This window comes from Equus przewalskii, chromosome 7 (genome assembly GCF_037783145.1).
Source record: "Equus przewalskii isolate Varuska chromosome 7, EquPr2, whole genome shotgun sequence".
Lineage (NCBI taxonomy): Eukaryota > Metazoa > Chordata > Mammalia > Perissodactyla > Equidae > Equus > Equus przewalskii.
Genome location: NC_091837.1, coordinates 90,274,588 through 90,418,766, shown reverse-complemented (window position 1 = coordinate 90,418,766; position 144,179 = coordinate 90,274,588). Strand labels below are relative to the sequence as shown.

Below are 144,179 nucleotides of genomic sequence, written 5' to 3'. Positions count from 1 at the left end.
CTGTGACTTGTGTTTACCTCTGCACAGTTCTGAATACACCTGTGACCTTGGGGGGGTCTCGGGGAGGGTGGGTAGGCAAGACTCAGAGCAAGTCCAGGCTCATGTCCGTTGTATATGAACAGGGATCTGCTGTGCCCAGAGCATCACCTTGGGAATGGTGAACTCCTTATCTGACATAAATATTTGCTTGTTCTATTTTTTGTACATCATATTTGTCTTTCTTCTTGTTTATTCACACTCAGCAGTTCTACTTACAGGTCAGAGAAGTTCATTCAGAAGCACTGCTCTCAGTCCTACGCGTTTCTGCACACTGGAGCTCACCTTTTGGAGCACAGTCTGCTTGACATATGTGGATTCTAGTCATCCCAGGCCTGCATGGAGGGTGCTGGTCCTTGGCAGTTTTTCTATTGGGTCTATTCCTCACCTGTCCCCTGCTCGGCTCTGTGTCACTTGCAGGTAACCCTTGTGGGCTCCATTTCTGACTCTCAGAATGGCTGATTCAGCTGATGGGGACAATGGTAAAATACTGGGGAGCAGGAGGAAGGGAAAAGCTGCAGGGGTCCCCTGTCTCTGTTTCATAGGGTGTCTCAGGTGGTGACTGCACTTTCTCTGTGGTCATAGCTTCTGTCAGACAGCCCTGCCATGGTTCCCACTTTCCTGGGCTCCAGGAACCCACGTCCTCCTTGTGTCCCACCAGCCAGTCCAGCACGGTAGTGTCTTCTTGTTGGCTGATCTCTGGTCGTGTCCTTGATCTGGTTTATCTGCCCTTCTAGCACCTGTATAACCGATCCCCTTCATTTGATTCCCTCTGTTTTAAATCCTTAAATGGTCTCTGTTTTTCAAGTTGACCCCTGACTGATAAAGTTCTTGGTACCAGAATCACATGTTCAAAACAGGGCTCTGGGGCTGGGCTGCTTACCCATTTGAGCTCACAGGGCTGCCCTTCTTGCAGATGGAGGAGGGGAATTGGTTGCCTGTGCCATGGAGTTGCATCACGATGACCTAAACCATCACTTGCTGTTGTTTGAGTTGGGATGCTGATTGGGTTCAAGGCTTTGTGATATCAAATAGAGGCTGCATTCCACTGATGTGCCAGTAAGAATGAGTAAGAAACACAAGGGTGGTTACCAGAGAGTCTTCAGAAAGAAAGTAGTAAGTTCAGAGCTGGAAGTCTTGGGTCAAACACAAATGCATCCAGAGGTCAGCCTTGAAACAATGGTCTATTTCTTGTAGACACAAGAAGGGCTGAGGATCAGGCCCAATATCTAATTGTATGGGTGGCAGAAATGACAACCATACTGAATCCCTTTTGTCAAATCCATGGCATTAGAGAGGAAGAGGTGGGACCCAGGGATGTGGGAAGGAGACATCTGAGTGGACTTAACTAAGAATGTTGACAGCCTCAACCCCTATTCCTCTGAGCCTATCTTGCTAGATATCTTCTTTTCTGAGGAAAGTAGGCTTTCCTGTGTGTTGCCCTTGAGACCCATTCTCCTCATGTGCCTTTGTCTCCAGACCTGTAAGCAGAGTGGGATCTCAGCAATCTCTGGTTGGGGTACGGGTAGGGGCAGGGTGAGAAATATCAAATTTTGCTTCCTGAGCAGACAACTTCTACAACAAACAAACTGGCTGATTTCTGACCTTGGGAAATTCATGTGGAAATAGATTCTAAGGGCGTTACCTAGAGGATAGAATGTAACTTTGGATTGGACCAAATACATTTATTGGTATGGGTCCACTTCCTTGAGACTCAGGACTTAATGCGTAGCTGTAGTAGCTGCAGGTGGCTCTCACTGTTTTCTTGGTGCGATGACTGAAACTCGGGGGCATAGGTGGCTGACATGCATTGAGTTCAGCTGCGCCTGCTGTTCCATTATAGTCCCACTCAGGGAAGGCCCTGAAGGTCAAAGGTTAAAGGAATTCCTCCCAGTGGGCAGAAGGCCTAGGGGAAGCGTATCTGGCTGTCCACTTTGCATGGGAGAGAAATGCCAAGAGGAATGGATCTACCCTGATTCAGGGGCAGTGGCGCAAGGCTCTGTGGTTATCATGGATTTGGAGAGGACAGATCAGAAGATGGGTGACTTGGAGATCTAGAGAAGAAATGTATGGATGATGCTCTTGGAATGGGCACAGAACAAGAGAATATTTGTGTTTCATGTAAATGTTGACCGAATGATCCTTGCTGTGGAGGAGACTCACTAATCAATGGACAAGTGACTCATTCTGTGGAGAACAGCATCTTCCTCTGGATACCCAGAGGCTCAGTGGGCCATTGTCTCAAAGATGGAGGCTATCTAGGGGCTCAGTCACATGGACATCCTTCTTCAAAAGTCTACTTGGATACCATCACTGCTGAGAGCCCAACCTGCTGATGGCAAGGCCAATACTGAGTCCCTGAAAGGATGTTATTGCCTGGTGGCCATGGGGGGCGCGAGGGTGGGAGGTGCTGCCAGAAACCCACTGGAAAGTTGATTACATTGTGCTCATCTCACCATGACTGATTTGTCCTGAATTGAAAGGCATCTTTGCTGGGTCTTGGAGCTGTCCTTCCTGGCAGGAATGCTTCTGTGGACTTCAGACACGCCTTGTCCATGTCTGAAGTACCCTACACAGGGGAGCCATCCTCCACACAGACGAAGAAGTACAGCACTGGGCTCCTCATATCTCACCACATACCCACGGTGGCCTCAAAGAACAGAGGAACAGCCAGTGTGGCTGGGAGGCAACAACTTGGGAAGCTGGGGTGCTATCCTAGGATATGGTATACGGCTTAAACCAATGATGGATTGTTGGTGCTCTTTCTCTCACCATCGTGAACCAGGGGGAGAGCCCTAACAACCCATTGAGGAGATTTGCATTTTGTTCCCACAACCTTGAGTTCTGCTGGTTTAGAGATCTTAGTTCTCTTTTTCAAAAGAAGAATGCTTCCATTAGGAGACACAACAATGGTTTGATGAAATTGGAAGTTAACTTGATTGCCACCTGACTATTGTGACTTCCTCATTGATGGAATTCACGTGCCAAAATACTCTCATGGTTGGGATGATTAATCCCATTTCCAAGGGAAAAGTAGGTTGCTACTACCCAGTGGGGACAGGGAGGAGTGTAACTGGGACCAGGGAATTTCAGGGATGCCCCTGATATTTCCATGTCCTGTAGAACAGGTCAGTGAAAGACTCCAGCAACCCAACAAATAGAGGACCACAAGGGCTCAGCTCCCTCAGGTGTGAAGGTTCAGTTCTTCCCACCGGTGAAAGAGTCCTGACTGGCCAAGATGCTGACTAAGGGCAAGCAGAAATGGAGTGATGGTAGAAAAGGAAAGTGATGAGAACAATGGATTCTCATTATCCATGGTACTTATGCACTAAAAAGTCACTGCCAATACTGAATCAGTGAGTGCCGAATCATTGCCTCCAGTGGAAGTAAACTGCATTTGCATCAACGTATCAATAAGTAACTTTGTTTTATATGTGTTTGTTTGAAGACACCTTATTCAATATATATTATTGACGCATTTACACTGAGCTTACCGACCACAGCCCTGTAACTCACACCTGAACAAGCTTCTCTACCACATGGGTTTTCTCCATAAAGCAGGTCAGCCATCTTGTGCTCAGGAACGTTAGCTAGCACTGCAGCACTACTCTTGGGGGCCATTCTAAACAGTGAAGTCACCAAGAAAAAGCACAAAAATGTGAAAACCATGGCACTAAATAGAGCAGGAAAAGGACACGTGTTTCCAGTAGGAGAGGTGGGGCAAGAAGGCCAAGCGTCACCTTCCACCTCAGCCGGGAAGGTTTTCACCGCTCTGCGCAAGTCTGTGAAGGAACACAAAAGCTCTTCGAGCATTGATTTTGGGGCTACAAATACCTGCTAGCAAGTAGGCGGATAGACAAACATGAATCTGCATTAACTTTGGCCTGACCACCAGTCACGGTGGTGACAGTTACACGTGGGTGGGAGAGAAAGCTGGCTCAGAAGAGTTGACTGGTCACCACTGGTCCTTGGCCTGCTTGCCCTCCCATCCATCACTTGCCCTCCCCCTGCTCTGTGTCACAGAGCACCCCTGGTGGGGTACTTCCCAGGCTCGAGGTGCTGGCTCTGCCCCAGCTCAGTTAGCAGGACGCACCAGGCAAGAGAGCTGGGAGGTTTGCTGCCCTGGCTTTGCCCCAGACAGCATCTCGGCACCTCTGACTCTGCTGGGGGGCCTGTCGTGACTCTAGCTAGGCCAGTGACTCCACCTCCCCTCCCTTTGTCCCTCTGTCACGTGCACACTCTGACTTGCCTCCCTGACCCCCACGTGGCTTCTGAGTTCTTCCATCACCTGCTGAGCAAATCCACCTGCACTATATTTGTGCTCTCGAAATACTTAGCATGGTTTCTGCTCTCCCGCTCCCACCCTGCCTGATGCAGTGGGTGTTGTCACTACATTCTACAGCTGAGGAAATGAAGGGAGAGATAGCAGAGCTAATTAAAGGTGCAAGGAGGGTCATACCCAGGTCTTCAGACCCCGGTGCCGAGACTTCCTAAAGACCAGACCACCTCCAACAAAATTGAAAGCTGGACAGGAACAATTGTCTCGTAATAGGAGATCCCCCCACGTCTTGGTTTAGACACACAGCATGATTTGAAAAATATCAGATTGAGAGAAATGTAGAAAGTGAAGTGTTTTAGATAGATTTTTTTTAAAAAGATTTTATTTTTTTCCTTTTTCTCCCCAAAGCCCCCCGGTACATAGTTCTATATTCTTTGTTGTGGGTCCTTCTAGTTGTGGCATGTGGGACGCTGCCTCAGCGTGGTTTGATGAGCAGTGCCATGTCCGCGCCCAGGATTTGAACCAACGAAACACTGGGCCACTTGCAGCGGAGCGTGCGAACTTAACCACTCAGCCACGGGGCCAGCCCCTAGATAGATTTTTTTATACATATCCCTCTTTATCAGTAAAGGCAGGCTTTGAATGTGTATTTCTGAAAGGGTCGTAAAGGACAATGAAGTCATTATGGGCTGTGAGATAGAATCACTTCCTGACATAGAAATGTAGCTTTTGAACATTTCATCTCATTACATTCTCCATTCCTGAGGCAAGCCCATTCTTGCCCCTGCCCCCACCCCCTAGCACCACTTGTCCAGGGCTGTCCCACCATCTGGTGGCCAGTGTAAGAAACAGTCCTTCCTCTGGCTGTGCCCCCTCTGGAAGCTCACAGCTCCATTAATGTCACCTCACACATCTTTTCCTCTCATGAATACAAAATTCCATCCCCTCTCTTTTCCGACCCTTGTAGGAAAACCCTTTCCTTGCCCTCAGTTTTCATCTCTTGCTGCTTTTGAGAGTCAAAATTATCATGATTGTGAGCAGTCCCAAAATACCTTTATTAAGGACCAGATGTCGGCCATGAGTCAAGGGGCCTTGATAACGCCAAGGTTCCTTTCCAACCTTCTCAAGTCTGCTGTATTCTGCTTCCTCATCGGTGAGACCTGGCACCCTCAAAACCAGCATTCATGGTTTTTAAAAAAAAATTCTATTTTATTTACTCACTAATTCTGTAACCATATTAAACTATCTCCCCAATTTCAATTCGGCAGTTTTCACCTACATATTGAGATGGGAAGCATTTGTTTGGTTAGCTTCCAACTCTAACTTGTGTGTATAGTCTTATTTTACTTTAAAAAAGTATCTTTTGAGCTCAAAACAAGTTATCTGTGCTTTCTGAATCTTCCATGTGTGAGTGTTCAGTTTGAAAGGCCCTCAATGTTTTTTACCTGTCAAGAATGCTTTGTGACAAAACGCAAAAACAATCAATCTATGGTTTCCAGATTTAGCAAATGAAAATACAGCCCTCCTGGTTAAATTTAAATTGCACATAAACAATGAATAATGTTTTTAGTATAAGTATGTCCCATACAATATTTGTATGTTTTACAATATTTTGGACATACTTTTACTAAAATATTTGTTGTGCATCTGAAATTCAAATTAAGCAGGGAATGCTGTATCATCTCTAATTTAATTAAACAAAAATCTTTCCGAGTTACAGACCATCCTTGACTTACAATGGTTTGACTTACGATTTTTCAACTTTATGTTGGTGCAAAAGCGACACACATATAGTATAAATGGTACTTCCAATTTTGGATTTTGATCTTTTCTGGGCTAGCGATATACTGGACGATCCTCTCTCGTGATGCTGGGCAGTGGCCAAGACCCACAGCTCCCAGTTGGCCCCCGGGTCATGAGGGTCAACAATTGGTACACTTAAGACCATTCTTCATTTTCACTTTCAGTACAGTATTCCATCAATTACATGAGATATTCAACACTTCCTCATAAAATGGACTTTGCGTTAGATGTTTTTGCCCAAGAGTAGGCTAATCTAAGTGTTCTGTGCATGTTTAAGGTAGACGAGGCTAAGCTGTGATGTTCAGCAGGTCAAGTGTAATAAATGCACTTTCGAATAATAGCACGCTCAACTTACCATGGGTTTATCCGGATGTAACCCCATCCTTAGTCTGGGAAGCTCTATACATATGTTTTTTTAAAATGGTAATTTCTTCACTGAATAGGCCTTTCAGCAACACCACTGACAGGAAACACGATACTCCTTTGGCGTTCATCTTTTTATTTCTTTTTGCTCACCGTTTGGTTAGGGTACTAGAAATCAGTTTAATAGCCAAAAAAGTATTTGCAAGTTAAGTATTTACAATTGCATCACTCTTCATAGAAGAGAAAAGAGCTTTACTAAATTAAAGTTTCAGAGCAAGACATCAAGAGTAAATCCAGAAGCAAAGAGTGGATTTCCTTTTTGGTGGTGTGTGTGTATGTGTGTGTGTGTGTGTATGTGTGTGTGTGTGTTTTAAACACAGTCTGTAGAAGTAGCAAAAATACATGCATCTTGTTAAATTCTGCTGGCTAGAGAGTTGATTCTGTGCTCTGTCCTTTTAATGCACACAGCCTTCTGAATCAGCAATGAGATAGTTTCTGTACAGACAGATAAGATTACAGAAGCATTTTATGTGTCCTGAAACTCCGATTTTGCAATTTCAATTTCACGGCTCTCTTGTACCTTTTATTTTATAAGGCGGTATTTCAAACTTTGTTTATCTAACCTTTGGACAACCAAGAAGCTTTGAAGATGGGGTGATGCCACAGCTTGACCACTTGAGGGGTAAGGTTGAAATTAGGTAAACTATTAAGAAATCTTAGCATGAAAAGATTTGAATGTAAAAGAGAAAGTGATAGTTAGGTGCAGCAGCAGGGCATTTGGAGCAGGAAGGGGGAAGAAGGCAGGCGTTTTTATTGATTCCTTTGTTTTACCTTAAGATTTTGAGGGAAGTTCAGGGCTAGTTAGGGCTCTCTCTACCTGCTAAACATCAGTGTGTCTTGTGGGGTCCAGCCGAGTAAGCTCTCTAGAAAAGGTCTTCACCCATCACAGAGACAGCAGCAGGACCACGCGGATCACACCCGTCTTCAGGGAGAAGTGCCAGTGGAGAAGAACGCACAGAGCATCTTCCCGAATTCACTCTCTGGGGTCCAGGGAAAGGCAGGAGCTGGCCCTGCTTTCATCCTCCAGGCTCATGGCCTTGGGGGAGCATCTGGTGTGGACAATACAGCGGGAGGCCCTCAGATTCAGCCAGCCTGTAGTAGGGCTAGTCTAGCATCTGATTACCTTCCAGTCAGGCAGTCCTACCTCACTCCATGTTGTCTCCGGGGTCCCTGGTCCGAATTTGCACCTGGAGAGGTCTCTGATCCACGTCAACCCTGGAAGGAAGCAAGTCTGTGGAGTCTCCAGGGCTGTAGAATGTTAGTGATGGTGGTGCCAGGAGGCATCTGAGCCACCCTGTGGGACAACCCCACTGTTTTACAGCTACTTTATCCTAGGGCCCCTTGTTCAACTTCCATTTCAGTGCCTCTCCATGATATCTTTATGTGGAGCTTTGAAAGGGCGCACAGTGGTGTAGGGGTGTGCCCAGAAGCCCACCGAAAGGCCTCCGGGGGAGCTCTGATTGGGTCACAGAGCCAGCTCAGGGCCTTGGCGTCCAGTTCTCAGGGCTGTTCTAACCTAGACCTCCACCAAGTGTCTGCACTGGGAGCCGTGCTGCCTGAGCTCGGATGCTGGCTCTGCCCCTTGTCAGCTGGGTGACCTTAGGCAATTTGTGCAAACTCTTTGTGTCGTAGTTTCCTCTTTCACAGAATAGAGAAAGTAAGGGCACCTACTTCTTAAGGTCATTGTGAGAATGCAGTGAGTAAGTCCATGTAAGGTGTTTGGGACATTTCATGGTATTTAGTAAGTGTTCAATAAATGTTAGCTGTTATCAGGGTGGACAGGTTTCAGCAGAGCTTCCAGACTCAGGCAGACTAGGAAGAAGGACCTGGCCATTCAGTTACGAAAGAACTGGCCATGAAAATCCTATGAATAGCAGCGAAGCATTGTCTGATACAGCGCCGGAAGGTGAGAGGATGGCGCAGGCAGACTGGGCAGAGCTCCGCTCTGCCATGCACAGGGGTGCTGGAAGTCGGAACTTGATGGCATTAACAACAAAAATCAAGGTTTTGGTAGTAAGGTGATGTTTCTCTAGGCACACGTTCTGCGCAGAATTTTAACGTGTTTGGACTGATGAAACCTAGCTAATGAGCCACAGTTCAGGGAACATTCCTTGAAGGTACACAAGCTTCATCTGAGATTGCGCATGTGCTATTTTGTTTTTTAACAGCTTTATTGAAATATAGTTCACATACCAATAAATACTCTATTTTGAGAGTGGAAAATATCTAAGTCTGGAATACTGACCAGGATTGAAATAATAAGACCATTATTAGACATACAGACCTAAAAATAGGATTTCTTTTATACCTCATTTTCCCACAGTTAGAACTATGTCTGGTTATTTTGATACACAATTGCATTTTCAAGAGTAATATGAATTGCACAGCAGGCACTAGCTCAGTTAAACATTTTGTAATAATTCTGTGATTTTGGCTTATGCCTTTCTTATGAAGCCTTTTAATTCTGAGGCATACAGCATAATAAAATTGTATTACCTTACTGATAAATGTTTATGAGGAACTAAGTAAAATTTTTGTTAACGCTCAGTATTTGTGTTATCAAATGAGGGTCTTCATTTTCTTGGGCTGCTTTTGCTTCCGGCACTCAGGTGAATTGAACAGGCACGAGTGGGAGCTATTTCTCTGTTCACTGTTTGCTGACAAGCAATGATGGGCCTTGTCTTTTCCGAGCTCTTTAATTTCTACCATTAGAATGACATGGCACTCTCTTTTGATTATGTGTCACAGGCTTAGAAATAATATTCCCGTATCACACAAATAATATGGTTTTCCTGGTAGAATGCCATTTCTCATTCTTCCATACTGATTTATTTTTAGTTGATAACACTCAGGATCTTAAAACATTTTGCTCTTCAGAAAAGAAAAGGCTCACAACTTGACCCCTGCTGATATTACCCTGGTGTAAATGTCTGCCTGAAACGCTGCTTATCCACTGCTTCCTACTCCCATCCACCATCACTGCTACCCTTTATACAATAGGATTTTCTAGAAGAGATTCCTGGGTACTCAGTCACAGCCCCTGAAAAACAAAATTCCTGCTAATCTCCTGGCTCTGAGAGGAAGTGAGTTGCTCACTCCCAAGCCACTTAAGGATGGCAGCTTTTAATCTCCAGGAAGTTAAAAAGTGCTCTCAAAACCTGAAGACTGGTGCCAGCCTGGTGGCGCAGCAGTTAAGTTTGCACGTTCCGCTTCAGCGGCCCAGGGTTCGCCGGTTCAGATCCCGGGTGCAGACATGGCACTGCTCCGCAAGCCATGCTGTGGTAGGCGTCCCACATACAAAGTAGAGGAAGATGGACTCGGATGTTGGCTCAGGGCCAGTTTTCCTCAGCGAAAAGAGGAGGATTGGTGGCAGATGTTAACTCAGAGCTAATCTTCCTCAAAAAAACCCCCAAAAAACAAAACCTGAAGACCATGACCAATTACTTCTTATTACGTTTTCACTAAAAAAATAACATATCAATAAAGTCAAAGTCTACCTTATTACGCTTCATATAGAATTTCTATACTTGAGTGACGTTAGTCACATTAAAAAACTTGGAAATATTGTAAATACTATTTTAAAACTCTCCTTTCTTTAACTGTATTCCCAGAGAATTAAGTTTTCTCATGCTGCTATTATTACAAGCCTCCAATTATTCAGAAAAATTGAGGCATGATATTTTTGATTAACTATTAACTAATTTAATTAGATAACTGAAACTGTCTCAGACTGTCAATTACATTTCAAATGTTATTAGAACTTATAACAATTATTATTACTATTATTCTAAATTTAATATTGTGGAAAACTGCAGGTAAACAATATTTGCCATAATTGGATCTCCAAAATGAAAATAAACTAGAGCAATATATGTTTAACATCAAAAAGTTAACAGAACACAAGCAGCCGTGGATGTTTTAGAGAGTGGTGGGTGCTATGCTGTGTGCTCCTTGTTACAACGGGAAAGTGGGTGTTACTTATTCTGGTGAAGAAATTGGGGTTCTAAGAGACTAAGTAACTCGCCCAAGACAGTTTAAGAGGCTCCCTAATAAGGACCAGGTCTTTCTGGTCACTGGGTCCTCAGCTCTTGTCATAACACCTGCAATAAGCTAGACGTGCTTTCAATAGCTGTTGAAGGAAAGATGTTTCTGGGCAGCCGGTCTCAACATAGAGTGATCCTGATTAAAAAGGTATAGAAGACTGAGTTATGTATCTTCTGACCCCAGGAAGTTGTCTTACAAAAATGAACACCCAAGTCACCTTACTTACTTGTCATTTGGATACTGAATAAAAAATAAGCTTCTTCATCTTTTTGGCGCTGAAGTGAAGTCGGGAGGACATGATCCTACTTTGGTCACAACTGGACAGGCGAGACTCGAGTTGTTTTAGACAGATTTTGTGATAAGATTCCTTGACAGTTTTGTCAGTATCCAGAGTATAAATTTTTACTACTTAAGTCCTATGACTTCACTAATTGGCTTCTTGGGAACTGATCAGACCTTGGGGAAGTGACTCCTGTCACCTGCCCCCTGATGTGAATGACGTCTGTGGTGAGAACCCGCCCCCTCCTCTCTGCCCCCCACCCAACAACTTGTCACTCAGTTTGGGGATGGCTCCTCCTCCCCCTGTCGCTCCCAGTTCCAGCCCCATGGTCCTGGTGGAATTGCTGGGCTCCCATTAAGACCACAGTTGGTGGCCCGAGGGTGGGTGTCTCCTAGGACTGTCTGTCGTGCAGCTGAGGAGGAGCCAGTCCCTCCAGCATGAGGCTGTGGGCTGTGGGGCCAGAGAGTGGCAGCTGTTTCTGGGCAGTGAAGGAAGCCAGCTGCACTGAGAGCGAATGGAGCCAAAGTACAGAGAGGCCTTGATGTCAAGGCCTGGACCTAGGCATCCTTGAGGCCCCGCTGCAGCTGTGACCTTCCTAACATTGGGCTGTTCAAACCTGTTTTGGATTCCAGGGGCTGTTAAATTTCTTTTACGACTAAACTTGCTTGAGCTGGCTTCTGACACTTGAAGCTAAAAAAGACTGACTTACACAGGATTAATTTGTGAGGCACAATGTCGATTTATTCCTGAATAGCATCCAGACAGGCATATCTGCTGTGTTGGACCCGAGAAACTGAATTAGCGAATAGAGGTGAGCGGATGTCCGAGACAAGAGATGTGGGTGCTCTGGTGCTTGACCTGGGGGCACATCTTCTAGTAACTGGGGTTGCATGCCTGCAAGACACAAGCTGACCAATTCTCACCTTCCGATTTTCTTTTCTCTAGAATCTGTGAGTGTACCACCCTCCTATACACATTTCTTAGTGTAACAACATCCTTCTTCATTTAGACATAATTTAAAAACATATATTTTTTTAATTTCAGCTTTATTGCAGTATAATTGACATATAAAATGGTAAGATATTTAGAGTGTATGTTGTGGTGATTTGATATACTTATACATAGTGAAAGGATTCCTCTCAAGTTAACCATCATCTCACATATTTATCTTTGTGTGTGTGTGAGGTCATTTATGATCTACTCTCTTAGCAAATTTCTATTATGCAGTACCGTGTTATCAACTACCGTAACGTGCTGTGCTTGAGATCCTCAGACCTCATTCATCTTATTACTGAAAGTCTGTACCCTTTTACCAACCTCTCCTCCTTTCCCCTGCCCCAAGCCCCTGCCACCACTTTTCTGCTGCTCTCTGTTTCTATGAGTTCGACCCTTCTTTTTAGATTCCACATGTAAGTGATACCATACAGTATTTGTCTTTCTCTGTCTGACTTATTTAACTTAGCATGATGCCCTCAAGTTCCTTGCATGTTGTCACCAACATGGTATTTGAAAAGCTGCTCAACATCCCTAACCATCAGGGAAATGCAAATCAAAACCACAATGAGATGTCACCTCACACCAGTCAGAATGGCTATTGTCAAAAAGACAAGTGATAACAAGTGTTGGAGAAGATGTGGAGGTGAGAGAACCAGTGTGCACTGCTGATGGGAATGCAAACGGCCACAGCCACTGTGGGAAACAGTACGGAAGTTCCTCAAAAAATTAACAAGAGAACTACCATTGTTGCTGTTGTTAGTGCTGTCAGTCAATCGTGACTCCTAGAGACCCTGTGAACAGCAGAGCGGAGCCCTGCCTGGTCTTTTTGTCCCGCCTTGTCACCTTCCAGCTCTATAACAGACAATGCTCCTTTGTTATTCACAGGGTTTTCATGGCCAGTCTTTTCTTTTTGGAGGTGGGTGGGCAGGTCCTTCTTCCTAGTCTGTGTTAGTCTGGAAGCTCTGCTGAAGCCTGTCCACCATGGGTGATTCTGCTGGTGTTTAAAGTCTTAGTGGCAGAGCTTAAAGCATCACAACAACAAATAGCATGAAACTGACAGATGGTGGTGTGGTTCCCTGACTGGGAAACAAACCTGGGCTGTGGCCGTGAGAGCTTTGAATCTAGACCACTAGAGCTAACTAGAACTATCATATGATCCAGCAATTCCACTTTTGGGTATATACTCAAAGGAAACGAAAACGGGATATGGAAGCCATATCTGCACTCCCATGTTCATCGCAGCATCATTCACAATAGCCAAGATGTGGAACCAATCTAAGTGTCTGTCGATGGATGAATGGATGGAGAAAACGTGGTAAACACACACAATGGAATATTATTCAGCCATGAAAAAGAAGGAAATCCTGTCATTTGCAAAAACATATATTTTTATATTCCTCAACTATTAAATTACATTTTAAGATGAATTGATTGCTTTCTGAAAATGTGTAAGGAAATGTTAAACTTATCTTTCTTGGATAGTTTACTTTTAGAGATATTCTCAGAATGTACTTGACTTTTTTCCTGGTATATAGATTCATGCTCACATTCTTCTCAGACTGATATTTGATCAAACCATTTCAAAGTTTAAAGGGATCTAAAACTCCAACTTATTTTGGGTGTACTTTTTATTTTAAAAAGACCCTCGATATAGGGACTCTTTCCCCTCAGCAATGCATGAAATCCATCGAGCTCAGGCGCCCCATTTCCAATTCTGTCTGTTGTCTGAATTTCAATGACTGAACAGTACATCACGCTCACAACTCTTGTTCACAAGAGAAATTTTTTCTTCTTTCACCGTAAGTTACTTAAGTGTTCAATTATAACAAAGTACAATTACTCCTTGATACATTAGTTTGCTTTCACTAGCACCTTTTATGTTTGGATGTTTGCATTTTAAAATAAATTGGATACTTTTCTCTCAAAATTTGGGAGACGACACAGATGACTCTTGAATGTCCTTTAATCCGATGACTGTGAAGTTCATGCAAAAATACTGATTTAAAGTAAAAGCTAAAAATTCAGAGTCCCTGAAGCAAAGGTTTGGACAGGAGCCCTTCCTGCTGCGTGGATGGCAGTGTGACCCGTTTGTCCCAGGAGTGCCAGCTGTGGGCTCAGCGTTTCTCGGGTGTTCTGCCTACCCTATCCTCCAGCCCCCTTTTGAACAGGTGGCTTCCTTGCCCCTGATTCAGATTCCTGCCACGCGTGGGGTCTCTCACTTGCCCTTGGCTGTCCCATAGCGTCGAAAGTTTGGAAAAGCATTTGTCGTGACTTTACACAATGTGTGGGACATTATGTCAGATGCTTTATATCAACACCACTCACAACAACCCCCTTTGACAGAATGGATGGAGGAACGCAGCAGCGGCCGGGGCGGGGCAGGGCCTGGGCCTGAACCCAGCCAGCGCTCAGCACCACAGCCGCCTGTGTTTGCCTCCTGGGGGTCCCTTCCACGGCTGCTACTGCCTCAAAGCAGCAGTTTTGTTGCTGGAGCCACAAGGCTGTGGCTCTTGCTGGGACTTGCTGGAGAAGTCACCATCCCATCTGGTCCTGTGGTTGCAAGAGGGCTCAGAGCCTGCGCGTGACCGGCCGTCACGCCCCTAGCCGACCTAGTCCTCCCGTTGCCGCAGGTGGGCTGGCCCAGTCTGGCCAGAGCTCCTGTGATCCACACTCTTCATGATTGAGATGGTGCCGTATCTGCTTCCTGCAGCTGCCGTAACAGAGAACCACAGACTGGGCAGCATAAACCACAGGAATGTCTTCTCTCACAGTTCTGGAGGCCAGAAGTTTGAGATGAAGGTGGCAGCCGTATTGGTTCTTTTGAGGGCTGTGAGGGAGAATGTGTCCCAGGCCTCCCTCCAGCCTCTGGGGGTTTGCTGACAATCTTTGACATTGCTTGGCTTGTAGAAGCATCACCCTGGTCTCTGCCTTCATGTTCACGTGGCTTTCTCCCTGTGTGTGTGTATCTCCAAAGTTCCCCTTTTTATAAGGACACAATCACACTGGATTATGGCCCATTCTACTGCAAATATGGTCACATTCTTAGATACTGCGGGTTAGGACCTCAACACATAAATTTTGGGGGGAGGGGGAAACAATTTAGCCCATAACAGGCGCCCTGGCCCTGGGACCCCAGGCTTAGTGCAGGGGAGTGCTCAGAATCACTACTTCTCTCCACGGTGACCTGTCGCCTTTGACTCCACTTCACTGGCTCTACTCTTCCTTCTCTTAGATCAGGAGGCTGCTTATTTCCTCAGAGGGCCAGATCCCCATCCAAATCCAGGGTTTTGCTCAAACGGGGCTCGAGGCCCCAGCCACTCGGACAGGTTTCTAGTGCTTGACTTCCGGAACACAGAGCTGCAGGCTGTGCCTACGGAAGGAAGAGAAGGCTTTTCCGAGGGCCACCTCCCTCGATCAGAGTCAAACACTTAACTTCTGGTCCGGTAGATCAGAGCCTCAAGGTCAATTAGTCTTTGACAAATGGAGTAAATGGTTTTCAGCAAATGAGTACTTCACAAGTATAGAAGATTTAGTAGAATTGTCAAATATAATTAATGTTCTGAGATGTTCTTGTTGAAACAGCACAATTTTTAAGTTGCTACCACATTGGAGGCTGGTCTTTAGGGGTTCCTGGACCCCCAAATCTTAGAATTTGAGTAGACAGAGCTGGAAGGGGCCTGGAAATCATCTGGCCTATAGCCTCATCTTACAGGCCAGGCACTGCAGGCCCGGGAGGTGACTGGCTCCAGGTCCCTATGCCATCACGCATCAGGACAGTCAGCTTGGCAGATTCTTTCTGCTCATCATCAAATTTCCCAGGGCCAAGCCGGCTGGGACTTGGACCAGTGGAAGCATCCAGTCACCAGCTCAGACCCAGAATCTTTCCTGTAAGGCAAGAGATGTAGGAGGGATGCAGCCCGCAGCCATGCGTCGTTTGGCTGTGCATTTTAAATCAAATTAATCAAAGCCCAGGAGCTCGCCCCTTTGAGTTCTCAGGTGACAGCAGGGCTATCAAAACCTTTCCTGGATTCATTTATATTTCCAGTCTCTGGGGAAGAGGAAAAAAAGGGATGACATTTAATACTTAATAAGCATTTACTTATGTAATCTCACTTAATCCTCACAACCAGCCTGTGAACTAGGTTTCATCACTGAATGAGTTTCTCTGGGCTGCCATAACAAAGGATCCTCCACGGGTTGGCTTACAAGAACAGAGGTTTATTCTTTCACAGTTCTGGAGGCGAGAAGTCCTAAATCAAGGTGTCAGCAGGGCCACACTCCCTCTGAAGGCTCAGGGAAGGATCCTTCCTTGCTTCCTCCAGCTTCTGGTAATGCCGGCCATCCTTGGCATTCCTTGTTTACAGACACATCACTTCGATCTCTGCCCCATTCTTCCCTATGTGTCCTCTCGTCTTCTCATGAGGTTACCAGTCATTCGATTTAGGGCCCACTGTAGTCCAGTATGATTTATCTTAATTTACATATTCATTATATCTGCAAAGACTCTATTTCCAAATAAGGCCATATTGACATATCTTTTGGGTGACACACTAGCCGCCAACAATCACTATAATTTTACAGATGAGTAAAGCCAAAGTTTACAGCAGTTGACTCATTTTCAGGTTTTAGTTTGTAAAAGAGCAGAGCCAGGATTCAAAGCCAATCTGTTAGGGCCAGGGCCCCTCTCTTGGCCGGGCAGCCTGCCCCAAAGGCTTGCATCGGCCCTCTTGCATCCACTGCCATCTGCCTCTATTCCTGCAGCACAGGCGTGAAAGTTTCTGCACCACAAACAGGTAAGTATCCATCAAGTTTCATTATCCCGGAAAGCGCAGACTCATCCTCCGTGGGACAGCAGAACCCGAGTGTGAGTTTGGGTTGTTGAGAGCAGCCTTGCCTGGTGGTACCCGGGCTACCCACCTGGGGCTGAGCTGAAGGACTCTGCAGAGACGGGCCAAGAGCACTCTCCAATGGAAGGGGCTACAGGACCCAGCGTGCCTTCAGAAGCAGGGAATAAACAGGCTCCTGGTCATTGGCAGCATTGCTGGCTCACTCACCTGGGCTTTCCAGGTGACACAGTGACTTGAAGTTCTCGGAACAGGAGAAACTGTGGGAGGGGATGAAAGAACAAACGGAGATTGTGAAACCTAAGAGCCTTTTATTTTGTGTATGCAACGTTTAGCAAATCAGGAGAGGAGCATGAAGAAGGAGAAGCCATTTGACCTACTTTACAAAGGTCTCAGCAAACACTGTGACTGCGCAGTCCTTCTGACCGACTGGCTGGCCGCGGCGCCCTGTGCCTCTCCCGGGAAAGGCGGGCTGCCGAGGAGCTTTCATTCTAAATGACAACAAGGGGAGATTTTCTGATCAGCTTCCTTCTCTCTTCCCCGTGGCAGTAATCTGAAGAATTTACAGACACCGTATTTCAATTTTCTTTCCATGGATTAAAAAAAATTTTTTTTAATTAAAGAAAATTTTTCCCTTGGATTTTGGCTAAATTGAGTACTTTTTACAAGATACACTTAAGAAGAAAATAAAGAGACCCATGCATTTGCATTTTATGAACAAAGATAGAAGTGGCACCTTCTGCTCCTGCCCCACCTCCCCAGATCCCAAAGAAGACCACACAAGCCCGATACTTCCTGTGGGAAGAATGCGGCTGATGGCCACGCAGGGCAAGTGGCTCCCACTGGAAGGAGAGCAGAAGGAAGCAGCTCAGATTTCCATCCCCTTAGCCAAACCTCCACTTTTTTTATGGAACCCCCTCCTCACTCCCACAGAGTAGGATCTGCTTCTTTCACATCTCTTCTTCCCAAGACAAGGGCTTATTTCCTTCACGACCAGTCAACGGAGTGAGAGAGCCCAAGTACTGCTGGCGCAAAAGGTGGTCCCCATGAAATAAGACTATTACACCAAAATGTGTTTTTCATGTCTAATTATTCTGACTGTTGCAAAGCCATTGCACACAACATGTAACTGGCATGACTTTTAGTTCTCTTTCCAGGGAAAAGGTAATAATAACAATCATTAACATTTGAGTTACTCCCAAGTGCCAGGCACTGTTCTGAGTGCTGTGTATCTGCAACCTCATTTTTACCCTCCCAATAAGGTTTTGAGGAAGGGGCTGTAAATTTCCCTGTTCTACAGACAAGGAAACAGAGCTACCAAGAGGTTAAGAAACTTATTCCAAGCCTCACAGTTCATAAGAACTCTGGGCTCTGTGCTTTTAACGGCCATGAGGCTGCTTATGTCAGAAGCTTCCCAGCACACCAGGCGACATCTGCTTTCTTTTCATCATCCAGGGTAAAATAACTACTGGTGAATGTTTAGAAAATGTCTGTAACTCTCTGGGCTGTCCAATGGTTTCCAGAAGGGCATGCCAATCTAGCGTGCTGTCTCCTGCCCTCTGCTGCCTTCTCATCCTCTCCCCACACAATGGAAACATTCATCCAGGAACACTGGAAGGAACACTCTAGAGAAAGAGGCCACACCAACACAGGGTGATCCTTCCCTCCTCCCCAGAGCTTTTGAGTTTTGGAGAGGACCATGGTCAATGGGTCAACAGCCCTCACATTGGTGGGATGTGCCTGAGCTTCATGTCTGGCATGGGGAGGGGTGCAAGCAAGACGCTTGAAAAGTGAGAACTCTGGATCCTCTTACCAGTTAGGTCTATGATCTCTTGACCTCAATGTCAGACTGGAAATCCTTCTGAAAGGTTCCTTCTTCTTGGGACTTAATTGCACGCAAATGGAGAAGAAATAAGTGATTCAAAAATTAAAGAAAAAAATATCCCAGGAATGAAGATCTCATCTTTAGAGGAATAAGGATACTATTTTTAACCCTGGAATATAGCATCTAACAACCTCCATTTAATCTTTTGGATCTCTAGTTCTGTGACCAAAGTGTTATTCTCTGGCAGCTTGTGCATTTCCTCTGTTAAGAGGTCTGTCAACTGTTGCCCAGGAAAGTCTCAGCCTTCATGCACTTGTCAGATGTGGGTGAGCTAAGCTGAGCTTTCCTCAGGAACATCTCTTTGCATCAACAGAACAGGTTAATGGTTAAACACAATTTCAAAGGCGTCTCTAAACATGGGAACGACAAGTGGAATGTTAAGTGTCCTAAGGTGTGTCAGAGCATAATTTGTAGTTGATATGGCATTTACTGCTCATTCTGATGTATTCCTTAGCTCAAGTGCCCTAAGACTCTACTGGGAAGCACAGTCTAATTTCTGTATAATTGATAGCAATTACATGTGATGTGTAATTGGCGCACATTATTTTTCAGACTTTTTACTACTTCATATTAGCTTGTTTCCCAGCTCCTTGCATTCAGTATTTTCCAACCCAGACTCCTCTTTGCCAACTTGTCCCTTGTTATCCAAGTTCAAAAATCAGCCAACATTTTCAAACCTACTTTCACCTCAACCCTCCCAATCGTTCAGAAACCAAATCCTGTTGATTTTACTCCCTCAACATGTCTTCTCTTGGAGGCAGATCTCCGCTCTGTGGCCCTGGCTCGGGCCCTGCCGTCTCAGCCATCGCACCCAGACCTTTGCTACGGCGTCCCAGCCAGTCTGCTGCCCTGACCTTGCCTGGGGAACAACATCACTTCTCCCCTTTGCACAAAGCCAGGTGCTAACTGCAGAAAGAGTCAGAGGGATACAACAATGAAAACATGCGGGGCTCGTCTTCAAGGAGCCTATAGTTCCAGCTTGCCCTCTGCTCTGTGGCCAGAGAACCTCCCTACAACTCCGCCAGCTGGGCCTCGCTGGCCCCCTTCCACCGCTCCCATCGGAGCATCTATAGTCAGGTCTGCAGGTCCCTGTGGGCACGCGCGGGCTCACAGACAGTGAGGCACTTGGGGAGCCCACTGTTGTCTTCCTTTCTGGGTCTTTCACCTCTTGGGCAGCATCTGTTGCCTGAACGTTGTCACCTGTGTCTCCAGCACCCACCCAGGAGCCACTTCCTGCCAGGCTGAGTCACTTCACTGTGGCTAGGTCAGCTGTCTTACCTCTGCCACCCGGCCCACCGAGGCCACAGCTGCAATGGGTTCAGTGCTGGGTGGGGGAGGGGTCCCTTCATGTCTGTGTCATGGCTGTTGTCCGAGCACTAAAGCAGCACTGCTTGTCTATCAGAGTGATCAAGCCCCCAGGCCCTGCTCCCTAGCCCCCTGGGGTTTAGGCGTAGGTCGCGGGAACCAGAGGTCGCTGATGGAGCTGGACCGTGTCATCCAGTCAGCCTTCCTGCGGGGGGCGCCCATTCTGTTTCCTCTCTCTTCCTGGTTATCCGCTTCTGCTTATGGTCATCCATAAACAGCCCTGTTCTGATCCTGCCTGAAACTGCAAGGCCCTCTCAGCTTCTGTCCCCACCACACGCCCCACCCTGAGCTGTGTGTGTCCTCACTTGGCTCACTCAGCATTTCCTGAGCTGGCTGCCTGCTTTCACCTCCTGGGCCTGGCTTGCCCTTCTCTCCGTCTGCCTGCGAGTCCCTGATGGCCCAGGGTCAGGAGCTGGGGTGCTGTATGTCCTCCCGCTGGGGTGCTATCTCCGCCTGCTGGCTCTACTGGGAGAGCAAGAGTTGGAGAAGCCGGGCATTTGTTTTCTGGGTTGGTTTCCACGTCCAGTTCCCTTATGCCCCTGGCTTAGAATCCTAGGAACTCCTGGGATGGGAGGGGCTGATCCCAGGCCTTTCGGGCTCAGAAGTCCTTTGATTGCTTTCTGGTCTGAGCTGGCTCAGAGCCCAGGGAGAGGAAGTGGGACAAAGGGGAGCCTTCTGGGCTCTGGGCTGGGCTCCACTGTGCCCTCAGTTAAGGGATCCCTCAGCTCCACGTTGCACACAAGGGAAGAGGGAAGGCCGCACAGCCCGCTTAACCAAGTAGGAGACACAGTGACCCAGCGGGCCGTTTAGGATGGCTCTGGCTTCTCAAAGGGAGGGGAAGGACAGTCCCCAGCCAGGCTACACAGCATGACTTTGGGAGAAAGTGTATTTTGTTTTTACACTTTCTAACATTAAAAATATCTTTTAAAGGGTTTTAAAATGTTAAGTTTCTTAAGGGGACAAACACAGTGGTGTTTAGTGAGGAACTAGATTTCCAATGTAGTCAGGTCTTGGGTTTTTCCCCTGGTTTTTTGTTTGTTTGTTTTCTCTGATGAACCAAATGGTGAACAAAATGTTCTCTTTGGGAAAGTTGGGGAATTATGTCGGGGCTCCTAAATATCAACCAATAAACACTGGGAGAGTAAACAGATGGACTCACTTTTCATATGAAATGCAGGTGCTTTGCGTCCTGGCCACGTGGCTTCTGTGCTGTGCCTTCAGCTGACCCCCCCTTCTCTCCCCAGGGAGCTGATCACACCCCACCAGCCCTGCCTGCTCCTGTGCACTTAACATCCAGTGTTGTCACGGATTATTTATGCTTCTAATTCGTCTATTCCTGAAGACAAAGACAGGCTCTCTCGGTATTGGCCTCCTTGTCTAGCACAGACTCTTACAGAATGCAGGCTGCAACATTTAAATATTTGTCGAATACATGGAGGCTATGTAAGTAACTTTTTACTTTAAATTTAATTGGACTTACTAGGGGATCTTGAAATTTAAATGAAGACTCTAAAATGAATAATAAAGAAAGGAATATCTTTAAAAACGATTCTAAAAAATTCACCTTTAAAGAATGCCTTTATAGAGTCAATAATTACCAATTTGTTAAATTTCCCGAATCTGAAATTCATTATAGTGGGTGTCAGTGGCCCTCTAGTGGCGCCAAAGGGTTACAGCATTAGTTCCAGGCTCTGGAAACCCTGACCTCTCAAGATGGCTGCTCACCAGGGAGAAACGTTATCTACTGAGCAGAGCAGGACAGTTTGGAGACAGAACAACGACAAGAGACAAATGTTTCAGCAGCAACAGTGTAATCAGCTCAACCAGTAACTTGGCCTTTTATATAGAATCCTTAATGGTATTCCTCTGTTTACAAAACAAAGAAACAAAGACCCCAAAGCCTTAGGTGCTGGGGAAACGCAAAGCAGAGCTCCCTCTTCTGAGCAAACGAAGTTCTGAACGTGTTTGCTGCAATTTCCTGAAAAGTTAAACCCACTGCAGTAAAGAACAGAGTGAGCCCTGTCTTCTTCATCTTCATTACTCCTCTCTCCTTTGGATCAATGGAAATGTAAAGATAAGATTTTTTTTGCTGTGTATGTTTCAGAATATTAGGAACAGTTTTGATCCCCTTTCCGATATTCTGTCAGGTGTAATCGTTTTATTATTTTAAGCAGCTTATAAATCCTGGATCTGGAAACGTTGTTTGCAGACCTGGATCCCTGTAAAGGGCAATCAGCAGTGTGTTCTTTTCTCTCAGGGCCTGGGAGGAGGGCGAGGGGAGGCACACACTTTAAGGGAGTGCCCAAAATGCAGTAATCAAGATAAATTAACATTTTTATGAAGTATTTTTTAAATCAAAATTAATGCAAAATGTCCACGATAAACAAAATATCAACATTTTAGGTAAAGACAGGATCAGTAGAACTTTCCTAGATTTTTCTTTTCACCATAGTTTCCAACATGGCTTGACATGGTACTGTTTTCTCTTTGCCCAAAAGGAGCTTTGTTAGGAAAGTAGTCTCTTCGAGTGCTTAAGGGCCTGGCGTCAGGAGCAGAACTACCTGCGTTTCAAACCAGTTGCTGCTACTTACTAGGTGCCTGACGGTGGCAAAGTTCATGACCGATCTCATCACGTGAGTCCTTCAAAGTGGAGAATCATTCCTGGCTGGGTCAGACAGGGGCAGGAGGAGTGATTCAAAGTGTGAGAGGGACTTGGCCCACCCACCGATGTTGGCTTTGAAGATGGAGGAAGGGGACCAGGAGCCAAGGACTGTGAGTGGCCTCTAGAAACTGAGAATGGCCCCCAGATGACAACCAGCAAAAAACAGTGACCTTGGTCCTACAACCTCAAGGAGTTGAATTTTCCTACAACCCGAATGAACAAGGAAACAGACGGTCCCCTAGAGCCTACAGAAGGGATTGTGGCCCTGCTGACACCTTGAGCTTAAGCTGGTGAGACCCACATTGGACTAATAACCTACAGAATTGCAAGATAAATTTGTGTTGTTTTAAGCCATTACATTTGTGGTAATTTGTTGTGGCAGCCATAGAAAATGAACAGTTTCCAAATGGCGGAAGCTGAGGTGGTGCTCAGAACCTGTCACCCATGGTTTGCCGATGTCTACAGGTGCTGGCAGTTAATAGGACGTAATGACACCAAATTGATGAGAGTGAGGGGATGAGGGAGAGCCAATGTGGGCTGCCACACTTCTCAGTGAACGAAGTGGAGACACACACACGTGCACACACAAAGTAGGGAGGGACATGACAGCAGCAATCAGACATATTCTTCATTTTGGAAACCAACTAGGTATGATTTCAAAATTCACCAGTGGATAGCAGTAAATGGATTTATCATCCAAACCCCAGGATTGTTATGAGGGCTGTTTCACTAGCAGATGGAAAATGGGCTGTCTTATGGACACAGTCTTACATTTTGCTTGGTTGGATCAAATTTCAAATAGTCATTTATAAAGGACATGTGTAGTGAGAGAAGACATATCTGTTGTTTTAGCCACCAAGTTTCACTTTTCCTTCTGCCATTTCCCTTAGTAGCCTCTGATGCGCAGTTGGTGAGCCAAGGAGTCGAAAGAAAGATTTCTTGGACTCTCAAGGTCTGGCAGTAGTGCTCTTTTATTTGGAGAATAGTATGGAATAGCATGGGGACAGGACCCATGGGCAGTCAGAGCTGCTGCGTGGGGACAGGGCCCACGGGCAGGAGGAGCTGCTGCTGGCATGGGTGGAGAGTAGGGCTAAATTTAAGGCATAGGTATGTGAGTTATCTCTTTACAAGACAAAGGAAAGAATATGTAAAAAGAGTTGTTAAAATGGTATCAGTGCTGGTAGGGTCTGGTTATTGGGTGGTCCTATAACTTTAGAAAAGAATCAGACCAGATTAAGTAAATGGCAGAAGCCACCACTTAAATATTATCTTTAGCTAAAGACAAAGGAGGATGTTGGGGGGGGGGGGTCAGTTACATGAGGTTGCCAGACAGTAAACACCTTAAGTTCTTGCCTTCCCGTTAAGAGTTTCCAGAGATAAGGCCATCCCCGCTTCCTCCTGGTGCAGAGAGGGAGACACCCCCCACAGATGGAGACTTCCTTCACAAATGCAAATGTCTCTCATCAAAGGGCAAGCAAATTCCACTCCTCAGAGCCTCCTTCTCATCTGCAGTTTTAAAAGTAACCGGCCTAAAATAATCCTCATCAGTCTCAGCCACTCCCATGATGTTAATATTTATATGCCATTTCCAAGTCTTTTTGGAAGAAATCTTCATCAAATCTATATATTATCCTTTATTCAATATCTCTAAATGTCTCGTAGGTATCTCAAAACTTAGTACATCCCAAAGAGAACCCATTATCCCCCACCCAAATATCCTGTTAGCCATAGCTCTCATTCTCTCTCTCTCCCTCAATCTATCTATATCTTTGTCTCTATCTTTCTTCCTTCTATATTTTTATCATTTGATGAAGGACTTGAGTCTGTTTATAAAAACACATACAATACCAAAGCTCAAAAGAAATGGTTGAATTTGGTCTGGCCAAAGAGGAAATAGTAAAAGCCAGCAGGTAAGATTAGGACAGAAATGAATGCTAACTGGCCCTTTAAAGTGGTTAAGCGGGTCTCAGATTTAGCTCTAAGTTTCCTGGCAGCCAAAGAGAAACTGGAACCACATTCAGTAACAAGACCCACTGGATGCACAAGATTGCAACAAACTCAATTTCCAACACACAGTTTCCTGCTTTGACCTGAGTGACATCCCCTCACTCCACCAATGGGAGACTTCTATAATGTGGCTAGTGATGTTCTTTCATTAAAATATTCAATTTCCTAGACCCTTTTTGTGCAACCTGAGCGACCATGTGACACAGTTCTGGTTAATGAGATGCAGGCAGAAGTCCCTGCCAAAGGTATTTCTTCCAAATAAAAAAATGATACTTTTTAATGAGAAGGCACTTCTGCATTTCCCCTGCCTGGTGCCATCTTGTGCCTCATATTTAAGATGATGGAGCAGGAAGATAGAAGAACTATGTGGGTCCACATAGTCAACTAGAAACACTGCAATTGTCCCTGATTGTTGACTTTTAAACTCTTGTTCTGTGTGAAAAATAACCTTATGTCATATTTTTTAAGGATTTCTGTTACTTGCAGCTGAACACAATCCTAATTGATAGAGTATTCCTACCATAACAAATTACCATAAACTTGGTGGCTAAAACAACAGATATTTCTTCTCTCACAGTTCTGGAGGCCGGAAACCTGAAGCCAAGGCATCGGCAGGGCTGTGCTGCCTCTTGAAGCCTCTAGAGGAGAGTCCTTCCTTGCCTTTTGAATCTTCTGGTGGTTTGAGGCATTCCTTGGTGTTCCTTGGCTTGTAGCTGCTTGACTCCAATCCCTGCTTCCATCTTCACATGGCCATTTCTCTCTGTATGTCTCTGTGTCCTCTCTCCTTATAAGGACACCAGTCATATTTGATTTAGGGCCCACCCTAATCCAGGGTGACCTCATCTTAACTAATTAAATCTGTGAAGACCTTATTTCCAAATAAGATCACATTCTGAAGTTCCAGGTGGATGTGAATTTTTGGAGGACACCAATCCACTACAAATACCATAAGCTTTGCCTGGGTCTCAAACTTTTGATTGTTGCTCACGTGGGCAGGATAAAAGACTGTAGACCATACATGCCACATCTATTCCTGATATTCAAGGGAAAAATAACTGGATGGGAAAATTGGCAAATTGTGGTGGCTTCTCTAAGATCCATTTCACCCTCCCCATAACTTAGTAACCATGCTGTTAGAGTTCGAGAGACCCACACCCAGCTCTAGCTGTGGACACGAATTATGCAGTGATTGGTTCAGGGATAGACAAGAAGCTCACCCTAAACCATTCAGTGCAATGCTTCTTCCTGGACACAATGACTCAGGAGGGTGCCTGACCTAACCTGGTGAGAATGAAGCTTTGATGGCTGGGGAAAGAGATGTTCTTTATCCCTCTGTATGTAAATGAGGAGGCAGGGATCTCTGAAGCTGTTGGCAGATGTCTTTCAGGCTAGGGAAGACCAGACTTGGGATCAAGCTGACACCTTGGAAGCCTGAGTGAAGAGACTGGAAAATCATTGGGCTGCTGTTGAGGTTGGACCCTTGGATTCCGCCCTACCTGAACTTGATCTACCCCTGGGCTCTTCCATTATGTGAACCAAGAATTTATCTTTATTAAGCCAGTTTGATCTGGACTTTGTTACTCATTTAATAGAAATAACAGAAAGCATCCTAGCAGACAGACTGCACAAGCAAATCTGGGGGAACATTCTTAATACATCTGCATAAGCAATTAGAACATGAATAATTCCTATTTGAACTTCAATACATTCTTCTATTAAAGATGTGTTATTAGAATATTATAGAACAAGAATGTAAGTGATTTAAAAAAATGCATCACCACTAAAATAGGGGTTCAACAATCCTATATTACAATGGGCTTACAAATAATTTACAAGAGACTAAAGTGATGAGTGAAGAAACATCACTATACTTTATAGTTATGACAAGAAATGAAGCAATTAAAATATCCATGGCAAAACAAAACTGAATTGACATCCAAGTATTTTCCCTGAAAGTGTGGGCATGTCAAATATTTGAGTTTTTGCTTATACAATACAAGAGCTGCCAAACCAGATTTATTAGAAGAATCTTGAAATAAGGGCTCAGTACACACTGGCCATATTCTATTCCTAGTTTCTTGATTCTTGATTTTTTGTAGCCCTTATTAACTTGTGTTGTGGTCCATAAAAGTGAAAATCTATAGAGCTGTGCATCATGCGCTTATAAAAATGAGGATAAAGGTTGCATTTTCAGATCAATTAAAGGCTCCAAAGCTGGCATCCTGTGGTCCATGACAGACTGCAGATCCCACTCTGAGGACTATTGACCTCCCTAAAATAAGTCTAATCATGTATTCCCCCCGCTAACAACTGCTTCCCAGAGGATAAGATCTAAGTCCTTACCCTGGTATGTAAGGATGTCACCAACTGTCTTCAGCTCATCCTCCGCCAATCTCTAGATCCTGCCTTACTGAGTTTCTCACTGTTCTAAGGACCTCCCGGGACTGACTGTCTCCGTAGGACAGGTGTATCGTTGGAGCGGAGCCTTCCTTCTAGTCACACAGGACTTTGTCTCTCCCAATTGTGTTCCTAATCTGCTCCTGTGCAGATCCCTCCCTGTTGGACTGTGAGGTATTTCTCTGAAAAATGATCTTCTTGAGAACGGTCTCGCTCTTTTTCTCTTATCTCCATTCTTTGTGTGTGTCTCTGCTCTTTGTGTCTCTGTGTCTGGCTTGTGCCTCACTTTAGTCTGAATTGTGGGAGGGGTCACAGGCTTCACTCCATTTTGCCCCACAGGAAGTACCTCCTAGGTCACACCCACCTGACAATCTCCCACTGCTAGGAGCTTACAGCACCTGCCCAGCACAACTGGGTACAGCACAGTCTGAGCACGTCAGACTGCTATCCCTTCTCATACAGGAAATGGAGACAGCGGGACAGCCACAGAAAGATCCACTTAAGGAATTATTCCTTTATATTTTGAAGAACATTATTACTTCTTATTACCAATTTTTTTAATCTTCTTAAAATAATTCTGGTTTTATTTTATTTTATTTTTAAAATTTTTTTAATTTTCCTTTTTTCTCTCCAAAGCTCCCTGGTACATAGTTGTGTGTTTTTAGTTGTGAGTCCTTTTAGTTGTGGCATGTGGGATGCCTGCCGCCTCAGCATGGCTTAGATGAGCAGTGCCATGTCCATGCCCAGGATTCGAACTGGTGAAACCCTGGGCCACCAAAGCAGAACGTGCGAACTTAAATCACTCGGCCACGGGGCCGGCCCCCTAATAATTCTGATTTTAGATTGGTGGTTTTCAACAGTGGAAAGAGGCAAGGAGTGTAGGGAGTCTTAAAAAGCTCCCTAGAGATTCTCAGTCATCAGATGGCAGAAGAGAAGGCAGCTTGACATCCTACACTTGAGAATTCCTCATTTGGCACTAAGGGGCTGGGCTGGGGGGCGGTCAGCAGACCTAAAGGACTAGGACCTGGTGGAAGTATCTATTGGTGGGTGGGGTTGAGAAGAGGGGCTTGGAATCACGAACAGCCTTGCCAGCTGGGGAGACATCAAAGCTCAAACAACGCGGCCTTGTTTGAACAGCAAAAGGCTGGCAAGGACCTGTGAGGGGGATGAGAATACATGCCTGCAGAACTATTCAGACAGAGGACTCTTGTGCAGCGGTGACCAGAATGGAAGAGCTCCATGTGCACTTACATGGGACAATCCCCAGTAACAGTCAAGAGGAAGCATAAGGGGCAAAACACTGGGGATGTTAAGGAAAGGGAAAGAATACACATATGCTTGCATTTGCATAGAGCACCTCCGCAAGGAAGAAGAGAAATTGCGGATGGCCGGTTGAGGGAGCAGGGTAGTGAGCATAAACTGTTCTTGACACTGCACGTCTTTCTGTAGCCTCCGCTCTATACCCCCCATTCCCATGCCCAATCTGGGGATCCTTGTCCTGGACTCTCATGTATCCTTTACACGGCTACCAAGGCAGTAGGAGATTCAAAGGAGAGTTCAAAGTTGTTGAAAAATGAAAAGCTCTTTAAATGCTACTCTCTGCTTTTTTCATGTTTATGACATAGGAATTTGGCACCGAATACCATGCCCGATGTGGATACATAATATTCATTTAATGAACAGCTGTTGCTTTTTCTTTTGCTATCCGCATGTGTTAAGATTTTTTTCTTTTTGTGAAAAGCTAAAGAAAATAAAGGCTTCCATTTATTTTATATGCCTATTAAAAGCTAAATTAACAGTAGGATGCATATTTAGAAGTCTACAATAACAGCCGGGGAGCCGCCTCCCCTTGCTCAGCTACGGAGCCCCCAGTGCCCTCTGTTTCAGCCCCTGGCCACCCCCCAACCCACAAAGCATGTTAATGAGAAGGAAAAAATTTGGAATACTATTTTTTCTCAATAATAACAATTTAAAAACATAAAACCATTCTACATAAATCAAATTGTTGAACCCAATTAGAAGTTTAAAAAAATTAAGCAAAACAATTAGGAACTCAAAGTCACCAGAATATAATAATTAGTTTAGTGTATTTTTGTCTTCTTTTCCTTTTTCCAATTTTTGTGAAATCTGTCAATTACAGTGGACAAGGAAGTGGATGACAGCAGTAAATTCAACCTCATGCTTTGTTGTTGTGGTAACTATGGAACATGTGCTTTTTATAACATTTCTTTATTATCTCCAAATATTTATTCAATAATAAATCTTTTCATTTTTTTCTCTAATAGCTTCCAGGTTTTTCTTTTCTTTTCTTTTCCTTGTAGGGAAAGATTTGCTCTGAGGTAATACCTGTTGCCAATCTTCCTCTCTATTTTTCTCCCCACAGCCCTGCTACCAGGTTGTATACCCTAGTTGTAAGTAGTTCCGGTTCCTCTGTGTGAGCTGCCGCCGCAGCATGGCACCTGACAGACGGGTGGCTGGTTCTGCTACCGGGGAGCGAACCCAAGCCACCGAAACAATGAGAGCAGCAAACTTTAACCACTAGGCCATCAGGACTGGCTCTCCATTTTTATTTTCTGATCCTAAGTTTTATTTTCTGACACCTGGGAAGTATGTTATCTTACAGATGGTAACATTATAAAAATATACAACATGCTTCTAAATTTTAATAGCAGTTATTGTGGCCTCTCGGAGCGGGAAAATAAGTCTGGGGTCTAGAGAAACTATGAATTATTTTTTTAAAAAAACATAAATGTGTGGGGATAGAACAGCTAGGCTAAAGAATAAGCACATCATTAAGGATTTTGATCCAAATAATCAGATTTTCCTTCTTGAGAGAGACTGAAACTAACCCTGAGTGACAATGCTCCAGGCCCTTCTAGAATGTTCTGATGCGCCTGGCAGAAGATGAAGCACCACCTCTGCCTGGGATGACATCAGCTAATGGAAGAGGTCAAACTCGTATTCTCCTCCTTTCTGTGCTGTGAGGCCTTTTAAAGTTAATGTTAATAATCACACCTCTATGTGATTGTTAATAATGTTCCACGGGGGCTGGCCCCACGGCCTAGTGGTTAAGTTCACCTGCTCCACTTCAGCCTGGGGTTCACCAGTTTGAATCCTGGGTGTGGACCTGTGCACCGCTCATCAAGACATGCTGTGGAGGCATCCCACTTAGAAGAACTAGAATGACCTACAACTAGGATGTACAACTGTGTCCTGAGGCTTTGGGGAGGAAAAAAAGAGGAAGATTGGCAACAGATGTTAGCTCAGGGCCCATCTCCCTCAAAAAAAGAAAAAGAAAAAGTAATAATGTTCCATGGTACATAATCATCACTAAGTTTAGGCAAGGGTCTTGCTTTTTGAAAGAACCTAAGTTGGAACGTTTGGTGAAGAGAGGCCTGTGTTGCACAGCCTCGCTCCCTAACTGGCACATTTGTCTTTCTTCAGAGAAGAACAGTGAATAGAAGAAGTAAGTAAAATAAAGCACATGGCCCCTTTCAAGGCTGTCACACTTCCAGAAGAGTGTTTTCCTCTTGTTCTTCTAAGAATCACGGCTCGATTTCCTATAGGTATGTGTTCGAGAGTAATGAGGCAAGTTGAAAAAGATCTTCCAAAAAACTCCCAGTGAAAGATACGGCATTTACTCAGGGCTTACAAAAATGTAAGGCCATTTCCCCTAGTTAAAACCCACGAGCAGTGAAACCTGCTACATTGGCTTTCTGGAAACCAAAGAAAAGAATCTTGCTCTGCTAAATTTCTATAGGACAGAAAATACCCTGTGGATGTCCTCAGAATGGCAGCTTTAGAGGGATAATCCTTGAGCCCCCTTCTGCAACGGTGGCCAGAGTGACTGGCCCCATGGCGAGGGACTTAGAGAAATTGGGAAGAGCCTGCCCTCCCATAAAACCTCCCTCCCCACTGGCTTGTGCTTTATAGTCCACAGTCTCAGCTCCTGGACTTTGGTTTAAGATTTTAGTTCCACAAACACAAGTACGATGAGCTTCTTGAATGGAACTGTCAATGAACTGATGACAGAATGGTAGCTAGTAAGTAATGTGGAGCTTATTAAACAGAAGGAAGTATGGTTATAGTTTTGGAGAGAGGTTTAAAAATTAAAGCATATAGGTTTTCTGTTGTTGTTAGCACCATGGAGTGGATTCAGACTCCTAGAGACCTTGTGGCCAGCAGCAGGAGCCCTGCCTGGTCTTTCGACGCCATCCTCTCACCTTCTGGTACTGTGTCAGACAGTGCTCTGTTGCTATGCACAGGTTTCACGGCCACATTTCTCAGAAGTGGGTGGCCAGGTCCTTCTTCCTAGTCTTAGTCTGGAAGCTTGCTGTAAACTGTCCACCAGGGGTGACCCTGCTGGTATTTGAAATCCTAGTGGCATAGCTTTCAGCATCACAGCACCAGGCAGCCACCACAGTGTGACAACCAGTGGTTGAGTGGTGTGGTTCCCTGACCGGGAAACAAACCCTGGGTAAGAGTGCCAAATCTTAACCACTAGACCACCAGGCATTTCCTCCGCATAACAGCACGTCTTCAGGGGACAGAGGGGAGATTTATGCACAAGTAAGAGAAGCAATGGGTGGAACTGGATGGACTAGAACTGCGATACCAGTTCAAGTTCTTTATCTCAAGAACATCAAGACACTGGCTGCCCATGGGGGTGGCTTCTCTCTGCTGGGCCTCGCGCTCCAATTCCTGCCTTCTAATTTTGCAGTCTTTTTATTATTCTCCACCATCTGTTCCCAAAAGCTGAAGAGCATTTGTGTACAGATGAGAATTTTCCTCAAGTGAGGCAGCACAGACAGCAGGCTGTAAATATTTTATACTTTCCAGGATCATTTTCTTGCAGAATATTAAGAATTCATGCCAACATTTGATAATGGGTTATCCGCAGAGTGCTTTGCTAGTGAAACATTTATCTTGGTAAAGGATAGGAAGAAAGCTGAAATTTCAAAGTGCTTCAGCATGATTCAGTTCATTCTGGTGGCCTCATCTACCTATTAACAAAACTTTAAATGCCCCTCACTGCGTATTTTTCTTTAACAGTTTTTCTCTGAGACAATCTCCAACTGACAGAGAAGTTGCAAGTAGGCGCAGTACAAAGAACTCTTTTTTTTGGATACCGTCTGAGAATAAGCTGCTGACGGGATGTTATATTACTTCCAAATCCCTTAGTGACTATTTCCTGAAAACAAGGACATTCTCACCTGAATTGTGTCCCCTCAAAATTCATATGTTGAAGTCCTAACCCCTAGAACCTCAGAATGTGACCTTATTTGGAGGAAGGGTCCTTAAAGAGATAATTAAGTTTAAATGAAGTCAAGTGGGTGGACCCTCACCCAACTCGCTGGTGTCCTTATAAGAAGAGGACACAGACATACAGAGAGGCAAGACCACGTGAAGACCTGGGGAGAAGACGGCCATCTAGAAGCCTAGGAGAGAGGCCTCAGAAGGAACAAGCCGTGCTGACACCTTGATCTTGGACTTCCAGCCTCAATGACTGTGAGAAAATAAATCTCTGTTGTTTAAGCCACTCAGTCCGTGGTGCTCCATTGTGGCGGCCCTAGGAAACTATTACGTCTACACAACTGCAACACACAACGACAAGCCAGCCGTCAGAATCAGGAAACTAAGCCTGGTCCATTACCACCATCTAAGCCTCGGACTCCTTTCAAGTTTTGCCTGTTGTTCTGACATTGTCTGTTATAATAAAAGCATCCATTCAGGATCATGTGTTGTATTGGCTGTCTTGTCCCTTTAGTCTCTTTCAGTTTGAAACAGAGTCTCAGGTATTTTTTCCTTGACTTTCATGACCTTGATGTCATGAACATCACAGGCCAGTTATACAGTGAATGGCCTGCAATTTGGGCGTGTCTAACGTCATGCCTCTGCAGCAGGAACATCACAGAAGAGGTGCTGTGTTCTCGCTGCATCCTCCCAGGGCACAGACTTTCCATCTGGCCCGTTACTGATGCTGTCCCCTGCAGCCACTAGATGAAGGCGGTGTCTGCCCAGCTTCTCCTCTGGAAAGTTACTTCTTCCCTCCGTGTAATCAATAAAGACTGAATTTTGCGGCAGGTACTTCGAGACTATGTAAATAACCCATTCCTCATGAAACTTTCATTTTCCTCCTTTATTTATATCAGTATGGACTCAGGTTCCCTATTTTATTCAACAGATTGTACGCAACTACTATTCACTTTGATGTGCAAATTGTCCCAGATTTGGCCTGTGGGAGCCCCTTCATGCTGGCTCCTGTGTTCTTTGGACATGTCCCCATAATTCTCTGGGCACTTTCTCTTGTTTTGGCATAAGATGTTTTAGGGTTATCTATACCTTGCCTGTCCCAGTCCTGGAATCATCCATTTCTCTAGAGAACCGTGGTTCCTTTTAGCAGGAATTGGTGGTTAGAAACCAGACTTGGTCACCTGTGGACGAGTTAGGGAATATACATACATATACACATATATATATGTGTGTGTGTGTGTGTGTGTGTATTCACGCACCTGCGTGTTTCCATCTGTATTTATTTCTTATCCATCCCTGTGAATTACCAGCCATGGTTCTCATTGCCACCTCCAACTCTAGTCTAATAACCCAGAGCTCAATCTCGGCTTCTCCCTTTTCATATTTTCAGTTCTCTTCTCCAAGAGTGAGAACTGGGCTCCCCTCCCTCATATATCTAACTGTTGGATCATTTACCATGTTGGCTGTTCTCCTCACATCCCCCCTCACGTCACTCCTCCTCACCCACCTGAACGCAAACACCTCTCCCAACAGGCCAGTCTGAGTGGCAGCCTCCTGCCTCACCTGTCCAGGCTCGGACACCCCACAGCAGCACACCCCCAGCGCCTGAGGACCTCCTCCCACCTTGAGCTCCAACACCCCTGCACATCCCCCACACCCCATTGTCGCTCTTCTCTCTCTCCTCAGGGTCTGGCCCCCAGCACCTGGCCATAGCCCCACTTGGAGGCATCCTGTTTCACCATCACCCCACTCTGGGACCCCTCAGTTCTCCTCCCTCACTCCCACTTATGGAGATGCCTACATCGTTTTGTCATAACTAATGGCCTTTTTTTTCTCCACGCTGATTTGATTCTGAAATAATGGAGCCAAATTTCCTTGAATAAGAATTATGTGCCAGCTCTTGGAATTCACCTTGTCGTGTCTCATTCAAAACTGGGCCTCTAGAATTGTGTGACTGTATTAGAAGACACCCACAAAACAAGCTGGAATAATGCCATGTTCTAAGGCTCCTACTTGTAGTCCCAGGAGCGATAAGCACTTCTAATGTCCTTGCCCTCCATTGACACAGGTGAGAAAAAGAGCCACTGACACTCTCCAGGCAATCTAACCTTAATATGAGATGCCAGCAGCTTATAAATAACTCTTCAGGAAACTGAAATTTATGTGCCCATTTGGTGGGCTGAATCCTTGGTTTCATGAAATATAGAATTTATGTTCCAGTAGTAAAGTGAAAATTGATCTTGGTTTCATTGATGTGGTGGTTGTACCGCCAATTCTGTGACTGCTACAATCCTTACAGCCAATATGTACGTTCTTTGAAGCTTTCAAATATAGCAAGTTTTCTCCACCTTAAAATCCCTTTCTTGACTCTCCCAATCATTGCCGTGTTCTGTCCATTCTAGTGCCTCCTTTTGGTTGCCTAACTTGTCAAGCGTGTAGTCTTACATCAGTTGATTTGAACTTGGTGTCCCCCAGTCCCTCCTGATATCTCCCTCTACCCCGTTAAAGCACTTCCTTGAAGGTCTCCATAACGTTCCTCTTATTCCTTTTCTTCTTGACACCCTTGAAGCAAATGCCACTGCTCCCCTTCCACTTCCTGGAGACCACTTCTGTTTTGGTTTCTGGATTAGCTTCCTCTGGATTCCATAACAAACTATCACAAACGGGATGTCTTAACACAACAGAAATGTGTTCTCTCACAGTTCTGGAGGCTGGAAGTCCAAAATCAAGGAGTTGGCAGTGTTGTGCTCCGTGCAAAGCTCTAGGGAGAATCCTTCCTTGCCTCTTGCAGCTTCCAGTGGCTCCAGGCATCCTTGGTGTCCTTGGCTTGCAGCTGCATGCTCCAGTCCCTGCCTCCGTCTTCTCATGGCTTTCTTTTCTCTGTGTGCCCTTTCCTGTCCCCTGTAAGGATGCTTTCATTGGATTTAGGGCCCACCCTAATCCAGTGTGACCTCATCTCAATCCTTACCTTAATTACATCTGCAAAGACCCTATTTCCAATTAAGGTCACATTCTGAGGTTCCACATGAACATGAATTTTAGGGGACACTCTTTAACTCCTTACAGGATCAGTATTGAGGCTTGTCTTTGATTCCCAACATCCTCTGTCAGCTCTTGATCATTATGTGGATCAGACCATTGTTCTCCATCCACAGTCACACCCTGAGTAAGACCGTGATGTTCATTCTTGTTCTCACGGCTCAGCGGGAACTTGCAGCATGCATGTGAGTGGCATACAGTTCTAGTCGCCAGTCTTGAGCTGTGTCAAAGTCCAGTAGGCTCGGCTGCTTGTCCTACACTCTGTCATGCCTGACACATAAATCCAGAGTGTTTAGTACAAACTTATTTTCACTCTGTCTGTGATTAGCCAGGTTCACTTCCCAGCTCCTCCATCATGCCAGAGCAATCTTTATTTTTATAAATGTCCAGGATACAATTAGGGTTGTCTCTGATGTAGCAATTTGAGAATTTATGGCAATGAAAGAGAAGGCACATGGCCTATAATGGGCTGATTGAGGAGGAAATTATGGAGGATACCTTCCTTTAAAGTATATTCCCTTTGGTAAATGAAGTTAGCTCAGAGTTGCTAAATAATGTATTACTATAAGTTATTATACTGTTCACAGCTTCAATTAAAAGTAATTTAAAGTTTTGCTACTCTCCAAGTATTTAAAAACTAGGACAAATGGCTATCACTAACAGGAGGGAAGGTCAATTATAGAGGGCAAATAATAAGAAAACAAGGTCATTTTTTTAATAGAGTTTGATAAAGTAGGAGGGGAAGAAGGGCTAACTTTTTCTTTAAAAATAGTTCTACACTATTGTGGTGGTGTTGAAATTTTTCTCGATTTCTCATTTCTGCATTATTCTTTTGCATTTTGACATCGCATACTTGGGTTACATGTGTTAGACTGTTCCTGAAAATAAAATTGAATTCTTGTGGTCACAGATTTCCACTGTATAGAAAAATGTGGCATTTGATTCCAAAACTCCTAGTCTTAGTCAATGTGAATAGTTATTCTTGAGCAAAGGCCAGTAGATAGAAGTGGTAATTGCAGTTCGTGTTTCTGAGCTTCCTATATTCCGGACCTCATGCTCAAATGGACATATGTTTGCCTCTGGCCTTCACGCTTCCTGGTCTCCATGTCAACTGGAGATAAATTGAGACTCAGAGAAGTTAAGTAAAATTATCCACGCCACTCAGCCAAGTCAGTGACAGAACAAGGATGTCATTCTGGGGTCTGTTAGCTATAAAGCTGTGCCTTTAACTACTTGACTTTAATAAATTTAATAATTTTCAAATCTTAGTTTAATTCTCGCTTGATTTTTACAGTACTGTTAAGATTTCTCTGAAAACTTCTTTCTGTAAAGAGCGGAAATGTAGATTTTCCGACCATTGATTTCTACAGTGTTCCTGCAGCCATGTACAGAAGAAGAGCCACACGGAGAAGCATCTTCCTTTCTCCCGCCCGCTGGGGTGCCAAGCACTCCTGGTCTCACCCAGCATCCTGTGAGGGAGCGGGAGATCGGAGCTTCATCTCCCTGCTCCTCATGCTTCTGAGATTGGGTGGTGACGTCCTCTCACACGTGAAAACAGTCACAGGGCAGGACAGAAGAGGGCTTCTGCAACTAAAGTCATAATAATGAACAAGGGCAGGAGAGAAGATAATGATGAAGGAAAACGTTCTATGCAGAGTGCAGCATGAGGGAAAAGATTTCACGGCATAAAGAAACCACTTCTCCTTTTCACTGAGAAATACTGAAGATAAGTTATAAAACATAGTTAAACTCTATGACAAGCTTTTAAAATGGACACATAAAATAGCATTAATACTTTTCCAAATAGTTCTACTCCATAGAATTTCAAACAAGGTATTGGAATGTCATATTAAAAATGCTTCAGAGCTAAGGATATACTTCCTTTGTGCTATGTAAATTATTTTGATCAAAAGACAGAATCTAATTAAGCTAAACCCTTTAGGCACATTAAACAATTCAATCTTTCTTCTCGTTCTGCAAATACGCTCACGTCTGAAGCCTGGTCTCCCAGCACTGCAGTGTACTGCTGGTTTCCAGGAATCCTGTTTCATAATGTCATAATTTCCATAAAGAGCCAAAGGGTATTTCCAAAGTCCATGGCAGGTAAGCAGAACATTCACGTGCGGAATTTCCCTCTGGCAATCATGTCAAGAGGACTTCAGGGTAACAGTTATAAGAGGCATTGAGGTGGATAAAGACCTGAATTATTTTTTGAACTCCGGAAATTCACCGCAGTTTTAACCTTGACTGTGGCTGTGGTGCACTGCTGAATCCCCGTGGTTATGTCTAACCAGGGCTCCTGATGCCTCGTCAGCCACACTATAGAGCACCATGTTCACGGGGTAAATCATCTATGGTTTTCTGCTTTTCAGGGGAAAAAAAGAGACAGCTCTATTAAAGAGAAGAATTTCTAGGTACTTTGTGAGTTATAGCCAACTCACTTTCCTTTTCCACCCTTGGCTGTAAATGGCTTTCCTGCCGCCCAGCGCACAGGGAAGGCTGGCTGGAGGAGAAGCGGCTCTGGAAACCTTGTCCTCACCTTCCGCTAGCTGGCTCCCTCTGGGTGCACGGGGAGCCCAACACAAGCTGCATTCAGGGCAGCTTTCTTTGCTCTCACCAGGTACGGTCAAATAATTCACCCCCACAGCAGGGTGAATGTCCTTCCGAAACGGAGTTACCTTTCGCGTGCTGGCTTTTAGTAAATTACCGCACATGTCGTGTGAACAGATGGGAGCAGAGCCCTGAGAAGCAGAGCTGTGGAGGCAAATAGAACCGTCACAGTTGCGTTCTGGAGGAATTAGATCGTTCTTTAGATGCAACCTTGCGCAGCATCTCTCAGAGATGTTGCTATCTCACGGTTGTGAGTTTGTTGAAGCCCCTCGAAGGCTCCTGTCCTCAGTAAAAAGACAGCCTAATTGGAGAGACAGAGCCCACACAAACAGGAAAGTCAGAAAATGAGGAGGTCGCTCAAGCAGTTAGAGCCAAGGGTGCGCATGCTCTTGGCCGATTGTTCCCAATTCATCCATATTACTTGAAGAATCCATTAAAAATGGCAGATTCTTGGGATTTGTATTAGATTAAATACTGCCCCCCAAAAAAGACATGTCCATGTTCTACTAGCTGCCCATTGTGAATGAGATCTTACTTGGAAGTTTTCTGCTGATGTAATTAAGTTAAGGATCTTCAGTTGGGACCATCTTGGATGACACGAGTGAGCTCTAAATCCAACAAGTGTGTCCTTCTAAGAGAAGAGAAGGGGAGAGGCACACAGAGAGAAGAAGGCCATATGATGAGGGCCATGTGACGAGGAGGCAGAGACTGGAGTGATGCACCACAAGCCAAGGAAGACCTAGAACCCCCAGAGGTGGAGAGAAGCATGATACGGTTCTACCTCTAGAGTCTCCGAGGGCGTGGCCCTGCCCTCACCTTGATCTCAGACTTCTGGTCTCCATTTCTGTTGTTGCAAGCCAGGCTGTGGTCATTTGTTTTGGCTGCTGCAGGAGACTAATACAGGCTCCCCACCCCAGCCCACTCGAAGAGACTCTGCTGTGGTGACATGCAGGGTCACAAAGCTCTAAAGCGATTCTGATGATCAGAGAGGTTTGAGAAACCTATCAGATGGTAATCTGAGTCATTGGTCTGGCTCAGAGGTTCTTGACACCTAGTGTACATCGAATCACCTGGAGAGCTTAAACACACGGATGCCCAGGCCGTGCCCCCAGACACTGATTCTGGAGGCCTGAGGAGGAGCTGAGCCCCCAGGGACTCTAATGTGCAGTAAGGTGCAAGCTGGCCGCTACCTGAGATGTTAAAAGTGTGCAGACATTGCTCAGGTAGAGGTGGGGGTTCCTGTCGGTCCTCGTTCCACTGACTCCTCTGCAACCACTGTCGTTGGAAACGGCCCTGTCCTGGGTCCTCCAGGCTCTGGCCACTTGGCTCACCCTCTTTGTCCTGACCCTTCTCCATCTGCCCGCACCTTTTTCTTTAAATAGAGGCATTTTTACTTACAGAATCCACAGATGGTAAGAATTCTTTGAATTTTGACAGTTGTGTCTATCTGCATAATCACCAACCAATTTCCTCCACCCCAGAATGTTCTGGATCCCCTTCTAGTCAATTCTGCCAACCCAGAGAGGTGAAGAGTGCTATTATTTCTATCACTATAAATGAATTTTGTTTGTTCCTCTAATGTAACCTGTCCTCTTTACCTATTTTCAGATTTTTCTCTTAACTTTGGTTTTCACTGATTTGACCCTGACAGGCCCAGTTATAGTTGTCTTTGTTTTTATCTCACTGAGCTTCTTGGATTAGCGAGTTGCTGCTTTTCATTAAATTCAGAATTGCTTTTGGCCATTGTGTCTTCAAATATTTTTTTCTGCCCACTTTCTATCTTTCCTCTCCTTCTGGGTCTCTAATTTTCTGTCTTTAAAGTATCATCTCGGGCCCGCCTGGTGGTGCAGTAGTTAACTTCGCACGTTTCGCTTCTTGGGGGCCCGGGGTTTGCTGGTTCGGTTCCAGGGTGCGGACATGGCACTGCCTGGCAAAAAGCCATGCTGTGGTAGGCGTCCCACGTATAAGTAGAGGAAGATGGGCACGGATGTTAGCTCAGGCCAGTCTTCCTCAGCAGAAAGAGGAGGATTGGCAGCAGATGTTAGCTCAGGGCTAATCTTCCTCAAAATAAATAAATAAATAAATAAAAATAAAAATAAATTAAAGTATCATCTCTATGCTAGAGTCCCAAGGTTCTGTCTCCATTCTTGACCTTTCTTCTGAGATGGAAATTTGCAGCTGAACTATAATTTTACTCCCTGATCCTTTTCCCCCTTCTGCGCTACCAACTTCTAAAACCACTTTGACACCATCATTCTTCTCGAGTATAAAGTTAGACACCTTAAGGTGGCACTTTCCAAACTGTGTTCCTCGTGATTGTTCCTTGAGGTGTGAACACATATTCTGTGAGTGTGTGTGTAAGTGTGCATGTGTGTGTGTCTGTGGGGGAGGCTCTACAGTTGCATAAATTTGCGACAGTCTTTATTCTAACTCCCCTTGAGATGCTGACCACTGTCAATTGCCATATAGATGCGCTTAGAAGTCCTGCAGTCAAGAAGCGTCTTAACTTTGGTTAAAAGTTAAAACATCATTCAAGATTTTTCAAAATTATTTGACCGTAAAACTCTTTTCTTAAATAGAAATCTAATAAAATCCACGGAGCACGTTTTGGGAAATACTACCGTAGGGCCATCTTTGGCTTAGATCTGTTCTATATGTATTTCCAATCTTCGTGAATTCTACTTCCTAATATCTCCCAAGTCTGTTTCTGCCTTGGTGTCCCCATTTCCATTGTCTTACCTTTAGGCCTCCACCCCCTCGCAGGACTGTTGCACAGTCTCTGAGAAGTCTCCCTCTTTTTTAACGTTCTGCCTCTTTAATCCAGCCTTCACTTTGCTGCCAGAGTAATCTTCTTCAATGCAAGTCACTTTCTTTCTTAGAAACTTTCCTGATCAGCAGCCCTTCCACCTCGTATCCAAGCTCCCTCCCAAGGCTGTTATGGTCTGAGTGGGAGTTTCCTGAAGGAAAAGGAAGCAGGACAGCAGCTTTCGAGGCAGGGTAGAGCTTGGGCAGGGCACTTGAGGTAGTGGTATTGCCTGGAAGGCCATCCTTGGAATCACAAAGCTGGGCCGAGAGAAGAAAGGAAAGCAGCAGCTGGAGACTAGAACCAAAGCTATGCGCTGAGAGAACACAAGAAGGAGCGCAGCTGGAAGGACTGGGAAGAGGAACTGGGTCGAGCGGTGGGAGAGGAAGTGTTGAGAGAAGGAAGCAAGGTAAGATGAGTGCTGGGCGTTGCCGGGCATTCCTTCATGTAGACTCTGACCCTTCTCCAGGTCAGGTACGGTGGTGACCATGCAGGCATTCCTACCTGTCTCAGCTGCTTCCCTCCATGGACCTTGTGGCCCAGCTCACTGATGCCTAGAGCCCCCTGGTCACTTCCTGCCTTCCCCGGGCCCAGCTCACGAAAACAGCGTGAGGCCTTCCCAATCCCCCCCCGAAATAAATGCTCATTCTCTTTTGGTTCCTCAGAACTTGACTTCTCTATTCTTGACATTATTTTCCACTTTAGTTTTTAAATTAACATTTTATTTTTTTAGAGCAGTTTTAGGTTCACAGCAAAATTAAGGGGAAGGTACAAAGATTTCCTGTATACCCCTGCCCCCACACATGCACAGCCTCCCCCATTATTAACATCCCCCACCAGAGTGGTACATTTGTTACAATTGATGGACCTACAGTGACATATCATCATCATCCAAAGTCCACAGTTTATGGTTCACTCTTGCTGTTGGACATTCTGTGGTCCTGGAGACATGTGTAATGACATGTATACATGATTATAGTGTCATACAGACTAGATTCGCTGCCCTAAAAATCCTCTGTGCTCCACCTGTTCATCCTTCCCTCTCCTCAGCCCCTGGCAACCACTGATCTTTTCATTGTTTCCATAGTTTCCCTCTTCCAGAATGTCCTATAGTTGGAATCACACAGCATGTAGCCTTTTCAGATTGGCTTCTTCCACTTAGGAACATGCATTTAAGTTTCCTCCTTGTCTTCTCATGTCTTCTCGGCTCCTGTCTTTTCAGCACCGAATAACATTCCATTGTCTGGAGGAATCACAGTTTAGTTATTCATTCACCTACTGAAGGACATCTTGGCTGCTTCCAGGTTTTGGCAACTTTAAATAAAGTTGCCGTAAACGCTCATGTGCAGCTTTTTGTGTGGACATAAGTTTTCAACTCCTTTGGGTAAATACAAAGGAGTGTGATTGTTGGACCATATGGTAAGAGCATGTTTAGTTTTGTAAGAAACCACTAAGCTGTCTTCAAAAGTGGCTGTACCATTTTGCATTCACACCAGCAATGAATGAGAGTTCCTGTTGCTCCACATCCTCATCAGCATTTGGTGTTGTCAGTGTTCCGGGTTTAGCCATTCTAATAGGTGTGTAGTGGTATCTCACTGTTGTCTTAATTTGAATTTCCCTGATGACATGTGATGTGGAGCATCTTTCCTTAGGCTCATCTGCCTTCTGTCTGCTTTATTTTTCAATCCTTTTTTATATTTTTGTTTCTCCTTGTTAGAGCGTCCTTACCATGTCGGTTGGGACTGTAGGACTTGACACACATGGTCTCCTCTTGCTCTCAATGTTTCTCTCATGTATTGGGTGTTTAGTGTGTGCAGGCACAGTGAGATGATCTACACGAAGGAATTAATACGTTTTCCCCAAGAATAGAGCATGGTTTTTCCTTTATTCGAATCTTTTTTTGTATCCTTCTGTGGAATGTTGAATTGTTCTTTATGAAGTTCTTGCATGCTTCTAGATAAGTTTCTTCCGAGTGTTTTATCTCCTAAGCACTTTACATGCAATTAATCCTCAGAAGAAATTATGAGATAGGTACTGTTATTATCCCATTTTCCAGAGAAGTAAAGTGAGTTACCTCTCACAGTGGAAGCAGCCAAGGCTCTCTGAATCCTGAGCCCAAACGCTTGATTGTAAAGCTGTATTGCTTCTTAAGAAAAGTAGGTTGAGTCCCTGGACCTATTCACTGCAAATAAGAAAATAAAAATTTGAGGAGCTGGTCTGAGAATGAGATGGGGTCCTGCTGTTAGCATTAGTGAGATGGGCAGGATTCTCTGGGTCCCTCAGCTGACTTTACGAAATGGCTCATTTCTAATTCCATGCTTCCTCCCACCAGTGAGACTCATCCTCACCTCTCCCGATCCAGTGAGACCCACAAGATTTATCTCACCTGATTTAAATCAAGAAGAAGGAACATAAACATTTGTCAAGATGGCCTACAGGTAGACATAAGTCTTTATACGGTCCCTTAAGGAGAGAAGAGGGAGAAGACAAGAGAATGGAGGAGGTGGGAGGGAGACTAGAGAGAAGAGAGACAGCGAGTCAAAGATAGTGACGGAGAGAGGGAGAGACAACAGAGGAGAAAAACATGGGAATGGAGGCTTGATGGATTTTAAACGAGAGTTAGAGATTGCATTCTGCTATTTTCTTGGATGTGAGCTCCTGCGTGAAGTCACCTGGATATTGATGTGTGTGGCCCCTGTGTAACTATTGTTCAGAGCTCCCCACACACTGGAATCCCAAATCTCTAGTCTAGACTCTAGGAGTCTGCAGGTGCCCTTTGCATGGGAGGAATGCCAGCAGCCCACTTGAAAAACGTTGTCAGAGTTGCAACCACAGGAACCAAATCAAGAACACTGCAAAGACTGGAGGCAATCAAGCTTCCTTTGCTCCCTCGGTCAGACGTCCCCCACTGTTACACTGTCAGGCCAGCGCTGGAGCTACCAGGTGGCACCATTAACAAGAAACTTCCCCAAGGGTCTTAGCAAAGGCATTGGCACTCCTGGATTAAATAAATTACAAATAAATCAATATTAATAATAGCACAAATCTTGATGCAATCACATTTGATAAGGACAAAAATGAACATTTTGATAATTATTTGATATGAAAAATAATGAACCTATTATGATCCAATTATATTATTTAAAACTACTTGAAATGACATGTTATTTTTATGTATTATGTCCATTTCATGTATCTATAGGCTAAATACAAATCGATATCAACAACTGTGACATTTAGTTTAACACATTTATGGCTTTTATCTGAATTGTCCCTAAATAAACTTGACAGCATTTACTGGCAGCCCATCACACACAGCAGCTGGTGGCTTCTGGGAAAAACATAGTTGATTTTTATCGTCTGTGCTAAAGACAAGGCGTCCTGTTTGTTTCATTGAGAAATCAATACATATTCTTTTCGAGTCTCCTCTATAGGCAGAAAGCCATATGCCTCACAGCATTGATTTGTTGATAGCATCTACTTTTCTCCAAAACAATACTGACAATTTTGCTTAAATAAATGAAAATTCCATTTCCACATTCTCATGTGGCAGGAACAGTGAGTGAACAATGAGTCTCATAAATGGCCTAGAGTATCATTATTGACAAAGAATATTCTGATCCTTCTCCTCATTCATTGTCATGACACCCCTCCCATGATTTGATGCTATAATATCTATCAGATACAGTTAGTGTGAGCAATACATGCAGCCATTGACACTAGTTGCACGAAATGAAGTCAGTATTCTCTATTCCAATGAATGTAGCCTTTCCAACTCAGGTTTCATTTTGGTATGCTTTATTGTTACTTTTTAATTCCTCAGATCTCAAAGTAATACATGGAATTGATTCATGTTAAACATCTTATGATGCATTTGCCTGTTAACTGATTTTAACAAAAAATTATTACAAATTCCACCAAAAAAAGGGAGAGGACAGAAAGAGGAAGAGAGGGGGAGCCATTTTATAATTTATCAGAGATCTTAGTATTAGGATTGTAAACCAGAGGGGCACTGACTAATCTTTGTCTAGGTTGGCTAGGGAATCTGGAAATAGGATATTGGTGGAAAAAGGACAGAATGCCTCAGCAACTTGTCTGGCTGTTGGGGAAATTTGCAGAGCAACTTTCTTAAAAGCTGCACATAAGTAAGTGACTGCTAGGAGCATCATGTGCTGCACAGTGAAAAGCATGGTGGAGCCAAGATCCCTTCTGGACAGTCATCAGATAATTGCAGAATATCCAACACATCTGATTAATGCAAATAGTTATGCTGAGCTGTGTATGTTGGAGTTTTCAAGTAAATGGTCACACCATTTTCAATGCAGTCACAATGTTTTACCATGAAAACATTCTTTTCTAAAAGTGAACAAAACTCTCCTTAGAGTCAAATCAATACATATGAATCAAAGCATTTATTGTGGTTCCAGCAACTATTTGATCTGAATATTACTTTCTTTTATTTGCAGTTTTGTTTTATTATGAAGTAAGTGGTCTTAGAAGTTGGTTGTTCCATAAACCGTTTTTTGCTGCCTTATAAATACATCCTGAAGAGCAGCGTATGTTTTCCTTCTGCCAGCCCTGCTCCTGGAGGTATACCAACCTCCTAGAGGCATTAGATTTATGTGATTTTGCTGTTATTTGACTTTACTAATGCAGGGTTGCTTTTGGGCGGCACAGGACTGCATCTATATTTTCTGCAGTCTTCTATTTCTTACAGCTGACATCCCAGGAATTCAGCAGCTTCTTCAGTCAGCTTCTGAGTAACATGTTTCTCTGTATTAGAACTATAAACTTTTCTAAGGATCGGATTTAAGAAACATTTTTGAGAACCTACTATCTTCCAAATACTCTAAGTGCTGGAGGTACACAAACGAAAGTGATATCTTCTCCATCTACAATCTAAAGGGAGCACAGGAGATACACCGATAGTTGCAATATAACTAGATGCCAGCCATTGCTGAAACACCTTCCGTGCCACTTCATGTGATCCTTATGGAAACCTTAAGAGTAGTATTGACGTCCTAATTTGAGAGACGAGGAAACTAACTGCAGAGAGGTGGGGAAATGTGAAAGGTATGGTAAGTCAGACAGGCCTGGGTTCAAAGCCCTGGTTCTGAGGCTACCCAAAAGTGGATGATCTTGAGTTACCTGCTGCCCTAGCAGACGCTTTTCGTTGCCTCCTGAATGGCGGGCCCTAAAAGACATGTTCACATTGTAATCCCCAGAACCTGTGGATATTACCTTACTAGGCAAAAGATGGGATTCAGTTAAGGACCCTGAGAGGATGAGCTCATCCTGGGTTATTTGGTTCAGCCTTGACTTGGCACAGCCAAGGATTTAGCTGTGCTGGGTTTCAGTGGGAGGGACCACGATTCAGCCTGGGACTTTGTCTACATGCTGTGGACTTCTTTATGCGTATGTCGTGACTTCTCTTATGTGATGGCCCAGCATCGGTCAGCTCCATGACCATCATGTTGAGCAGGAAGGAACGCGTTATTTCCTTAGCGGTTCTTTCTCCGTCGGTCACTACCTCCTGCTTTGTTGGTATGTTGTTTATATGTTGTATCTGTAAGATGATGAGGATCTGGCAGGCGCAGTGGGAGGTGAACTGAAATGGGAATCAGAAGAGGTTGGTTCCAATCCTATAGTGGGCAGAGACCCCTCCCTCCTGTTCCACATCAGGCAGACCCAGGAGGCATTAAAAGGTGTTGAAAGAATGAATGCATGAGAAAGTGAGAAATCCTCTTTCTGGTTCCTGAGGACTAATGGAGCCCCAGGTTTCACATCAGTAAGACAGGGGCCCCTGGTCAGCCCCAAATGGCTGTGAGGACCAGGTGAGTTAATGTACGCTAAGGGGTACTTTCAGTACACCAATATATGGGCCTGGCATGTGGGAGATTTGGCTGTGTATCTTTTAGTGCACCGTAAAGGCACTGTCAATAACTATAGGTGATTAAAAAATGCCTTGTGGTCCCAATTTTTATGTGGAAGTTTATGGAATTCTGTAGAAAGCTTTTGAAAATGCCACCAAGGGAAGGAGAAATCTTACTCAATAAAACTGTAACTTCCCTAACTGCTTTGGTAGAAAGGAATGTGCAAGGGGCCCGATGCTAAGCATTAAGAAAATTCCAAGTAGCTGAGAATGTTCACTAGCAAACACACATAACGGTCTGAAGACAACCTGTCAGTGGAGCTTTTGAGTGTCAGGGTATGGAGGAGGGAGCCTGTGGAGGATGGGCTCATCCAGGGTGGCGGGACCACGGTTGGCGGAAGGACAGATCCGGGAACGGTGGAGAGTGAGGCAGAAGACTAGGCCCTGATTTCAGAATCAGAGCTCTGCTGGCGAGATTTAGCTTTTTCAGGATGGCTGGGAGTCACTGAAGGGTGTGGGTAGGGTCAGTACACAGTCAGATCCGAGTTTTAGAAAGCAGCTCACGCAGCGAGGAGAGAAAATTAGTTGGGGAGAAACTGGAGGCAGAGTCGGTGATGTAGGAGGTGATTCTAACTTCCCAGCTGAGTGTGCTAGAAGCACCTAGCAGAAAGGAGGCAATGTGAACAGGGAGTAGTAGGAAATGGATTAAAAATTAATTTAAGGGGGGAAGAGAAAAATGTGGAGCCAAAATTGTAAACTTAGATGCAATTTAGGATACAAAAAGAACACCAGTGAAAGAAACCAATAAAGGACACTATAGCAGAAAAAACAGAAAACAGGGGTTTGTATATTACTAATGCACAGCATTTGGGAAGACTTCAGGACTCAGGGTACCAAGGTAGATAAAATCTAAGGCTGAGACTAGGCTGAGGGACACACCCAGGCCTGGGACACAGCCTGGTAGGTTGAGTGGTCTAATCTTTCCATTCTGAAATTTATGAAGTGCTTGGTGTGCATAAAAGTCATCACTTGTATGCAGGGGTGGGTCCAAGTTTTGAGGGCCCAAGGCTTAGACAGTTTCTAGAATCTTCTGTAAGAAAGTGAATACAAAATTAAGTACTGGGCTTTGGGGTCTGTGAAAGTGAGGGACCCTGATCTTCAGCTTCATTCCCTTCTAGGTAAATTCGCCCGTGTGTATTGGAAGGTGTGAAGTATTATATAGAACAAACAGCCATGGACCACCATCCAGCTTAAGAACTCCAACCCCATGAAGCCCACCTCCCACCCCCTCTCCCACCAGAAGTATCACTCTCCTGAATGTGGCCTCATCTTTCCCTCATGTCTTTACGGAGTGTGCCACATATGTATGTATCTGCAAACAATAGTTTATTTACTTTGCATGTTTCTGGACTTTATATAAATGATGTCAAAATACACATAGTATTTTGCAATTTGCCTTTTTGCTCAAGGTACTTGTGAGATTCATCTGTGCCGATGCGTGTAGCTGTTGTTGGTTCCCTTTCCCTCACATTGTCTAAGTACAGGTGGCCCCTGCTTTGCACAGTGCCGTGGAACACATACGTATCAGAACCTTCCCCTGGACTTGCTTGGTTCCGAGGTGTCTTAGTCTCTTTGGGCTGCTAGGATAAAATACCACAGAATGGGTGGCTTACGAACAACAGAAATTTACTGCTCACAGTTCTGGAGGCTGGAAATTCACGATCAGGGTGCCCGCCTGGTCTGGTGAGGAAGCTCTTTCAGGTTGCAGACTCCTCACTGTCCTCACATGGTCGAAGGGCTGAGGGAGCTCTCTGGGGTCGCTTTTATAAGGACACTAATCCCATTCATGGGGGCTCCACCCTCATGACCTAATCACCTCCCAAAAGCCCTCTCTTCCTCATACCATCACCTTTGGGGTTAGGATTTCAACATATGAATTTTAGGGGGACACAAACATTCAGACCACAGCACATGGTAACCGAAATTGTGTATCAGAGTATTTTTCATCAGTCTTCTGTCCAAACTTGCCAGATTTTTGCTGTTATGTATCTTGTACTTGACTCCAGGTGCATGTGCCACAGGTTTTCTCAGGTAAACAGCTACAGGAAGATGTCCTGGCTTATGGAGGACCTGCTTTTTCAGCTATGCTAAATAATGCTCAGTTGTTACCCAGCAGGTTCCACTATATCCCTCCAGTGGAGAATAAGGGGTCCCTGTGCTCCATTCACTTCTTTACTGATTTACAATTTTTTATCAATCTGGTGCATGAAAACTAGTCACCCATTCTGCATTTGCTGGATTTTAGTGAGGCTGAAAGTATTTTCAGAAGTTCGTTAGCTCTGTGTGTTCTCTCTTTCCTGAACAACTCTTCTGGGCTTTCGCCCACTTTTGCACGAGGTTGCTGCTTCTTCCTCCCTGCTTGTTTTGGAGTTCTTTGCGTGTTCTGAAAAGTAATCCCTTCTTTGCTACATGTGCTTTAAAGTTTCCTCATTAGTGGCTTACTTTTATTTATTTAGTTATTATTTCTGATTAAGTTCTTAATCTTAAAATCCATCTTTTTCTTCATGGTTTTGAATCTTGTGTCTTGTTTAAGGACATTTCCAAAAATGTCACAAGGATAATCTTTATTGTTTTCTAAAAGTTATGAGGTTTTAATGTACCTGGAATTGATCCTTGTGTGCTGTGAGGTAGAGACCCAATTTCATTTTCGCCCCCTGCGTAACAATCATTCCAGCACTATTCGTTGAATATTGAATCCTTTCTCACAGCTCTGTAACGCAGCCTCTGACGTATAACCAGTTTCCTGTCTCTGGGTCTGTCTGGGTCTCTACTTCGTTCTCTTTGTTTATTATCTAAGGTTTCGTGAACGCCAAGCAGTGTTAAAGACTGCAGCGTCCCAGTAAGTGCTGAAGTCTGGGTGGGCAAGGCCCTCTTCACTGACCTGTGAGGGCATACATTCTTCCAAAGAAACAAGTCAACTCTTTCAGCAGCGCAGCAAACTAACCACAGATGATCCAACTAGCTGCCTTGTCCCTGCCTATCACTGCGGACCCTGCGGGAGAAGGTGACCCATCTGTGCAGATGAGAATTTCCACACACTTTCTGAGTCTGGCCTCACCTTGGCCATCTCTCCATGGTCAGTTTCCTCTCTTCTCCTTCAGAGGATATTCCAAACTTTCAGCTCCCTCTTCAAGTCCCAAACCCACTCTGACTTCTCTCTTAGCTGATGATGTACTGAGGCTGACCAGCTGGAGATGCCTCCAGATCTGTCACCCATGCACAGACTTCTCTGCACGTGCCGCTATCCTGCCTTCAGCTCTGCTCTGAACCGAGTCCCCAGGGACCTTGCTCCATCCTGTCCCTTATCTTCCCTGGATTTCAACCTCTCCTCCATTGCCTCCTTTCCTTTTGCATGTTCTCAAATTTCTTCATCTTTAACAACACAACAAAAATATAAGACGAAACAAATTTAAAATTTAAAATGAAAACACGAAAGTCCTTTCTTAGCCTCTGTTAACCATCTCAGGGAAGGAGGGGATTGCAAGATGGTACTGGGGCAGAGGACCCAGTCACGTGGTAATCCTGCCCTCCAGTCCTCCAGTCCCCACTCTCCCTTTACATGCTCCCCCTGGGCAATTCACCACCCGCCCCCCGCCCCCCCATCAGCTTCAGCTGCTGCCTCTCTGCAGGTGACTCTTAGATCCCCTTCTCTAGGCCACATAGTCTCCTGAGCACTAGACGTGAATATCCTGTTGCTTCTAGACCCTTCCCCTGGCTGACTCGGATGTACCTCAAGCTCAGAGATCTTATTATCCCCAACTCATAACCCCTGTTCCTGAATTCTTAATATTGTCACTGCAGCCAGATCTGAAGGCTGTTTTTGAGTCCTCCATGTTATTTCCTACACCCCCTGGTTGCAAAGTCCTGTCCTCTTACCCCTGAATATTTCTCAAATGTAACAACTCTTTTCTAGCTTCACCTCTTGTCTGAGCTATCCTAATAACCTTCATCCCAGTCTCTTTCCCTGGAGTCTCATCCCTCACACAGCTACGAATTCTCTTTCTAGAATTAGATAGCTTCCGTTCCTGCTCCAATTTCCTTGATGTTCTCCATTGCCTACAGAATGAAAACGTTTACCTGTTGTTACCAGACGTGCTAGGCCCCCTGCACCCCACGACCTACCCCACTCCAGTACTTCAGTCACACCGGCCTATTTTCAGTCTTGGCACCTTTCTGGTTTGGAGCTGTTGTATATACGGCTCTTTCAGTCATAACCTGTCCTTTCACATTCCAGTTCAAATGGCATTTCGTCTGAAAGAAATCCTTTCTTGACCAACCCACTGGATGAGGTCCCTCTGTCCTAACTTTCCTTTACACATGTACCGGTTTTTAATCACACAGACCATTTTATCACATGGATAGCTATTTGTTTAGGGTCTGTCTCCCCTTCTGGACTTTAAGTCCCAAGAGAGCGAGGGCGCTGTCGGCAACTGCTCACCACTGGAACTTCAGCACTTCCCACTACTGGGCGTCCCCTCTCCCTTTCAGTGTATTCTGTGCCAATAATTGCTAGTGCGTGTAGCTATATCTAGACCTTGGCACATGCTTTCTTCAGCTGAAAATATCCCCTCCTCACATGGTGACTTGGCAATCTCCTACCTCCCCATCAACCTCACCTCTAATGGTTCCTCCTCTCTGAAGCCTCTGACCGCCCTGGGCTGACTTGCTGCCTGATCCTCACACTCTCGCTGGGTCAGACCACTAGAGCAACCACGTGTTGTTTTCTTCACCTATTTGAAATTCCTCAAAGACAGGGGTTATAATTTTTCCTTTTAGGGTTCTCTAAACCTAGCATACGGTCTGACATACAGCCTGTCCTCAATGAACATTTGTTGAATGAATGAAATCTAACAGATGGAACACATTAGTACTCTATCAGTTATATTAAATAGTAGTATATAAAGTAAGTATGACCCTAAGTGGAAATCCATGAAATAGGAGTTGGGGAATCATATTTGAATAATAATAAGGGTAACAATTAATATCACTGTAGCTCACTAAATGGAAGGAAATGTTTGTGGAGTCTGCGAGGTAGGTAGATGGGCTGGTATCTCATTGTGTTAAACGTACAACCTCTGACAAATTCCTGACTTGTCCTGCCAACAAGTTCTTCACTGAAGAGAGAGCACAGGAGAGGAAATGCTGCTCTACACTTAATTCTGACAAAAAGGTTCACTGATTGCGGATGAAGTAATAAAAGCCTTGGAAGAAAATGACCATATCATTTTTTAATTTGTATAAATGATAGAAGGAGATACTGGGCATGGTCAGATGTGGGCTCCAGATTTTAGAAAAGATTTCAGAGAAAAGACCGGAGTAAGCCCATAGACAGAGATACCAAAATCAGAATCAGAGATACCAAAGTTGATTAAAGGAATTGTTTTAAAACGGAAAAATTTTAACATGTGGTATCAAATTGTCAGAGGGAAAGAAAACAAAGGTATCTAAAAAATTGCATACAACATTTTCCCATGGTTATACAGAAGAATCTGAGCACAGAGATTTTTCCTTTTGAAAAATTAATTTCTGATTATAGAAGCAACTTAATGATAAGTTCATATCTAAGAGGCACGGGTTTATCATAAAATGGGAGGCACATAAAGATGAATATAGAATTTGGTCCTAAACCATAAAAACAGGGTCAGGAGGGCAGGCTAAAGCCCCAATGGGCTCAGAGGCCAGGTCCCAGTCAAGCCTTGATTTGAGCAGGTCTTATGAAAGAGCAGGGCTGCTTTTCTGAGTGTAGGATAGTGAACAGAACTTCTCACCCTGTTAAATGCTGACAATTCAGTCAAAAATAACAATACTGAAATTGGGCATCCTACTGGAAAGGAGAGGAAAGAATGGTTAGGAGACAGAGCCCAAGTTAAAAATTCACCTAGCCACTTGAAAATGTGGTACATCAGGGAGACAGGGGCATTTGCTGTGGTATTTTCTGTATTTCCTAAATGTTTGAAATTTTTCATAATTAAAATTAAAAACATTCAAAAAGAGCAACTAAACAAACTAAAGGTAGAACTAAACCAAGCAGGGAGATGGACTAAAAAGGGGAGACAGATTGCCTGGGGGTCCTTCCATCCCAAATACTCCACAATTAGAAATTCCTCTGTAGCCAGTTCTGAGGGAGAAGGGACATTTTATAGCGATACCTCAATAGTGCAGAGCTCTCCCAGCGCAGGCAGCACTTTAACTTACAAGAGTAATCACGATTCTGTATAATGTCACTTTGTTCCAGGTCCTCTGTAAATACTTCAGGTAAAATACGGTGTGCTATCCCAAAAAGGCATTGCATATATGCTTAAATGACTCTCACTCATTTCCACGCTTCTTTTGGCAGTATAAAGCATCAGTGCAAGTCCTAAAGGGGAGGGGACACTTCCTGGGTGCCCGCTATGGTCCAGGCACTGGCACCTATCATCTCCTTCAGTCGCCCTAACAAGCCATGACAGTGAGGTCTGACAAGGCTAAGGTACCTGCACAGGCCCACACACCTGGTGAGAAGCCAGGTCCACCTGACTTTAGAGTGCGTACTTTCCCCACTGGGTATAATGTCCCCCAACTCACAAAGGGGGAAAAACGAGCCACCCCGGATTACTAAAAACCATACAATGTGTATAACCTTCCTATGATAGTGGTGAAGAGCTTATTTACCATGTGGTTCCCCTACAGTTCTCAAATATTTCCAAGTGTTCACCTGGTATATGGAAGGAAGCATCTTTTTGTTACTTTTATTTTACAGATTTTATACATTTATACAACATAAAAAAGCATAAAATACTGAACTCTGTTTTCTTATTTACATGGTGAAAAATTTTTAATAATCAAAATTTCTTATCATAAAAGATGATTTTAAGTAGAGCACAAATACTGTCCACGATTGATGATTCAATGAGATAACACAAAATATGCTCTATGTCATGATTTTTCACTCTACAAGAAGATCTCTAGTTCAGTTTGTCTAAATGCAACAACTACCCAGTTACATTCACTTTCATGAACTACACACTCTTTCCCGTCCTATTCAAAATAGACTGTGGAGGAGCTGTGAAGATGAGAGCTGTGAGTCTGCACCACCCAACATCCAGCAGCAATTAGCATGCTTGCTTGCTTCTTTTAATTGTCTCAGGACCGATTATCTTCAATGATAATAGTTCTTCTAGGGTAGGGTTCAAGTTCTACAAATATGTATTGAAATTCATATTCGCCACTTTCTGGGTTCTGGAAAAAAAATGTATTTCAAGGTGTTATTTTTCTTTCCAGTGCTTTCAGTAGCAAACACTGCATTCAGAATCATCTAACCCACTACGATTGAGCCTCACACCTCTTTCACTTCGAGATGCACGGTTCCTTGCTTCCCAGGCTCAGAGCCCTGGATGTAGAATTTCACACGCATGTGTTTCAGCCCATCTTTTACGTATTCAATAAAACTGCCAAGAAAATGAAGGAAGATAAGCCTAAACTCATTTCATTTAAAAACCATCCCCGAGCTTTCCAGACTCAAGCAAAGTGCGGTACCTGACGTGCTGCCTTCGTCCGCGCCGCGTCGCCTCCCCGTAGCCTTTCACAGGCTCCCCAAAGACACTGAGCACCTGGAGCATAAAGACAATGCTTCATTTGGTAAGAGCTATTTTTTTTCAAGCTTTCTAAGGAAATATTTTCTGACAAACCAAGTGATTTATTTTAGGAAAAAAAAATCAGTAAGCCTAGGACCCTTTCAAAACAACAACTCCAATGATGAGAGAACTGAAAAAAATTATCATGTAAAAATCATCCCATAAATAAATATTTAAGGCACAGAGATTGAAATAAGTAACTTCATGGTGTTACTTGTAGTTTCACAACAGTGTAGGAAGCTAGTCCCACTCCCCTTATAAAAACAAACAACAAAATAAAGAGTTCAGATATTTAAAAGTTCAAATATTTTTAGTGAAATTTACCTAATGGGGTCTAATACTAAAAACTATGAGAGCAAAATAGTTTTTTAAGTCACCAAACACAGTGAAATAAAAACAAGTCATAACGATCTCTTATTACCAGACCTAGAGATGGGAATCAATTATTTGTAATTGGAAAACTCACAATGAAGTGCAAATGTAGTTTTTATTGAATTTAAAATGCAAATACTTCGCAATCTTTCAAAAAAAATAGAAATGTGACATCAAACTAAAACAAATATTGCCTCAACTCTATAAAAGTTTTCTTATTTTGTCTGTTGGGAATCTTCAGTATCACATTTTTCAGGTATAAACAGGCATAAACATTTTTCAGGCATAAAAGGAATAATGTTAAGATAAGAGAGAAATATTTAAGAACTGAGTAGCTGAAACAAACTGAACACCAGTTCAGGTAGTTTACTTTAATAGATTCAATACATCGCATCAGAATGTGGGAATTTTCTCTTTTTCAACCGGGCACAGCTCCTGGCAAAGAACAGGCTCTTCAGTGTTGACAAACTGAATTGTTGAAGTTAGTATTTGCAAAGCTCTTTTAGGTAGCAAATTAAGTTATAACTTTAATAATGCCCACTCGTTGTGTTTATTCTGTATAGTTTTGTTCGAAATGCTGCAGATCTCTGAAAGGCTGAGTTTGTGAATAATACAGCCACTCTTCATCTCTTTTTAGAGTTGTGTCCAATCATTTAATTATGCTACTACTCATATTTGCTTTTGTAGTTTCTAAAGAGTTTCCGTCAGGTATCACATGGACTCCCGATAACTATAATGGGAATCTTCCTCATTTCCTACTATTTTCATCTTACTCAGAGATGCATCTCCCTCCCTGCCTCCTTCTTCATGGTTCTCAGACTGTCCAGTCCCCTTAAGAGAAATCAGCAGATTTCAAAAGAAACATGCCAGAGAGCATTAGCTTCTGAGGATTCCTCCCTGACATGAGGAGAAATGGATGGAGCACTTGGAGGCGTGCCCCAGGGAAAACTAGTGCAGGGCACTTGGGCTGAGAGCGTGCATTTCCATCTTTCCCCTCCCAGGGAGTGCATGTTCTGTTTCTTTGGCACTACTCCTTGCCTGTGTGAGAAACAGCCCTCATACTTAAGATGTTATCTGCTGTCTTCTTTGAGGGTACAAGAGTGAGGATTCCAGTGAGTACTATTTCTCAGTGCTGGAGCTCTCTGCCTAGGGATGAGGAATCGGGCATTCCACAGGCTCTGCTGCCTTTCCATCTGCGACTGGAAAGCCTCACAGAAAGCCTTCCTTCTGGACAGGATCCTTCAAAGAACTGAGGTGGCTCTTCGGCGTCTCCCTCCTCCCAGGGAACGGTTTAGGCAGGCTGTGCTTGAAAGCATAAGATGTGGAATCGGACGAACTTGGATTCAGGTTCGGGCTCTTCCACTAATCGGCTCTGATTTTAGTGGAGTCATTTAATCTCTTTAAGTGTCAGTTTCCTCTTCTGCAAACAGGGTAACAGCAGTACCTAACGCAAATGGTTTCTGTGCGTTTAACAAAGACGATGCACTGGAACACTGAGCACACTGCTTGGCACACACTGTGCTCTCAATAAGCATCAACAGTTACTATTATGATCATGAGGTCATGAATCAGGTATTTTAAAAGGACTAGACAGTGCGTGAGTTTAATACTCTGGTATAGTCTAAGCATTTATTATTAATGACAACTAGTAAAATAACTCTCTCGTACAACTAGGATGAAAACACCCCTCCAGGGAACTTTGGCTGCTCCTTTTTTTTTCCTGCTTTTTTCTCCCCAAATCTCCCCAGTACGTAGTTGTATATTTCAGTTGTGGGTCCTTCTAGTTGTGGCATGTGGGACACCGCCTCAGCATGGCCTAAAAAGTGGTGCCATGTCCGCGCCTGGTATCTGAACTGGTGGAACCCTGGAGCCGCCGAAGCGGAGCACGCAAACTTAACCACTTGGCCACGCGGCCAGCACCTGGTTGCTCTTAATCAAAGCATTTCTAGTACAGAACAAAGAGCTAATAACATAATCACAATCCAAGCCTTATGGTTTTACCATACACAAACTTCACTAGTCTCAGAACTGGTACACGAATTCTGCCCACTCCCCTCGCTCCCCAACATTTTCTCCCGATTATCAGAGTCCGTGTCACTCAGTCTTGAGGACTAACCTCGGGGTGTGATCTGCATTTTTCTAAGGCTTTCCCATATATCTTATTAGGACTGGATGAAGAAAAAAGTTCTTTGAAAATCGTGTAGAACAAGCCACCTGGAAATCACAGAAAAAGAAGATCAAGCAAAGTGAAGCAAGACAAATGATAAATAAAAAAGATATTCAGGGGTATTATACTTGCTGTGTTTTCAACCTGTAATGCTGACTCCAATAAGCACCACTATCAAATAGGTAAAATCTCGTCCGGCTTCTTTCACTGTAAAGAGAAAACACCGAGTCACACATGAGTAGGAACACGGGTAGCCACAGTATTTCCAGGAGGTGACGTGGCCTCAGGACCTAAGTGGGTCTCCACGTGTTCCACAGCAGCTGTCCTCAAATCTCCCTGCAAATCAGAACCTCCTCAAGAAACTTTTTAAAGAACCTCAGTAGAATTCTGGGAGGAAGGCCTAGAAGTCAGTATTTTTATTTTGTTTAGCATAATTTTAATACTTCCTTACTTTGTAAGCTGAGGAAATCCTTTTAACAAGTGATCCAGCCCCTCAGTGTGAAAACAACTGTCACAGATTAGGCAACAGGCGATACAGTTTGCTGTCAGATTAAGGAAAGTGCTGGCTTTGTCAACTGAGTCAAAGGGCTCAAAACAGGCCTTGACTCTTAACATTCAGGAACTTTCTCCTCTGGCCACCCCACTGGCTGTGCCCACAATGAACAGAGAACTAAATTCAGAACAGGAATTTGCTTGGCCAGACAGATTTGTGAACTGAATGGATTTAGAAAATGAAGAACTTGCCCAGAATCTGTACTTTTTTTTCCCCGATACTAATAAAATGTGCATATGGATTAAATAGAAGTTCTGAAAGCTAAATAAATTCAATCAACATATTATCATGGGACAGAATATATATTTATATGTATAGATATACATATGTACATACATATGCAAAGAGCTTTAACATTACAATTGCAACTATACTTTTTCACTGATGCTGAAAAGTGAATCACCTCCTGGTGCTATATTTATAGATTAATTTATTCACTACATTAGGAACACAGATTTCTGGAATACAAATCTCTTACAAATTTTCTTTCCAGAAATACAACAAAATGTTTACAGGTTATTTTTATAGTTTTCCCTTTTGTACAATAAGCTTCTGTTACTTTTATAAAATAACACTTATTTAAAAGTACTTTTTAGCATAATAATCCTTCAAGATTTCAGTACAGGTTCCTAACTAAAAAGATGTGACTGAAATAACAAAAAGATTGCATCTGCCCAAACATGCAATTCATGGGCTTGACTATGCAATCCCTGCCACAATCTCATCTCCTTAGCGGGCTCAGGAGTCGAGAGGCCGACAACGAGAACGTCTCATTTCATTCTCTATTAAGTTTACGAAATACACGTCCTGAATATTAACTGCCAGCTGTGTGCCAAGCCCCAAGCTGAGACTACAATAATGACCATACTAGTAAGTAGCCATATTATTCCATTACCCACATCAGGTCTTTGGTCCCAACACCCTGGATTCTTGATTGCCCCTCTCAATGCAAACATCCCGCCTTGCTGAGGGTATCTGGAAGGCGTTCTCTATTATTCAATTATAAACACTTACTGTGTATCCACTATGTGCAAAGCCCTGTGCTGGGTATTGTCCACAGTCCGCACATGTGTAAAGTCTCTGTGTTATTTTATAGTTGTCTTGATTGGAAGCTGTTCATTGCCTACCTTCCTCTTCTTGACCCTTTCAGACCTATACCTTCATGCAAAAAACTCTGCCATTTGTCTCTGCAGGAGTGGCTGCTGTGGTGAGAGGCCCCAGCTCCTCCCCTCAGGACTGAGGCTCCCATTCCCCCAGCTATGGAGAGCTTAGGGGCTGATGGTTCTCAGCTGAGTTCCCGTCTAGACAGCCCTTCATCTGAAGACAGCCTTTTCACCAAAGATTTGGCCCTTCCCGCGCCTCATGCCTGGTTGGTGTTTTCAGCCCCCACACCCTATGCTGGAAGGTGACAGGCCAGCCCAGCCTCAGAGCTCCCTGGAGAACTGGCTGAGGCCCCTACTGCAAATGCACTGCACTTCAACTTCTCCCTCTGCATAATCCTGCTTCCCTCACCCCTCATAGATGTGTTCTGAGCACTCCCAAAAACCTCCTGTATGCAAATCCCACTGAGTCTGCTTCCATGGGGACCCAACTGGGACAGGTGCTACCAGGAGTGGTCCTAGGGAGCTGTTCCAAACTGGGATTTTGGAGCTGGATCACTGGCTGCTGGCTGGTGGGTACAGCACTGAGAGGCCTGGCACACAGTGATATGCAGTTGTTGCAGCTCTACTCATGGAGAGCTGGGTTGGAATACTGGTGAAAGGGAATGCACTAGTTGGTATCATATATTGGGAATTCAGGAGGAATAAGCCACTTTAAGGACTTGGTTTGAATGGCTGTGGTGTGGGGCTGCCAATGCAATAGAGAAAGATAAAGATAGTAAGATGAGAGTAACTAATCCCCAGTGAAGGTGAAGTGCGAAAGTAGAGGCCTCCTTGATAACAAAACAGAGATGAGCCTCTGTTGTACCTAGAGGAAAGAAAAAGCTGAAGGTCAGGCCCAGGGCATAAGAGCAGCAGAGAGGTTGGAATTTCAACCTGTCAGGTCTCCCATGTCAAGGCCAGGGTCCTAATTTTGGGAGGAAAGGGAATCTGAAGCTTGGTATGGAGACATATAGGCTGATACACTAAAAAATCTCAAATCCACAGATTCTCCTGAACCCTCCAGGTCTGAAGCAGCAGCTCATGCCTCCCAGTTCAAGGCTAGCTCTTTCTCCTCCTTGAAGACTAATTGGGGGCTTCAATCTAGCAAGATGTGCTCTTGCCAGGTTATGACATAACTGGGAGGAAAGAGGAAAAGGATGAAGCCCTGAAGGAGCTGTAGGTCCCCCCAGCAGGAGCTGTGAGAGCACACATGTGACTGTATCCTAAGGATGGCATCAAGGGGCACAGAACACAGAACAGGACAAGTGAGAGTGTATCAATATGGGAGCACTCTCCTGTGGTCAAGAATTGAACAATCCAGCAAGCACCTTGGGAGGTGAGGCACAGCTAGGTTTGCTCTTGGAAACATGGAGAGAGGACGGTCCACATTAAGTGAGCTAAAAATGACAGAACTGCCATGGCAAACTGTGGAGGAAAGGATCGAAAGGCTCAGAGAGACGGCATGCTAGAGTGGATATAAGAAACAAAATCCCAAACCCACCAGCTGTGTAGAGGGCCTGGAGGACACTGTTTACATCGTTACAGAAGAGGGTATCCTGACAGCCATGGGGACGGTTGTGGCACTGAACCATCAGAAGGTAGGTGGGTGCAACTATCATAATGAATAGCAAGGGTGAAGAGGCAGCCAGGGGTGTCTGACCTGCAGAAAGCAACAGACATGATACTAGAACACAGTGTTCTCAAGGGTGAGACTGATGGGCAGCTGACAAGGATATTGCTCAATCTATATTATCATGAGAAATTAATTATGGGTGATCAAGAGGCTGAAGGCAGACACTCAAGGCAAAGTCATGATCACTGACTCAGCTTTTGGACCTGAAACAGTTTTCAGACCTGGAACCCATATACTAAAGGAAAGACCAGCCTCTATGAGGAGACACCTGAGCAAGTACACAGGATGCCCCTGGTTCTTCACCAAAGAGACCTACAGCCACTGGCTTGGTAACCATGCACTAGAAAAAGGGGAATACCCAAACATTTCAAGGTCTGTTGGACGGTCTGAGTTGACACTGACACCCCAGAACCCAAAGAGCCATTACGGCCCCTCTGTTAGGTATATACGGTGGTCATGTAAGAAACAGCCTGGCTTGTAAAAGCTTCACAGCTGGGTCCAGGGACCCACCAGGTAATATTTCTCTGATTTCCAATGTATAACGGGAATCGACATACTCAGTAACTGGCAACAACAACCCCTACTTCAGTTCCTTTGAGGGTGGGTTAAAAGCTACTAGCATGGGGAAAGTCCAATGGAAGTCTCTGAAACTGCCCCCAACTGACCCAGACAGTAAATCAAAAACAGTCTCACATCTAAGGGCGAATGGTGCAGACAGAGCTATTCTTAAAGACCTAAAGATAGAGGGGCAGTGGTGCCCATCACAGTCCCATGTAATTCACCAGTCTGCCCCTTACAAAAACCAGGCAGAAACTAGAGGATGACAGCAGTCCACTGCAAATTCAACCAAGCAGTAGCCCCAATACGGATGCAATGCCAGATATGATAACTTTATGGAGCACATTAACACAGACTCATGGCATTGGCCACTGATCTGGAGAATGTATTCTTTTCCTTCTCTATTGAGAGGGAGCAGCAGTAGCAGTTTGTACTAACAGGAAACTGATAATAACGGTGTACATGTACAGTCTTGCCCAGGATTTGTTAAGTGTCCCACCTGTCATAATAGTTTTAAGGGACCCAGACCTTCTGAATCTGGGCTGTCCAGTACAGCAGCTATACACCACAAGTGGCTGTTTGACTTTAATTTTAAAATTGACTTCAAGTTAACTTTAAATAAAAACTCAGTTCCTCAGTCTCACGAGCAACATTTCAAGTGCTCAAAAGCCACATGTGGTTAGCGGCTACCTTACTGGGAAAGCACACATAGATAACATTTCCATCACTGCAGAAAGTTTTGTTTGGACATTGCTGTTCTGGATATTCTGCAACACATCACATTTGTCCACTCTGTTTATGCCATCATGTTAGGCAGAGGCAAAAGTAACAAGTGGCATGCATGCTGTATGTTGGGACCCCTGGTAAGACACATGTGCTCCAAGTGTGGGGGATGAGCCCAGCAAAGATCCAGGGCTTGCCAACACATCAGCAAAACTCTTAGGAGGACACTGTGTGGGGCATGCTGGGACACTCCTTGCCAAGTAAAAGACCAGCTACTGGATCCCGTCTGTCCTACCACAGCGTGACGGGCCTCTGTGGACTCTGGAGGCAGCACGCTCCACATCTGGGCACAGTGCTCCCACCCCTTCACTAAGGCGCCAGGAAAGCTGCCACCTCTGAGTGGGGTCCAGATCAGGACAGGGCTCTGCAGCAGGGCCCCCCCTGCAGTGTAAGCAGTGCTGTTGCTGGAGCCAGATGACCTAGCACACGCTGTTTGACACTTCTGTGCCTCTGACCTCTGCATACAGGCTGCTCACTTGTACTGAACTTTTAATCATCCCTCACAACCCTGTTCAGGCTATTATGAATGAGTGAATGATTATATTTTTGATAAATTCAGCAGACTGCAAAACAACTGGTAGGATACAGTTAAATTTTTTTTGTTGGAATTGTTAAAAAGTATGTGCACTGAAATGACATAAACCAAAATATTAACAATAGTCATCCTGTGTGGTATAGCCATGGGTGTCTGGAATACTTTCTTTGCTTCCTTTTTATTTTTTCTACAAATTACTTGTAAAGTGAAGGAATAAACAATAAGAAGTTAAATGAAATGATTTCTTATCTCATCTGTGAGGACTTCTCTGACTTTACCTGACAGAATTACACTTTACCTTTCCTCTTTTATACATTCTATTACTGCACATTTCATTTGAAGGTAAGCGATGTTTTGAACATCCTTCATTCTGTAATATATAGAGTCTAACTCAGTATCTGGGCACAACAGTAGTCACTCAAGAGAAGTGTTTATTGAGCGAAACTACATGAGTTAATCTCTATGGATTATGACTCAATAATCTTTCTTTTCTATTTATTCTATCCAATTACTCTTTATCATATGCTCCCTAGTACTTTTTCTTTGTAGCACAATTAACGTTTTTTTCACTGTTTCACACTCTGTACCTATTTTCCTCCTAATTTGGTGGTAACCTATTTGTGTACAGGATTTCCGTGGGACAACCAATAACACCCATTCAAGCGCTAAGTTTAGAGAAAATGGAAGCTCAGGAAATACTTGTGAATGGTTGACCTAAAGAGCATTGAGCTGGATATCAGAAAACTGAAATAGGAAAATGTGCATTCAATTTTCGGTTGTGTGAAACCGGGGGAGTGTGCATCATACACAAAGGGGGCAGTGCTGATCTGTCTGAAAAAACGAATGCGAGATTCAAATGAGATGAAACATCTGGGAATCGACTTTTCCATTACAAAGTATTAACAATGCTTAAGTTTTATATAGCTGTCTCCAGACCAGAACTAATAAAAGTTGAGAAAAATTTTCTAGACATAATTCAACAAAATTATATCAAAATCAACTTTCAAATTTGAATGCAAACCTGCGAAGAAAATTTTAGGCCTATATTCTCTGATTCTAAACTGTGTCTAACGGTTCTACCTTTTAATTTGTACGCACTGTTTTTCCACCGTTAGCACTGAACTTGTGTAAAGGGGCACTGGCAGCTCTTGCCACGTTTGTTGACAGACTGATCGTTACTGGAGAATTCCTTTTTACCTTTCTGTGACGTTGAGATGACGGGTTCCCCTCTCCGACTGCTGTGCACAGACACTTGTTTGCTGCTGTCCTCCCTGGCTCTCTGGGGGCTCTGTCCCTGCGTCCAGATGGTTTTCTGGGAGACTCCAACAATACACGGAGGCCGCACCGTTTTCTTCCGCTCTTGCAGCCCCCATCTCAAACCGGGCTCAGTTTTCAAGCAAGCTTTGTTAAGCACCAAGTGTGGCAAAAACAGCCGCTTCCCCGAAGACCTGTGCAGCTTCTCCGTACACTGTAGAGCTCGTAGAAAAGTACAAATCATGTTCACAGAAAGCCGCTCCGTTTATGCAAGATGCCAACCTCGAAAAGCTTCACTTCCCGCTACACCCCAGGCGGACGCCTACTCAAGTCTACACATTCACACCGGAAATTCTGCGCGGCGTGTTCGGCAAAAACGTTAGCTTCTGCAGTCGAAAAGTCTCCCGAAGGACGTTGACGTCCACCTCCCCTACTCTTTCGGCATCTTTTTACTTGAATTAAAGTGCTTTGATTACCTTCTGTGCCGACATTCACGATCGCCCCACTATGTCTTTGCAAAGCAACCTGGGAAACCCCTAGAAGTCCTGGGAATAGTAGTTTGAGGATCTCAAGTGTTACTGAGTTGCCACAGCGGGAAGGCAAAAGGACTACATCTCCCAAAGTGCAAGGCGGCCAGAGTTCCCGCCGGGCCTTTCGCCACCTCCCAGCCTCGCCTGCGCCTGCGTTGCACGTACTTCTCGCAGTAGGAAGATGTATCCGTGTTGGTGGGGGGAATTTGTGCTATAGGCGCTGAGTAGTTCAAACAGAACTTGCAAAAATCAAATTAGTAATTATAAACTGCGTGTTCTTGCGACCCTCTACAGAGGACTGTGTAAACTGGGAAATTCTCCATCTGAATGTGGCTCTGCCATTCCTCATGGGCAAATGATGTAGCCTGTGCGTTTCAGTTTCTTCCCCAGGAAACCAGACAGCAACCAGTGCGAAAGTGCGAACTACCAGAGAGCCAGCAACTGGAGAGGGAGGTCGCGGCCGCAATGCCCACACTGTGTTAAAGTCTAAGTCACCCACTCGCCACGCGGCGTCCTCGGCGTCAGGACATCGAGTGTGGGAGGAACCCGGGCCCCAGAAGTTTCTAGAACTTCTAGAGCGTTGGAAAGCCTTGTCGTCCTCGGCCCCGCCCCCCGCTCTGCTTCTGCGCACGCGCGTCTCGGAGTGCGCCGGCGTCTGGCGGGCGTGTCTCGGGGCGGCGCGCTGCTCCCTCCCGCCCTCGCGCCGCTGGGCGTCTCAGCCAGGTCTCCATGGCGACCGGACGCGGCCGGCTCCTGCAGCTGCAGTGGAGCGGCCTCCAGGCGCCGCGCCTACCGCTCGGCGTGGGTTCGGCCCCCGGGCGCACCGGGTTCAGGTGACGGTTGGGGGGCCGCGCCCAGGGAGCCGCGCGAGGGAAGCCCCTCAATTACCCACAGCCCCGTCCCTTTCTCTTTATTTTCCTTCGTCCCGCTCCAGCGCACGGCTTGCAGCTCTCTCTAGTGCGGGAAAGGTCTTTTCAACCTGGAAAAGTGGGATTACCCCAAGTCTTGATCCGAGTAGAGTGGCTTCCCCGGAAATCTTCGTTCTCCTTCCGTTCATTCAGTGAATAGGCGCGGTGGGGAGCTGGGAACGTGCAGCGCCTCGCGGAGAGCGCGGGGGAAAGCGCTCCACGTGTGCAGGCAGGCGCAGGCACCGGTCCCCGCCTGCGGGGCGCCCAGAGGGAGCCCTCCAGAGCGCGTTCCCAAAGTAGCTTCCTTGTTCTGGGGCCAGGAATCACCTTACGGCCTTGTAATAACTTTATAACTTAGAGAAGTAGAATCAGCTCGACAAAACCTCCTCGGTTTTCTCTCCCGCCCACGATTCGTGAAGGGACTCACCACCCCTAAGCCGATACCTCTAGCAGGCAGGTTGCTCTGGGAGCGTCTCCCGGGGCAGCCGTTTCTGCACCTCTGACGTCAAGAAGTCTGTGTTTTTAAGCAAACCCTGGGGGGATGCCTTCTAGACAGCTACCCCTTGGTGCTCAACTCCTAATCCTCTTCTGCCTGTCTTCCTGTTTAAGTGCTAGGGCCTCTCGTGTTCTTGTTCTGGGGTCTAGAGACTCGTTTCTCCTCTGTGTCTCTTGGGGCACCCGGGAACCGAAGGGTAGTCCTCGTCTACAGTGAGAGAAGGCAGCTTTGAGGAGTGAGGTGAGGAAGGAACAGGAGGATGCAGCTGCTTTCCAAAAGGATCTTGACCTTACCTCCAAGGGGAATGGCTCATTTCCCAAAGTGGATGATCCAGCCCCTCAGAAGTATCAACGTGCTGTGGTTCTTTGCTAAATCCGTCTCGTCCTGTCATGAGTTGTACCTAGCTCTGTACCTATCATCCCAGTTATTTTACTAGGTGGAGGGATGATGCTAAGGACAGTTTGCGTCCTTGACGATTATCCTTTTGCTTGCAAATCTTCTTCCTTTATAGATATAAAAAGTCATGCGTTTTATCCCTTCTAATAAACCAAATGTGTAAGCATGAAAAAGGACTGTGTTACGTACCACTGCAATTAAAGTTAGTTTTTGTTTTCTTGAATCTCCAGAACTATGTCCTGTGTTCATCCAAGGGTGCATTACCCCACTTACTCTGGTTTCAGAAGCAGGACCCTGTACCTTAGTATTATGCTAATAGTTGGTTCTTGAGAATAGCTGTAACATGAGACATACCACAAGCCTTGTGACAAATAAGATGGTAACAGTGTCTGCAAAATTTCTTCTATTATGTAGGTGAGAAAGACTGGAATTTAAATAGGAAGCTTGAACTTTAAATCAATTTGCTACTATTACTAAAATTAGTTTTTATATATAGTGCTCTGTTAGTGGGAAGCAGAGTGATTTTTATGTGATGAGTCTTCTTTTACTTTATGAGTTGAGAGAACTTCCTGGTGAAATGATGTAATTAGAGTGCCTGTCATTGTGCCTTGCATGGGAGCCTGCATGTCAACCCGTGATTTGGTGATGCGTACATTCTTTTTGGTAAAGAAAAGTCAGTTGCTAAGAAAGATTATATCTAAGTAGGTGGTTATTTTTAATTCTCAATTCAGAAAAATTAAGTTTTAATAAGGAATCAGTGGTTCCCTTTTCAACACATAATGTGAATATATACAAACATCATAAACTGTAAGAAATATAGCGGAAAGCATATCAAGTTAGCTTAATTTCTATTTGGTCTAATTTCTTTGATTTACCGGATATTAAAAATCAGGCCCAGAAAGTAGATTTTTAAAATATTGAACTTATTCAAAGCTATCAGGCAAAATCTGTCGCTTGGAAAAAAAGTGTTTTTAAACTAAATGTCATCTTAGTAATTGTGTCAGCTAAATGTGCACTTACCTTTGTAGACCTAGATCTACAGGAGGCTGTGCATGTCACTTACCTACTTGTGAATTGTGTGACCGTTAGAAATGTGCTGTGGGTTTATTTTATGGAGAAATGGAGATTAGTTTTCAATTGTACCAAAAGCCATACTGATAAGATGTATAATATAATAATACAGTAGAAAGAGCTTTTGAAGGGATAGTCAGGAGATGGAGGTGTCTGGGACTCTGTCTCTAGATTGAGACCTTGAACAAGTCACTGTGATTGCCTTGGTAGAGTCTTAGTCTTTTGATCTATGAAATGTGGGACTCATGAGATCTATTTTAATTATGGAAAAACAAGCAGCAACAAATAGGCTGCACTTCTCAAACAGATAGGGGCCAGTGGGTGGGGGTGCATGGGGCATCTTCCCAACATGTAAGATTAATGCAATGGTTTTGGGGAAAAATGTTAAATCATTTAACCGGTAAGTAATACATTTTTATAATAAGACAAATACAGATAAGTTATCCAACAATAATGCAACATTTGCATTAATTTTTTAAGAGACGTCACAGAAATTTTGAGCTTTCTGCAGGCTGTGCCGCAGATTTTGAGGCACCTGGTACCCTAGAATGCTGTGTTTGGGAACCACAGCTTCAGCCTAAAGGATTGTGCTATGAAATTGTGATTCCAAACCTTCTTGCGTATGGGATTCTCTATTTTGAAATTAAAACAAGAACCCCCCCATTTATTACATATTCAATATATTAAGAAATATTAGAAAATGCATGGAGTTCTGTCCCTTCAATCTTCCAGCCCCAGTTTGAAAACAACCACCACCCAAAAACCTTCTAGCCTTGTAATCCTGTGAATCAGGGTAGTACCTTGTTGACTTTCCTTCCGGACGTCTTTTCTTTGTATGTATGTGTTTGCTTGTTCTCTTGAGAGAAATACAAAAATAAGGTTATATAGCATATACTGATATGACCTACTTTTTCAGTTGATATATTATTAATTTATCAGATATTTATCAAATGCTTTCTGCATGCCAGGCATTTTGTGGGTGCTTAAGAATCAGCAGTGACCAAAACTCATATGAAAGATCTGCCAATATGGAGCTTATGTTCCAGTGGTAGTTAATAAGGTAGGTAAGTGAACTGTGTAGTGTCGGATGGTGATATGTGTTAAGGAAAAAAATAGGGAAGGAGCATAAAGTGTGTGTATGTATGTAGAATATGGATTGGAGTTTTAGAGAGTCTGTAGAGTATGGATTGGAGTTTTAGAGAGCATGGCCAAAGAAGTTCTCAGTGAGATGGTGACATTTGCATGAATACCTGAAGGAGGTGAGAGAGCAAGCCGTGCAGACTTCTGGAAGACTTCATGAACTTATTTCTCTCTCACATGCTTTCGCCTTTGTTGAAACTGTCCATTTGAATTGGCTGAACATTGTTAACTGTATGGAGGCCATGCAATTTAACCAAGCCCTGTGCTGTTTCTAGCATTTTTCCTAGTGGAGACAACTTTGAGTTAGATGTTCTTGAGTGAAGTCTTTGGGCTCATTTTCTTGCCTTGGGATGTATTTCTGGAAGTGAAATTCCTGGCTTAAAAAAATTATGTGTGCCTCTCAAAAATCTCGATATACTTTACCAATTGGCTTTCCATACCGTTTGCACCAGTTCATGCTCCCAGCAGTGAATGCGAATGTTTATCTGTCTGCAGCGTAGCCAGCAGTTGCCGTTATCATTTATTTGGTATTTGCCAATTTGCTAGATTGAAACTGATTGATATGTCATATTAATTTACTTTTCTTCAGTTCCCTTGGAAAGGCCTAGGGTAATAGTTTTTAGTTTTGGGCATCTTTTGATTGAGGAAATACGTAATAGCAAAAAGCTGTTATCAATTTACTAATGCTTTTCAACAAATTTGTATTTGATTAACCATAGCAGTATTCATTTAAGTTAAAAAAACAGTAGTATCTATTAGTGAGAGACATTTCTCAGTCTTCATACAGTGTGTGTGTCCAGACTCCCAGACTTCTTGGCATGACCCTTCACATTTGCAGAAGTCTAAGGGTCACGGGTTGAGAACTCTGAATGGATATTACTTTTTGGTGGAGGGGTAATACAAATCCCTTTTACTTAAAGCTTCAGTGTTAGAAACCTTTGTTAACTGAAGATATTTTTTCTTTGAGTATGTAATACAGGTCAGTTTAGAATTTACAAGAATAGTTCACCACTTGAAATAAAGAATGCTTTCAAATCATTTTAAAATGTATAGTTTTAAAATTGTATATTGTGTTGAATAGTGCCTTCCTCTCCTCCCACAAATTCATGTCCAGCCAGAACCTCAGGATGTGACTATTTGGAAGTAGGGTCTTTGCAGATATTATTAGTTAAGATGAGGTCATACTGGATTAAGGTGGGTCCTAAATGGAATATGACTGATGCTGTTATAAGAAGAGACACACAGACATACACATACAGAGGGAAGATGGCTAGGTAAAGATGGAACAGGTTGGAGTCAGTTAGCTTAGTTGCCACAAGCTAAGGAACACCAGGGATTGTTGGCAACCATCAGGAGCTAGAAGAGGCAAGAAAAGATTCTTCCCTAGAGCCTCCCGAGGGAGCGGGTCCTCCCCACACCTTGGTTTTGCACTTTGGCCTCTAGGACTGTGAGATGATAACTTTCTGTTGTTGTAAGCCATCTAGTTTGAGGTACTTCGTTGAGGCAGCCCTAGGAAACTAATACAATCAGGAAATTGTATTTCACCTCTGATTACTCTGTTAGAACCAGGGCAGTGGAGTTGAAGCTTTTCTGCTGTGGAAATCTTTGCTTAAACAAAATTTTCAAAGGAAGTACAAAAATATATTGCATAGGTGAATTTTCTGATTAAAGGGGGCGAGTGCATTGCAAAGCTTTCAGATTAGCATCTCTTCCTGCCCTCTCCGCCTCTCCTTTCTATTCTGCAGAGCACAGATTGAAAACCACTGGCTCAGCCTCCCTGCTTTGCATTTCCTGGTACGCATTGGCTAGAAAGTCAGAGAAGACAAAAAGAACAATGAGTGCCTTTTGCTGAAGCTGGAATGGAGAGGCATGGGTAGCCTGCATTTTTTTACCGTGGTGAATTTGTTACCCTCCGGGATCTGCAAAGGTTACTGTGTTCCACCTCTCCTAGGTTGAAGTGCCATCATGCAGATGATAGCTAATGTTTATTGGGGCTTGCCATGTGCCAGCCACTGTTTGTTTCTAAAGAGAAAAATCTGCCAAGGGAAGAGAAACTCATTCTCCGGCTGCTCAGAACCACATGGGGAATCATGAGGTGATTGGAGTGCTTGCTGACGTGTGTACATCTTGGTGTGCCTGTCTCTGCAGGAGGGAGCAGGCTAAGTGAGGCTGTGGGCGATACACTCCCCGTGCTTCCTAAGAGCAGGTTGTGTTCGGGGTCCAGGGCCATCCTCTGAGTATTAGTCCAAGTATATCTAGGGAATCAGCCTCGTGAGAAAAACGAGGGTAGTTACGCTCTTGGTGAACCAAGTATGTGCTCTGAGCGCTGGTGTTGGAGAACTGAACGTGTAGACTGTGTCCTCCAGATATCATTTGCTTCAGTAGTGTGCTGGGTCGGGGGTGGGTCAATAATTGATTCACGTATGTGGTAAACAAGCAGCTTCCAGGGCTTCAGGAGAAATAGCATATCCACTAGGCGCTTTCTCCATGGGCTGCTGCCTAGAAATGGGAGGCTGTGAGCTCCATGACTTTCTGGGTGTTTCAGATCTCAGCAAGCTGCTGTTGAGTACTGCTGGTTTTGAGGACTGATTTTAATAGAAATTTATTTTAGGAACTTCTGAAAAGGACTAACTGCATAAAATATTATACCCTATTTCACTGAATCTTAAAAGCCATTAATTATAAGATTCACTATTATTCTATGTACCACTAAAATAAAAAAAAAGATGGCCAATTAAAATATATTCCATTGAATGTGAGATGTTAAAATGTGAACAGATTTGTGGGTGAGTGTTTGGTACTTCTGTGGCTGTGACTGCCAAATCTAGAGTTGGACCCAGTCGTATCCCTCAAAGGTCGGTGAAATTGTAGATCGTGTTGGCAGTTCTGGCTTACACATCTACAGGTTTTTTTTTTTTTTAACTCTATCGATGCTATCTTTATTGGGTTTCTCTTGTTGTGTTATTGAAACTAGCCAAACTGCTTTATCCTTTTTGTTTCCATTAAACACATTGTACGGCGCCTCTGTGATGTGCTCTAATAAAAGCAAGTTTTGAATCTTAGGTTTAAAACACACGAGAGTAAGTCCAGTTTTCAGGATTACTTACTCAGGACACTGAATGTTTCATAGTCCCTCCTTCCTTCCTTCTCACCTTGCCTTTCTTTCTTTGCAGAGGTGAAGTTTTACAGCGAGTAGTCTTTGGAGTTTATGAATCCTCTAAAATTTTATAGAGGGGAGTGGACAGTTCACCTTTCATTATAATTTGAATTTTCCATGTTTACTTTCAGGAATGGGCCATGTATCAGATATGCTGCAGGCTGTGCTACTCTGAAGCAACATGCCAGACGGGAAAGGCACTGCGAGAGAGCCTCTGCTGACTGCTCTGTGTCTCTGGATAGGTAAGTAGCAGAAGCAGTCTGCCACTTTTTTGGGGGCTGTAGGAATGGAGTTATTAGAGAAAGTGGTAACGCTGTATATACCAAGTTGCTATTTTGAGCTCCCTAAGAATAGAATTGTGTAGGAAGAATGTACAACATGGAGAGTTTGATATGAGTCATTGGCCTGTCACCACTATCATTATTAGACTAATTTTATGAAGCTAAACTTCTAAAAGTGACAAGTAAATTTAATTTTCCTTTTTTAAAAAAGTTCTTCAAAATTATTGATAAAGACCCTTGAAAAAGGAGGAAGAAGATTGAAGTCTATTTTGCAAAATCTCGAAAGGTCTCTGACTTTCTTAGCTTTCAGTGTTTTGGGAATCCATTTTGCCATGGCAAGATTCTGTACTGTGAACCCAGCATCGAGATCAGTAGAATCTTTTTTAAAAAAATTATTACTTGAAATTGATGCTGAGATGCCTGTGGATTTGTACTGTACTAACATCTATGGAACACCAACTACATGCTAAGTGTTGTGTGGAGCCGTGAGAGCTGGGCATTATTATAGATAGACTTTTTACAGTGGAGGAAGTAAGGCTCACATAATCTACATATTGCAAAATTCAGGTTCAAGTATAAATTACCTGATTTCAGGTTTTGGGCTTTTAATACTATATCATAACTATCTCTGCTAACAGTGTACATACTTTTAGTGTGTTATTAAAAAGAAATGAAAAGCCAAAAAGAAGGATTTAATTAAGGACATCAATTTAAGCTTTAAACTGTATACTCTGGGAATAGAATCTGTCGTACAATAATCTGATAGGAGAAATAGAACAAATATTCATTCAGTTAATCCATCCATCAAATATTCGAGGACCTTCTCCATCCCAGATACTGTGCTTGGAGCTGGGACACAAATGGCGAGCCACTCACATGTGTTCTCATGAGGCTTATGGTCTAGTGGGGGAGACAGATTAAAAAAAAGTAATGAATTATAAATTGGGATATGAACTATCAAGAAAACAAATGGACTTGTAATCCAGAATAGAGGGTAAGATGGTAAGGAAAGACTTCTCTGAGGAGGTGACATCTAAGCTGAGAACTGAAAATTGAGATTAAAGAGCTTGGGGAAGGGCATCCGGAGAGGGGAAGCCAAGTGACAGAGGTGCAGGAGCTTGACATGCTGAAGGAGCGGCGGGCGCTGGGCAGTGGGCAGTGAGTGAAGAGAGGGAGAGGTGGCCCAGATCAGGCCAGGCCTCAGAGACTGTGGGGAGGAGCGCTTGGGCTTTATTCACGGTATGGTGATTTTAAGCACAGAGGTGTGATGTCATTGGATTTCTAAAATTGTCTTGTTTACTTATTTACTTGTCTCCCTTCTCTCGAAGGACGGAAGATGGAGTGACATAGGCAAATTTGAGGCATATTTAGGGGTGTAACTCCCACGACTTGTTTATGAATTAGATGTAGGTGGGAGAGGAAAAGAGACGTGAAACAGGAATCTGCCACTATTGACTTGAGCTGATGTGCAAGCGCAGGTGCTGTTTGTGGGAAGGAAAGGCCTTGGAGTCGGGGGTGGGAGAGAGTTAGAGATGAGATGCCTAGGGCATGTGGAATGAGGATGCCGAATGGACAGCCGGTATGTGAGTCCAGGTCAGGGTGAGGTCTGGGAGGAGTCTGCAGCCACGGAAATGGACGCGATGTCTTGTGGAGAGAGTGTAGACATGAAAGCAAAGGGGCTCAGAAGCGAGCTCGGAGGAACTGGGACATTTAGAACCAACCAAGGAGCCAGGAAACACCAGTGAGGTCCAAGAAACTGAGGGGGGGTGGTGTTTGTGAACCAGAAGAGAAGATCGCTGTGAAACAGGGAATGGTCAGTTAAGTGCTGCTGAGAGAGGGAGAGCGGGAGCCACGAGGGGCTTGGTGCTGCGGTGAAGCCCCAGCAGAACAGTCGCAGTGTGAGGACATGCAGGATGAGGGTGCATGAGAGTGGCTGAGGTTAGGTGCAAAATTAGTTGATACTTTCTATTCCACTTAGTGTGTTTGTTTTTTTGGAGGCGGGGGGATTCTGTGTTTTGCTTATTAATAGTTAAGAATGCATTCTTTGTCTCGTCTGTTATTTCCATTTATCTCCCCAATGAATAATACGTACTTTCATGAGGGAGGCAGTGAAATCCTGCCTGTTGATTCACAGTGTGAGAATGTGATCAAAATGCCAAGGAAGTTAGCTCTTTGTCCCCTTGGTGTCCACACTGGTTTATGTCATGAGAATTATAATAACCAGAGCGTATCAATCGAGAAAACAATTGAAGATGAGGGTGCCTCTTGTACAGCAAGAGTCTGTTTATTGCCTTCTATTTGGAGATGAACAGCCAGTTTTCTGGGTAACTCGTAGGTTAAACACTGGCCCGCCTCTCTCGTTTCTCCCCCATCTCAGTATGCCTTCAGAAATCTTGCTGAAGATCTTTTCCTACTTGGATGCTGGGACCCTACTGTGTACCGGATGTGTGAACAGGCGCTTTTACCATCTGGCCAATGACAAGTAAGGAGAAAACCAACTCTCTCTGTCATGTTTTGATGGCGTTTTCTGGAAGTTGTGAAGACCGTAAGAGCTTTTTAACCAATTTTTAAAATTTAAAAGAACTTTGAGTTATTTTTAGACAGAGACATAATATGTCTCATGCTTTAGTCATATGATATAATCTTCAAAGATTTGCATTTATTTGCTTGAAGAAAGGAATATCCTTTGCATGAACTGAGAAAGATCAAACTTGTTGTTGGTGTAACTATTGGAGAAAGTGGCTTTTAGTCTGTTGGCCAGGAAGACTTGCTGCGTCTGCCAGAGGCAGACGGGCTTAGCCACACAGTCTCAGCCTGCCTCTGGCTAAACCTGGCCCTGGGTTGGCAGAGCAGGCAAACTGCTCTGCTGGCAGTCAAGCAGATCCTGAAGAAAGAAGAGGACGGGGCTCCGTGAGGTGTATTTGGGGAGAACCCAAACTTGCCAACCGTGGCCCCTTGCTCTGCAGGGAGGCGTGAAGGGGCTGCAGAGAGGTGAGAGTGCTCTACCACGGGAAGCCGGCGGAGATGAGGTGCACCCAGCTCACCTGGGCTAGTAGGGGACAAGGGGCGAAGCCCCTTCTTCTGTGTTGTCACTGTCATCTTTGTCTGCAGCTCAGAATTTTATCTTGGAGGGTGAGACAGTGGAATCCTCCTAACTTCTGGTGAGAATTTTGTGGCTTACAGCTGAACATCGTGGCTTTTAGGTCCCTCTCTCCTTAAGATCAGTAGATCAGACAGATGTCATTCCCATGTAGACCCCACATATCAACCAGGGAAGAGTCAAGATAAGTGAGGATGCAGATTTCACTGGTGGTTTGTTTAATAGATAAGGATGTGGATAATGACAGAGGGAGAGTGGTAATGCTGTTTAATCTTGGAACATAGTGGGCAGGAAACATTATCCGGTGCCATGGTTCTCACATGCCAGTCACAGAATGGCTGCAGTAGAACCAGCTGGATCTCTAGCCTGCATTTCTGGAGATTTTAATTAATTCTATGCTCTGGAACCTATATTTTAAAAATTTCTCTAAATCATACTAATGACAGTCAAGTTCTTGTAATGAGAAGGGGACATATACCATTCTGGGGTTGAGAAGGGTGGTTTTTCATATCTTTTAGTTTAGAAGAATGTTCCTGTATGAGAAAACGTCTGTCTGTCTATGTCAGTATACACACACACCCATCAGTGAGTGAAATAACGAGTGAAGTTCTTGACCAAGTTTCTGGAATGAATGTAGAGCAATTTTTATGTGTCTCTTCCATGATGACCTTAAGAAGAGATGAAGGCATTCACTAAAACAAAGTGCAGTGAGCCATTTTTCAAGGAAGGGGTCAACTAAGCGTCTAAAACTGTAGCTTTTTGGAGGATTCTTACTTTATTTAAGGGTAGAACTCAGATTTAATTAGATAAGCTGATAAATTATAAATTTCTTACTTTCTCTGAATATCACCTCTCTCTGCTTAACTTTATAGGCCTCGATGGTGCAGGCCTCTCTGAATTTGGCACCATAGCTCTAGTCATATTCATTGCATACTTTTAGTAGTAATTGTGTATCCACGTCACTTTCTTGGATGTTGTTCTTTAAAAAAATCTGAGCTTCTGATGAAATTGCATTCATGTTTTTCGTTTTCAAAGGATAAATCTTAATTGTGTAAGTTGAACTGTATTGTTAAGAGTCATAGTCTGCCTTCATAAAAGGATGTATTAACAATCAAATGTGTAAACAGTAGATGATTTTGAAAACTAATGGTATTTTCTAAGTGTTGCTTCTGAAGACAGGACAGGAGCATGCCCTTAGTCAGTTATACTCTTGACGTATGAGGAGACACCTTTGAAGGGTTGGGGTCTCCCCACACCCCATTACATCAGTGGGGCCTGCCTCCCTGCCGTGTGTGTTACAGACATCAGTGTGAGCACAGTTTCTGCGAGGGGATGACAGGGGAGCAGCATCAGGCTGGATCTGGATTATCACAGGTTGTTATCATCTGGGTTTTTATTTTCCATCCCTCTGGGAAACACTGTTTATCAGAACATTAAATTAGCCCCATTTGCTGAATAACTTGTTGGATTGGAGTCTTTCTGTGCCTGACTGATAGTCAGATTAGATAAATATGCACTTGTTCTCAAATCCACCTTAGCTTTTTAACAGGACCGGAGCATTTGGTGATCAAGAAGTGAATGTTTTTGGGTTTTGGAGACGTTAAAAGCATCTTAAACTTCATATTTGTATTTTATAAATAGTCAGGGGGAACAATCTACACAACATTTTAATTCTGTAAGATGTTTTTATTCTCTTTAGGCCCCACAGTAAATTCAGTACGATAATGTATGTGAAAGTGGTTCTTCGTGCAAAGGTTAGGTGTAGTTATAACTGGAGATGTGTGGGGTTCGTGTTCTGCTTCCCCTCTCCACGGCAGTGTGTGTGTGTGTGGTTTGTGAGTGCTCCAGCAGGTACAAAATAGAATCAGCCATGGTTCACGTAGTGCTGATGGGAGAAATTTGAGGTTCAGTGAAAGTCTTGCTAAAGCGAAGGATCACTTACATGGAGTGAAATGATGAGTAAAATAAAGTCGATGAAAACACCAACAAGCTTTTATGCAAAGGTAGTTTTTAAAAGTGTCCATTCAAGGGATTTTGATGAAACAGTTTTGTTACCCAGATGTACTCAAATAATCATCATTTTGCATCTATTAGCTCACATGTGAAAGCCTAGACATTTCTGAACTGAAAGCATAAATGCTTTAAGGGGAAAAGCATGATATAAATAAATGATTTTGTGGGATGAGAAATGACTTTAAAACTCATACTTAAAAGAGATGTCAGTAGGAATCTGATTATGTGTGTTTGTCCATGTAATGCCTGGGTCAAGGAGATGTGTTCCCAAGTTGTATGTTTGAGAAATGCTCCTTTTCTGCTGCGGTGCTTTCTGGATGACTGAAACAGTTTTTACCCTCCAGAGTCTCTGTGGCATCTCCCATGGACCTCCTGCAGTTCAGGATCGTCCCCTTCTATGGGGAAATCACCCTCTCCCAGCTGCCTCTTGGCCGTTTCTCCCTTATTGCACTAAATAGAAATGTGGGGACATAAATTAGCAAATAATTAAGTTTATTTATGTAAAATTCACCTTTCACATTAGGAAATTGATTTTAACCCCTGCCTCAGTTTCCCCCAAGAGAAGTTTACTTCTCTTCCCTGATGGAGAGCCTTGGCTGGGAGAGAGGCACCCTGGGCTCAGTTTTGGCCCCTGTTAACTGCCACTGCTCATGTGGCTTCTTGTGGGCCTCTCAGTGGTGAGTTGGAGGGTCACAGACTCTGAGCCAGAGCTGAATTTGAATTCCAGCATTGCTTTCTGAATTTCGATAAAATTATTCTTTCTTTGAGCCCATTTCTTTATGTTACTGATGAGGCAGTGAAGTACAGGGGATGAGAATGTGAGCTCTGGTTGAGGCTGCGTGGATTCAGCCCCGCTTCTACCACTTACTCACGTACACAGACCTGGGCCGGATCACTTTGCATCTGGGCCTCAGTTACGTCGTCTGCTCAATGGGGACAATAATGGTAGCTACCTCATGGATTCGTTGTGAAGATTAAATGAGTTAAGGTATGAAGTGCTGAAACAAAGCTGAACATAGAGTGCTGAAAAAATGTTAACTGTCATTGTTAGTTGTTATTAACAACCTTCATTTTTTTCTTTGTGCAAGTAGTTCATGCTCATTGTTGAAAATTAAAATATACAAAGCAAAAAGAACATAGAATTCAGTTACTGTAGACATTTCTCTCTGTGTGTATGTATGTATATATTCTTTCTGATCTTTTAAAAAAAGTATATCTTTCAAATAAGATAGGAATCCCGTTGTATACACTTCTTCCATCCTCTTTTTCTATAATAGATCTCCTATTCAATTGTTGGTGTGAGAAGGCAGTAGTTTGGATGATCCCGCATAACATGAGATCACTCATTTTGACTTGACCTTGGAAAACAAGCTTTTCCTTTTTGTTTGTGTTTCTGGGGTTGGTGAATCTAAAACACTTACCTCAAACTACAGTTCACCTTCACATGTGAACAAGGGCATATGGTCAGCTTGACTTATTCATGGAATTATACTAAAGATTATTGTACATCTCTAATTTAATATATTGCTACTACAGGTGCATGACAGTGTCTCTTAGACAGTTAACATATTTCCTCTTTTCCCCCAGTTTTATTTGGATCAGAATCTACTCAACTGCCTTTTCACCTAAGAGATCTAATTGGAAAGTTAATTCAGTAGAGAAGACAGCTGTGACTATGAACTTATTGTCAGTTGAGGATAAAGAAGCTGGATATTGGAAGAAAGAATATATTGCAAAACAAATAGCATCTGTAAAAGCAGCACTAGCTCAGGTTCTCAAACCTGTCAACCCTTACACAGGCCTTCCTGTTAAAACCAAAGAGGCCCTCAGGTATGCAGTGGCTTCTTAAGAAGGGGCATCGTGGTTATTTGAGAGTACTGTTAGACATTTAAATATGCAAATGCTTTAAAAAAAGAATGATAGTATAAGCTTAAAGTATTGTGTATATAGGACATGTGCAGTTCATATTGTGAGGGACTGTTTATTTATGTGTTTTTGTGTATCTATAAAATACCAAGTATTTTCCCATTCCGTATATATGGGCTGAAGGTTTTATGAAAAGCAGAAATAACCTAGTAATTTGCTCTAGTAAAGCCAGGAGCATTCAAGGCACCTCTCCCTCTGGGTGGAAGCTTTGTCTCGCTTATCTGTGTATTGCTTGTACCTAGAACATTGTTCCATGAATGTGCATTTGGTGAGGAGAAAAACTCTCAAGACAGAACTGTTGGTGAAATGAAAATTAACATTGAGCATGTTCTGAGAACTTTGACTTTGGCTTTTAGGGAACTAGATGCTTTAGAAATGATGTGTGAAATAGACATTAGCTTTTCTTTTTTTTTTTTTTTCCCATTGAGGCAAACATTTCTAGCTTGCTTTTCTTTCTCCAGAAAATCTGGTTTAGGTTGGGTAATTATATTGAAAGAAAAAAGTGGAAAAGAGTACATGATGGAGCATGTTGATCTTTCAGTAAATGATTCATCAGTTACAGTTGTGTGGTATGGCAAAAACTGGCCACTTCTAGCCACATTGTCAACCTTAGATTTGTGTGGTGTGACACCAGTTTTTATGGACCGGTCTAAAACCCCCATGAAAAATGGGTAAGTACTAATTTGGGTAAGAACATCTTACATATAAATATTAGTTGGCGTTACTTTTGTAATTAAAAAATACTACCAGTGCATTTTAATTTGATTGCATCTTAAAGACTTCTCTTTCATTGTGGATCACCATAGAATAGGAAAAGAATAGGTTTATCACATTTATGGTTAGGTCTAAATTTAGGTTCCTCATATCTTTGTTATCTATAATGGTTAGGGAATGATATTCTAGTTAACAAAATCTCCTGGATGATTTGATGGCTAACCTTGTGAGTTTTAACCATTTTAACACAAAGATATATAAAACTGTTATGTTTTCCTTCTTTAGTAAATGGTACAATAATCTTAATTTAAACATTAGATCATAAAGTCATAATAATTAGTTGTTTTTATGTGATTTTCTGTTTGACTTACTATATATGTGGCCTTGTGCAAGTAACGTACTCTTTCTGTGCCTTCATTTTCTCATCTGTAAAGTGGGGTGGCGATACACACATACATAAATACACACGTGCTGATAGTGATGTATTTAGCATGCATGGTCACTGTGAAGACTGTCAAAAGATTTCATTGTCAAGTGCATAAATCACATACGTATGTGTCATGTTGCTGATGCTTACTGAGTACTTATTGTTATTTTGTCATGAGGTGGCTTTGTGCTAAGTACACAGTCATTATAAGGCTTGCGTCTTGCTTTTACCAGCGAATCTCTCACGCTCATTTTTCTCACCATGTCGTTTTCTCCTAAAAGCTGAACTGTGGCATGTGTAGCATCCTGACCTCCTGACCAAGGGAAGTATCTTTGTATAAAAGTCATGGCAAATGCAAAAGTGACAGCTGCCTTCTCCAGCGTTGGTGTCCTGCTCTTGACCACCTCCTTCACTGTCTCGGTGTCCTTTGATGTTGCGGTGGGATTTACCACGTTATTGTTCTTACCAGCCTTGTGTGCTACAGTCCCACCCACTGGGTTCTCTCACACATGTCCTTGCTATGGAAGGTGTTGAGCTATCTCACCTTAGGGCCTGCTGTCTCTTTGGAGGGACACTGTTCGTGGTTTCCCTGGATAGGGACACATTTTTGCAATTTAACACCTGGGATCCTTGTTTGTGGTTCCTCTCTCTGGTGCTGGTTCTTTGAGGATTGTTTTAGTGATTGCTGATCTAGCTGTCAGGCTGTGAATGTGAGAGTCTCAGACTTCTTAGTGCTGGTAAATCCAGGTTTTATTGTATTCTCAAACTGTCTTAATGCTATGAAGAAAAACGTGTGAAATACTTTCCCTGATTATATTACTGCAGATATTTTAGAAACACGGTTACTTTTTAAAATGGTACCCTTATTTGGATAAATCTCTGAAATTTCATGTGATATTATTGATGAACACCAGATTTTTCTAATGCAGAATTTAGGTTTTATGCTTAATGAAATTATGTTTGGAGAATGAGTGCACGACGTTTGTACTAATTTGACTGAACAATATGTTACTTGGCATATCATGAAATATTGTTTATAGGTATTAAGACAAAATTGTTAACATCAATTAAAATGATCATGAAAGACTAATTTAAATGGATAGTGTTGAATTGTAAAGCTCAGTTAAAGAGGCTGTGTTTCTGAAAATTGTCATCCAGGTCAGGAATACTAGATACTGCAAAGTGACAGAAATGCTAGAGTTCACTGGGAATGTTCATTTAATGTAGTTTATTTAAATTAAAACTCAGTGGACTTCAGTCAGCATTTGATAAACAGTGGTAAACAAACCCTGAGAATGTTTTTCAGGAATCTGTCTTATTGGCACTTTTATTGCAAGTTTGTAAGCAAATGCTTTCATCATGCAAAAATACAAATCCTTGTATGCATCTGTGTGACAGTGAGGGAGAGACTTGGTGGTTTTTAGTTCAGTCTTTTTTGTTTCCTCCATGAGAATTTTTTCAAGAACAGTGAAAGCGTTGTTAATGTAATTTGCAGTTTGAATTTCCCTGTAACTTATACCTTTCTAGTCAGACTCATTAAATTTTCTCTCTTGCCAGTGTTCTCCATTCTGTAGTTGATGCTATACCTCCCCAAATTTGTGAGAAATGTTGGGTAAATATCAGCCTTAGTTTCTCTCTCAGGGGCCCGTGAGGCTGGGGCAAATGGAGACCCAGCTCCTTCTCTGTGGATCTGTTTAAACTGCTCTGGGGCCGTGTTTCTGAGGCCACTCCAGCTCTGGGCACACTGAAGAATGGCAGGAGGGTTTTCACACCCTCCCGGCCTCGTCTGTCCACATTAATAATGAGAGTAGCAGTGACTGCTGCTTATTGAGTGCCTGGTGTGTGCCAAGTACTCTAGTAATATTTTCTCATTTCCTTTTCCACTCTCCCCGCTTAGGTGGCTGGTGGTCTCCCCCTACACAGGTGAAGGCAGTCTGAGATGGTCTGGAGGGTTGGAGCTAAGGTCTCAACTGTGGTTTCCATGACTCCACACTTAGATTCCAAACCCTGAGTTCCACTTCTTCCCAGTATATTCTACCTATGCTGGCCCTCTTTTTAGATTATCCATCACACGTATGCTCACCTACCGCCTCTCCCTACCTAATGTGTTCTCAGCACAAGAAGTTCTCTGAAAATTGAACAAGGGAGTGGGGAAGTCTGGTAGCTGTGGATCTGGTTTTGATCCTTACAGGCCCTCTGCTTTGAAACAGTGCCACAGCTGAACTCTTTGGTTTTTGAATTCTTTTACTGAATGAACATTTGAATACCTGTCGCCTGCTGGCTTGTGCCTTTGGTGTTGGAAGTGAACTCTTTTTTTTTCTCTCTTTTCACTTGAGGACGATTGGCCCTGAGCCAACATCTGTGCCAGTCTTCCTTTATTTTGTGTGTGGGACACTGCCACAGCATGGCTTGATGAGTGGTGTGTAGGTTCAGCCCCTGAGATCTGAACCTGTGAACCCTGGGCCACCAAAGTGGAGCGGGTGAATTTAACCACTATGCCCATGGGCCAGCCCCTGGAGGTGAACTCTTGAATGCAATGTGGCCCAGCTCCTTAGAGACTTTCTTCTCTGCTCTGCTCTGTGAATTGACCATTGAGATCTCCCCTCTCTTAGTTTCCTGCACTGTCCCTGGGTTCCTGGGAATGACAGACCTCTATGTCTACCATTATAGTGCTTACAGAATGTTTCACTGTGTTGATTTTAAGTCTTAGGATGAATGGGAGAGTTGAGTTCTGTTTTCTTACACATCTAAGTTATTTACTCTTAGACACTAATTCTAATATAGAGTTCACAGTGTATCTCCTTTATGCAAACACTCATGATTTGGGTTTAAATTTATTTTCTAATGTTTCGGTTTTCAATATCTCTGAGTTGCTCTTGATAATAACTTTAAAAGGTATGTCTGCTTTCACATGGCCCGCTGAGAACACTTGCTGTTTTGCCATTTAAGTATTTCGTCTTTGCTTCTGCATTATTTCCCTCACCTAATTAGGAATACATAGGGAGAAACCCACTGTGCTGGGTTTGAGGGGAATGGACAAGAAGACAGTTCTTCCTCTTCCTCACCTACATGATTCCTCAGTGTGCTTCTGACCAGGCCACTGAGTTGACAGTAAGAGCAAGAAGGAGGGAAGAAAAACATAGTTGGGAGAGGAATTTGGATGTGTCCGCTTTGCCTTTTATTTATACAAGTTCTTTGTGTCCCCCTGCCCCTTGACACGTGCCTTATTAGCAATGTGCACATTATTAGCATGCTCTTCCAAAGTATTTTTAGATACGCTAAAGAGAATTGACAACATTGAAGATGTGAAAGCTCATTTATTTCTTTCCTTTCTTTGGCATGGATGTTCAAAGACCTCGATGGCATTCTTTAATTGCAAAGTACAATCTGAGTAATTTAACTGCATCCACCATGTTTGGCTGTGACAGACTCATTCGGATCTTCTGCCTAAACCCAGGCCTCCTGGTGGGGCTGTGGAAGGTAAGATTTGAGTCCCTGCATGTACTGTCATCTCCTCACTCACAATCCCACGTTTACTCACCATTATGCATCATATCAAGAGTATAGTCCTTTAGACTTCTCACTAACTGCATTCCCTTTTACCATCTTACCAGCTGCATTTTTCTAGCTAAGTGACCCTCTGTTCCATTGGGACTACTCTGCAGTTCTGCTGTCACTAGTGATAAGCTACCTATTCCTGCCTGGATGGTTCTGTTCACATTATTGCTTTAACATCATGGGGTCTTCCCCCTTTCTCCTTCCAGTCAATCCGTGTTCCTTTTTTCTGGTCCTTTCTCTGCCAAAGTCTCTTACTGTGCGTTGAACCTGGCAGTCCCTCTAATGTATTTCTGATCCTGTAGACACTGAGTGTAACCTGCCCTTCAGGGTAAAGCGTCTGAGGAGTTAGCCTTCCCACTCGGTGAGGTTTTTGTTTTCGCTGGCTGAGCCTGTTGCCTAGCTCCCTCCTCTTGGGTTGTTTTCTGGGCAGTCACTTCAGTGAAGAACGTAAGAGTGTGATGTGCCTCTGTACACCACAGGTTTGTTTAAATCTGTGACTTTGGCCTATGGATGTTTTAAGATAGTAGCTCACAAATTTGATTCTGAGAATAGCAGCACGTGTCTCTGTATGATGATTAGGTAGAACCAAGATCTACAGCAGCAGCCTCTCGTACCTTTTTCTTTTCTCAACCTGCTATGGTAGTCACTGTTTCTTTCCCTCCCTCCCTTTCTGTGTGTGGTGGTGGCTTGTGGGCAAGACAGCAGGCTGCTTGCTTGCCTTTTATTAATTCATCAGTATATGTTGGCCCACATAGTTATGAGGACTTTGGTTGATCTGATTGTCCTCTGTCTGGCTACTTGAGAATGGCACCCTCAGATTTACCATTCTGGGTTACCTACATTGGTCAGTCCAGCTGTGAATTTGGGGAGAAATAGGTATCAGTTCCTGTGCAGCCACATTTTCTGCTGCTCAACCTGATGGGTGAGTGAAGAGTTGAATCTAATCACCCCCGCTGGGTTTGCCAAGTCAAGCAGGTACTCGAGAGAAGAATGTTATGCCACCAATGTTAAGTATTTGTGGAATTAATCTTGTATCTGTGAAGGTCTTACCAGTATTGTCTTTATCTTTGAACAGAATTTGAAACAACCTGGAACTAACAATATATTTTCACCATCATCATATGTAATACAGTATTTTGATGTCTCACAAGTTAGTATGGGAGACATCCTGTGAACATTTTGCTATTGCATGCTCTGCATGTTTGGGTGAATTGTGGTCTTGCTGTCAATATGACAAAGAAGTCTTATTAGATAGTAATAATGTATTAGCAGTAATAATGCATTAGCACCGTGGTGATCCTAGAGTTGTAAGAAACTGCATTTGTCTGTAAGATGAATGTGCTGAGATCTTCACAACGACCTTGTGAAAAATTAAAATATTTCAGTTGAAAAATGTATTCTTTTTAATTAACTTTTCAGAGGGAGGAAGAACTGGCTTTTGTTATGGCAAATCTTCATTTCCATCACCTTGTGGAGAGGAGCACGTTAGGCTCAGCCACTATGTATGTATTTGTTTGTGGTGTATTAAATTTTTGTACAGTCGATAGAACGGATTAGAACTTGATACCATCTTAGTATCCTGAGACTAGCTACAAAGATATTCTGTTTTTAATCAGACACAAGCCAACAGGCATAATTACTTAGCTGTTGCTAAAATAATTGGATTATTTATGAGTACGTATTTGCTTTATTTGTTCTGGGATCATGCAGTGGAGTTTCCAGACTAAGACAGACTAGGAAGAAGGACCTGGCCACCCATTTCTGAAAAGGCTGGCCATGAAAGCCCTATGAATAGTAGCAGGTCATTGTCTGATACAGTGCCGGAAAGTGAGAGTGGCGCCCAGAGACCAGGCAGGGCTCCCATCTGCTGAACACAGGGTCACGAGAGGTCGGATCCACTCGACGGCACTAACAACGGCAGAGGGTTAGGTACCTAGTAGACTATTATTTATAGGGGCAGGAGAGCTTCATTACTACAAGATGCCGGTGCATCAAGATGCCTCAAGTTCTTTGCACTAATGTGAATTTCCATATCTTGCAAGACACACAGAACCCTGGCCTGTTGGGTCTGGCCTGCAGATGTGCTTTTGCTTGGTTTGTGCAGTGCATGTCTTTTAATGAATTTGAAGGTCTTCAGGTAGGGACTGTGCCTTCCCTTCACTGTAGCTCTCACCCTTCCCCTAGGGGCTTAGACCGTCCCATATGTGTTTTATTTATTTTTATTATTATCTGGAGAAAATTAATGCTTTTGAGTTGTTCCCTTATGTCAGAAGGCTTTTCTTACTGAGTAGAACTTTGTTTGTTGTGGCTTGGGGTCTTCTGCCCAGGTCCCTAAGCTGTAGGTCTTGTTGCTGCATTTTCCTGCTGAGCAGTCCTGTCCTCTGATACTGAGACCAACGAGGAGCAGAGCTGGCTTTGCAGAGCTGCTGCCCTGGGGCAGACCTCAGAAAGATGTTTGCCTGTGAGGCCTGTGGATGCCTACGGAACACCTATCTTTGACTGTTTTGTAGAAGTTGGTAAAAGGAACATGGAGCAGTTTTTTGAGTTCGTAGTATTGAAGGTTCTTGGGAATCCTATAGAGGCTTGATAGGAGCTGTGCTTTGAATGGATGTTAATTTTTTAAAGAGTATTTTCAATCCAAACGTTTTATCTCTGGTGTTGACAAATTTGTGTGTATATTTTGTTTTGCTTTTTAGCCCCTACGAGCTGCCTCCTCATAGCCCCCTTTTGGATGACAACCCAGAGTATGGACTGCATGGCTACCAACTCCATGTTGATATGCACAGCGGTGGAATTTTCTACCTGTGTGGTACATTTCGCAATCTCTTTACCAAGAAAGGTGAAACTAATTGAGTTTTTGTTTCAGTATGAAATTAAAAGGTTGGAGAGAACAGAGAACCAATTTTTATGTCCAAGTTAAGAATTGTCCTCCTAACTGGTCACTTTATCGTTGTTCGGCCCTCTGTCCTCTCAGACCCTCTCAGTATCGTCCAGGACTTGTGAAGTACCTTGGCCAGATCTCATCTCTGTAGCTTCTGGCTCTGTTTCCTTCGTCACCATCACTTTCGACCTTCTTGGTGTATTTTATACTCATCTTTTCTACAGATATGTTCCCTGTTGTTTGGCCTCCTCCCCTCCCCCACCTTCTTCCCTGCTCTCTGAAAGGAATTTGGTAAATTTGCCAGCTGGGCCAGAGTAGCACCTGTCCAGGATAAGAATAAAGAGAAACCAGCCCTTCTGTATGTAGTGCATCAGTGTTTATTGTGCTTATCAAGGCTGCAACAGAGACTGGGGTAGACAGAGAAAGGAGGGGACTTCAGCCAAGTGAAAGAAAAGAAGGGATGTAGGAATGTGGGAAAGAATAGAAGGCCCCCCATTTCAGTTTGTGTGATTGTTTCCTCTTGCTAGCATTCCTCTGTATCCTATAAACGGGAAGTTTGGTGTAAAAACTTGCATAGATTGAAGTTTAACATTTTTTGTAGAAACATTTTATAGCAGAAATTGTATACTTTATTTTGAAATATCCTGTTTCCCAAAATTCTTTCACCTAATGGATTTGACATCCGTTATTAGTCCTTGCCTAAGTCAGTTTTTTGTTTGAGTTTAGAAAATAGGGATTTTCTAATCATGTCATTATTTCTACATTTATTAGCTGAGCTTTTGTAAAGAACTTTTCCTCATCAACTGGGTGAATGCCTATAACAGCAGGGTAAATCCTTTAGTCCCTTCCCTTTAACTGCCAATTTTAGATTAAGAAATTGATGTAATAGTTACCTCCTATGATGGAAATGATTTTGAGCATGGCCTTTTTCTCTCTTCCCTCCCTCTTTCTTGTTTAGTGTCACTTTGGACTCTTGGATTTTTATTTATTCAATAATTTATAATCAATTACAGACAGTATTCTTTTTGAAGCTAAAATTATCCCCGGTTAGGTCAGTGGGATCTACTTCAGACTGGGTTCTGTGCCCTACTGATATGCTTCCATTAGTTTTTGAGTCTTTGCTTTTTGACTCAAGAAGATTTCTAGGTTTTTCTGTGCTTGATGGCATTTTTAATTAGGATTATGTCAAGTGTATGTATTAATGTGGGGTGAATTGACATTTTTGTTGTTGAGTTGTCCTACCTAAAATGTGAAAGCCTTTCAGTTTCTTCACAAATACTTTTGTGTCTTTTCGGAATGTTTCAGAATTTTCTTCATACCAGTTTTGCACGTTTTTTGTTAAGATTTTTTAGTATTTTATCTTTGCTACTTCTCTTCCATAATATCTTCTAATTATTTTGTGATGTCTTTGTGTGGTTTTGGTCTCAGGCCACTGCTGATCTCATAGAATGAGTTGGGAAGTTTTCCTTCCTCTTGAATTTATTGGGGGTTTTTGCATAGAATTGGTGGTATTTCTTCCTTAAATGATGGATAGAGTTCACCTGTGAAGGCATCAAGACCTGCAGCTTTCTTTGTGGGAAGGTTTTTAACTACAGTTTCAACTTGTTTAATAGATATAGGGCTATTTAGTTTATCTATTTCATCTTGAGTAAGCTTTAGTATTTTGTGTCTTTTAAGAAATTTGTCCATTTTATCTAAGTTGCCAAATTTATGGCATAAAGTTGTTTATAATATTCCCTTATTGTCTTTTTAATGTCTGTAGAATCTAATGCCAGCTGCTTCCTGAATGGTAATTTGTGTCTTCTTTCTTTTTCTCCTAATGAGAATGGCTCAAGTTTATCAATGTTATTAATCTTCTCAGGGAATCAGCTTTTGGCTTCATTGATTTTCTCTATTACGTTTTGTATTTCATTGATTTGCACTTTGATTTTTATTATTTCCATTTTTTTCCTGCTTACTTTGTGATTTGCTCTAGTTTTTCTAGTTTCTTAAGGAAGAAGCTGATGTCATTGATTTGAGAACTTTCTTTTTCTGATATAGAGACATTTGTTGCTATAAACTTCTCCCTAGGTACTGCTTTAGTGGCATACCACACATTCTGATATGTTATTTTCATTTTTTTTCACCTGAGCTAACATCTATTGCCAGTCTTCTTTTTTTTTCTTCTTCTTCTCTCCAAAGCCCCCCAGGGCATAGCTGTATATTCTAGTTGTAGGTCCTTCTGGTTGTGCTGTAGGATACCGCCTTGATATGGCTTGATGAGCGGTGCTGTGTCTGCACCCAGGATCTGAACTGGTGAAACCCTGGGCCACTGAAGTGGAGTGCGCGATCTTAACCACTTGGCCATGGGGCCGGCCCCTATTTTCATTTTTTTTTTAATTGCAGTAACATTGGTTTATAACATTATATAAATTTCAGGTGTGAACATCATTATATTTCAATTTCTGTGTAGACTACATCATATTCAAAGCCTATTTTCATTCACTTTAAAATGCTTTCAGTTTTCCTTTGATTTCTTCTTTGATCTATGGATTGGCTTGAAATGTGTTCTTTAGTTCTCAAATATTTGAGATAAAAGTCTATTTTCATTCACTTTAAAATGCTTTCAATTTTCCTTTGATTTCTTCTTTGATCTATGGATTGGCTTGGAATGTTTTCTTTAGTTCTCAAATGTTTAAGATATTTCTGGAGATTTTTCAGTTACTGATATCTAATTAAATTCCGTTGTGGTCAGAGAATATGCTTTGGCTTGAATTCTTTTAAGTTGATTAAGACTTGTATTATGTCTGATAACACAGACTGTTTTGGTACATGTTCCACGTGTATTTAAGAAAAACGTATGTTCTGCTGTTGTTGAGTGGAGTGTCTTATGAACATTAATCAGGTAAAGTTGGTTGAGAGTGTTGAAGTCTACTGTATCCTTGTTGATTTGCTGATTGCTTGTTTTATGAATTATTGAGAGAGGAGTATTGAAATCTCCAACTATAGTGGATTTGTATATTTCTTATTGATGTTCGATCAGTTTTTACTACGTGTATTTTGAAGCTCTGTAATTTTATTCACAAACATTCAAGATTGTTATGCCCCCCTTGACTAACTGACCCCTTCATCATCTATGAGATGACTTTCTTTATTCCTGGTAGTATTCTTTGCTCTGAAATCTGTTCCATCTGATATAAATGTAGGCACTCCAGCTTTCTTTGACTAGTGTTAGCATGGTGTAACTTTCCATTCTTTTACTTTACGCCTATTTGTGTCTTTGCATTTGGTCAATATGCTTATTAAGTCCTTTATGATCTATGATAGTCCATCTCTTTTTTCATGCTATTTATTTGTTGAAAAAATTGGATATGTTGTTTGTCTGTACAATTTTCTGTGTTTTGGATGATTTTTCTCCCATATTTCCTATACATTGGTAGTCATATCTAGAGGCTTAATCATAGTTAAATTTTTCTTTTTTTGGCAAGAATACTTCATAGGTGATGCCCTGTATTTCCCATTGCAATTATCAGAAGGACACAGTATCTACTTTTCTTTTTTTTTTTTTTGAGGAAGATTACTGCCAGTAACTACTCTCAGTCCTCCTCTTTTTGCTGAGGAAGCCTGGCCCTGACCTAACATCTGTACCCGTCTTCCTCTACTTTATACATGAGATGCCTACCACAGCATGGCTTGCCAAGAGGTGCCATGTCCTCACCTGGGATCCGAACCGGCAAATCTTGGGCCGCCGGAAGCGGAAAATGAGAACTTAACTGCTGTGCCACCGGGCCAGCCCCTCTACTTTTCTAAATATTAATTATATTAAGATGATCAGTGGGTTCAAGGATTTTTCAGCCTGCTCCTATGATAAATTCCTCCATGAATGTTTACCAAATGATGGGTACCTATATCCATTATTTTATTAGAGATTGCACAATGATGACTCCCTACTTCTATCACTCTATGTGTATTCTTTCTTTGTGTATTAGCTAGGATTCTTCTGTAAAGAAGAGTTTTCTCTTATTAACTATTTAGTTACCATGAAATATAGTTAGTACAAGAAAGGTGGGGTACATGCTTGAGTCTTTTTCTTTATTAATTCACAAAATAGTGAGTTAATGCTCTAACAGTCTTCAAAGATGACTTGTAAGTTTTTTGGGGGTAATGGATTAAGAAATATTGTGTACGTGTTTTAGTCTATTTGCAGTCATTATTATTTGTATTGTTATCGTGATGGTCAGATAGTCCTGTTATTGGTCATCTGCTCCTGTGTTCTTTCGACATGACTCTAGTCATCTTTGGTAGCTGGCTTGTGTTCTCACATGACGAGATACCTCAAGCTCATCTTGTCTGTTTCCTGCCCAGACCTGGAATTGTCCATTTTCCTTAGTGGTTCCTTTTAGTTCCCACTACACTATGGTGTTTAGAGACCATAATCTGGATCCTAGAGATGCCTGTTACTCTTGGGTTTTCATTCCTTTTAGGGTTTTCAATAGGCAAAGCTAAGAAGTTTGAAAATTTTATAATGGAAAGAAATAAATCATATTCATTTAAATTAAAGATCTTAGGGTTTTTAATTAACTTTTGAATTTATATCTTGTAGCTGTCTTCTTATTCTGAAAGTCTTTGTTCCAAACTGCATTACAATATATTATAATTTCAAAATAACAATGCTGATATTATTACTGATAATAAGCCTATGGAATGTTATTTAAATTAAGAATTTCCTTGTAATTCTTTGTGTGCTTAAGATCAATTATACTAGAGATATAAAGTTAAGTCACTAACTTTGTCTTTGTGCTATCACTGATATACAATTAGAGTGATTTGTTTCAGTTGAGTTTTCAGGATTGCTTTGTTTTTTTTGGTACATTTATAAAAGTTACATGCCACATTGACACGGTGCCAAAGTTTGAAACTATAAAACAAGGTCGTTCAGGGAGGTTTACTCTTCTTATTCCTTCACTCCTGTTCTTTCCTTCCCTCCACTGGTGACCCTTTATTTTAGCTTTTGGCTTATTCTTTAAATGTTTCTTTCTGTATCTATAATGCTATATATCAATGTATTCATATTTCTTCCATTTTTTTTTTTTTTTTTTAGTAAGGCACACTATACTCTCTTTTAAGTTCCTTGTTTTTTCCCGGTTAATATATTCTGGAGATTACTCTTTAGAATGAGATGGAGACCTTTCTCATTCTCTCTTTTTAAAACAGCTGTGTAGTTCGTTAATGGCTTCCAGCTTTGCTGTTACAGATAGTGGTGTAGTGAACAGCGTTGTTCACACACCATTTCATAGTTTGCCTGCTTGTCTTTGCGATGCTTTCTTAGAAATAAGATTGATAGAGCAAAGGGTAAATGCATATATAATCTTGAAGGACACTAGCAAATTCCTCCTATGAGAAGGTATTTCCAACTTAATTGAGGATGTTAACTTAGTAAGATGTTTTATTACTAAGTATGTTTGTTCTAGGTTTTGTTATGTCTCCTTACAAATGTGTTCTTTATATTCCTAGAGTAGTTGGATTTTTAAAAAAAATCAGGAATCATTGTTAAGTATTATCAAATACATCTTGGGGCAACTATTGATGATCATATGATTTTTTTCTCCTTCATGCTATTAATATAGTGAATTTCAGTAATATATCTTCCAATGGTAAGTATCCTAGAATCCCTAAGATAAGCTCCTCTTGTCATATATGTGCTTATTTTTAGTTACTCGTTTCAGTTATTTGGTATTTAGTGTTTTTCCATTGAAACTCACAGGTTAGAGTATCTGTAGTTTTCATTTTTTACTCTGTTTCTGATCCAGTCATAATCAAGTTTTCCTCTTTTCAACCACTCAATTTTAGTATTTATATGATTTCCTAGAAAATCGTTTATTTTCTTTAGGTTTATTTTGATCCTTTTCTAGCTTCTTTTAGCTGGTTGCTTAGATTGTTTAATATTCAGGTTTTCTTGTTTTTCTTCCGTGTTCTTTCTGCTGTGCCCAGAATCTTGGGCTTTCAGAATTGGGGAGGAACTGAAAGGTGATCTAGCGAATGACTCCTCCTGGGCCTGAATTTGCTTTGCCCTGGGAACAGCCCACCCAGTTTTGTGAAGGTGTGAACATTTTGCCTTTCATTGAGCCCAAGTTGGTTTCTTTGTACTTCGCTTGTTTACCTTTATTCTGGTATTTAAAAGAGAAAAAAATCTCATCCCTCTTCCATTATACACTGTAGAGGGTGCTTCTACATGCCCCGGTCTATACCCAGGGTACAAACTGTCTGCCCTCTGGGCTGGTGTAGGGAGAACTTAGTCTCTGGCTCTCTGGCTCCAGCCCTCATGTCTTCAGGGGCCCTCACTTCCAGCAGTTCTTGTCTGACATGACCTACACTCTCCTCAAGAGCTTCGTCACCGTGTTCTCCAGGGATGAGGTCTGTTAGGTCCAGGTCTGTCTTGGAGGATGTCTAGAACTTCAGAGAAGAGTCACCCTCTCTTAAACAAATGCAGCATAATGTTGCTTAAGCTTTGTATGCATTCCTCATACCTGGGCTATGCCCTTGATAATGATGAAGTCGATAGTGACAGAGAACATTTATGAGCACTTGTTATAGGTTCTTGCTAAATGTTTTATATTTATATTATTTAACTTAATCTTCATAGCAGGTCTGTGAGTTGGGTACTATCATCTCTGCTGTTATTGACGAAGCAGCTGAAGCTGGTAGTTTAGGTCAGTTCTCTAATCATGTACAATGCACGGCAGAGCTCCAGCCGCAACCAGGCCCCTGACTCCAGAGCCGAGGGTCTTAAACACTGGCCTATAGCATCTCACTTGTGTTTGTGCTTTTCAGCAATGTGCTTCCAGAGTATGTCCTTGTGTGTGTGACTCTGTCTTTTCAAAGTGTTGGCCTCCCAAGGGTGGTCAGCTAGGGCCCTTCCTGCTGCCTTGCTGAAGCAGCAGCGTTTAAGCCAATTTCCTGTTAATGCTGATAAACCCCTGAGAAGGTTAGATGATTATTGTAACATAAGAGGCTGGGTAAAATTAAGGAGGATGGGAATAATTCACCTTTCATCTGTTATTTTCACAATAAGAAAACATTTTCATCATAAGAAGACTGCACGAGACTCAAGATGCATTTCGTCTGCGCGTGGTTCTGCGATTAGGAATCAGCAGAGGGCGCTGTTGCTATCAGAGTCATTCTTACATTTAAAAAAAATACAAACTCGAATGTCCTCTACAGTTTTTGAGAAACTCTCTTGTGGTACTATGTGGTATATTTAGTAAATTCCAGCTATGTCATTGCAGTTGGGGATGACAGCACTTTGCCCCTATTTTTTAAGAACACTTTCTCCCTATCAAGGATAAAATGTTTTATCATAGTGTCCCTACAATTGAGGTGGCTCTATTCACTGTTTGTCATCAGTGAGACGTGAGAAGCCAGGCCTGACTCTAAGGAGGCAGCCTGTAGGGAGTGGCCGGAAGTGAAGGGGACCAGGCTGGTTTGTTTATTTGATTCATTCTTTAACAAACACTTGCTAAATGCAGGGAATGTGCTGGTGCAGGGGGATAGACGTGTGTCACACGTGGTGTCTGCCCTCCACAAGTTGGGCACAGAGAAGCCTGCTGAGCCAGGTGCAGACACACTGGGGAAGGGTGGCTCTGGGAATCCTGGAGGGTTCTGAGGAAGGGCAGATCAAGAGGGCTGGGGATGGGAAAAGCAACAAATTTGACATTCAGATGAGTTAATGGGGAGTGGTCCACACTAAGGTAGTGGGGTTATGTAGTAGTGGAAAGGACACAGCTTTCCATATGACGTAGTTCATCAACAGAGCCTGAATTGGTCATTTTGTCAGGCTATTTCCAACATTCCATCTTTAAATAAGAATTCTGAGGATGTATCAGTTTAGTCCACAAATTCATTGCAGTTCTATTAAAAAATCCCAACGGGAATATATCGTGAAACTTGCCTAGTTGGGTCTGAAATCCAGTTAGAAATCCACATATGCGTATGGAATGGCTGATAAAAATTTTTTTAAAATGTTAATTTGTGAGATAGTGTTATCTTTTCTGTGTATGATATATATTTAGGCCATCAAGAGACAATTAAGGAAAACCATGTAGCCACCACACAGTTTAAGAAATAGACCATTACAGTAGCTTTGAAGCCCCCTGCGTGTCGCTCCTGCTCTCTTCTCCCTCTCTTCCTGCCAGTTCTGTGTATTGTGTTACCACCGTTCTGTATATTGTGTTCATTGTCCCCTTGATTTTCTCTTTTTTGTAATTAAACTTCTTTGTATTGTGCAATTATATACAGAGAAATGCATACAACAAATTATCGTAAAGCAAGCACCTATGTGATCACCATCCAGGTCTTGATTAAATTTTGAAAATGACCAGTAAGAGGGGACTGGCCTTCCCGAATGTTACACTCTATAGAACTGCAGTGACAAGGAAGTGTGGTGTCATTGAACCGGTAGATACCTAGAGGAGTGGTACAAAGACACCTGGTACACATCTTTTGCACTTGCAGATTCTTTTGTCAAATTACTCTGATAAATATTGGACTTATAGCAAAGCAATTAGTAGCTATTGTAGTTAATTGTACCATAATATATCAATAAATCTAAGTATATCTTCATCCTTTAGAGGGTATGTATACATTTCTTTAGAGTGTTAGTATAGAATGCATTGTGTAGGATAATTTGCCTAAGATAGGCTAAGAGGACCTCTGGAGTTGACTCTGCAGGGAATACAGATAATTAAAGGATTCAGGACATGCTTATATGTAGACAGAGCAATTGCAGTGAAGCTTTCAGAATGAGTAGTGGCCATTTGATACTCTCTATCACACGGTCATGATATTTTCTGTGAACAAAATATCTCTTTGTTCTATTTTCTTAGTTCTGTCTCTTGTACTTTGCTACAAGGTCCTTTGAATTTATTTATTTTTTTTACAATGCATGTTACTAAAAACAAACCAGAAGATGCTATTTAGCTCTTAGTGCCTGGAGTGCGATTCCTGAGACACAGAGGAGAGGATCACACTCAAGCTGACTCAGTGGTAGACACTCAGGGACAAGCATCACCTCTGCTGCCACCCCGCAGGGTCCGTGCACTCGGCCAGTGCTGTCCTCATCCAGTTGAGTCCACAGCTAATGCCTCTTGGCTTTGGGTTCCAACATTCATCTGGCGGGCACAGTTCCTGGGCTGGTGCTGCCAAGCCCTGCTGGGTTTTCCACCCTTCGTTGCTTTCAGATCAGAGCAGGTTCTGTACTCGCATGCTCAGGAGTAGCCTAGTCCTCCCGTTTCATGATCTATAGCTCAAGCTTCAGGACGTTATTCTCCCTCAGTCAGACACTATGTCTGGGGATCGGATTTACTCCCTCCCAGCACCACCTGATAGTGAATAAAAAGGATCTGTGTCCTTTCTTCTTTCCCTCAAGGCTTATTTGATGGCTGCTTCTTGGAACTTTGTCATATTCCTCCCCCAAGGGACTGGGAAGTTTTCTCTCTGTATTTTATGTGTCCTGCCACTTTGGCAAGTCACGGCTGCATTAAGAGTTTTCTTAAAAGGATTCCTTTTCAAAGAAAAAATTATGATCCCTGAACCTGCACATATTTGCTACCTGCTACTTTGTGTATTGCCACTAAAATTAAGCTAAAAGGAAGTTTAGGTGAAACAATATTTTGTCACCTAAATTGGATTTATGAGAGGCAGGAGGGAGGGAAGGATAAACAGTGAAGGAAATACTGACAGAGTCATTTGTAAATGAAAACTTTAGGTAAGCTTAATAGAAAGTGCTGGGTGGGTTTTTCTATTCTCTTGGAAATGTGGATGGACTGTTGGCATTGGGTCTCTAAGACCAACCCCTGGTTCAGTGATCCACTAGGAGGACTCACAGGACTCAGGATATAGTTGTATTAATGGCTGAGATGTGTACAGTGAGGCTACAGAGCGAAGTCGGCAGAGGGAAAAGGTGTCCGGGGTGAAGTCTGGACGAAACCAGGTGAAGCTTCCAAGATCCCGTCCCAGTGGAGGCACACAGGAGTGAGCTGTGAGAACATGAGTGAAATCTTCTTTACCTGGGACGCTTCTTAGAGACTCAGCACCTAGGGTTTTTTGGGGGCTCTTCACATAGGCACCCTCTGCCTGGCGTGTACCAAAATTCCAGACTCCCAGAAGGAAAAGTGTTCAGCATAAACCACGTTGTTGGTACCAACCGTTTAGGCACAGTGAGCAACTCTTACCAGTTAGGGATGGGGAGGTGGGAACATTCCTGAAATCTGAGTTCCCGGACACCAGCAAGGGCCTATCTTGCAGGCCTTTCCAAGCCTAGACAGTCTGAGGCCTGCTGTGTTAGCTCTTTTCTGCACCACTGTCCATGAAAACTTTGATGAGAGTATGGGAGAGCCCAGTGAAAGAGCAGACAGGAAATGGTCCAGTTGTGTCTTTGAAGTGTAAATAGAGCTTGAAAAAGGCCATGATCAGCAATGCAAAGTAGGAAGGAATGTGTATTTTTTGATCTTTGTATCAAGCTAATTATTACCAATTTTCAGAAGCTGAAGGAAAAGATATTGCACAGTACAGCATGTTTTGGTCTTTTTATCAGTACTGAGAGGGAGAGTGATAAGAAGCAAAGGGAAAGGATTTTTAAAAAACAAAGTGTCCTGCTTCTGTCATTTGACTTTCTATCTGAGTTGTTTTAAAAATGCATTTAAAAACTAATGTCCTTCTCTTGTTATGGAATTTGAAAATTCTGAGTATATAGAAGTTTGTAAATAAGCAAATAAAAATCACCCAAGGACAACTATTGTTTATATTTTGGTCCATTTTCAAATATATAACTATATTTATATCTTTGGACCACGTTATGTGACTAATGTTGTATCCTGATTTTTCCCCTTACCATTACATTGTGAGCATTTTCCCTTGTCACTAAATAGTGTTTGAAAATTTGATTTTGAAAAGTTACATAATATTCCATTGTTTGGTTTTTATCATGATTTATTGACCCATTCTAATGTTGGGTATTTAGATCTCCATTTTTCGGGATTATAGCACTATCATCATGAGCATTATTTTGAAAAATATTTGAAGATTTGAGAGGTGAAAGTGACATCTGATTGTTTGAAATTTGCATGTTTTTGGATATTAGGTTGACTATTTAAAAAAACTACTGTGGTTCTTTTAGCAGCCTTCAGGTAGGCTGTTGAAGGGGCATCTTTGTAGGCTCCGACTTAAGCACCGCCTCTCACAGGCGTGTGTGACTGTGGGTGGTTATCAGTGTCCTCGCGTGCAAAGTGCGGTCACATCAGAACCTACCTTACAAGTTCCTCAAGGATTCAGGTGAGGTAACGAGGAGTGCTTCCAGGATGCTTGGCGTGTGCTGCTGCCGCCGTCTGTTTTTATATTTCTCTTCTAATTGAATGGCCATTTGTTTATGTGTGATCGGTTCCATTGGTTTAAATGTTTATGAGATCTATTTGAGTTACAGTCATTGTAAATATTTTCTCTATTTTGTTTTTTGCCTTTTAATTTGTTATATATTGTTTTGGATCTCTCAAAGGTTTTACTTGTGTGTAAACCCATGCTGCATTTTGATTAACATAGGCATTATCCACAGCCTATATATTCCCATACCCTTCTCTTTTAGGATTCTTTCTCTCTGTTGAGGATCAGTGCCCCTTCTTCTTGTGTCCCCAGATATTTCAAGCTTTACAAGTGTATTTTGTCGTGAAAATATATGTCCCTCCCCCAGTATAAAATTTCTTACTAATGAAGTTTTTTTTTTTGAGGAATATTAGCTCTGAGCTAACATCTGCCGCCAATCCTCCTGTTTTTGCTGAGGAAGACTGGTGAGCTAATGTCTGTGCCCATCCTCCTCTATTTTGTATGTGGGACACCTGCCACAGCATAGCTTGATAAGTGATCTGTAGGTCCACGCCTGGGATCTGAACCAACAAACCCCAGGCCACTGAAGCAGAGCATGCACACTTAACCACTGCACCACTGGCTGGTCCCTACTGAGGAACTTTTATCAAAGATTTCTCAGTTATTTTCACTCATTCTTTTATATGTATTTAATAATCACTTGGCCCGAATTTCAAATATCCCATTTGGATTTTGATCAGATTTGTATTAAATGTGTACATTGGAAGGAATTGATTTTTTTTTTTTTTAGTTTTATTTTTTCCTTTTTCTCCCCAAAGCCCCCCGGTACATAGTTGTATATTCTTAGTTGTGGATCCTTCTAGTTGTGGCATGTGGGATGCCACCTCAGCGTGGCTCAATGAGCAGTGCCATGTCCGCGCCTAGGATTCGAACCAACGAAACACTGGGCCGCCTGCAGCAGAGTGTGCGAACTTAACAACTCGGCCACGAGGCCGGCCCCAGAATTGATATATTTTTATTTAGCGTTTTGGACTCTCTCTCTATGTATTTAAGTTTCCTTCACTGCTCTTGGGAGAAATGTTCTTTATGTAGATCCTGCACCTTTCTCCACTCACTGGTACTTCATTTTTGTGTTGCTATTGTGAAGAAATTCTTTTAGATTATGTTTCCATTATCTGTTTGTTAGATTCATTCTATATCCTTTAGAGTTTTTGTGATATACTTTTCTTTATAATACTGATTATATGGTAAATATTCAGCTCTTACTCTGTAAGACACAATAGAAAATGTTGAGGGGATAAAAAGGGGATATGGGCCTTAGTAACTTCTTTTTTCCTACCAAAAAAGTAGAATTGTTCAACTCTTCAGCAGTAGAACCTGATAAGCCCAGATAACCTCTCTTTGAGAAATTCTTCTTTTAAAGTTTTATCGTTTTTTTCACATATTTTTCATATATAGCATGTTAGCTCATTTTTGTTGTTGTGATTCCAGAAATAGATGACTCTTTTGTTCCCTCTGTTCCCTGATACTAATTACTTTCTATGTTTCTGGGTCAGAGTATCCTCTCTAAGCATTTATCATAACAGGAAGGCATTGGAAATAGGGCAGTCCTTTCTGGGTGGTGATTACCCAGAAAAATTAGAACAGATAATTCTCTATAGCGTCTTCATCAGTGGTTATGAGTACATTTTTCCTGTTTTGTGCATCTGGTGACCCATTATGAAAAATCAGCATTGCAAATTACTGTTCACAGAAAGAGACAGCCCAGATCTCCATACATTTTATATGAGAGCTCATCAGGAGTAGGCATGTTACCTGGAAGCAGGACAGGCTGCCTGATTTGTGGGGCCTGGCGCAGCATGAAACTGCGGGGCTCCTTGTTAGAAGATTCTTAAGAATTTCAAAATGGCGGCAGCAGAACATTAGACCAACAGGGTCCCTTTGCAGCTGCGTGGGTTGTGCCCTAGAAGCTGGTGCTGCCAAGAACACAGGGTGTGCGAGGAGGGGCCTCAGCTTCTGAAGACCTCAGGTGAGCCCTTTTCATGTTCTCTGTGTTTCTGGACTCTGACTGCCATTTGAGACTTGACCTCAGGTTTTGATTTGTTCTTCCTCTCTGGTGGTTTGAATTCTTTTAGTCATTTAGAGGGAGGGCTATGAGTTCTTTGTTTATGTTTTTGTTTTCAAGAATATTGTTTAAATAAGATATTCTGCCTTTTTCATGGATATTTATTAAGGCAATTTGGAAATAGAGTCTCTTCCTTAAAACAAGTAGTTTGAGGAAGATAAGTCTTATAAGAAACGTAAGTGATGGATTTTCTAATTTTTCCCGTAGTGTGAATTTAGTTGGTATTAGGAATTTAGATCTGCAGGACGTTGAGCTTAGAGCTGCTTATCAGATCACAACCTCCTTACCATCTATCATTCCGGGGCCTTACTTCTACAGAACTATTTGGGTTTCTTCTCACTCTTCTGCTTCTTGGTTCCCTTCCTGGATTCATTTTTCTGGGTGTGTGCCTGGATTACACTGTTGGTCTCCTCCTCTGTAGCTGCACAGAATCTCTTTCCTTGTTGCCCTATGGATTCCCTCACTGCTCACCTTGATGGTGCTTTTCTAACGTATTGAGTGCTCAGCAGTTCCTTGGGGAAAATCACAAATGCTCGTTGTCCATTGAGGCTGTCAGATTTCAACTTCCCCCTTGTTGCTACTTAGAAATCCGTTAATCAGCTCTTGCTAATTCCCCTTTGTGTTTCACAGAAAGGCTATTCAGATATGACTCAGTCATCTTCCTCCTCCACTCCTTGTTCTTGGGCTCACTACCTGCTCTGCTAAGAAAAACTGTCACCCTGTTGTGCTTCCTCGTCCTCCTCTCTCATCTGCCATAACATCGTCACTGTATCATAGTCTCTTGTATTCTTGTTTTTTTTTCCTATTTCAGAAAAAAAGATGTCCCACTTCTTTCCAAAACATGCTTCCCAATTTCTCTTCTTAAATATATCTGCTCCTTCCTGCTCTGGGGCCTTTATTTAGCCATTTGTCTCATCTCTTCATCATCTTGAATCTGTTTTCCCATCAACTGCTTTTCCACTGATAAATATATTCATGTTTTCTGATTCTAAAATTCACTTCTCTAGAGATAAAAAAAGTTTTTTTCTTTGAAAGCTACAGATAAACCTAACCTAAAACTGGTTTAGCAGGAAGGATTTATGTTGTTGAAAAATCCAGGGGAAGGTTTTATTTCAAGTGCAGTTTGATGCACAGGCTCATTGCCTGTCAGTGGGACTGCCTATGTCTAAGCACCCTGTCTGTCTCTCTCCCATTCTGATTCTTCCTGCTTCGCTATATTCTGAGTTAGACTTCCTCCCTTCAAGACAACTCTGGCTAGCTCTAGATCTCACGTCCAAGTCTAAGTTTCTCCTTTCTGGTCCACCCTCCCCCCAAGAGTCTCACTGCATCTCCTTGGCTCTGGTTGGGTCATGAACTCATCCTTGACTCAGCCATGTGGCCAGATGAACAGAAGGCTCCATATCTGAGCCTGGCTTCTACCACATGAAGCCTGGGGACTGACCTGGGTGTGTTTATCAGAGAAATATTGGAATGTGCTTAGCAAGAGAAGCAGAACAGGTGTTAGAGAGCCCCAAACAAATATCCTTATACTTCTCCCTTAAACTTCCCTTCCAGGATTAGTCTAGAAAAAATAATTTATACTCAAATGGACTAAATTGATAGAAAATAGGAAAATAGGCATGGAAAATAGAACTGGGTCTTGTGAAAATACAAGTCTGAGCCTTTAAATACATCAACAGAAAAAGCTGTTTTCAAACACTAGTGAATTAATAAACATTGAGTTTTCAAAGAGTCTAAGTACATACTTTACTCTCTTTAAAATTAGGTTTATTTTCACCAGTATCAGGAACAATACCACCAGCAAATGTAGCCTGTTAGGATCCTAGCTGATATGAAAGAAGTAGAGACTCTGTTGCTCAAAAGATTACAGATTTTATTGGTGTGATCACATCCACCGAGTCTGATCTGGAGAGGGCAATTGTCCTAAAGACTTGAAAGTTCTCTTTTTTCCATCTCCCACCAATGCAACTCCAATTCATTTCACTTTTGCAACCTATATAACAAATGAAACTAGAAGAGAGAGTTCTGATCCTTATTATGTTCAGAGGCCTTCTTTCTTAAGATTCCATGATTTATGTCTTTATTTAGCTACTTAAATTTCATGTTTATCAGGTGTTTGGAAAATAACAGAGGTATCTGAAAATAATTAGCTGAGAAAAAGAAGGGGCCATGTATATGCCTTGAGGAGGTTTATGTTAGATATCTAACAGGGACTGGAGGAATACTAAAGATTTTCTCTCCTAAAGAGATACTGCCAATTTTATTTGATCATTAGGGTCTAATGATTATACCATGTTGTTATTAATTATTCCTTTGTAGCAGCAGGTTTCTGAAGCTTTAAATTGTTAATATTCTGTGGCAAATGTTTTTGAGTTTGTAGGCTCTCCCTACCTCTTTACCCAAGATTTACACAAGAACCTGAGAGTTGCTTACTGACGTCTGTTCCACTTACTTGTCTGTTACCAAGCTGGCCTCTCAGATGGTGATCTAGGGTCCTCTCTCATTCAGTCTGCTTATCAAGTTTGTCTGTTTAGTTAGCCTGTGTTTTGTTTTTCCTGCCTCAGGTAGTTCTAATATAATTTAAGCCCTCTTCCCGCTTCTGGTTGCCTGCCTTCTCTTTGCCTTAGGAAAATCATTCAATCAGCCAATCAACCAATCAACCAATAATCTCTCCTCTCTATAGTCTTTACTTCCCACCTTTTCTATGTTCTGTTTGTAGGGCAAAAAATGAACTCTAATCATGACAAATGAGAAATGCTATTAGTGCCATTAATATACTATAGAAGACATGACCTTTATTCCCAAAAACTGTAGGTTATTTGAGGAAATAGATCTAACATGTAGAAACACTCCAATAAAATTAAATGTTCAAGTGTGTGCAGTAAGGGTTTAGAAAAGGAAGAGATTAGTATAGGTAGAAGGGTGCCATCAGCACAGCGTGGAGGTGAATGTTGAAGTTTTAGGGCATAGGGGAAGCTGAGGAAGATCTGAGGACACACAGCTATGGGGCATGCCCAGAGTTACAGGTTGGAAGAAAACAGCAGCCGGAGCAATGAGCAGAAGGGGCCTTCGGAGGAAGGTTGATACAGCTGTTTGTTAACAGCTAACCTTTATTGAGTGCTGCTTTTTCTGTAACCTTTTTATTTTGATATAATTTCCAGCTTAGAAAAAATTACAATAGTACAAGAACTCCCACGTATATTTTTCTGATTTTTCTCACCATAGATTAGTTTCTCTTGTTCTAGAACTCATATAAATGGGATCATATGGGATGTACTCCTTTGTTTCCAGATTCTTTCTTTTTGCAAAATGTCTTTGAGTTTCATCAATACTCTTGCAAGTATTGATAGTCATTCCTATTTATTGATGAATAGTATTCCATTGAGTGAGTATGCCACAATTTGCTCATCTTGTCGATGGACAGGAAATTTGGGTTGTTTTCTGTTTTGGGCTATTATGAATAAAGCTGCCATAGAATTCTTGTGAAGGTCATTTTTGTGGACATATGTTTTCTGTTCTCTTGGCTAAATACCATGGACTGGAATTGTTGGGTCTTAGGCTAGCTTTATGTATTAAAAATGGCCAAATTTTTTTTATGTAAAAGAAGTTACCCCCAATTTTTTTAGAGAGGTTGTACCATTTTACAGTCCTGTCAGCAGTGTATGAGTGTTCTGATTGCTCCATATCTTGGCCAACATTTCATGTTGTAAGTCTTAGATTTTAGCCATTCTAGTGTGTGGTAGTATTTCATCTTGATTTTGATGTGTATTTATTTAATGGCCAATAATGTTAAGCACTTTTTCATGTGCTTATTGGCCATTTGCATATCTTCTTTTTGAAGTACCTCTTAATCATTTTGCCTTTTTGAAAAAAATGAGTTGTCTCTTTATTCCTCAATATAGGAGTTCTTTGTGTATTCTGGATACCAGTCCTTTTTCAGATGAATATTTTGCAAATATTTTTTCCCAGTCTATGTCTTGTTTATTCATTTTCTTAATGGTATTTTTTAATGATAAGGAGTCTCTCATTATCAGTTTTTTATTTTATGGTTTATTGTTTTCTTCTTTCTGTCTTAAAAATCTTTTCCTACCCCAGGTTATGGAGATATTCTTTCTTTTCTTCCAGCTGTATTAGTGTTTTAGCTTTTACATTTAGGTCAGTGATCCCTGCCTAATTAATTTTCATGTAAAGTGTGAGGGAAGGGTTGAGCTTCATTCTTTTTTCCCATATGGACAGCAAGTTGTTTTTTGCACCATTTGTGAAAAGACTTTCTTTTCTCATTGAATTATTTTGATGTCTTTGTCAAAAATCAATTGTGAAAGTATTGGTCTATTTCTGGACCCACGTATTCTATTCTGTTAATCTTTATAGCAATACCACACTGTGTTGCTTGCTGTTTGTAAGTCTTGAAGTCAACTTTTCAAGAATGTGTGGCTATTTTAGGTCCTTATGATTTCCATATGAACTTTAGAATCAGCTTGTCAAATATTATTTATTTGTTTATACTGATTATTTATAAATTATTAAAATGCCTGCTGGGATTATGATTGGGATTGCATTAAATCTATAGATCAATTTGGGTAAATGGATGCCTTAACAGTATTGAGTCTTACAGTCCATGAACATAGTACATCTCTAATTTCTGCCTGGCAGTAGGTTTGGCTCTTTAGATGGAGTATTATTGTTGAGATAATGCATGTAAGGTGTTTAGCACATTTAGCCTGGCATATATAATAATCTACCCTGTAATGTTAAGATATGTTATTAGTTCCATTAATCATCACAAAGTATAAAGTACTCTCTTTTTTTATCCCTATTGTACTCAGCTTGGAGTAAAATTGACCAAGGTGACACAGCTAGTAAATGGCTGGGCAGGGTTTGGAATGAGGTCTTTGTGAGGCCATGCTTATAAGTGAATGTCACTGGAACCAAGAATGGTGAGCCTTGAATTGTATTTCTTTACATTGGTAGGTTAAGATTAGAGTCTCCAACAACAGAATTTATTCTGAATAGTTTAAGCAACACAGGAATTCAATAGGCACATGTTGGCTCACAGCAAAGGAACCCAGGTCACTAACGACTTAGTTATAGGAAGGTTGAAGTGGGAGATAGTGACTGTGGGGCTCACAAACAGAGAAATTACTGAAAATTTTGGTGAGCCGTAAATGATCCCCCAATGTTTCTTGTCTGCTAACTTACAGATTTTTCTCTAGTGGCAGTAATATGAAAGCGAAGCTTCATAAGAATTTAAATCTACATTATAAATTCTCAGCTAGTATTTAAACTAATTGGTGATTATATTTTCTCCTTTTTGTGTATGTTTTAATCTATTATAACATGAGCTCTAGACACAGAACAAGGTTTGAATCATGTCTTTGCCACTTACCAGTGGTATGACCTTAGACAAGGTACTATTAACCTTCCTGTGTGTAGTTTTCTCACCTGTGAATTCAGAAAACTGTAATACCTGATTAATAGTATTACTTTAAGGTATTCTTTTAAAGTAGTCTTTTAAGCTACTATACATAAAGTGCTTAGTACCATGCTTGGTGTGCAATAAGTACTCAAAAATATTACCTATTATATATACACACACTTTTTCACACATACATTCTATGTGCAGATTTTTTAAATGTAGGAAGAGATTAACCTTTTTCTTTTATAGGTAGAGAGAGTTGGTGGAAGGAGCTCTGACCTTTTAAGATACTGCAAATGTGATGGTTGTTTTAAAGTGGGAGAATATCTGATGGCAGCAAAGTAACTGCGTCCTTGCTTCCTACAGCGATTTCATGTTTATTAGCTCAGACAATTGCCAGTGAAATGTTATTGGCTGTTGTACTTATGGGTCCATTTTCTGCAGTGTCCTGAGGACAAGCCACATGGAAAATGAACTCCTGGTTTTCTGTATGACACCGTCCGGCTGCCAGCACACATGCCAGCCAGTCAGAGGTCTCTCTCGATTTTGCACATGGCTGTGCAGTAATATAGAGCAGAGCCGAGCCACATCTGGTCCATTCAGAATGTCATTACTGTGCCTCCTCTGAGGCTTTGCTTTCCACAGATTTCCTCCCTGCTTCCATTGAGCCCTGCTGAGGTGACAGTAGAGCTGTTGCCTGGGAAGGGTCAGTGTCATTTGGCATTCACTCCTACACCTGGGGAGCGGAGGAGAGAAGCTGCACAGTGCTTGTTAATTACCCAGTAGCCATGGAGAAGATATGGGCTGCCTCTGTCCTCCATACAAAAGGGCTCACAGCACCCTCCTGCAGGGTGGCAATGCCCTGCCTCTAACAGGACCTCTCACTTAGAGCCTGTTATTGTGTCACAGAAGAGGCCACTGGTGAAGCATTTCACCTTTTGGCTACACTTAAGTGAGAACACTGTGTAGAATTTCTAGAATAGGGCTTTGGCTCCCAAGGCAACTTAGCTTTGGTTTTATTTTGTCCCGTGGAATAACCAATGTAGAGTGAAAGAGCATTTGCTCTTTTCGCTCTTCTTTCCACTTTGCACTGTAACTGAGATCTTACCTTTGTTCGGGTGTCTCTCTCTGAAGAAGTCTTGAGTGAAGGTGCTATATGCTGTTATGCGTGATGGTCACTGGTCATGTGAAGCTCGTGGTCATGTGAAGGCACCCCTACCATGAGTGCCTTGAAAGTGGAACGTGAATGCGCCTGGGTTGTGACGGCCCTTAGTCATGGGGAGGCTGCTGTTAATCAGCTTTGAGCTAGTCAGAGGAGGGGCAGGGCCTCTGGTCTTAGCTTTTGGTAAGCATGGCAAGGATTTCGACTTATAAGTACGTGCAAAGACGTTTGTTTGTTTTATGTGTGCTGGACTTTTTCCCTTATCTCTTCCATATTCACTGGCTCTCAAACTCCTCATTTCTCTGGACATCTCTCTCCTTGCTCCCTCACATTTGCTGTCCTTTCTGGACCATTTCTGGCATCTGCTTTCTTAAGTTCCACACTTCTGGTTTTCTGTTTGCACTGCTGTTAGCTTCATCAAATCCGAAGAACCTTTGCCTCCTGAGCAGACTCTCCATCAGTGACAGTGTGAATATCCAGGTTCACCCCAGGCAGCTCCCCCTGACTCACCTTTGAGATCACTTTTCCCGAGTGAGGACACACGCATTTCTGTGTCTCTGGAAAGCAGGTACACTGCCTTGGCCTCAAGCCAGACGTTTGAATTAGCTATGCCACTGTTTTCCTCCATCACTGAATCTAGTACTTAGCTGTAGAGAGGCATCCTTTATGGAATGGCAAACCTGAAGAATCTTGATTTGGTGTCCTGCGGTGGTATATAGTAATTTAAAAAATCTCAAATCTTTTCAGGATACATTGAAAATGGATATGCAAAGCTCATTGTTATAAGTTTTAAAAATAACACAGAACACCTGCCTCTTATCGGAAAAGTTGGCCTCTCTTGGAGAACCGATATTTTTGATGGCTGTATAAAGGTAATTTGTTATTTTCTTTTCTTAAAGTAATTTGTTTTCTGTATAATAAAAAATGTCTCTTGATGTATATCTGTGATACTGCTTTTAAAGTCTTAGATTTATTGTTTTAGTGTCTGAAGATTTATGTACATCTTCTTAGCCATTGTCAATCAGTGGATTCATTCATCATGTGCTTATTGAGTACCTTTTCTTGTTCATTGAGTGTGGTGGGGTAGGGGTGGTAGGTAGCATGCAGCGACATTTCTGAACAATGTTGATTGCACCCCTGCACTCCCTTGAAGCCCCTTTGTCTGTCTGCCTGTTTTGGGAGAAAGAGTGGAGTTGTAGGTTGGACCAGGCAAGTAGCATTTACTCAAAAACCCCTTAACTACTCCTGCACCAGTTTAAAATTTATTGCAGTTATAAGTTCCAGGATACAGATATTTCTTTAAACAGTTAAATCAATTTATACCTCCATCAAAAAGTAGCCACATGGATGGGAGAGTTGATTTAGTGGTTGGGAATTGTCAGGGAAGGAGAGAGGAGGAGGAGGAAGATGAGAGCTGTTCTAACAGTTTCATTTTCTTCTGTGGTCCTAGTGCCCATGGTTGCCCTTGGTTCTCATTACTCTCTGTCTTTATTTTGTGGGATGAATAGGATTTTCATATTCAGTGGGATCGATCTCCTGTGAATGCAGAGGGCCTCCAGTAAGGTGTCTTTATTCTGCCATACATGTGTGGACCTTATTAGAATTATTAATGATTACTGAGACCAAGAGCAGTATTATTGAACATTAAAAACACTTAACTGTCCTTATTGTCTCTTGAGCTTCTTGGTAATTATTTATATCACTTGAGCTACTTGATATAATGGGATGTTTTATTAATCCTTCTTATTTGTAAACAAGTGTTTAAACTTTGGTGAAGATTATGTTTATCATATACAAAAGAATGTTGTTTCATGTCTTTAAGAGCACAGACCTGACTTCTTTTGTTTATTTAGATGGGTCTTATAATAAAAATATGTACTAAAATAAAATATTAAAGTCGAAATAGTCCTTGAGGACCAAGAAAGGCAGAATATAAGTACGACAGACTGAAAGGGTCAGCATAATTATAAAAATGGCATTATTTGTTCTGTGTTTTCTGGTATTTAGAGCAGGATGAGAGCAGTGATTTAGTTCTCATTAGGGAGGAAAGGGAAGTATAGTAATTATACAAAGAAACAAAGCTTTATCCAGCTCCGACCATTAAAAACACAGTCTCCAGTGGGGCTTTATGTAGGGCAGACAGAGCCCCATAAGGGGCCGTCTCTGAATGGTTTAGCAGCCAGTGCACAGCAGCGCTCACAGGAGCTGAGGATACAGCTTCAGGAGGAGCTCTGAGCAGTGGTTCTGTAGGTCGCTAAGCAGTGTGACTCATGCATGCAGGTTTCTAGCAAAATGGCTTGACCTGAAAACAGGATTTCCAGCCCTTAAAGTCAGGCATGGACTATGTGTCCCTTGGACAGTTTTTCCCATAAGCTCCTTCTCTCAGATGGGCTTGGGGAGAAGGTGGAGGGGAGCTGCATAGCCTGTACCTGCTCTCTCGGGCCTGCAGGTGGATACGGTTGATTTGCATTTTGCTGCGTATAATTCTGAGTTCGGTGTTAAGACTTAAAAATGTCTTTAGAGTTCCTAAAGAAAAAAGGTCAAGTAAGTGATGTGACATCCCTTGTGTTTGCCGTGCAGTCAGGAATTTCCTTCCAGGTATCTGATCCCCCTCAGTATACTGAAACTATAAAATATTCTTTAAGAAGTCAATTTCACGGAGTGAAAAACTTTTCATAAGCAAGGGCATATGATAGAAAAAGTTTCTTAGGTACATATAACCATTAAAAACCAACAAACTAAAAGCCCTGCATCTCTTGGAAATTGTAGAAACAGCCTCTTGGAAGGAGCCTGCTAGCTTTGTCATTTCAGATGCCCGTCAGAGCACAGGTCAATAAGAAGGTGTGTCACCCAAATCTGGTCAAGGGACAAAAAGATGGAAAGGTGACGTTAGTGACAATGACAGAGGAACTGCCTGCTGCACTACGTTGTTTGAAGCGATGTGTGGTCAGGAAAGGGGTCTCTGAGGTCCTCTGGTTTACTGTTTCAAGAAGAGTCTTCTCCTTCAGAGGAGCGTGGAGGTGTGGTGACCTCCAGCCAGCACTCACTGGCACAGAGGTCACTCAGATCAGAAGTGTCTGTAGCTTGAGCTCCTGGAGTCTTAATTTCAACAACTTATAATTTTGTAGGGTAGATTATCCAACTTTAAAATAAAAAAAAATCGTGTTATAAGCAGATCAGCTTTTTCTTTGTGTTTTTTTTTAAGTCAGGTTATGATATCAGCTACGTTTAGAGACGCTTGCAGTGGCTGATGTTAGTAGTGAGCGCACACAGGACAGTTGCTCTGACTGGTCAGCGTGCTGTTGTGCAAAGCCATTTTGAGTAGCTGGAGTGGCAGCCGTGCTGCAGCCCTCAGTCTAATTCAGAATAAGCGCTCTCCCGGTCTGTCTGCCCTCAGTCCCTGCACAGGGCTGAGTGATGGAGTTTCTTTTGGTAAGGCTTTTCTTGTACTTTCTCCTTTTATTTTTTCTTTCATACTTTGGCATTTTTTGATGTTATTTTAATGTTACTTCTAAATCTATATGGAGCTCAGCATCAATTTTAATTTAAGCTAGATATTTTAGTATAACTCTGGGGTTCTGCTTTATTCGAGAATAGTTGAGTTCAGTAGAACCTACTGATGGCCATATTACAGGTTCAACTTGTTGTGGTGGCTGTGCCCGGCCCCCCCATAAGAAAGGTGCTGTGGCCAGTTCGCTGATGCGTACTGTAGTGAAATGGGTGATTAAATATGAGGATGCCTCTTAAGAAATACAACATTCCCATGTGTGCGAGTGTCATCCTCTCCCCAGACACTGAATTTTGAGTCTGGCAGAGTTCATTTATAGATGGGGTGCAGGTAAGGAAAACTGATTTACTGCTATAGGGGAGGTGAGTTCTGCTTACTGCTTAGCTGTCTACATTCTGGAAGTTCACACTGAGAAGGGATTGATTTGGAAAGGATAATTGGAAACATACATCTCTCGAGGAGAAAGATGGATGGTGAGTGGGACGAAGGTTTGAGGGAGGTCCTAAAATAAATACCCCTATGCCTTATCTGCTACCTCTCCCCTGAGGATGGAAATGATTTGTTATGGAGAAGGAACCAAATGGAAAAGGAGACCTCTCAGACAGGATGGGGAGTAGGCAGCGAGGTTCCAAAAGAAGTGAGGAGGAGATGGCCCCTGTGCCCTGTGAAGCAGGGATTTGGGTATCCGCTGAGACTGTAGATAGAGTTCAGAAAGCCCAGCAGAGGTTATCTACCCACTGATCCTGCTCAGTTTGTCTTTTAAATATTTCTTCCATCTCTTCTTTCCTGTGAGTTACCGCCGCTGTTGATTGAGGGCTTTTATCATGTCTTTACTAGTGTGTAATGATAACTGACATCCCTGTGGCTGTTCTTGCTGCTCCTACCCCCATTGTATTCCTCCCGTTTGTTTATCTGACGTGCCTTTATTGGCACCGGTTACCGTGGCAGGTGGCAAAGGTACGATGGTGGACAGAGCTGACCTGACCCCATGCTGAGTAATTTCTAGTACTGCAAACCTGTCGTGGTCTTCCGAGATCTTTATGTATATTGTTCCCTCTTCCTGTAATTTTGTTCTCTTTTCTCTTCTCCCTTCTCTTTCACTTAACTCTTGTTCATCCTTTATGACAAGCCTTCATTTGTACATTTATTAATTAGATCTGAAAATCGTGTCTAATTGTCCATTTTATCCTTACATTTGTAAATATTTGTGTTTATTTTGTAGAGTTGTTCTATAATGGACATAACTCTTTTGGACGAATATGGGAAACCTTTTTGGTGTTTTAGTTCCCCGGTTTGCATGAGATCTTCTCCCAGGCCCTCTGATGGTCCTAATTTCTTGGGACAAACATACTATGTTGACTACATGGACTCGGAAGGAAAAGTGCATGTGCAGCTGGTGTGGATCGAAGAGACAGAAGAATACTTTATTGTCAACCTGGTCCTTTACCTTAGTATAGCAAAAATAAACCATTGGTTTGGGACAAAATACTAAATATTAGCAGTAGGTGGCAAATTATTGTTGCTATTTCTTTATTTTGGACTGACCAGTTTTATTCTTGGTGTTGGAAGTTAAAATAAAGCGGTAGTCTGTTTGCCTTCTTATTTCACATTAGAAATTATGATGCCTGGGTCATTTTAATGTTTAGAGGATTAAGTTAAATTTTAAAAACATGAAAATAGCACACGCCAATGAAAATTCTTATAAAATAAAAAGAAAAAAGATGCTTCTCCTCTGCTCTTAATTTAAAAAACAAGAAATTCTACTTAAGCGTGTGATCATGTGATTATCGTGTGTGTGTGTATGTTGTATAGGTAAGTTTTTTTTCTTTATTGGTTAGAACCCAAAATGAGAAAATATAATTAAATATAAACTTCATGGTATTCATTAAAATTAGTGCTATATTCATGGCATTCAGCAGCCACATTAGTCTTTAATAAAGCAAAGTAAAATAGACAGCCTACTTCACAAGGAAAGATGTATCTGAAATCATCAGAAGAAATTGTTATTGCTTGAAAGAGCAAAGTGTGATACAAAAGCAGTTAAGACACCAAGTCTACATTAGTGGGGGAAGATAGATGAGTTAGTGAACACTTCCTCTGCAGAAATGTTTTAAGAGAATTGACAGATGCTTGGGGTTCAAATAGAGGTAACATGTATCTAAGCATATGTTTTTTAGGGATTTGGTTCTAAATTTGTTTTAAATTGTGTTGATTATTTTTTGATCATATTTTTATCTCCCACTTAAAGTTATTCTCAGAAGTGATTTTTGAAATACTGTGTTGCTTCTACTGGGGCATGCTTGCTTAAAGTTCCCTCCTCTCTGTTTCTCATTCTTATATTGAATTATCTGATCAGTTTTCTCTTTTGAGGTGTTTGTGTGTGTGTGTGAGTGTAGAATGAAGAATTTGAAGACGGCAGTAAAAGATTTGGGACAGATATTAGGTTCTTGGCAGAAGAAGTGTGAGAGTGAAAAGGATTCCAGGTGCTGATACTGTTCTCACCCTCCCAACCTCGTAGCCTTGGGCCGGCGCCCGTGGGAAGGAAGAGGACAGGAGGACTTTATTTCATCGTATCACCATAGGGGACGTAGAGCACTTGCTCCGCCTGGGTGAGAGGGGCTGGAGAAGCAGTGGCTTGAGCGATCAGCCCAGACAGAAGAGGCAGGTGGCGGAGGCCATGTTTCACTTTCAGGACTGAATTGAAAAACAACCACAAAATGATGTGTGGTGACTCCTTGAACTCACTGGGTTAAATTGTGGAGGGACTAGATGTCTTGAAAATACTGAAACGAGGTAGAGCCAGAGAAAGAGTGCTGTTCTCTTTACTTCTGTTTTAATGATACTGAATAGAACGGGAACCAGATACTTCCATGATGGCAGTATGATGGGAAACTGCAAGCTGGGGCTTCCTCTTACAATGCTTGTTCCGATTGACTTGAATATGTGTTTAATATCTGTTTTCCTGCCAGACTACTAGTCCTGTGAGCAGAACTGTGTCGTCTTGTTTACTGCTGTCTCTCCAGCACCTAACGGGATGCCCAATGCCAAGCTCATAATCCATTCTCAGTAGCTATTTGTTAAATCAATGGAAACTATTACATGGAATATAACAGGAACTGTGGGAGCATGACAGGGGCAGGGATAAATTCTGTCTTGACTCTGGAGCCCTTTGCATCTTACTTAACTTTTGAGGGGAAGTGTGTTGGGCAGTGCTGGGCAAGGGCTAAGTGAGGCAGAGCGAAGGCATTCACAGAGTCAGGGTGTTTTTAAGTGTCTCTTCAAAGAATCGTGCACACACCACACGTCATCAAATGATGCTAGAAGACTCAACCTTGCCTCCACTTGCCTTTTCAAGGTCTGAGATAGTGTTCAGCTTTTTAAAGCTTTTTCTTCTCATATTTACTCCTCTATTTCTAAGTAATCATCTTCTATGGCTGTTTCTGGACTTCGCAGTTTTAGACATCTATTGACTTATGGTAGGTAAAACATAGCCCTTTGACACCAGCCTCCTCTCCTCTTGTGTCATACCAAATAATTACTACAGTTTTAAATAAGTTGTCCTGGTCTGTTGTTGTGACTGTGATATCATCGTTCCCTGCAGGGTCGCATGGAGTGTTCTGATTCTTCTCTCTTTTACAATCTTTTATTTTTCCTGGATGAATAATTGCTTCCTCTTTTTACTTGCCTAGCTTTCAATGAATCTAAAATTTTCCTTAAAGGTCTGTTCAGTCTTTCATATGTTGGTCAATTTTTTCAGTGTTGTTTTTTTTCCTAAATGATTAAACGTATCAAATAATCTATGAATTCTGATTTTTTCCTCTCAGGCTATTTCATTCCCAGATTTCCGACTCTGTTTGCTTCAGTCTCAACCTTGTCTCTCTAGCCCTGCTGGACAGCTGTCGTTCTGGAAGTTTCCGTGTGAATCCTCTGTCTTACGGAATCTTGTCTTCCTCTGTCTTGATTTGTGTCCTTCTTTCCAGAGGTGCACCTTCTCCTGCAGCTTTCTAAGAAAGTGATGGAGATATATTTTGGATCCTTCAATTTCTGAAAATGTCTGATGGATAGTTTGGGTACCAATTGTAGGATGAAAAATATTTCGTCTTACAACTTTGAAGACATTTTTGTGAGTCTTTCTCCTAGCATTGTTGATGTCTGTAATGCTATCTGATTGATCTTCATTTGTATGTGCCCTGTTCTCTCTCTGGAAGCTTTTAGAATTCTCTCCTCTTTCTTGGTATTTTGAAATTTCAAGATGATGTGCCTTGGAGTACGTCTTTTTTATTCATTATGGGTCATTTTAATTTAAGAATTTGTGTACTTCAGTTCTGGATTTTTTAAAAAAAAAAACTCAGTATTTTCTCTGTTGTCTTTTTCTGTAACTTTTACTAATCAGCTGTCATCCTTTCTGGATTGATCCTCTCAAGCCCCTTATCTTTTCCATCTTATCTCTCTCTTAGTCTTCTGTTTTGCTTTCTGGAATATTGCCTCAATTTATTTTCAACCCTTCTATTGAATTTTTTTTTGATTATCAGATTTGTACTTTTTAAGGATTCTTTTTCTAGTTCCTTATAATATATTCTGTACCTATACCTATTTCATAAATGCAGTATTTTCTCTAATGTGGGGGTTGGCAAACTTTTTCTGTAAAGGGCCCAATAAAAGTTTAGGCTTTATGGGACATGTGGTGTCTTGTGGCATCTACTCAGCTGTGCCATCGAGCATGAAATCAGCTACAGACAGTAAACAAACGAATGGATCTGGTTGTGTTCCAAAATACTTTATTTCCGTAAAAAGGCAGCAGGCTGAATTTGGTCTTTAAGCTGTAGTTTGCAATCTTTGGGCAAAAGTCTCTGAGGTTATCAACTTTAGTTTTCATCTTCACCATTTGGCAAAACCATAGTAATAATTGTTTTAAGCAAGAATCAGTGGATGTTAAAATTTGTGGATGAAAGTATGGTGAGAAACAAGATATTTACATTGTCTCAGAGTGTCTTGTCACAGGATGCTTGTCACAAAGGAAAGAATAGTAAGTTCACGGAGGAGGAGCCTGAAAAGACAGCACCTGAACCCAGTATCCTGTTGCCCTGCTCTTGCCAGATGCCTCTCGTCCTCTCTTTTGCTCTGATACGCTGTGGTTGGACGCTTTGCTACGAGGAAAACTTTCTCACCCCTCCAGGGCCCCAACACCTGATGCCTCCATGATCCCTCCTCCTGCAGCTTCCTCACCCCTCTTGGGCCCAGAAACGTGCCACTAGGCTACTGTTTTATAAGATTTAAAGATTCTTCTGATGCTGGGATGCAACATATGGACACTTGGATAGATGACAGGGAGTTCCAAATGTGAGAAGCTGCCAGGCAGGGCCACGCAGGGGGCTGTGCTGGGGACAGGGCACCAACAAGCTGGAGCTGTAGAGGCATCTTATGGATGGCACGCAGGGTGGGGTTAGCTAGGTTCCAAAAGCTCCCTGTGGATTGGACAATTAGAATAATTCCATGGGCTCCTGGCATAGGGGCTGTCCCTAGTTGTCTGGTGTTGGGGCCATTAGGGCAGGCGCATAGTGGCCCCTGAGAGTGAGAGCCCCATAAGGGCGGTGGGTGGGGTGTGGACTCAATCAGAAGGTCCGAAAGGGGACTGACCTGCTTCTAGCCTCAAGACTGGCTTAAGACAGCAATGAAAAAGTCCAAAATCTAAAACAACCTTATTATAGACACTCTTCTGTGTGGGTGTCCTTACCACCCTCCTAGGCCCTGCTTCCCACACCAGCTGCCCCGAGCGAGGACCCCACCTCACCCTGCGTGGGCCATGTGAATTCTCCACCCCACCTGCTTCAGGTGCCTGCCTAGCTCTACCCCACATGGTGGTTGTGGGGATCAATAATCAGGGAAGGGGAGACATTTCTCAAGGATTGAGATACTAACATTGTATTAGTTCTGTGTGTCATACATGTTCGCAGATTATGCCCAATATAAATCATAGCTCCTTTGTTGGGGGCTGGCTATCTCAGTATTGTACGTATTGAAATTAAGTTGTCAGACACGTGAAATAAAAGCATGTACTAATCATACTCCTTTGTCCAAGAGGAAGCCTTTCGTCTGCAAAGCAAGAGGAATGATTATGCTGGGGTATCTTAAATACAGTGAGATTAAGAAGTGGAGCTCATTGAGTTGAATCAATTCAAGAAAAGTAACAGGTGCAAACTCTTAACTGCGCAGTCAGCAAAGGAGACAAGTATGAGTTACAGAAAAACATACCCACCTCTAGTATAGAATAAAAGGGACATATTCTTACTTCACATGTACTCCAGATGTAAAATCTTGCCTGATTTAAAATCAGACCAATGCTCTGACCAGGCTTTGCAAAGATGATTTTTGTGGATGACTTGATAGTGGTCTCTTATTGTCATTAACATCTCCTTATAAGTCTACTGATAACACTGCAGAAAGAAAGTGTTCACGTGAAACATCACTCTATGCAATATGTCTTTCCAATGTTTATAATTTAGAGAAACGTACCTTTATAAAGCTGGGTGTAAAAGTGTGGGTCCTATGCTCCAGGATCCGCTTTGTATGTGGAATCATACGGCACCAGACTTCAGCACAGGACGTCTTCTGTGGTCTCTTGGGGCTTCAAGGGATGACACCTGGATTTCCTGTGAGCTCCCGCTAGACAAGTCCTGGGCTACAGAAGCCACTGGGGCTGAAAGCCATGCTCAGGGAGCACAGCTCAGTAGGATTCAGCACAGGGAAAGAAAGGGGACAGTGGGACCCCAGAGGAATGGGAGTGGCTGTTGAGAAACGTAATACATGATCAGGAGCAGCTGAGGGTTGCATCACCCCTGCTCACTGTTGCCACTCTACCAGGCTGCCGGGAAGGTCTGGAAAGGAAAGGCTGCTCTGGGGTCAAAAGGGGTTAAAGGGACAACTACAAACAGCAATAGGCCTTGCCTTCAGCAAAACATGAGAAAGAAGGGTCCTCAGGCAGGGCTCAGGCTCACACATCCATCATTTCAGGTGCACAGAAAATTGTGTTTTGTTCCTGAAAATGATGAGCAGGTGTGAGTGCATGCTCTGAGGAATGTGTGAAAGTTGTGATTTGCCTGTGAAATGTCAGATTTTAGAGTCTTATGCACTGGCTCAGCCTCAGCCTGGTCAGCTGCCCTTAGTGAACACTCTCACTTGACCTTCTAGCCTCTTGAGGGTTATGAAATGAACTCTGGGAATCACCTCAAAGGCAGATGTGTGCTTAGTGGTTGACATATAGTCATTTGATTGAGTCACAGTGAAATGGATATAAAAAATACATTCATTTTTATGGGGCTGTCCCTGTGGCATAGTGGTTAAGTTCAGCACGTTCTGCTTTGGTGGCCCAGGTTCACCAGTTCAAATCCTGGGTGCAGACCTACACCACTCATCATCTAAGCTGTGGCAGGGACCCACAGTAAAGTAGAGGAAGATTGGCACAGATGTTAGCTCAGGGATGATATTCTTCAGGTAAAAAAAATAGATACATTCATTTTTATGTGTCTAATTCAGAGAAGTGCCCATAGACTCGAGATGAAACACCTGTGATCTCTCACTGATTTAATGTTGGCCGGGGAGAAACTGAGATCATGGTGAATTTCATTTTTACAGATTGGGAGCTTATGTGTGCCAGGCACTGTGCAACACGCTTTACCTGCGTCTTTTAAATAACCCCACGGGGTAGATGGTATGATAATGACATTTTACAATGAGGATCTGAGACTCAGGTTAAATACCCAGAGGTGCACATCTGGTAAGACACAAGCTAGGATTTGCCTGTTTCTGGCCCGTGCTCTGACTGTTGCTGCATTCTGCTCCATGTTGCATGGCAGTGGGAGGTGGAAGGACCCTCATGAACATTTAGCACTCAAGAAAATGCCATCAACTAGGTATTTAGCATAATGTAAACAAACATGTAATGAAGCCAATTCTAACAGGGATAAAACTGTTTAAAAAAATTATGCCTTAAGTCAATGAAACTGGTATATGCTTACATAAAGAACTGAGACTAACCAAGTCACTTTGAAGAAGCACAAGGAGGTAGGGCCAGCGTTACCACATAGAAAGACTTAGTATAAAGCCACGGGGAGTATGAGAGGCCTTTTGATGCAAGAAAAGGACAAACAGACAATTGGAGAAGGATACAGAGCTCAGAAACAGACTTGCACAGATGCACGTTTTGTGATAAAGGTGGCATCGGAGCAGCGGGAGAAGAGTGGGTTTTAACGGACGATGCTGGGACAACTAGACAGTGTCTGGAAGAGAGAAAAGTGGACCTACTTCACACCATGCCTAGAAACATATTCCAGGAAGGTTATAGGCCTAAATGTGAAAAGCAAAATAAGAAAGCTTCTGGGAGACAATATTGGCATCCTACAATAGCAAAAACCAGTAACTTGGTTTAAAAAATCGGTAGAACACTTGATAGACATTTCTCCAAAGAAAACATACAAATGGCCAAGAGGTGTGTGAAAAGGTGCTCAACATTACTAATCATCAGGGAAATGCAAATCAAAACCACAGTGAGATATCACCTCACACCTGTTGAGAGAGCTATTATCAAAAAACCAAAAGATAACAAGTGTTGGTGAGGATGTGAAGAGCCCTCTACACTGTTAGTGGGAATGTAAATTGGTTTAGCCACTATGGAACACAGTGTGGAGGTTCCTCAAAAAATTAAAAATAGAACCAGCAATCCCACTTCTGGGTGTACATCCAAAGGAACTGAAATCAGGATCGAGAAGAGATATCTGCACCTCATGTTCATTACAGCATTATTCACAATATATTGCCAAGATACAGAGACAACCTAAGTGTCTATCAACAGATGAATGAATAAAGAAAATGTGTGTACATCCTTGAAATATTATTCAGCCTTAAAGAAAAAAGGTCCTGCCGTACATGGATGAACCTTGAGGACATTATGCTAAGTGAAATAAGCCAGTCACAGAATGCCAAATACTGCATGATTCCACCTATATGAGGTGTCTAAGAGAGTCAAGCTCATAGAAACAGAGAGTAGAATGATGGCTGCCAGGGGCTGGGAGAGGGGGAAGTGAGGAATTGTTGCTTAATAGGTGTAAAATTCCAGTTATACGAGATGAGTAAGTTCCAGAGATCTACTATACAGCATAGCCCTGTGGTTAACAATACTGTAGTGTATAGTTAAAAAAACTTAAAAGGGTAGATCTCGTGTTAAGTGTTCTTACCATAATTTAAAAAAAAAAGACAATATGAGCAGTATTTCCACCTGCTGGCATTTCTGACTGGCATTGAACTCAAGCACCGTTTTTATACTCTTTTAGAAACAGGATGTTCACTTGTCTTAGGAAACATGCTCCCTCGTTTGATAACTCTTGCCGCAATATTCCTCTCCACGTGGTGCCAACACCTGCCTCTAAGTAACTGTCAAAAGAAAACATGACTCATTGACCATACTTTCCCCCACTGGAGATGCACAGAGTAAGTGTGATCCCACCCGGCTCCACCTCTGTTGTTTTAAAGGGAAGCTGTGGCGGGTCTCAAAGCTCTACTGAGAAGCTGGAGGAGTAGTCTATGCTACATCTGCTTAGGGGATTTCAGTCAGTCATGGATGATTATCCCTATGAAAAGCAAAAGGAAAGTCTTATTATATCATGTGTGTCTAAAAGAGTATTTGGAGTTTTCCATCTCAGCTGCAGTGGTGTTTTGATTGCATACGTTATTAGGAAAATTTAGACTTGGGGGAGACAGTAAACCCAAAATAAGACAAATAGTAGCTAAAACGTCACAACCTTAGACTTGGAAGAAATGATGGACACTTCAGAAAATACTTGGTGGCAAAAATGTCAATTTGTAAAATTTGATAGGGACCAAAAAAATCAATGAATCAAATTTGTCTTGTGATATTTACATGAAAAGGGACTGGTCCTGATGAAAATGAAAAAATGCACATGGTTTACTTATGCAGTCCAGAAAACAAAGCGAAGGATTACGTTGGTTTAATGACATTTAACGTTGCTATAATTCTGAGGGAAATGTTTTTATTGATAAATAGAGTCTAAACATGCTCAGGGTCAAAATGATGGGGTTAAAACATTCTGTATTGATTTAAAATGTCAAGTACTTCTTAACTGCAGTGTGCTTCAAGCTAAGAAAAATTATGTATTTTTGTAACAGGAACTAGAAGGAAAAATGGACAAGTAAATGCAATTTGATTTGTTGAAGTCATGGGATTATGGGTACATTTTATTGGTAATTCTATTAATGTTGCTATAATGTAATAAAATATTTAAAAATCTGAAATTTGGTTCATGGTTGCATGAACTCTACTGTTAGATTCTGATGTAACTAGACTGTGGAGCCTGCAATAAAAATTATTTGATCTTTTATTTACATACAACCTGTACCCCAGTCGTCCTCTTTTGCCCCTGGTTCTTGTGCTTTTCCAGTGCATACTGATTTCTTGCTTTTGATTAGGGCACAAGAAATTGCAGTTGTCATGGAATAAGATACTAAGTGGTATCTCTTACAGATTGATAAACCCCATCCACCCATTTCCCCTGAATAAGATACTTTCTTTCTGTAATAGGATTCTGTGGGCCACTGATCCATAGCTAAATTGCTAATTTGCACTATTATTTGTTCTGTGTAAGTGGAATGAATGGTCATGCAAGAGAAGTTTGTTTCTGAGGCAGCCTCTGAAATGGCTGTGCTGATGTTTCTATTTACTACCCACTCCGTGCACAGCTAAATAGGCCCGCGTGATGCCCAGCCAGAAATTGTAGGCTCTCCTCTCTTCACAAGGAGATAATTGTGGTACATTTATAGCTATTTTTTAAAGAGATTCTCAAAACTGTCTGTAGGAAAAGATCCCCAGATTGCAAAACTGTTTCATGGTGCGGCAAAATGGAAAACCTTCTACACAGATAGTAGAAAAAGGCTACAAGTTTCCTTCAGGAGGCAGAGAGCATAATATAATCTCATGGATTTATGTTACCGTTCACCTTTATTCCTCAAGGGTGTGATTAAATTAGGGAGTATAACCATGCATTTTAATCACTATGATTTATGTTAAAAACTTAATAGAAACAGAGAGCATTACTTCTGTGTGTGGCCTCTCCCTCCATCAATCTGTAGATGGTCGGCTATGTGAGGAAATTGTGCCTTTAATATTCCTTATGGGCTGAAACTTGGTCCTGTCTCTGGAGTTGAATGTGGCTTCTTGGACAGACTACTGAGGATTTCCTTCACTTCTTTAAAATATCCCGGACTCTGTGAAAATGGTGAGATTATCACGTGGCTGATGAATGTAAACTCTTTGTTTTGGACTTCATCATGAGCTCTGGGGTGTAGGCATGTACATTCTCCTTGAGCTGCAGCAAATACTTCACATTTAAGTTGTGAGTTCTTGCTCATACTTCATGGCACTCATTCTAAATCACAGATGGGAAAAGATTTTTCCCCTGAACAATGACCAGTGACCCTAACAATGACATTCAACAGGCATTCATTGTGTACCTTTCCAGCACACGGTGCTGATCTGGGTGCCATGTATACAGAGATGAACAGATGTGGGCACCAACTGATAAAAATAATCATAAAGCGAACCCAGGCCTAGCGTTCCATGCCCTGGGAGGAGGGGGATGAGGTCTGGCTGGGTAATGGAGAAGACAGCATGGACCTTGAAATATGGGTTGATTTTTGTTTTGCAAAATTAAGGTTGTCCGGGTAGAGAGAAAAGCATAAGAAAGGGCCTGAAGGGAGGAAAGAAAATGGACAGATATGTGAAAAAACAGCAGTTTCCTTTTCAATATTCAATAGACTTGGTTTTCACTTTGAGGAGGGAATGTGACAGTTTACACAAAAGTGCAAGAGCAATGAACAGTTCTGAACAAGAGTGAAAAAGGAAAAGTGGGAGACAAGTGAATGGAGAGGGAAAGAGGTGTGGGGAAAGAGGAGACGGAGTAGGAGAAGGGCAGCTGGAGAAGAAGGGCCTTGGTCTGCGGCAGAGGCTCAGACGGAGGGAAAGTTGTATGTGGGGCAGGCTGCACCCCCAGAGTCCAAAGCTTTCCTTCTCTTTGCCTCACTGGAGTCCAATGTTCTAATACCCTTGTATCAGTGTCTTTCACTCATAGGTGTCTTTGAGTGTCATCATCTTATTTTGATGTTTGTCAGCAACTTGGGCAGTTTTCAGCCGATGCATGTTGCTTGTATGGTGTACTTGTACGTCCTCTGCTGGGGCACATTAATTAGGAAGTTTTCACAGATGCCTTAGGCACTGGTGTGAATGTTAGAGGCGATGTGCATTGCTGAGCCCTGGACAGCAGGCAGTGATGTTTGTGCCCAACAGTTCAGGTGGGCACAGTTTTGGGAAATAATATTGGAAAAGTTTGCATTTTATTTATTATTGTTAATTTTTCTAAGTTGATATGTTACAGCATCCCAATTAATGATTTCACATAAGACATGTGTCAAACCATAATGTTTTCAAATATATACACTTCATGCCATGTAGGCCGTGCAGCAGCCCCTGTATAGAGTGAAAACATGTTTCTATGCAGAAGTGCAGTGCCCCGTCTCCTCAGTGAGGATGGGAAAGGATATTTATGGGTCAGGGTTTAGAAGGCCCCGTGCTTCAAGGCCCTAGCCTAGAAGATGAAGGCTGGTCCCAGGCTGTCTGAGTTCAAGTCCCGGCTCTGTGATCTTGGGCAAGTTTCTTAGCCTCTCTGCATTTCAGTTTGCTCATACCCCTGAAAGATAGGAGTGGATTTCAGATGTAAACTACTGTCAGTCAGAGGGGCTCTCTGTGTGGTGCGAGGGCTGGTATGAGTGGAGAAGTTAATTTCTTACCCTGTGTCGGGATGGGGCTGAGTGCAGAATGCATGGTGAAACCAAACCAGCAGCACTCGCTTTGTGGAAGTGGCTGTTGGTGAAGTTTTAGCCTTTTAAATGCTGTGACTTTAGATTTAACTTAACTGCCAAGCTTTGATCGACTTCAGCGATGTTTAGGGACAATGGCTGAACTGAGCCCAGGAAGGAGATAAAGGACAATAGACAATGAGGGTGAGTCCTTATGGTGTCAGGGCTCCCTCATGTGCTGAGGGCCTCCTCTGAGGAGCACAGCTGTCACTTCTAGGTTGCTTTTATGAGGCTTGATGGTTTGGAGATTGTAACAAAGGAGGGGTGTCGGGAAGGAGAGGTTTCTGCCTCCCTGCCGGTTCCAGCTCTGCCCCTGCTCACCTACTGCACTGTGTTTTGATGTGTTGACGAATCATCTGCAGATTTTTGTCAAATGAAGCTTCTGGTCCTGAGATCCCATCTCTAACCAGCTCTAGGGCCCACAGTGTGAGGAGGAGGCCTTAAGGCAGACGGAGTGGCTCCTTTGACGAAGGGGCAGAGTCACTGGGCCCTCAACCAGGAGCCCAGGGCCTTGTCCCCTCTTGTGCTTCCTGCCTCAGGCACAGAGCGGACGTGGCCTTTGGGCAAAACTCTGCCAGTGTCCTCTCCTCTCACTTTCTCTGCACAGATAGTTGAGCTGGTAAGTTGGCCCAGGGGATGTTTCAGAACAAGCTGTTTCACCCCTGAACTTGATGATGATAAGACTTTGGGGAGGGAGGAGGCAGACCCCTCATCTACTGCCTTGAGTCTAAGCCACACCCTCCAGTTGAGCACAAACACTTCTTTTTACCATATGTGTTATGTAGTAGTTTCTGACAGTTTAGCTTTCTAGTAAGATTTTGGGGTGGAAGTCCTTGTCCTATCTTTCAGATTTTTCCAGGAATGCTAGGAAAGGAGGTTATGCCCCGTAGCATAATTCTTCAATTATTTTTTTTTGGCAGGGGACTAATGTAATTAATTGGCTCAAGTTTTAGAAGTACCAATGAGGAACACAATGTATTAATAAATATTTGTGAAACTCAATTTCTTAATAATTATGCTAATGACTTCCAATGACCTTCAAGTTTGGGATTCTGTCTTATACCCTGAACATCCCCAGTGCCTAATTTCATGTCTTTGGTAGCTGTTCAATAACTATTGACTTCGATTACTAGTGTGGGCAGCAAAATTGATCTATCTGACATTAACCTCTAGCTGCGTGATCCGTGGGCTGAGATCTTATGCTGAAACCACAGGTTTTCTGCCTTTGCTGGGACTTGGGTCCCCTGGGAATTGGAGTCTTAGCTTGGACTCCCTTGTCTGATGCTCGTCCTCAGAAAATCTCCCCAGAGGTGAGGTGTCTGTGATGGGTAGTCTCATGGTCACCTTGGCCAAGCTAGAGTTCCTGGGCATTTAATCAAACACAAGCCTAGTGCTGCTGTGAAGGTAGTTTGTAGATGTTGTTAACTCCAGCTCCAAGTAAAGAGATTACCCTCTGTTATCTTGGTGGGCCTCCTCTAGTCACTGACAAGTAAACACTGAGGTTTCCTAGAGAAGAGGGAATTCTGCCTCAAGACTGCAGCATCAGCTCCTGCCTGAGTTTCCAGTCTATGGGCCTGCCCTGTGGGTTTTGGCCATACTAGCCCCCACAAGCAAATGAGCCAGTTCCTTCAAATTAACCACATACCTATGTCCTATTGGTTCTGTTTCCCTGGGGAGGCCTGACTGACGGTTTCCACACTGTGCGCTGGCTGGGCCTTCTTTCTCCTCGCCCTTTCTTCCTTCCTCCTGCTGCTCAGTGCCCACTTCACGTCCCCTAGTGCTTGTCTCCCCCTCCCGAAGGCCTGTCCCATGCTCCGGAACTGCCCTTCTTGGCCAGAACCATTTTCTCCCACCCGGGAGTGTCTCGGGAGGGCCTTAGGAGAAATGCGTTTGATTAGAGCAGGCTTCTCCCAGTCTGTCTGGCTGATAGACTCTGGTAGAGTCTGAATCTGGGGAGACTTTTTAAAACATGGTTCCTGGGCCCCACCCCCAGAGTTTCAAATTCAGAACACTGGGTGGGGCTGTGGAGTCTGCATTTCTAATGGGTTCATGAATAATGCCCAGGCTGCTGCTCCTGCAGCCCGACTTGAGAACCCCTGGCCAGTCCCCTGGCAGACACTCATCTCTGACCATGTCACCAGAGCATCAGGAACGAAAGCAGGGGAGAGGTAATGAGGATATCCTGACTTCAGGAAAAGAAGTACTTAATTCACGTATAGAGAGGAGGTTGGGGAGGGTCATGGCCAAGAAGATTGGGAGAGAGGGAGCAGTGGGGAACCCAGTGTAAAATGGTCCTAAGAAGGGTTGAAAAAGAGAAACAGAGGCCTGGATGCCATGAGTCGCACCCTGGGGTAGGGCCGGCAGGATTTTTGCTCACTATCATGTCCCCAAAGCTTAGTACTGTTCTAGCTCAGAGGACTCACTCAGTAAGTGCTCACTGAATGGACGTACAATGCCCTTCTTGAAAGTTGTGACCAGCTGTCAGACTTCTATGTAATGATATTCAGTCGTGGCAGGAGGACTTGTCCTTCTCAGATCTGCCGTGCATCCATCAGGTGATATTTGTGTGTTTCCCCCTGAGAAACTACCCCTAGCAGAAGGAATGTAACAGGTCTGCATTCATTCATTCATCATTTATTCATTCATTCATTTACAAAACCCTCACTAAGCTCCTAGCACGTGGGAGACATTATGCTATGCATGTGGGGGATATCCCAGTCTGTCTTTGCCTTCAAGAAACACACAGCCTAGCTGAGGCTCTCGTGGAAACTGTGTTCTCAAAGGAGGGAAAGTCTGTGCTCTGGCTGAGCAAGGAGTCTTCTGACCCCCTCACAGTCCGATGGAGAAGCACTGGCTGCTGGGACAGGCCATCCTGGATTAGGGGAATATGCTACTTAGTTGGATGGAGGAGGCTGGAAGTGAACATTCTGGGTGCTCGATACCAAGAGATTAATGCTGTTCACTCAGTTGTTCCATGATGAATAATGGACACTGCTCTCGGAGCAGGTGATGGTGCCCTTTCTATATGGTGAGACTCCGCATGCCACGTGTAACCCAGAATGGAGCTCTCCAAAGACATAAATGAGCAATGAAAGTAAAAGTATCTGTGTAGGACAAGCACAACGCAACATGACAGAGGTCATCCCTGTATAAAATTTGCTGGGAGGTAGACGTAGGTGTGGATTTAGTAGCTTGCAATGCAAACACACAATGCTACTCTTAATGCACAAACTTATATTATGTCTGCACACTCCCCCTCCCCCTTTTTCCTCCAGAAACATTAACAGGTTAATTTTCTGGGAAAATGTTCCGTAAGAGTTCTGAATCATAAGTCAGAGCCACCAGGAATTCACCCTCAGGTAGATAATTGTGTTCGTACTGTTCCATCAGGGCAGTGTACAGTATGAAAAATCACATGATAATCAGAGTAGAAGTCCCTTGTGGAGCTAGTGTACGCCCTCAGAAAGTCCACTGGAGGACAGGGTCCAGAACTGAGTCATATGGAAGAAACTGCAGCTATAGTAGAGTGGAGACAGCTACTTTTATTCAGGCTCTTTCCCAAGGTATTAGATTCCATACAGCAAATATTTACTGTGTATATAGCAGGCACAGATTATTACCTGACTCTTTACAGTATTGACTCTATTGCAGTCTGTAATAAAATTTCTCTGATTCAACAATAATTTCCCTGTTTTCAGCCTTCAATGTCTATTTAACTTGAAGATATGCCTACATTTTCAGAGCTCAAATTAAAGTTCCTGGACAACTTTCAAAGACGAAACCGAAACTACTCATGAATTAAAAATGGGTTCATAACTCTGTTTTCCACTTGCTGTACTGAAATCTTAGAGAAGTTTTTCCATGTGAAAGGAAGTCAGTTATGCCCATCCTGGGATCGGAAATCCGATATATATAACAACCAGCTGCAGATGGTCTTGAATGCTGCAGTGTAATTCTCTCCCTCCTCCTCAGCAGCTAAACTATGAGTACATCTAAAGGAAGATATTAGATGTGTGGATGAGGAAGGCAGGATGCAGCTGAAAACATTCAATTTTAGAAAGTTAAGAGCATTGTGATTGTGTGGAGGTTACAGTGTTTACTGCAACCATCTGGGCATTGAAGAGGGAGCGGAGGATGCTGTGTCCTGGTTCTAACTTTGCGGTTCACTTTCAGAGTGACCTCTAGGATGTCATTTAGAAGAGAATCTTGCTGACCAAGATAGCATGCTAAATATAAGCCCATAGAGAGGACATGTTGAATTGATAAAGCTTCATACTTCATTAAAGTTTGCCAAAGGAAGGAAATGTTATCTTCACATAGTAGACAGACAACAAATGTCCGGCTTAAGTGAATTTGTTGAAGTGAATGCAATTACATGTCTTTTCCTGACTTGACTCAAATAGTTAAACTGCTAATATCCATTAGAAAAGCGATGCTGGTTTATGTGAATAGGCAAGTTATTTTTAAAGGCAAATGAATACTAGAAATTGTGCCCAAGTCTCTGCTCACAGCGCAGTTTATCACTGTGAGTGTCCGGAGAAGTTAATAGCTTCATTTGGGAGAATGTAGCTTTTGTGAAATTCCTCAGCCAGGGCCAGTCTCTGGAAAATGTGTATAATTGGGATGAAATTCACCTAAGAAACATTGGAATAAGTCCCCTTTTAGCAATCTGTGAACCTCACAAATGATAAATCACTACTCCTGTCACTTGCAGAATTACCTTCCAATCTACTGACTCTGCAGACCATGCATAAGAGATTATGAGTTGGAGAGCTTGCCTGTCTTTGAGAAGTAAAAAAGAAATTGGTAGTTCAATACTGACCTATGAGGATGATATTTTCACTTATTTTGCTCTATAGCTTAAAATACAAGATAAAAGTACATTGAGATCCTGTGGTACGATTATTTAAAATAAAACTGATAAAATAAAAACTGAGATGCAACTAAGGGGCATGACAAATATGAAGTCAAGTAATTGAGAGATGACTCCTGCTTGAAAAGCAAGTGAAATGATTTTCCCAATGCATTGCATTCCTACAGTCTCTCAGGATATTAGGGTTTGGTGACAGTAGCTGAATCCACTTTCTTCCCATTGAGAGAAGTGACCTTTCTAAATATGTTGTCAAAAATTTTATTCCAACACCCAGATGATCCCAACAGCCAGTGGTCACGGAAACGGTGCAACACTTTGTCTTCAGACCAAGAAAGTGAGGATGTGGGCAAATTCCCTTCACTTCCCACACCAGAGTTGGGGCTTCTATAGTGCGAGATGCAAATACAAAGGTCAATCTAGTTCTTTTCAAAATTGTCCCTATACACGCATTATTTTTGTTTTAAAAAGTGCCACGTGACATCCCTTTTCATGTGTGGAAGTGCATTTTAAACAAATCTTATTTGTGAGATGTTAAGTTATTAACTAAATACTTTAGGGTGAGATTTTTTGCCTCATGAGGTGCTTCTTCACATTATGAAAGAATTCCCAGAGGCCTTAGTTTTTCCTCCAAAAATTGAAATAGACTTCTTAGATTATTACGGATTATAAAAGTGATATATGCTTTTTGCAAGAAATTTAAAAAGTACGAAACAAAGTACAAAGAGGAAAATAAAAATCACCCCCAAAGAAGTGGATGGAAACCACATTAGCAATGATAAAATGGACAGAAGTACTGATATGGCAGAGACTCAAACATATGAGGACATTATGAACTAATCTATTTCAATAGAAAACAAAGAAAACTAATAATTTTTTAGAAAAGTGTGGCAAAAATTGATTCAATAAAAAATGGAACATGTGAATGAAATATAGTCATTAAGGAAATTCAATTAAAATGATTGGAGAAATCCAATTAATAATCAAAAACCAATATATTTTTTAAAAACCCACCAAGAATTTGAAGCTGGCTTTTCACTTTATATTCAAGGACCAGATAATATCAATATTTTGCCAACTGTTCTAGAGCATATGAAAACAGAGGATGCTCTCCAATTCATTTTTAAACAGTTAAAAAATCCTTTTTAAATGGTAAGTTATAACACATATGGAAAACTGCATGAAGGAAAAATGTATGGATTGATGAGTTACTATAATTCAAAACCCTGCATAACCACCACCCAGAATTGACATAACCCCTCAAATCCCCAGGTGCCTTTCCCATGAAAACTCCTTCTTTTTTCCCTAAAGATAACCACTGTCCTGAATTCTAGGTTGTCACATCCTTACTTTTCTTCCTACTTTAATAATCCAAGTGTGCGTTCCTAAATGATTTAGTTTTGTCCGTTTGTGATCTTTGCATAAATGTTTTGATTGGAGGCCCAAGGCAGTGAAGTAAGACTGGAAAAAGAGGGAAAAAAATGAATAAGGATTAGAAAGAAGTAATCAAACTGTTATTTGCAAATGATATGATTTTCTACATCAAAACCCTAAACTAACCCATTGGAAAATTATTAAAATTAGAGACTTCAGCAAGGCTTCTGGATAAAATACCTATGTGTAAAAATCAATTAATTCCTTTTAAAAATAAAAAATCAGAAAGTTTAATTAAATAATGTATTGTTTGTAATTGCCAACAAATCCACCCAAAACAAAACAAACAGCTCTATGATACTTGAGAACAAATCCAGCAAAGGATATGTAAGATCTTTATGAAGAAAACTTACAACTTTCTTAAAAGACATTAACAAAGACGTAAATAAGTTGAGAGAGTTGCCATTTTCTTCGTTGGAAAGACTCTTAACAGTTTCAGTTCCCAACAAATTAATCCACAAATTTAATACCATTGCAATGTAATTGCAAAAAAAGTTTTGCATTTAATAAACTAATTGAAAAACCGTATAGAAAACTATAAGATGAAGAATGGAGAAGACAAGTTCGAAGAAGGTAGCGGGACATGCTTTCAAGACTGGTTTTGTAGCTATGTAATTAAAACAGTGTGAAATTAGTTCAAGGGGTAAAACATTGATTTATAAAAACAAAAAACTGAGAGCCCAGAAACAAAACTATGCATATGTTTCCAATTATGGAAACAATTTATGGCAAGGTAGCATTATAAGTCAGTTGGGAGATAATGGACTATTCAATAAGTGGTGCTGGGACCCATATGCAAAAAATTAAATTAACTCCCTACTTCACACCATACACCAAAATACATTCTAGATAGACTAAAGACATAAGCAAAATTTCAAATTTTAAATGAAAACATCAGAGAATATCTAACCTTAGCATAGGGAGGGATTTTAAATAAAAAGACATAAAAAACTCAAGCCATAGATGAAAATGTGGATCAAATTGACTAAATGTAAACAAAACTTCCATTCGTAAACAAATGAAACAAATGAAATAGACAAACCACAGACTGAGAGACATTTGTAGAGCACATAACTGTTAAATGATTGGTATCCAGAATATATTAAAACTCCTTCAAAGCAATAAGCTGAAGACCAGAAATTTGATAGGAAAATGACAAAGGATATGAACAGACAAGTCACAGGAGAGGAACCATGCATAGGCACTAAATGTAGGAAAAATAATCAACATCACTAGTCATCAGCAAAGTTCAAATTAAAAGCCAGTAAGATACCGTTTCACACTCTTCAACTGGCAAAAATGTAAAGGTCTGACAATTACAAGTATTAGTCAGATTGTGGAGCCTAGAAACTCATATGCCCTACTGGTAGGGGTACATACTGGTACAACCACCTTGGAAAATAATTTTTCATTCTATAATATGTTGAAAATTTGCAAACTCTACAAGTTAGCAATTCCATTTCTAAGTACATATCAGCAGGTGATTCATGCACATGTGCACAAGGAGAGATGTATAATATTTATAACACTGTTGTAATCGCAAGAAATTGGAAAAATTTTGTGTTTATCAACAGGAAAATGAATAAAAATTGTATATTAATAAATTATTAATATTATACAGCAGTTAGAAGGAATGAACCAGAGCTATGTGCATGAACCTGGATAAATCTCAAAAACATAGCATTCAGTATGATAGAATTTATATTATATAAGGTTTAAAACGTTCAAAACCAACTGCCATATATTTTATGGAAACATGCATTTATAGAAAATGCATTTAAGGTATTAAAAACATGCATGGGAGTGATCAACTTCACTTCAAGTGAGTGGTTAAATTTGGGGGAGGAAGGGAGGAAGGGTCAAGGGACTGAGAATACTTCAAAACAAAGTTCAAAAGCTGCAGAATACACATTCTTTTCAAATACACATGCAGCGTTCTCCAGGTTTGATCACATATTAGGCCACAAAACAAGTCTCAGTAACTTTAAGAAGACTGAAATAATTCCAAGCATCTTTTCTGACCACAGTGGTATGAAACTAGAAATCAACTACAGGAAGAATATTGGAAGAGCTACAAATATGTGGAGATTAAACAAAAAATGCTACTGAACAATGATTGGGTCAATGAAGAAATCAAAGGAGAAATTAAAAAATATCTGGAGAAAAGTGAAAATGAAAATACAGCATGCCAAAATTTATGGGATACAGCAAAAGCGGTTCTAAGAGGGAAGTTTATAGCAATACAGGCCTACCTGAACAAACAAGAAAAATCTCAAATAAACAATCTAACAGTGCACATAAGGGAACTGGAAAAAGAAGAGCAAACAAAGCCCCAAATCTGTAGAGGAAGGAAATAATAAAAATCAGAGCAGAAATAAATGAAATACAAACTTAAAAACAATGGAAAAAAAAATCAATGAAGCCAAGAGCTTGTTCGTTGAAAAGGTAAACAAAATTGACGAACCTTTAGCTAGACTCACCAAGAAAAAAAGAATGCTCAAATAAAATCAGAAATGAAGGAGGAGAAATTACAGTGGACACCTCAGAAACACAAAAGATTATAAGAGAATACTATGAAAAGCTATATGCCAACTAATCTAGAAGAAATGGATAAATTTTTAGAATCATTCAACCTACCCAAACTGAATCAAGAAGAAATAGAGAATTTGAATAGACCAATCACCAGTAAGGAGATTGAAACAATAATCAAAAACCTCCCAAAAAATAAAAATCCAAACCAGCCAGCTTCCCTGGTGAATTCTACCAAACATTCAAAGAAGACTTAATATCCATCCTTCTCAAATTCTTCCAAAAAGTTGAAGAGGAGGGAAGCTTCCTAACTCATTCTATGAAGCCAGCATTACCCTGATACTAAGAACCCACACAAAAGAAGGACAACACAAAAAAAGAAAATTACAGACCAATATCACTGATGAACGTTGGTGCAAAAATCCTCAACAAAATACTGGCAAATTGAATACAACAATTCATTAACAAGATCATACACCATGATCAAGTGGAATTTATTCCAGGGATTCAGGGATGGTTCAACATCTGCAAATCATCAACATGATGCACCACATTAACCAAATGAAGAATAAAAATCACAAATGAAGAATAAAGTCATCTCAGTGTATACAGAGAGAGCATTTGACAAGCTACCACATCTATTTATGATAAAAACTCTGAATAAAATGGGTATAGAAGGAAAGTACTTCAACATAATAAAGGTCATATGTGACAAACCCACAGCTAATATCATTCTCAATGGAGGAAAACTGAAAGCTATCCCTTTAAGAAGAGGAACCAGACAAGGATGCCCACAAAAACAAAAACAAAAACAAAAACAAGCAAAACAAACAAAGAAAAACAAAGTGATATGAAGCGAATATGGCAAAATGTTAAGTGACTAGTATGCTTGAAATATCTCATATGTAAGTTAAAACTGTCATCAATATGAATCATGTCTCTATGCATCCATTGATCCATCCATCCATCTTCCTATCCATCCATCCATCCATCTCTACTATCTATCTATCTATCTATCCATCCATCCATCCATCCATCCATCCATCTATCTGTCTATATCTGCCTGCCCATCCATCCATCCCTACCTCTGTCTGTCTATCTATCATCTATCTATCATCATCATCTATGTTAAGTTTTAAGATCTTCAGTGTTCTTAGTATTTACCATATTTCATAGATTTATGTTGAAGAGTGATTTACTGATCTTTAACATATAAAGTTTGGGTTTATTTAAATTTTTGGAAACCTTTGTAATGTGTAAATATATGTACACCTATAGTCTCATTTACTGCATCAACTGGCAATTCTTAAGAACACTATGAGAGAACCAAAAGTGGACAGAGGTCGCTACCTCTGATCTTCATACAACCCCCTCCTAATCCAGCCTTTCCATGCCAATCCCTCACATGTGCAGGTCTGAGCAAAGGATATTTTGAACATAAATGAAACCTCAAATATAAAAACTGGATTTAGGAAGTGACTGGTCTGAGTTTTAATGCACAAATTTAGCAGGCCAACAAGAGAACAGTGTGACTGCAAACATTTCCATCACTTGCTCTGATGTATTTTCTTTTTTTAAAGATTGGCACCTGGGCTAACAACTGTAGCCAATCTTTTTTTTTTCTCCTTTTTCTCCCCAAATCCCCCCAGTACATAGTTGTGTATTTTAGTTGTGGGTCCTTCTAGTTGTGGCATGTGGGACGCCATCTCAGCGTGGCGTGATGAGCGGTGCCATGTCCACACCCAGGATCCAAAACAGCGAAACCCTGGGCTGCCGAAGCAGAACACACAAACTTAACCACTTGGCCATGGGGCCAGCCTCTGATGTATTTTCTTCATACATTAGAGTACCACATCAGACTACACTAGTAGTCACTTATTCCTTGGTTTGAAGAGAACTGTTGTATGTAGCTTTAGAACTGATGCAAAACAATGAGTAATCTCTGCTGTGAGAAAGTCACCAGTGATGCATGGCTGAGTTCTTTCTTCTCATAATCAAAGCTCTGTTGTCACTTCCAGATTTGACTGAGAAGAGCTACAAAACCTCATTAAGGCAATTATTGCCCTGGGCTCATCCTGGGGCCGATCGCTGTTATGTACCAATTTGCAGAGTCCTTTTAGGTAATGGATAAATCAAGTGGGCTGTTGTGAGCGCCACCCCACGGCTCCCTGCCTGCTGCTCTCTTGTTAAGATGCACTTCAAGGGCATTAGCATCAACTTTGGACTTTCAAAAAGAGGGCTGAAAATAGGACTATGCTACTTTGTAGTAGAAAGGTGGAAATTTAGATGAAAATGTTGGAAAAATATTAACCTAATATGTACTATTAGCTTTCTGAAGCTCCCAAAGGCTCCCAGTGTGTTCTACTGCAAGTGCAGCTGAGCTGATAGCAGGACTGGGGTGTTGGCCACCCCAGGTGAAGGTGGGAGGTTTCAGTCCAGCACTTGGATGAAGGGTGATGCTGAAGAGTGGAGGCAGACTAGATATTTGGGCTTCTTGATCCCCCTGGAACACTGATAAACCACAGTGCCTGGCACACAATAAATACCCAATAAAAATGTAATTTACTTAATGAACAAATGGATGAAAGTCTGTTATTAGTTTGTCACCACAGCTGACTTGGTTTAGTGGGTAGCACGTTAGTGGCCATTATTTCTAAATATACTGAGGCCTGTTTTACCACAACTGGCAAGTTCTTTAACACTCATGTACTTTATGTAGGTCATGGAGATAATTGCTGTTTAATATTTGAAAAGCAAATAGATGTCTTGGATAGTGAAGGACATTCTTGAGGCTTTGCATTTATAGCTTTATTATTCTATGTCCCCATTTTATTCTTTGACCTGTCCTTTTGTTTCTGAGCATTTTTTGCTCAGTGTGAATCAGAAGGCCTTAAAGAACCTGGAAAAAATAAATACAATGATGTCGCCAGTGGGCAGGTGTTTTGGAGAAGATAAAAACATTTTATAAATGAAGAGTTGTGGCCTTAAACTTTGATCACATGTTTTGTTAGTAGCGATGGGAAATGGAGAATCACCATCATTTGTTTTTGGCAAGGAAGAGAAGGGGACCTCTGCTGGGCCAGGTGAGGGGAGAGGTCAGCTGGAAGCTGGGACTGAGGGGGGCCTGGTAAGGGAAAGATTCTGACTAAAGGTACAGATTGAGGAGCTTTAGACCCCAAAGGAAACCGTCTTTATCCTCCACCTTTGTGCTTTGGCTGTTCTGTTGGGTATACTGAAATAAAGTCACTTTAAAAATCTGCATTTCTTAGTGAAACTGTACTTCATGAACTGTAACATTAGGAGGATGAAGCTGAAAGTGTAAGCCCTTCGAGGTCGGCAAAGCCCGAGTCAAATCGTAGCCTTGTCAGTTACTGGGATGTGATCTGAGTCATGTCTCCTTCCTCTCCCATCCCCTGTTCTTATTCTGCCAAGTGGAGATGATGCCTGCCTCACAGCAGTCAATCATTATTCCAGCGATCATGCAGGTCAGGCAGGGGTGCCTGCTCTCCATTCAATCCTTTCCTCTTCCAGAGGGAATTTAGTGAATCTGAGTGGGTGAGGGGACAAAAAGCGATGTAAGGGAGGGGACTGCGACTTTTGCACCCTGTCGGCTGCCCTGTGTTGGGCTAAGGGCTCCACATTCAAAGGAGCTGTGTGTGTGTCTCTGCGACAGAAGAATGGGCGAGTTCACTTGTAAGCTGTCACTCTGCCTTTTCCAATTAGATGAGAAGGGTGGCTGATGCACTGTGTTTTTATTATATGACTTCCAGGTGCTGTCTCTACCGTGTGACATGGAGGTGACAAGGTGGTCTGCTTGTCCCTGTAGGAGTGCAGGAGGAAAGGGTGGCTCCTGTAGCCCCCAGGCTTGAGGGACACAGAGGTGACCCTGCACTGATGTGACTAAATCACACAGCTGCCTAGTGTAGCTGAGTTCTGTAGGTGGCACCCTGAGCATTTTAGGAGGCATAATCTCATGAGACTACATTTCCTCCAATGTATCTTATGACCTCTCTTTATGTGGGAGGGTTTAGAGTGGTCTACCTGTCGTTATTGGTTCCTTGTTTATTCTTAGGAGACAAGACAGGAAAATGAAAATATGGAGACCTCTACTGTGCTAGTGAAGGAAAAGAGGAAAATCTGACAGTGAGGATAGCTCTGTGTGTGTGTGTGTGTGTGTGTGTATGTAATAGAAAATGCATTGACACTTTTGGGGAAGAGAAGGAAATATATAAAGTTTTGAGAGAAAAGACAGTATGATAAAAATGAAAGCTTGTCTGTTCTCTCACCAAATATTTTCTCCCTAAGTTTAGTTTGAATTGTTTACTTTGAAGTTTTGGTGTAGTGATCTAAATAGAACAGAATGAAGAAAAAATTGTGATAGAGATCAGATAATTTTAAAAATGGAAGATGATTTGTCACTTTTGGGAGAAATCACCAAGAGACTCTCAAGTTTGGTGTCCATTGCTTGTAAGTGACCTTCGGCGTGGAGGCAGGCTAGTCTGATGGTTATAGCATTGATTTTGGCATCTGATCGACGTGGTTTCAATTCTGCGCTCCGCCACCCATTAATTGAGTAACCTTGTATATGTGATTTAGTTCTTGGAGTCTCACTTTTGTCATTTGTGAAATGTCATCTAGATGATGGCAGTAGATTCCTCACAGGATTGCTGTATTAAGTGAGAAGGGAAGCACCCGGCCCATAATAAATGTCTAACTGATACAGTTATCATTTCTCTCTGTTTATACTGAGCAGCGTATTATAATGAATTATATCTGTGTATTATTACTTGGCAGCATACCACAGTGACATGGGCGGAAATGCAAAAGGTGAGTAGAATTTGGAAAATTCAGATAACAGAAGCTTGAAATTTATATACTGCAATAATTGACATTCATTCTTTTTGTTTCTGTTTCTTTTCTCATCCTGTTGAGTCATGCCCTTGGAAAACTGAAACCTTATCCTAAAACCTGGAAACTGCTAGTGTGATACACATAAAATACATACTTTTCTCATATTTTGCATTCCTTCTGATTTAAAATAAGGTATTCTATAAAGATTTGTTTGCTTTTCTTTTTTCAGCTCATTTATTTGATCACTTCAACAAACCCTTACGGAGTGCTTCCTGAGTGGCATGTGCTCTGCTGGCTGCCAGAAGGCTGGGAAAAGAGAAGTATACAGATGAGTGAGGTGCACAGGTGGACCAGCGATGTGGTCATGAAGGCAGATGATCTCAGTGGGGCCGGAGAGGAGCTCCAATGGGGGAGACCACGGTGGAGGGGAGGCTGCCCCCTGCTGGGGGGGTGGGGAGCTTCACAGAGGCTGTGTCCTGTGAGCAGGAAAAGGAGAGAAAAATTGTATGCAAAAAACCGCAGCCGATGCTTGTGAAAAACGGCAAGGAAGACTTTATTCAAGACTATTGCAGCTGAGCAAAGAGACTGCAGAGTTGTAAGTGCTGGAAAGTACCTAGGGGGAGGTTAGTCAAGGTGTTAGGCACCTGCGTTTGCTAAGTGGTGCTCACCAAGTTAGGCTCCTGCCCTCCCACGGAGATGGGGAGACAAGGGGCATCTCCTTGATGGTCACCTTTCCGAGTGCTGGCTCCCACGTCTTTGAGACAGACTTTCCTGGGCTGTAAAACTGGCAGGTGCTGGGGGGAGATTTACATCTCAAAGGGGCAGAAAAAGAATTTACAACGACAAGTTTTCTAAAGGAAATGCTCTGAGGAAAAGGAGGTCAGGGGCATAGAGTCGGGAAGAAACCTGTCAACATTCCATCCAGCTGAGGCGCCCCCCCCACCCCCACCTCGGGTCACAGTGGGGGAGGGAGGAGCAGGACATCCATGAGAGGAACAGTAAGATGAAAAGGCCAGAGGAAGGCCGCCACCTGTGAGGGTCCTGAAAGGACCAGGCTGCTTCATGTCCTCCTCCACCACTTCCTGAGTGCGTGAGCTGGGCCAAGTTACTTATGTTCTGAGACTCGACTTTCTAGCATGTAAAATGAAGTATTTGAAGGATTAAATGGAGAAATGCGTGTAAATGCTTAGTGGAGTGCCCAGCACATAGTGAATGATAATGTGAGGGATTTTTACCTTTTTGGGGTTTTTTTTGAGGAAGATTAGCCCTGAGCTAACATCTGCCACCAATCCTCCTCTTTTTGCTGAGGAAGACTGGCCCTGAGCTAACATCCATGCCCATCTTCCTCTACTTTATATGTGGGATGCCTACCACAGCATGGCTTGCCAAGTGGTGCTTAGGTCCACACCTGGGATCCAAACTGGTGAACCCTGGGCCGCCGAAGTGGAACGTGTGAACTTAACCGCTGCACCACCGGGACAGCCCTGGGATTTTTATCATTTTTGTGTGTAGATAAAAGGCGAATAGTTTGCTCTTCTTAGTGGCGGGAGTTGGAGCTGAATATCTGCCCTGGCCCCTGTTGCAGAGGGCCTATGTGTGTCCTCCTGAGGAATTCAGCTTCAGAGGAGCTGTGTGAGCGACTTAAGTGGGGTTGGGATGCCGTGACATTTAGATGGTTAGAACAGTCTGGCATCCGTGAAGAGGGTACGTTACATAACACAAAGCAGTAAGTTTTTTATATTTTTTGCTTTTACTTTTGAGAATGAAGTATTTTTTAAGTATTAAGAAATATCTTCATGTGTTATGTCATATCAGTTAGTGAAAAGGAAAGCACACATACACAGATGGGAATAACTCTGAGGAAACATTTGACACACTTCTATACTGCATTAATCATGTTTTTTATCTTGTACTTTGTGATTCTTTGACATCGTGGGGGCCTTGCTGGCTGGGAGACACTGCCCCTCCCAGGGCCGGCTAGTTCCTAGAGACAGCAAACAACTTGCCGGAGAGCACACCTTTCACATACAAGCCAAACAAGCCAGAGGTCACACCCCAGCCCCCTCTGTAAGTGACTCTCACACACCAGCCAACGTTTCCCCTGCCCCAGAGCCCCCCAGGGCCAGAACCCACTGTAATTACTCAGACGATTCAATCCTAAACTTGTTCAAACTTCCCTGCCCTGTGTGCCCATTCCTCCTGTGGAAATGACTCAAAGTTCCAGCCCGTGCCTTCTCCTCTCCTTCTGCTCCTCACAGACCCTGGTGCTTCCCCATGTGGCCCTGTGTTGAAATGGGCAAACAGCCATTGATGATTAAGTACCTAGGTACTAAAGATTTTTCCTTTTTGCAATTACTGATTATAGCTTTTAGCTGTTTAACCCACCCATTGTTAACTGTGCTGTTTAGGCAATATGCTATTTGACTCCCACTAAGTTCCTATAGTTAACATCTCCCTGGAGCCTGGGTCACCATGGTAATGGGTGTGTGAGCTGTTTTTCAGGAATTAGAACTCCTTGTCCACTTCAGGCTGGTTGAGACCACCAGCTCATCAACCAGGCCTGTGCAGATGTCCGATTGGCAACGTTTTGACCTCAAGAGGCTAAAATCTCCACCCTCAGTTCATGCTAATATTGCCATTTTGTGAACCTGGGTCCCATGAAGAGGCGTGAATTCTGACTACACTTGCACGGATCATCAGTCATCTCACCTCTTCTCACCTCCAATCAGCTCTCTCCACATTTCAGACCACCTTGCCCCCTACCCCATAAATATCCCTAAGTCCCTGTTTTCAGGGAAGCAGATTTGAGACTCATGCTCTTGCTTCCTCGCATGGCTGCCTTGTGATGAAACTCCCTCTCTGCTGCAATCTTGTTGTCTTGGTGGTTGGATTTCTGGGAGGCAGGCAAAAATGAACCGGGTTCAGTAACAGTGTGGTGTGGCATGCCCATCCTCTTGAGAACTGTGAGTCATAAAACATCTTTCAGTGGCATCGTGCTGTGTCATCACTCAGTCACCTCTATAAGTCCTGGTTAGAGTCAAAACACACATCCATTCCTTTGTTCACTTTCCTTGGTGGTTCATCCCTTTCTTCCTCACAGGGGAGGGTCAGTGGGTGCTCACCCTGCTTATTTGCCTCAGACGCTCTTCCCATTCCTGGGTGGGCTCATATTCACCAGGCATTTGGCCTAGTGTCTTAGTCTGTTCAGGGCTACCACAAAATGACACAGACTGGGTAACTTACAGCAAAAACTTATTCCTCACTTTTCTGGAGGCTGGCAGTCCGGGATCAGGGTACCAGCGTGGTTGGGTGAGGGCCCTCCTCTGGGTTGCAGACTTCGCATATCCTCACACAGTGGAAGGGGCTAGGGAGCTCTCTGGGGTCTCTTTTATAAGGACACTAATCCCATTCATGAAGGCTCCACCCTTATGACCTAATCACCTCCCAAAGGCCCCACCTCCTAATATCATCACCTTGAGGGTTAGGATTTCATCATATGAACTTTGGGGGCACACAAACATTCAGAACATAGCCCTCGGAGGCACAAACTCAACGAGGCCCTTGTCCTCCCCTGCTCGTGTTAGAGCCCCGGCCAGTATGGAGATGTGACATCTGTCCATACAACAACACCAACCTCCTGTGAGCTGCAGAAGCTCCAGTTTTTCCAGGTGTCATTCCTCAGCCTGGAGGCCTTCAGCCCGTCTCTCCCGCAGACTCTGTTTCATAAACGGCTGGTGATTTTGGCAGCCACCCTCAAGGATGGAAGTCCTTGGCCTGACAGGGCTGCTTTGGTCTGCTTTCCCTGTACTTACTTACAGCAGTTGTAGAGCTTCCCTCCTTGATTTTACGTACGTTTAACTGTTAGAATTTATGTTATGCCTTGACTGTTGGATAGAAGCCAAGCAGTTTGGGTAACACGTGAGGCCCAGAAGAATCGAGGAGGGAGGAGGCTCTGCTCGTCTCACTTCCTTGTCATCCCTCTCAAAACGGCACTCAGTTATGTATTTTTATTTGGGTAGTTATAATACTGCCATAATTCTTAGAATCTTTGAAAACTCGGTGCAGGGAGTGACAAAGGTCCTTCTTCGGTCACCATGGGCTGGGGGTCCTCCAGGGAAAGAGGGAAGGGCTGAGGAAATGTCTCTCTAGAGGAGGCGGGTGGGATCCCACTTGGAGTGGCTAATAACAAGATGATGTGGGCAATGAGGGTGCATCCTGAGGGAGCCAGAGCCGTGACGTCATTTCACGGTGAATCGTGTCCCCTCAAAAGATGTTGGAGTCCTAACCAACCCCTGCCCCATACCTATGAACATGACCCGATTTGGAAAGAGGGTTTTTTCAGAGGGAGTCAATTCAAGAAGAGGCATTAGGGCATTAGGATGGGCCCTAATCCAACACAACTGGTTCTTATAAAGAGGAGAAACCTGGACACAAAGAAGTACAGAGGGCAGACGGTATGAAAACAAGGAAATAACGGTCATCTTCAAGCCTGGGAGAGAGGCCTGGCGCAGCTCCTCCCTCACAGCCTCAGGAGGAACCAGCCCTGCCGGCCTCCCAACTATGAGGCAATACGTTTCTGTTGTTAAAGCCGCCCAGTGTGTGGAGCTGTGTTACGGCAGCCCCAGCAAACTGACGCACCTTATCTCTTTTCAGACTCTTTCTAGCATTTCTGGATGCTTTTTTCCTCAGAAAGATGTCTGAAAAACCAACTTAAGCAAAGCGTGAGTTGAGTGAAAAGATCATGAATTGTTTATGGAATCAAATGAAGAGCAAGATGATGGCGCCTTGGCAGGGGCAGGGATGAGCCGGCCGCAGGCCCTGGGCTTTGAGTACCTCAGGGTTCGTTGGTAGCCTCTTCCCCAGGCGCATTTCTCTCTGTTTTGTTTTCTTGGCTTTCCTGTGTGTTGGGGGATATAACTGCTGGCTACTTTGGAATCACAAATTTACACCTCCTCAGCAAAAGAGAAAGCAACATTCTCTCTCCTCTTTTCAGGTGACATTCCTAGGAGAGCCTTTGCCTTGCCATCACAGTGATGGGGGCGGACATGGAGCCTTGATGGGCAGCTCTCACCTGAATGAGGTGGTCTGAGGAAGAGGAGCAGATGCTGAGGCAGGGTGGTCTGACAGAGTGGAGGGAGCTGGACAGTGAAGTGCACAGGTTGCTCCCACAGCCCGCCCTGTGGCCTCCAGCTAACTCAGGAGGAACCCTGTGCAGTGTGGCTGAGGGATGTGGCCCTTTCTCCATTGTTTCTGACCCCTGGGGGAAGTTGTGTGTTTGATAGACTTGATCTGGTTATCGCCTGTAACCCTGTGTTCTGAGTTTCTGCCCTAAGCAGCTCCCTGGGCCATCTCATGAGCCACTCTGGCTCTGTCTCTTCTTGGGCTAATTCAAGCAAGTGTGCACACAGCTCCTGCTCTGATTCCTGCAAGCTCAGCCCATTCCAGCCTGTGGTGTGTCACCAGTTTTATTGAAGGTGTGAGAATATAGTAAGGGCCTTGTGAGACTGGAAAGAAATACTGAAAGCAAGTTAGGTGCTGCCCTTGAGCCTGTCATCCATTTGTCTTGACCCTTCTCTGGGAGGCTGCTGTTGAGCAGGTCTTCCTTAGACTTGCTTTCCTGGCAGGCTGTGAGGGCTCGGCTCCTTCTTCCGAAGGGCATTTCCTTCAACTCCCTTCTCCCCTCCTGGAGTCTTTAGCCTCCACAGAGTAAAACCAGGTCCTCCTCAATACCAATCTAAGATCAACTTCCTTTTTCCCTCCTCAGGATGACTGAGAGTAGAAATAACCATTTCCTTCAGTGTAGACTGGCTCTCCACGACACAAACAAGGCACTCACAATACAAGATGCTTCTCAAAGTCTGAGCTATACAATATCAAGTACAGAGGAAGCCCACAATCTGAAGTAATCCAGTTACTTCATGAATAGTCAATTGAAAAAGTGAGTTAAATAGGGGAATCATAAGGAAATGTTGCATGATAACCTTAATATTTTAATTTAAAGCCAAAGTATGGACTTTCACTTGCCAGTCTTTTGATACAGATCAGTCTCTTCTTTGAGCAGGTTGCAATTCTGTGTCATTTTTCTTGCATAAACCACAAGCATATTTCATTACCTATGATTTTTAGTTTTAGTTTCTTTAAAGTGGATTGAGAACTTAAAGATGTTTACAAAGGAATCTGAGTTCAGAATCCCTCAAAAAAAACCAACAATTTTTATTATTAGTTGCAGAGAGTTAGATTAACCTAATTCCTTAGGTCATAACAGGCTTGTCTGGTCCATACAGGGCCCCTTTCTCTATTGTATTCTATGATGTAATTATGTCCCTGTTGTGTCATGTGTATTATGAATTTGTCCTTCATCACCTCTCATCACTCCCATTGCCCTCCCCATAGACACTCATTCTTGGCGATTACCCTTCAATAGACATATATCCTTGTTGACTAGATGGTGATTTCGTGTTTTTAATTTACCTAAAGGTGTTGATCTATAAATCTTTCTCTCATTATTACTTTTTTTCCCTCCACTTTTTTTTTTGGTCATCTATTCATACTGCTGAACATGTACATAGTTTGTTGCTTTTAACTAGAATGTCATGTATTTTCCCACAGATTTCTTATTCATTCCCTTTGTTATAGATAGAACGTGAGTGATCACATGCTACACAATAAAACACTCCAAAAGTTTATGCCTTGAAACAACCATTTTACTTGCTCATGACTCTGAGACAACTCTTTGAGAACTGAGCACTTCTTTCCTGGTCTTGCCTAGGGTCATCCGGTTGCTTGCTTGGGGCTGGATGAGCGAAGGCAGCCTCACTACCATGCTATCTGTCCAGTGGGCTATGTGTCCCAGCATCTAGCAGGACATTCAGACCCTAATGCTACTCTGAGAGTCTTGGATGTCCTCGTGCCAGGAAGTATTATCATTATAATTGTGTAGTAGAATCGCCAGAGTAAAATCTTAGAATCTTCTATAAAAGAGAACTTCAAAATTACTTATTTTTTTTGTTGGAAGTGGCTCATAATTATACACAGCACATAATTTTCTGAATTGTCACCAAAATGGTCACTCTTGCTAAAAAGAAATTATTCTCACTTTCAGTACTTCTGTGGTGACTGCTTACCAAACTCCATAAGGAGTGATGAATGTTTTAGTATAAGACATTATAAATATGGCATCATCAGTTGAAGTAGAAAAATATGAAAAAGTTTGGGGTACTTTGTTTTTACTTGCTGGGTCATTTGTTATTCTCCAAAATCATCCATTCAGCAAACATTTATTGAATACTGTTTTGTACTGGACTATAGGAAAAACATACTTGAATCAAACAATTTGTTCTTCCAAGGAAATAATAATCCAGATGGAATATGTGACATGTTCCTAAAAAATGATAATACAAGTCAGAGCCAGATAAATTCCATAAGGGAGTTTTGGACCAAGTGCTGTAAGACTTGGTGAAGCAAACAGTTTCTTCTAGGAAGAAGGAAGGAAGGAGCTAATGTTTATTAAGCAGATAATGTGTACCAAAGACCTATTATCCAAGTAATCTGGGTCTTAGAAGTTGGACTCTGTGCCGATGGGTGAGTATGAAGGTCAAAGGAAGTGAGAAGGGACTTCTCAGGGAAGTGGAGTGAGCGAAGGCATGGGGTCAAGGTGGGGGATGTAGCATGTTCATGAAGCAGAAAGTGGGCAGGCATATCCAAAGATGAACAGGGTGGAAAGGTTCAGACAGGGTCAGACCAAACTGCAGAGGGCCTTGGACGCCAGTAAGTCATTTGTCCATTACTTTGTAGGAAAAGGGAAACCAATACAGCTTTTTTAAAAAAGCAAGAAAATATTGTGATCAAAACTCTGTTTTAGGAAAATTAATTTGAATGAATTCAGAGTTTGCTTAAAGCTCCTTCCTGAGGTGCCAGAAACTGAAAACGAGCTAAGAAGATAGTGGAAAAACAAGAACTGAGATCTTCTGGTGGAGAAGATGGCGCAATTTAATGTAGTCCCCCTTCCCAGGATGACCCTGCATTGCTTTTAGTGGTGATCCTCTTGTTTGTTTAAAGTTTGCCTCCCCACGCCTTGGCCCCCACCCCCGCACTAGAATAGAAACTCAGGGACCTTTTCTACACTGTTTGTCTTCAGTGCCAGGA

General features: G+C 42.5%; 2 protein-coding genes across 10 annotated transcripts; one reads left to right on the top strand and one right to left on the bottom strand.

Moving 5' to 3' along the window:
• Nucleotides 1-53,374: 53,374 nt before the first annotated feature.
• TIMM21 (translocase of inner mitochondrial membrane 21) lies at nt 53,375-64,416 on the bottom strand. Its single transcript, XM_008525365.2, has 6 exons — nt 63,212-64,416; nt 56,955-57,017; nt 56,760-56,857; nt 54,174-54,247; nt 53,980-54,085; nt 53,375-53,876 (listed from the first exon to the last, which is right to left on the bottom strand). The coding sequence occupies exons 1-6, from the start codon at nt 63,510-63,512 to the stop codon at nt 53,781-53,783; spliced, it is 738 nt and encodes a 245-aa protein (XP_008523587.2). The 5' UTR covers nt 63,513-64,416; the 3' UTR covers nt 53,375-53,780.
• On the top strand, nt 63,990-139,025 carry FBXO15 (F-box protein 15). 9 transcript variants are annotated; one of them, XM_070627895.1, is made up of 11 exons: nt 64,503-64,631; nt 71,098-71,208; nt 73,625-73,729; nt 77,948-78,190; nt 78,748-78,957; nt 82,781-82,907; nt 84,405-84,487; nt 85,682-85,824; nt 106,669-106,793; nt 135,978-136,010; nt 136,264-139,024. In XM_070627895.1, the coding sequence occupies exons 1-11, from the start codon at nt 64,528-64,530 to the stop codon at nt 136,567-136,569; spliced, it is 1,590 nt and encodes a 529-aa protein (XP_070483996.1). In that variant the 5' UTR covers nt 64,503-64,527; the 3' UTR covers nt 136,570-139,024. The 9 variants fall into 9 exon arrangements, with proteins under 9 accessions (XP_008523589.1, XP_070483996.1, XP_008523588.1 ...); XM_070627896.1 differs by lacking the exon at nt 64,503-64,631 and adding an exon at nt 69,625-69,904; XM_008525367.2 differs by lacking the exons at nt 135,978-136,010; nt 136,264-139,024 and adding an exon at nt 110,652-111,157 and having other exon boundaries at nt 63,990-64,631.
• The last annotated feature ends 5,154 nt before the right edge of the window (nt 139,026-144,179 follow it).

Excerpts from the sequence above, each read along its gene's own strand:
- FBXO15 (XM_070627895.1), top strand. The coding sequence starts at position 64,528 with ATGGCGACCGGACGCGGCCGGCTCCTGCAGCTGCAGTGGAGCGGCCTC. Across the intron at positions 71,209-73,624 it reads TGCTCTGTGTCTCTGGATAG|TATGCCTTCAGAAATCTTGC; the intron begins GTAAGTAGCAGA and ends CCCCCATCTCAG. Across the intron at positions 73,730-77,947 it reads TACCATCTGGCCAATGACAA|TTTTATTTGGATCAGAATCT; the intron begins GTAAGGAGAAAA and ends CTTTTCCCCCAG.
- TIMM21 (XM_008525365.2), bottom strand. The coding sequence starts at position 63,512 with ATGATTTGTACTTTTCTACGAGCTCTACAGTGTACGGAGAAGCTGCAC. Across the intron at positions 54,086-54,173 it reads GGACGAAGGCAGCACGTCAG|TTTTATTGAATACGTAAAAG; the intron begins GTACCGCACTTT and ends TTTTCTTGGCAG. Across the intron at positions 53,877-53,979 it reads TGCATCTCGAAGTGAAAGAG|AACCCAGAAAGTGGCGAATA; the intron begins GTGTGAGGCTCA and ends TTTTTTTTCCAG.